This window comes from Furipterus horrens, unplaced genomic scaffold (genome assembly GCF_987537825.1).
Source record: "Furipterus horrens unplaced genomic scaffold, mFurHor1.1.pri manual_scaffold_3, whole genome shotgun sequence".
NCBI lineage: Eukaryota > Metazoa > Chordata > Mammalia > Chiroptera > Furipteridae > Furipterus > Furipterus horrens.
Window position 1 is genome coordinate 39430410 of NW_028327173.1, and position 132099 is coordinate 39562508.

The following is a 132099-nucleotide window of genomic DNA, read 5'->3' on the forward strand; positions in this document are numbered from 1 at the left end:
GGACTCAGCTTCCTGCTGCTGCTCTGAATATGTAGTTGAAGCAACTCCAGAAAACATTCTCTTCCTGACCTTCCCCCTGCTGTCCTCACCAGCAAGTGGGAGACCACATTTTTGTCTAGAGGCAATCAGTTATAATATTACCAGCCACAGAAGACAAAACATGGGGAGCTGTTCAGCTAAGACTTGGCTGTCTCCAGGTCACCTGTCAGAGTCTTAGGCAAGAGTCGTTTATCCAGCAGCCTGCCCTGCCCCATCCTGCTCTGGCATGCCCAGGATAGCTAACCCTCCAGGAGCAGGTGACAAGGCTAGAATATCACCCTTCAGGTACATTTCTCATCATGCTGTTTGTTTAGTGAGATGCTAAAAAGGTTGTTGAGTTTTTGGTTCTTTTTTTTTTGAAGACTATCAGCACATCCTTATTTGCAACACAAGCCCAGACAGTTCCTGAAGACTGGCTTGAGTCTATTGTGTTTGTTTCCTATATTTAAACCCAGTCAGATCAAGATAGAGGTGCCAAAAGAGATGAGTGAGCAGAGGAGAGATGCTGAAATGACACTTTGGCACAACAGGAGGTAAAGAAAAAGGTTTTGAAAAGGCATCAGTTGGTCATTTGGCTAGTGAGGTCTTACTTGGAGTTAGTTCTTTGTGTTTTATTCTGAGTTCCATATTTAGTATTGATTTTCAAACTGACCCATGCTCACTGGAGAAAATTGGGAAAACAGAAAAATGTAAAGGAGCAGACAAACACACAATCCAGAAGCCCATCATCTGAAAATAATTGTTTTAATAATTGTTATTAGTGTTCGAGATGTATTTTATTTCAGTCTTATTTCTTGTGGAGTTAAGATTGAGATCATACTAGAGATTAAGTTTTATATCTTGCTTGGGTTTTCTTTGTTTTTTTGTTTTTTTAGCTTTATTGAGGTAAAATTGGCATATCTTACTTTTTTTCCCATTTTAAAATTTTTGTTCTATTATAGTTGTCCTATCTGTGTTTTAATTAGCATTTTATCATAGGCATTTTTTTGAAGAAAAACTTTAATGTCTAAATAATATTTTAACAAACTGATATATCACTAATACTTAGCCATTCTCCTGTTGCAAATATGTCAGCACTATTTTCTGTTTAATTGTGGATGGCTTTACTTTGATCAACTGGGCTGTTATAAATAATGCTAGCTTGCACATCCATGTTCTTTTATCCACCTTTTTCCTGAGGAAATAGCACATCCTTAATTTCATATTCTGTATTCTTTAAACAACCCTCAGAATTAAGTAGTATTTTCATGGAATAGATGAGGATCTCAGAAACCAAGTGATAAAAAACACAACTTAATCCAGAAACCAGAGACAATTCCTGTTCAATGAAAGAAAAAGTGTGGTACTGTGGGCCTGACATAAGAGAACTTGAATCTGAATTCCTGCTCTGTTACTTACTGATTGTGTTACCTTGGGCAAGTCATGTGTGGTCTGTGAAACTCAGTTCTGACAAATTTAAACCATGTAAGATTGATCTGAGGATTAGAGGTAATGTACATGTAGTATATGGTTTGGTGTATACTAGAGGCTCAAAATTAGGTCACTACTATTTTTAAAGGTAGATTATGGCTTTCTCACCCTGAAATCAGCCACGTCAAATATTTAACCAGAGTTGAGACACCCGTCTGCCCAATATATGGTGGAGGCAGCCAGAGTTTGAAGCAATCTCTGCCACATTATAAGAAAAAATGTGAACCAGAGTTAGTCCTGGACTCAAGACCTGGCTCCATTACTTAACAGCTGAAGCATAAAGACAAATGACTTAAACTTTCTGGGCTTCAGTTGCCTTTTTTGTAAAAGTGGGGATAATGACAATGCACTCCTCACTGGGTGCCTGGGAGAGGAAAGAAGATTGTGGATGTGCAAGCATTCAGTATAACTCCAAAACTTTGCACCAAAGCCCACGAATTTTATGAAGATCGCTACAACTCAATGATGCGGTGACTCTCTGGAGGTTGCACAGAGGAAATAAATTATGCCTCTGATAAAATTTCTGCCTTTCATCTTCCACCACCCTTCACAGCAATCACTATATTTTATAATGTTGTTTAAAGAGAGAGCCAGCCAGGATGACCAGTGCATGCCTGGAGTTTGGAGGGGCTTAGGATGCTGTCTGTTGAAACTGTCTTTCATCTCTCAGGAATGTCTTTGGTATTTATAGGGCCAGGGTCAGAGGCTGTGACGCCACTGGCCCAGGCCCTTCACCTCTGGGTATGGGACACTCACAGGTTTTGGACAGCTGACCCTTTGGGCTGGAATGCAGTGAGCTTGGCCTGACACATCTTCTGTCAATTTCCTTGGAAAAGAAATGTCCCAGGGGCAGTCTGCATTCATTCATCTGATCTCAGCCATCCTGGTACTTTGGGGATTTTTATCTCTTCATTGATCACAGCAACTAACAGTGCCCTTCACTCAAATGCCCTTTACGTGAGGCCAAACATTCCTGGTCCTCCTCAGACTTCCATCTGTCACTTAGGAATTAACAGGAATTGCACTCAGAGGAAGAGGCGGCTACAGCAGCTTCACTCCATAAATTCTGATAAGGCGCCTTCATGATCAACATTACCTTTCCCCCATTGAAGACACAAGATTTATATCAATCCTCCATCAGTCTCCTTAAAGCAGAACTGGTCAGCTGAAAGCTTTGAAGGCAGGTAGATTTGACTTTAAATACCAGTTCTGGCATTTACTTATGACATAAATCAAGGTGTTATGCAGATTAAATGATGTATGTTAGACCCTTAGCCCACTGCCTGGTCCATAGTGAACACTCTAGAAGTTGGCTGTTACTTAGCTGTTGTTCTAGCTGCATGATCTTGGGCCATTCGTGTAGCTTTTCTGAGCCTCAGTTTCCTCAACTGGGAAAATGGATCATCTGAAAAAGGTGGTTGAGAAGAAAGCAATAGATTTCATGGTCAGAGCAAGCTAGGTTCATGGCCTACTCCATTCACTTTGTAAAGTGTTTCATTGGCATGTTGTTTAAAGGAACCTCAGAGCTTCAGGTGCCCTTTCTATAAAGTATAAATGATAATACACTCATTTTTAAGGGTTACTGGGAGAATTAGAGATAACTGAAAAGTTCCAGGCATGAAAAGCAATTATGACATTATTTCTGATGGGTGACTGGTAGAATGATTACCACTTTAATGCTGAACAGCAGTGATTTAAATTTGGTGTCTGAAGCCACTGCCTTCTTCAAAGGGTGGAACAGTGTAATCACTGTAAGCAGACACTGAGGTAGATGCTGTGGGTGCAGCTGATGTGCCCCATAAATTAATTGAGAACTGGGCTTAAATTACACAGATAGCCACTAAGGGCTTTGGTGGGGAGATGACCACACTTCCATCTGTCCATCCCAGCCTCTCCCTGCTCTGGTCCAGGAGTGAAGTAATCCTCTAGACCTGAATTAATAGACTAGCCAAAATAAAATAGACTTGGCCTCTAGTGTCCCTCCCATCCTCAACCCCCACAGTCACCCTGGTCACCCATCACCTAAAAGCAGCTTTGTCACATGACCTCCCCTCAAAGACCTTTAGTGAATCCCTATTATCTCCTAAATGAAGTTCAAATTTAAAGCATAAAGTTAAGGTCTTCTAGAATTTTCCATCACTTATCCTGAGGAGACTTCATCATGTAGTCAGGGTGGGAAGCTCCTTGCCATGTAGTACCTGAGCTGCGTGGAGGTTATTTCCTGGAGGAAATGAATGAATATTATTCCTTGGGTAACTATAAAATAAGAGCTGGTGCTAGACACTTTCAGATGTTATTTCAGTTAATTCTGACAATAGCCACCATGAGGAAGAGATCTTAATTATCTCCATTTTGCAGATGTGGGGGACAGAGCCCAAAACAAAGGGACACAAGTAGAGTCTCTGAGCCCACTTCCTCATGTGTGAAATGGGACCCTAGCAGTGCCTCCCCATGGGAAGTCTGGTGACTCTCCCCAAACATTGCAAGGTGCAGGGCTTTTGCCAACATCACCTCAACTTGAACATTAGTACTCTTTCTGGCCTCATCATCTTTTCTTCTTCATCCATAACTAAGCTATAGAGACCAGCATAGTGTCTGCAACTAGCATGGACTGAATACAGATCTACAAATACTTCTTGAAGCCTGGACTCATTTCTAGGTTCTCATCATAAAGTAAGAAATGGACAACTCCCACCAGCCTCAACTAGAGCAGGTCTGCCTGTTCTACATTTCCAAAGTACCACTGCATTTACCTTATAGCTCTTACAGCTATTCACAGTGGGAACACAGGAGCTGTAGAGTTCGTAACGGGAAGAATTATGTCTAATGCGCTCATCACCGTATCTTTCTTCAGTGTAGCTGATTTATATGTCCCGAATGAACAAGTAAATGAATAGGACTGTTCTACCTGACACCACTAATTATAACAGGAAGGAGCAGTTGAGAAAAGTTCTGTAGGTTCACACTGATGCCACCCAGAAAATGCTGGCCAAGGTTGGGCAAGTCATAACAGAGATGAGGAGGCAAAGATAAAGGTTACTTATAAGCTCCCAAGAGAACAAAGGTTTAGCCCTCAAGGGCTTGAGCTCAAGGTCCCCCTCTGCCTGAACTCATGCGCAGACCTTTTTCCTGGGTTCTGCCTCCCTCACCTGAGATGCAGGATGGGATCAGAAGAGCTCACAACACTGTTCCAAGTCTGATAGTCACGTTTCTCTGCTGGCTTATTCTTCTTGCTCCAACTTTTAAGGACATTGTGAAAATAGCTGAAATTGTGTTCTGAATATTAGGATATTAGTGGTAGCTACTGGGGGTAAATCACTTATTACCCCTGCCATGCAAAGATTTTGGATACAGATAATTTAAAAGGGAAGAGAATCCCCAAAGCTTAGGGTGAGAGTTTGTAGTGCAATCAAAGGGATTCTCAAGCCTCTCTCTCCCTCTCTCTCTCCCTCCCTCTACCTCTCTCTCTCTCTCTCTCTCCCTCTTTCTCTGTCTTTCTGTGTGTCTCTATCTGTATTACACACACACACACACACCACACACACACACACACACACACACACACACACACACACACACACACACACACACACACACACACACACACACACACACACACACACACACACACACACACACACACACACACACACACACACACACACCCCCCCCCCCCCCCCCCAAGCTAATCCTGCAACTCTCTGAAGAACCACCCCACAAGAAAAGTTAAGAGGTTGGGAGAGGAAATTGACATTTCTTCTACTCACTCCCTCAACTCCAGGTTTTTCCTTGTTCAAAACCTCCTGCAGCTGAGCACTACGCATCAGCTCATCTAAATCACCTGGCATGGGGATTATAAATCTGTTCAAAGGCAGATTTCCAAGCCCCATGAAGATCTCCCCAATCAGATATTTTTCACATACTTCTCACTCCCCCACTTCTTGTGCCTACTAAGTTCTGAGGCTCACTGTATAAATGTTTAGCCCAATTTAAGGACTATTCCAACGTGCTAGGCACTTTACATAGTAGCTTGGAGCATATGAAATTGCCAACATCCAACCACTTGTGACCTTTAAAAGGAACAATTTCATATGGTTCAACCTAAGCCATTGGTGCCTTTGATTTAAACCTCTGCACACCCTTCAGGTAGGCACAGTCATTTCTATTCGACAATAAAGAACACGAGACCCTGAGGGCTTGCCCATCTGCTGAAGGACACACCTGAGGCAGGAGGAAGAGGTGGGACTCCAATGCATGTCTGTCTGTCTGCACAGCCCCTCTGTTCCCGAATTTTCCACCACCACTCCTCAGGACAGCTGAAACACTAGACAGATGTGCAGTGTCTTGGCCACCGTGTCCTAGGTTGGCGCCACCTCTGGCTCAAAACAGGGCTATGAGTTTGTCCCTTGAGGCCTGGGCTGTGTGTGTAAGTTTTCAGAAAGCTTTGTTTCTTGTCAGAAATTAAACTGATGTTTTTCCTGGAATGGCTTTTGGAAGGGAGCATGATTGCTGATTAAATATGAAGTGGTTTGAAACCTAAGTGTCTCTCTGAATAACGTAATGTTTACTCCTGACCGGGAAGGGGTGCCAAGGGGCTGTCTCCTCAGGGTTATTTACATGTCCCGGTCTCCAACACCGCTTTGCAAGCTGCTTCAGTGACCCTCTCTGGGTTTGATGCCCCCAAAGGATTGTGTCCTGAAGTGGCCTGAGGACTGGGAGAGAGTATGGCTGTCCCCAGAGCCATCAGCTCTTCTGGCTGAACCCTATGTCTGCCCAAAAACTGGCTGTCCTTCTTTGTGTCCAGAGGAAGAAGCAGACATTTACAGATACACACTCTCCTGTCATCTTAGCTTGGGACCAGGAACCCTAGCCTGAGAGGCTGCAGAGGAGTCTGGGAGGAGGGTGGAAGGAAAAAGGAAAACTTTGTCTAGAAGGACCTCCTATGAATTCCCCAAAGCCCCCCCAATATGGTAATTCCTGTGGCCATTTTATAAATAAGAAAAACCAAGACCCCCCCCCAAAAAAATTAACACTTTTCCCAAGTCCACACAGGATTTGAACCCAGGACTGTCTGATTCCAAAGCCCCCGTTCATTTCAGGAAGGAAGGGGAGGCAGCAGGGAAGGGGGACTTATTTTATCCCAAGCACTGTGCTAGACAGCTTCCTCTCCAAATCTTCTACCACTTCTCCAAGGAAGGTATAATTAAGCCCATTTTACAGGTAAGAAAATGGAGGTTCAGGGCATTAGAGTATTTACTCAAGGCCACAGGCAGGTAATAATTAGTAGAGCCAGGCTGCAGCCCAGGCAGGTTTCACTTCCTATGCCCTCATGCCCCTCTTCCTACCTTTGCCACTAATTGGTATATAATTTTCAACAAATCACTTGCCTCACGCAAACTCAGTTCCTCCTTCTGTTATCATGAAAAGGTCTCAAGGGTCTCCCAGGTTTATGAAGAGGAGACAACAGAAGCCCAACAGAACAGTCTTTACATGTTCGAAAGATGACGTGCCTCCTGGATGGATTATAAATAAATATTGTTTAAGAAGCTGGCCCTTGAGCTCTTTGTAGAGGGAAATATCTCAGAAGACACCTAATGTTGGTCATTAGGGAGATTTTTGGAGGGCGCTAGGGTAAGGAGTATTTGGGAGAAGCAAGAAGCTTCAAGAAATCCTTGGAAAGTCCCTGAAATAGCTCTTGTGGCCCTCAGGCAAGCAGAGCAGGATAGTGTGCATGATCTGGGAGTTTGGGGGGAGTAATTCTAAACTTGCTTACAAGGAGGGTATTTTCTCCCCACCTGCCTGTAACAAACGTACTCCCAGATTATCATCCCCAGTTGCTTCGCCCTCTTCCACACCCCCAAAATCTGCAAGGGCCAGGGCTTCATGAGCCCCTTGCAAACACTCAGTCCTGGGACCACCCCTTACAGTAGAGGCTACAATAGACCTACCCCTGGCAAGGAAAGGAACTACTCTGTTGCAATACTGCAGTATATCTTTTATATAATAATTAGAAACAATACCAATAAAAAGGAAAATAAAGACCATAAGAACAATAACCAACATTTATGGAGCTCTTAGTCCCAGTATATTAATCCTCACAACAACTCTGTAAAATACATACTATTAGTGTGCCCGCTTTACTAACATAACTCCCTGAGGCTCAGAGAGGTTGAGTAACTCATACAAAATCACACAGAAGGCAGTTTGACTTGAACTTTTTGGCTGCTCTTCATTAAACCAGGAGGCCTCCGGCAGGAACTGCACCAACTTCCCATTCTTCCCCAGTATGAACAGCGTCTGTCACCTTGGTCAAGGCATCTAACCTCTCAGAACTTCAGTTTCCTTATCTGTAAAATGGAGTTGGGTGGGAACAAGAAGACTAGATCCACTCATGTAGTTAGCCAATGATTCCATATCCATTTGTGGGCCTTCTTTGGTGTATCAGACATGGAGCGGGGTCTGGGGCCTGGAGCCCAATGAGAATTTCCAGGAACAAGGTACAAAAGACACAGATGTTGCAACTACTTCAAAAGGCAGTTGGCTAAGCATATTAGAGAACTGTTTGTACACCCAGAAGCCCTGGATAAATGATCGGTGTTCTTGCAAGCCTTATATAAATTATTATTACTGCTATTTATTGCAACATCAAAGGCTTCTGCATCACACTTCCTGGGGTTCTCCCTTTGGATCCTGCATCCCTGGTTTCGGAACTTGCAACACATTAAAGTTTTTTCTCTTTTTCTTTCTTTTTTAACACTCCTGGAGCCTACGGCCTGGAAAATCCCAAAGGTGAGTCAGAAACTTTCAGGGAAAGTGATAAAGTCGATGCCTCTAAAGCTCCTGGATTCTTCCAACCCTGCAGCCACCCCTCTCCCGGAACAGAACTGGCCAGAGCTGAATCAGACAGATCTCAGTCCCTGTGGCAGCTGAGGAAGGGAGCACCCAGCTTGGGGGTCTCAATATCCAGGTTCAACGTGCCCCTTAGTTCTATGTCAGTTGTTGATCCCTGAGCAAGTCTCTGCAAGCTCAGTGTCCTCATCTATTAAGTGGGGAGAGAATATCGACCCTCTCTTCCTCCCAAGCCTGACATACAAATTAAATGGGGAAGTCCAGTATTGTGCAATGCTATTCCTGTAAAAGAGAATTCATTCATTCTCCATGTATTGAGCATACACTTGGCATCACAAACTGACCATAATACCTAACACTTACTGGGTACTATTTTCATATATCAAATTGATTTATAATTCCCTATATTAACTTCTATATACTGCACATACTAGTTAATATTAACACTCAGTTTTACATGTGTGAATTGAGTTAATATATGGAATCATAAAGCACATATTTACATATATATTTATTTAATCCTCACAAGCTATACGTAGATATTTCCTGTATCCCCATTTTACAAATGGGGTGGCGTTCACGTAGAGGTTCAGTGACTTGCTTAAGGCTGCACAGACACAGCTGACAAATGAAGAGCTGAAATTGAACCCATAGTCTGCACTCTTAGCCTCTCTATTGTACTGCCTTACTCTCCATGGGCAAGATATGGTTCCTGCCTTCAGGGGGTTCACAGTCTGGTGGAAAGAAAGACAAGTACGCAGACAGTTACAGTATAATATGATATACGTTGTGCCAGGGGAAGTACAAGAGGCCACTGGAGCCAGATAAGGGGCTCCAGCTGAGCCTGGGGATATCAAGGAAGCCTTCTAGAGGGAAGTGTGTATGGAGTAACAAATTTATCTTGGCTGGAGCACCAGGTGTGGGAAAGCTTCGAGGTGAGAACTAGGCTGGTGCATGTGAATAATGGAGAGAAGTGAGATTGCAGGATATGGTGGTGGGGGCAGGGCGGGAAGATTATCTGGGATGGAGCACACAGTACTTATGTGCCATATCAAGCTCCATCTCAGCAGGAAAGGGATGGCATTCTCGCCTGAATGATTCAAGAGAAGATTAAGAAAGAAACTTTACCCAAAGTGTGGGCAGGGAAGAGGAAAACAAATAATGGATGCTGCAGTATTGCAGGTAGTAGCCATTACCATTCTGAAGCCTGGAGGGATCAGAGCAAGGAGGGGTTTAGGGGAGACTGTGACTAGAGCTGTGACTTTTGTGAGAGGGACACAGCCCTCCAAGGGAACCTGGCAGGTGGGAACCAGGAAGTAAACACTCTGGCCACTCTCCCCCTCCTCTCCCATCTCTTAGGTCTTCACTGGCTAAACCCAAATGGCAACATGAATGAAAATGGACCCATTGACACACTCAGGATAGGTCATGGTCATGGGGCCTAGAGCAGGGTGGTCAACCTGCAGGGGGCAATCAGAAGACATCCTGTTCAGAAAATTATTATTTATTCTGAGGACCATGAGGAGCCATTGTAGTGACACTATCACATCTTCATATTAAAAGAAGGGCTCTGATAACAATGTGACAGAAAACGAAAGCAGCTCATTAGACTGGAGGCAGGGAGACCAGTTAGGAGGCCTTGACAGATGTCCCAATGGGATGGGTGTGGGCCTGGACCATAGCAGTGGGGGTTGGGTTAAAGAGACTTTGACAGGTCATTAGGCAAATCTTTTCCAAACCTCAGAGAAGTGCAATCCTTTCTTCTTCCTCTACCGCCACTGTAACACACCCTTACACATATTTATACGTGCAAATGCACACATACCACCATCACCACCACCAGTCCACGTGACCTGGTGTTGTCACAGGCTGCATCCTCCTGTTCTCCTGAGCATAACTAGTATAGCCAACACCGTGCCACTATGCTATATCATTCGTATGCTCCACAGAACAATGACGTGTGGCCTGGGCACTATGCTTACATCTCACAGAGGAGCAATATGGAGGTCAGACAAATCCATATAATTGTTCAGGGGTCCCACAGCAAGTAAGCAGCACAGCCAGGACTTGAACCTGAGCCTGCCTGGCCTGCCTGACCCGGCTCATCCATTCTGACTATAGATGGAGTAGACCACATCCTCTTTCCCTCCTCTCTTTGCCCTCTCCTCTGCCTTCTCACAAGGCCTCCGAGTCTTACACTTTGACCTCAAAGGGTTTCCTTGATAATAAGCACTCTTCCCTGAAGGGGCCTCAACAGAGGTAGGCATGAAGTCAACTCCCCGCTGCCACAGGAAGCCTGGTGCCCTGTTGGAGCTTTGCAGGCCCGTGGTCCCAGTCGCAGCAGGTTTGCTCCTCCCAATCTCCTAACCAGAGGGTGGCAATCACAATAATGATTTCTACTTGTAGGGTGTCTACTTTATGCCGGGAACTATTTGAAGTGCTTTACTATTAATGGTTACAAAGTTCCATATGGTGTGTCCCAAGAGAATTCCCATTTTACAGATGAAAAAACTGAGGCAGAGAGTTTAACTAAATTACCTAAAGGCACAAAGAGAGTGAGGAACAAGGCTGGATCAGAACTCAGGCAAGGTGGCTCTAACATCTGTTCCCTGAATCCCTGCATGGGTTTGTTCGTTTTTTTTTTTTTTTTTTTTTTTTTTTTTGGTCTGAGCTGGAAAGCCCCAAAGCTCATCCAATACCACCCCTCCTTTTTAAAATGAAGAAAAGGAGGCCCAGAAGGAGGGAGTGTGACTTGCCCAGGTCAGTGCCAGCATGCACACTAGAACCCCTGACTCCCCCATCCAGTGCTCATCCCACCTCCCAGCATTGCATCTCAGTCCTACCAAAGCTCTGAGGACCCCTGGATGGAAATAGGCTGACTGTCTCACTAACATCTCAGTTATGCTAGGGTGAGCACTCGCCTCCAGAAAGGCAGTTTACTGGACATTAAAGTCTCTTGCTAATGACCTATATCGCTCACATCCAAACTGGAGCTTGGCCAAGTACTCCAAGCAACTCCTTGCAGGAGTCAAGTAGCTTTTGGCTGGGGATTACCCAAAGCCAAATATTTCCAGAGGCAGGAAAATCCCTAGGGTCCCATTCCTCAGCTCCTCCTCAGCCCACAGAAAGTTGCTCTGCACACAATGGGATATATTTTTCCTTCTTCCTCTCGCGGATGACACCTGGTTAGCCTGGGGTTACCATCACTTCCTCATCACCTTCACCCCACAAGTATTCTATAGATAAAACAACTCTAGGATGGGAAATGTCTCTATCCAACATTGCACCTATGGGGAAACTGAGGCTGGCTGAGTCATACAGCAGAGGGTCTGCAAAGGCCAGAGACAGGCTGAAAACCCAGCTTGTCCACTCTTCATAGGGTCTTCCAAGCACTTTACCAGAGTAAACATTTACTAAAAGTGTTTAATATTATTCTTAGAATCCTAAATAGTTGTCGATGTCCTTTCAAAAACATATTTGTAGAAATAAAGAAAAATAGTTCAGGGAATAACTTGTCTCCCTCTTCCCTTACTTAATCTGTTTACCCCAGGATTACTGGGTTACCAAACTGTACCCTTCCCTTCCCTGAGGGGGTTGAAGGAGGTAAATTTAGGACATATCACTGAGTTCAATGAGCTCATGTTTGTGAAGTACTTCAGTTTACACGGTGTTTTCATGTTACATTTACAACAGCCTTGTGAGGTAAACACATGCCCATGTGGCCTGGCCATGTCTCTGCTGGACTGAGACAAATCTAGGGCTGGATCCCAGCCCCAACACACACATGCCGTGTGAGCTCAGCCTGGTTATTTATCTTCTAGAAGCCTCCAATTCTCTCATTTAGAAAACGGGCATCATCCGCACCTCAAAGATTTGTTGGGAAGATTGAATGAGGTAAGGCACCAAGCACATTGTAGCACTTAGTAAATGTTAGTGTTGGTTATCTTTGTACTGTCCTCTGCCAGGGACCACATTACGAAAAAGGTAGTTAACCTTGGGGTTTGTTATTCCAATACAGGCAGAAAATACAAATAAGCATTAGCCGTGCTTGATATATTCCAGATGACAAATCCATAGTGGGAGCTAGATGTGTTCAGGATTGGCATATTGCTCCAGTTAATCTCATCAGAGTGAATCCAGATCTTGTGTGGGAGCTACTAGGAAGATGCAGTGGTTTTTTTTCTGCTGCATGTGCACGCAGAGAATGTAGGACTGGCGGGCTGGCCACCATCTTGCCGCTATGTAGAAACCGAGGGGGAAGCCGGCGTGAAGGAGGCTGAGAAAGGAAGAAGTGGGGTCCTGATGAGATCATCTGAGTTTCCCTCGCCAACAAGTTCTATTCTATCCCAGGACATTTAAACTGTATAAACCAATACATGATTTTTTTGGATAGGTGAGAGTGTATTACTTGTAAATGAAGGAGTTCTACAAGTTCACCCACTAGCCTTAAAGGTTCTTAACAATCAAGAGAAACACTAACTTGCTAAGTGAGAAGGGTTGGATGATGTTGTCAAAATGAGATACACAGGCACTTCAGGGAATTTTAGAAATGTTCTGCTTCTTAAACTGGGTGGTGGGTAGGTAAGTGTTTCTTATGTTATCCTTTGTGCTTTGTATGTATGAAATATCTCACAATACATTTTTTAAAATTTCTACCTAAAGAAGTAGAGCTAAGAACAATTCTTTAAGGGACAATTTGGCAATACATATCAATAACAATGCACAAATTCGTTTATCGATTTAATTAGATTAGCAATTTAAAATGTACAAATCATTTAGCCCTAAAATTCCTCATTATGCAAAGAAAAATGTGCATAAAGATTTATGTTCTATATTATTTATAATTTTCAAAAATTGAAAAGTACTTATCACTTTTATCAAGAAGAAATTGAGGCCCTCGCCAGGTAGCTTACTTGGTTGGAATGTTGTCCTGATGCATTGAAGTTGCGAGTTCGATCCTCAGTCAGAGCACATAGAGGAATCCACCAGTGACAGCATGGATGAATAGAGCAATAAATCAATATCTCTCTCTCTGTCTCTCTCCTTCTGTTTCTCCTCTCTCTCTCTCTCTCTTTCCCCCTTCCTCTCTCTCTGAAGTTAATCAATAAAAAAAATTTTAAAGAAGGAATTGAGTAAGTTATGGTAAATCCTTACAACAGTCATGAAAAAGAATAGGGTAGATTTTTTTACACATCGGCAGAGAAAAATATCTTTAACATAAAGATAAGTGGAAGGAGGGGGGAGGTAGTAATTTCTGTCATCTAGAAATTGTATCCAAGTACCAGTAATAGAAGCCTCATCACAATGGCTTAAAATCACAGACTTATTCTCCAATGTTAAAACAGTTTTGAAAAAAGATAATCAGGCTGGTGTGGCTATTCCTTTAAGTTATCCATGACTCAGATACCTTTCTTCTGGTCTGCAGTGTGTGGCTTCCATCCTCAGGGTCCCATCATGACCTATAATCATGACTGATGGAACTTTATTTCACATGTGTTTTGCCTGTCAGAGGAGACAGACAACAGGCCGAAAAGACACACTGCCCGTGTGAATTAGCCTCTTTTAGGCAACCTTCTTAGTGCCATACAACCTCCCTTCTTGTATTTTATTGGCCGGAACTTAGCCACAAGCACACACCTTACTGGAATGGAGGCTGGAAAAATGTAGTCTTCATTCCAGGTGGCAGTGTGTGGAGCTCAAAAGCAAGATTCTTCACTAAGTTGTGTGTGTATGTGTGTGTGTGTGCGTGTATGTAGAATGCAACACATATGTTTATATGAGTATAGAATAAAATCTAGAAGCATATATGCGTTGCAAAAAATGAAAATGATTAGGCCCGGGAAGTCAAATTAGAGAGTATACTTTCACTTGCTACTTCATGTCATCCTGAATTGATGAAATTATTTTCAATGAATGTATTTTATTTTTAGAATCAGAAAAAACATAAAGATGTCTCTTCTTTAAAGAAAAAAGAGACAATGGTGTTAGAACTTAAACTTCAGAGTGCATTATGAAATTAACAACAATATTTCATGCCAGGGTTTAGCATATGCATTTGTACTCATCAAGCATTTTTAGAGCCTTCAGAATGCAGCGGACATGGAATAAGGGAAAGGCCAAACACCGTAGATATGGAACTAACTTCTCCAACCTAAAGAGGTGAGAATCTACTGAGGATACTCTTAACACAATTCAATGAAGACTTCCTTTTATAAACATTTCATCTCATGAGATAGTTACATTGAATGAACATTAAATGGCTGCCTAGCAATCACCAGGCAATTTATGAAGCCCTTTCAACCTTTTCTCATTTAATCTTTGACAAAAACTGTCAGGCTGATACTATCATCCCATTTTATAGATGAGAAAACCAAGCCTCGGATAGATGAAACAAGTCTCTTGCCTAAATGTAAGCTCAATGCTATGTCTATCTGACTTCCAAAGTCATCCTTTTCTACTCTACTGGGCTATGCCTTCAAGCTGAATCATCCCCAACCCTTCCTCTGGAGGCCAGTGGATGGTAACTGACAAGTAACCCTCACCCAATTCCTTGTCTCCTATCTTAGGAGCCTCAGAGTCTGAGGCTTTCTAAAATTAGGCTTCCTTCCTTACCTCCAGCCAGTTTTAAATAAAGGCTCTCCTATCCATCTTCCTTACTTGATGATGTTTCCTCTGCACTTCATGGACCATCAAACCCAGCAGTATTTTTCCTATTGCCCTCTTAATTTCCTGAGGGAGTCTGATTTGTTACTCATTTTGGACCCAGTGTCTTGTGAACTTGTTCATGGTCCTCCTTACCTAACTGTCAGCTCTGACCCAAGTCAGGAAAAGCCCCAGTGTTTCAGTCACCCTTTAGGGACAGGGCTATGGAGGTCATGAAGCCCCTTCTATGTAACCTTGAGTGAATTTCCTGGAGGCAGTGGGTATGAAGAGAACATGGGTTTTGAAACCAGGCAGGCTTGGGTTTGAATCTAGCTGGGTGATATTTCTGAGTCATGGTTTGCTTTCTTTCTTTCTTTCTTTTATTTTTTATTTTTTTATCCTTACCCCAGGACATGCTTATTGATTTTAGAAAGAGGGAAGGGGAGGAAAAAAGAGAAGGAAAGAAATCAATGTGTGAGAGAAACACTGATCGGTTGCCTCTTGTATGCACCCTGACCAGACACCGAATCTGAAACTTAGGCATGATCCTTGACCAGGAATCAAACCCACAACCTTTTGGTTTATGTGACGATGTTGTAAGCAACTGAGAAACACTGGCCAGGACATGGTTTCCTTATTTCTAAAATTCAGGTGATAATACATCTTTTCCAAGCTTCATATGAAGATTAATTGAGATAATATAAGTATTTTATCACTTGGCACCTGGGAATTTTTTAGTAACTTTTATTTCTTTTCCTTCCAGGCCTCTTGATTGGAGAAGTCCCAAATTCTTACTTTATAGCTAAGGAATATTAACATCTATTATAATTATGCCAACAATTACCTAGAATAATAGTTAAAAGCACAGGCTATTATAGGATAGGCTGCCTGAGTCTGACTCTCAGCTCCACGACTTAGTAGCTCTGTGTCCTTGGGTGTTTACTTCAACCCTCTGAACCTCAGTTTTCTCAACTGCAAAATGAGTTTTATTTTCACATCTTCTTCATGGGGTTAAATCATTTAGAAAAATGCCTCAACCACTGCAAGCACTCAATTTGTGTAAGCTATTATTATTGTTACCATGCACTCAGTTCTTGCAAAATGCTAGGCTCTACATCAAACACTCATGCATTCTCTCTCATTTTCACAATGACATGATCATATCGTCCCCACCTTTGGGCTGGGGAAACTGAGATCCACAGAGGGAGAATGACTTACCCCAATCCCACAGCGAGTAAGTGGCACAGGATGGGCTCATGTCAGGTGGTCAACTCCAGAGCCCTTTTTCCACTCCACTATTAGGTTATCTCTCCCTGACTTGCAGCTCATTCTCCAAGGAGCCCCTTTGGCTCCTTTGCAACTTCCTCTCCTGATATCTGAGGGACATTTCCACATTAATCTTGGTTTCCTTTGCTATTTATGTTCTGTTACCTTGCTCATGTTGTATCACAAAGGCTGATTAATCAGAAGTTATGTCTCAGTGGTTATGACCCTGGAGGAAATGTTTCAGAACCCTCATCAGCCTGTCCCTGATCTCAGCTCATGACCGATAAGCTGTTTATCAGAGGGCAGAAGGCAGCCTATTGTTGGGATGTAAAGGAAAGAGGACCAGGTTAGAGGGCTTGGTACGTGATGTGGGCCTCTGCCGCCAAGTAAGCCGTGTGCATGTATGTGGTCCTTGGTAAACAGGATGGTGTCAGCTCCGTTGCTGACAGTCAGCTCCGCTGTGCTGCGCATTGAGTCGTCCAGGAGCAGGGCAGCATCAGAGACAGTCTTGTAGCCACTGTGCAAGCAGTAGAAACTAAAATCAGCAGTTACCTCTTACTGAGTGCTTTCCATGTGTTAAGGAGGAGGTACGCATACCTCTTGGGTGTCAGGTCTCATCCCTCCCTGCCTTGACCTTGAAGCTCAGAAAATGCCAAAGAACCCAGTGCTCCCCACAGGTGCTGTGCTAATTCTTACCTCTATGCCTCGATCCATTTATTCCTTCATTCAGCAAACACATTTTGACTACTAACGATGCATCTTTCACCAGCTGAATTGTAACCCCCACTACCCAAATTCTTATCTTGAAGTCCTAATACCTACAGTCTCAGAATATGATCTTGTTTAGAAATAGTCATTGCATGTAATTAGTTGAGATGAGGTCATCGTGGCTATTGACATGGACCATGTTCTAGGTCACAATTCAACTGGCCTGAATTGGTGAAGTAGCTTTAGACCCAAATTCCTTGGAAGTACACAGCATTTTACAAATCACACTTTGACATTTCCATTTGATCCTCACAAAAGTCTGAAAGTATGCAAACAGGATAATTGTCTTCGTTTGACAGATTTTAAAAATCATGATTCAGGGAGGTTAACTGAATGGCTGAGCATCTCACAGTTGGCAAAAAGAGCAAGGATTCCTGAGCCACTGATGTTTCCATTCATGGTGCTGCCTCCACAGGTATCTGACCCTCCAAATCCTATCTCGGATTCTTGGACCTGAGAGGAACTTCCACGTCCTCTAGTCCAGACTCTTTCAGACAAGGAAGAAGTGGCTCAGGGCTGGTGACTCCATGCTCAGCACCCTCACCCCCAGGCTGGCCTCAGTTCACTTGCTCCACAGAAACACTGGAGAGATGCTACTCTGTCCAAAGACGACAGGAAACACCTGCCTTTTAAAACAAAATAAACAAAAAGTAAACCAAACAAAGAAAGAAAAAAGAAAATCATTATATAGACATAGCCCTTAAATCCATTTTTTTCTGGGAACATACCATCAGCTTTTCCAGAGGGTTGAGTTGAAGGACAGAGTGATGATAAATTCACCAACCACAGCAGCCCCTTCCATCAGCCTTTAATGAGAAACACATGGAGGTAGATGGGAATGAAGGCAAGGATGGACAGGATTCAAGAAGTTTCTCCCTTTCTGGTGTGGATAGGGGTTTGTTGTGCATCTGATAGCCCAGCATCGCTAGCAGGAAATGGCAGAGAGCAATTCCACCACAGCCAGCAAATGACGGGCCAGCAAAGGTACAAAGGCCTCCTCTCAGTCTCAGAAATGCTATGACTTCAATCTCAGCTGTCCATGTTGCAGAATTGCCCTCTGTTCTGTCCTGCATGCCCAAGTCAATATGAATTCAACCCAGAGAGGTCAAGATTAGATCCACGAGCTGTAGTCAGCCCCAGTCCCCTATGTGAAAAAATCTGTCAAGCTAACAAAGCATTTTTGGTAAAGTATCACAAAACTGACCTAAAATTGAAGGTTCTTTCTTGCTCCCCCAAGATTACTTCTATTCTGTGTTTCAGTAAACATCAATATTAACCTATCATTCAGCTAGAAAAAAAACTATTTTAATTCTGTCTCTGTATCTATCATTTTCATAGTCAAATGATGAGTAAAGGCAGCTGATGATTCTACTTGAAAAATGTCTCCCCACTTTCACTTCCTCTCCATTCCTTGAGCACCTGCCCTAGGTCAGGCCTCACTGCCTCTCTTGGCCTTCTCATTGCCGCCCCTCCCTCCCCCTGCCGACTTACCCTAACTGTTGGTATGATCTTTCTGCACAATTAATCAGATAAGGTCAGTCCTCTGCTCCAACTGTTGCGCCCCTATTTCCCTTGAGATACGTCTAAACTCTATCAGAAAATGAGGCCTTGCACAACCCATCTACTACCTCTGCCTTCCACTTTTCTTTCCAGCAGCTTGAACTGCTTATAGTTATTACCACATCACACCATTTATCATTTCCGTTCATTTCCTCATGCTATTCCCTTCATCTGGAATGCTTTCCTTCCCATACCACCTCCTGCCCCTCCTACCCCTCACTGTCCTGCCTAATTGCTACTATTTCTTGAGGTGAGCACAGGTATCATCTTGAGAAGCTTTGCCAGCTTTCCCTCACCCCATCCCATCCCTGAGGTATGTGCCTTCTCCACTCTCACAGCAATCTCTTACTATATTATGCACCCAGAGTGATGGCCACATGTTCATGTGCCTTTCTTCTTGCTTGACTATGAGCTACTCAAGGGCTGGGACTCTGTTCTATTTATCTCTACATTACCAAAGTTCTGGCAAAAAGTAAGAACTAAATAAATGTGGAATGCATGAATGAACGAATGTTTGATGGATTTGATGTGACCTATGAAGGAGAGTAAGGAGTTTAGGATAATTTCAGGTTTGAAGATTCAACAAGTGGCTGCATACTGATGTTTTTCATAAGCATAAAAAATGCACAGTAAATAAGGGGTTAGGGAGCAGATAGCTGCTCCCGTCCTGTAGAAACTTCCACTGAGTAGTTGGATCTATGTACACATCTGGAGTTCAGGGAAGAACTTATCTAGATGAGAGTTATTTGGAGAACCACTGCACTGGGAAAATTCCTCAGAGAAGGGTCTAGAGTGAGAAAAACAGTAGAGAGAACACTGAAGAACATTGACATTACAGGGTTGGCAGAGACAGACTACCCCAATGCAAATGACAAATGGGGAGTGATCAGAGAGGAAGGCCCTGCTCCATCAGAGTGTGATACCAACCAAACCAAGGGAGGAGTACATTCCAAGGAGAGAGTCCAGTTTCCAAATGCAGCAGCCATGGCCATGCTTCTTAAGTGATGGGCAAGGTCTCATTCATAATCTAGCCTTTGCCTGTGTTTCCCATCTCATCCTCTTGCACCATCAGTTCCAGCCTGTCTGCATAGCTTAGGGTTCCCTGAATATTTCATGTCATATCACCCTCGCACACCTTTGCTTAGTCATTCCCTCTACCTGCCAGGTCCACATCCACCCACATCCACCCACCCCATCATCAATCAAATGCCATCTTCAGCTTTTCCTCCTGCAAAGCTTTCCCACCCAGTGAAGTGAGTTGACCACTCCCTCCTCTAGGCGTCTACTTTTCTGTGAACTTGGCTCTAACTTATCACCTGTAATACTATATTTTTGTCCCCATGCTTATTTTCTTCACAAGATTGAGTTGTCGGGGTACAGGCTGTCTTATTTATCTTTATAATGCCAATACCAGACTCAGGGTCTGGCATAAAGTCAGAAGCCCATATATTTTATTGAATGAGAAAGAATGAATGAAGGACTTGAGACATCAACATCACCCAGAGAACAAACCATTCAAAGTGCAAAAATCAAACTCTGGTTAATTGGAGGATCTTCTTTGTTGCATTTGGGTTAACTGAGACTCCCCTGGAAATGCCTGAGTTGATGTTATACAACATACATTAAGTGAGTTTTGACCTGGCCTGTATAGGCTATTGAACATAGTTGCAAATAAAATAATCTGGATGGGAGGCAGCACCTTTGTGGAATTACACAGAAACATTCGTTTATGTTGAGGCTACCAAACTCTTTTTTCCTTGCCTCTGCTGCACTGAGGATATCTCATAAATCTTAAATAATCACAATGACCATGCTCAAGGGGGTGTAAGTGGTCATAAAAGCAAGCTTTTATGGATGCTTCCCAGAGTCTCCTGGTGGGTGGTAATAAACTGAACAAGCCTGATGGCCAGAGTTCTCCATACAAGCTGCATCTGAGAGGCCTAGAAGCTGGGGTGACAGGAGGGGGATCCAATCACAAGCCAGGACGCCCAGCCATTGATTGATTGAAGAAGGCCACCCACACTGAGCCTTCTGGAATCCATTGGTGAGTCATGAGCCAAAGGATTATGTCTTCAATATGGCCTATTAGGCCTGATATCAAGGCATTTCCTGCTTACAGCTTAGGGTAGCCATCTTTAACGAGGATGATGGCCTGTAGGTCCAAGAAATATCCAGATGAGAGTAAAACCCTATGTAGAACATGACTTCCTAAGCCTTTTCTGTTTGATTCTATATTCTCCAGAACACCTCAGCTTACTTTCATCCCATCATTTATCTGTTATTTATTTATTCATTTCATTAACATTAATTGAACACCTAGATGTTAGAAGTATAGAAGTAAATAAGACATGGTTATTACCCATATTGGGTCAAACTGTAGGCAGATAAGATACCAGTTTTCATGTAATGTGTTAGTATGTATAGCTATAGTGCTATGTACAAATGGAAGAAATGAGACCACAGAGGTGACATTTGTACAGAGTTTAAAGGATGAATAGAATTCCACCAGGCAGGTAAAAGGGAAGAAGAGAGGGTGCCAGGTATCCAGGGGTGGGGATAGAGGAGGCATTTTAAACAATTAGATACATAGAGTGAGAGGAGTCTTGAATTGGAGATTAGGAACAGAACCTCTGCCTTACATAATTCCAGGGGTACCACTCACATCAGAGTCTACTGAATCATGGAGTGCAAAATCTGGTGGTTGAATGCTCCTTGTGGCCCTATTCCAGAGACTTGGGTTCAAGTCCTGATGTGCTATTATCTAGCTATTGGGAAATGCTCTTTCTGTTTTTCAGTCTTTTCAAGTGTAGGATAAAGGACTGGATGGCTTCCACATAGCCTCTTTTCTCGAGAGTCCTCTATGAGTCTGTAAGTCCAGGCTGGCAGGAAATTATGTAGGAGTTAAAGTTTGTCATTTCTGGACTGAATTAGGCATTGTCCTTGGAAATGAGACTTTAATCTTTCCCTGATTCTTGATTTCTGCACATTTTTACATAAGTTAATTAAACATTGATGCATAGAATGTTAGCGCCAAAAGGGAAATTAGAGATAATTTAATCCAAGTGTCTTATTTCTAAGAAGGTAAGACTGGAACCCAGAGACAGTAAAAGATCCACCAAAAGTCATTCTGCAAGCTGGGTCAGAACCAAGACTCAAAATGGAAATATTATTTGCCCCAACTCAAGTTTGACCAAGTTACCAAGTTTGTCCTCAACTCCCTCCAAGACATTGTAAACTCCCTGGCCAAAGTTTCAGGTTAAAAAAAATAAATAAATAAATAAATAAAGTAGGAAACAAAACCAGCATCTTATTAAGAAGTATAATGTTGGTAATGAAGCCTGCCTGCAGATCTTCTCTCATGCCTTCTTGCTGCCATGGCCCCACTCTGTTGATTCCCAAAGGGCAGAGTAGGCAGTTGACCAGATATGCAGATCTAGAACCATTGTACACATCCCCCTGATACTTCTTTGAAATATGAAAATTCCAAAACCTTTTCCTTATAAGTAAATTAAATCTATAGATATATTTAAGTCATGTTAGACACGATCAAAATATTCCAAGCACCAAAGGAAAAACCAGAGTGTGATTCTAGCTCCTCCCTCTCTGTCTCTCCCATTATTTCATTCCAGCTCTGAAACATGATCCTCTCTCCATCGTCACTGGCTGACTTCAGAGCCACACCCTCGGTTTCCTGGGTTATTGCATTAGTTGTCTGACCAGTCTCCCTCCCTCTCATCTATCTTTCTCCTCCGTGCTGCCACCGTGATGGTTTTGACGAACAAGGGGCACTCCTGTACTTATCAGATAAAACCCGAACTCTTTCACAAGGCATACCACACCTTTTGTGACATTCTCCCAACACTTGTCATACTTTTCTCTGCCTTCATACTACCTCCTATATGCCTGGAATGCTTCTCATCCTCAAATCCATCAGCCTTAGACATTCCTCCTGTACTAGACTGCTCAGGCTACCATCACAAAATACCACAGACTGGGTGGCTTCAACAACAAAAAATTATTTTCTTACAGTTCTGGAGGCTATAAATTCAAGTTCAAAGTGTATGTGGGCGCTTTAGTTTCTGGTGACAGCTCTCCTTCTAGCTTATAGTTAGCTGCCTTCCCTCTGTGTCCCCATATGGCCTTTCCTTTGTGTGTGCATGGTGAGGAAGCTTTTTGGTCTCTTCCTCTTTTTATAAGGACACCAATCTTACGGGATTAGAATTCCATCCTTCTGACCTTATTTTACTTTAATCATCTCCCTAAAGAACCATCTATATCTCCAAATACAATCATATTGAAGGCTGGGGCTTTAACATATGAATTTTGCGGAAGGGGACATATCAGGCCATGACACCTTTATTATAGCTCTTATCTCTACATATTACTATAATTTGTTTTCATGTCTGTCTTCTCCACTGGCCTTTGAGTTCCTGAGGGAACTTAGAATCATCTCTGAATCCTTACATCAGTGAGGACAGGTCCAAGTTTTGGGAGGCCCAGGGTTTATGAAATGTGGTAATACCTCATGAAGAAAAGGATTAAAAATTAGGTATGAAGTAAATTTAAAAAGGGCTCGTGCACATGCGGGATGGGCCCTGAAGCTTAAGCTTTACAGCTTCACAGTTTATCTGCTTCTAAATCCATAATAAAAAGTCTTATTAGTGTGGACCCTGAGAAGGAAGATTCATTTGATGTGAACTCCGACAAGCAATTTATCTGGGAGATAGACTTCCCATGGTCAACCAAAGGCCCAAATTTTAGAAATAAGAAGAGTCTAGTGACATTTGCTGACAGTCTCCTCATGTACTCTGCACACCAGGAAAAACCTCAGACTGAGCTCTTGGCTTCATGCACTATGGACTGCTTGGCTACACTGAGTCAACCACTGCAGGGAAGCCTTGGTTTAATCTTTGGACCAATGAATTGAGACCTGCCCCATCTGATCAGAACTACACAATTATATTCTCATTTGCATCTATACCAAGCAGAACTGCTCTATAACAATCAATCAGAACCCATGATATTGACCAATCAACAGCAAGATTCAGACCCATCAGAACCATATGAATTTGGAAACCTCATTTGCATAAAATTGGACCAATTGGGAACCTGAGCAAGAATTTTCTCTATAAAAGGTTGGCTCCCCTTTGTCTCAGTGAAGTGCACTTTCAGTTTCCTCCAGAAGCTTCATTTTTCTGGTTTTCAAACTGTTTCACTTGAATAAAGCCTCTCGCCTTTCCCATATCTCTTGGAATTTTGGTTTACATTAGGTACTAGAAAGACCACAGGTTGGGTTGCCTCTGAACTTCTCATCTACCTTTGGACAGATAACATTACTACCTGCAGCTCAGTATTTCTGCATGTGTAAAATGGGCTTGTAATACCTGCTCTGTGGGGTTGCTTTGACAATATACTTAAATAACCTGGAAATATGTTAAATATATGTTTACTTGCTAATTGTCTGTGTTTCCAACTACAATGTAAGTTTCATGAAGAAAAGCCTTTGTTACTGCTGAATCCCCAGTGTTTCATGATGGTGCCTAGAAATTGTTGGATTCTCAATAAATATTAGTTGATTGAAAGAATGTAGTACCTTATAGCACATGAAAAATGGTGCCTGGTATCCATCAGTAAGTTGTATTTTTAATGAATCTTAGTTAAATAAATAAGAGACAGAAAATAGCAATGATCAGAAGACATGAAATCACTGTTAACTAGACTCTAAACAGCATTAAAATTCAAAATTTCTGATTTTCCTAAATGTTTTTAAACCTAGAATAATAAAGTATGTGGAAGGAAAGGAGAGGGGGAGAGGGAAGGGAGGAAAGGTGGGAGGGAGGAAGAGAGGGAGGGAGAGAGGAAGGATGGAGGGAGGGAAGGAAGGATGAAGGAAGGAAAGAAGGAAGGAAGGAAGAGAGAGAGAAAGAAATAAAGAAAGAAGAAAGAAAGAAAGAAAGAAAGAAAGAAAGAAAGAAAGAAAGAAAGAAAGAAAGAAAGAAAGAAAGAAAGAAAGAAAGAAAGAAAGAAAGAAAGAAAGAAAGAAAGAAAGAAAGAAAGAAAGAAAGAAAGAAAGAAAGAAAGAAAGAGAAAGAAAGAAAGAAAGAAAGAAAGAAAGAAAGAAAGAAAGGAAGGAAGGAAGGAAGGAAGAAAGAAAGAAGGAAAGATCCACAAACCCTCCAGGCAATGGAAAAAATTAAAATAGGAAAACCCCAGAAATTTGACATTATTTCTTCGGTGACCAAGTCAGCATCTTTATTCATTACTCCAGGGAGTAGAGAGTAATCCTGGGTGTTGAACGCTCTCCAGTCAGCTGTTTAAGAGGAGGCAGGAATAGCCATCATCAGATAACCTCAAATCATGTCAGGTCCCAGTCTCTTCCAGCCTGGAGCTGAAAAGCTCTGAACTTTTCACCCCAATTAACTAAAAGAAATCCCATCAAAAATCCCAAATAAGTGTGTTCAGCTTGACCTTGAGAATTCTAACTAAAGAGATATTTCTCTCCTCCTGGAAGAATCAATCATTTTTAAACAGCTCACATTGATGACTGAGAGATTCAGGGAGAGTTAGACTGAGTTCCAGTGCTTGAGAGCCAAGAGGGAGCCCAGCACTCACAGAGGGCACCCTTCATTACAGAAGAAGGAACTGAGACTCAGAGACATGGAATGACCTTGTTGAGGTCATATAGCTTTCCTACTATTAGTGTTAAAAGAATCCTCTTAGATTGATCTAGCTTCCTACATAGTCCATTTATTTAATCCTCACACTTGACCATGTCAGTAACTCTTACTCATGGTTCAAGAACAAGAGTGTGGCCTCTGTTTCACAGACCTTGCATCAGTTTCCCAATCTGTTCCCTTTGCACTGTGGGAACTTGGACAAGTGACTTTATCTTTCTGGGCCTCAATTTCATCCTCTGCAGGACAGGATATAGCATTTATTTCACATGCATGTTCTCAAGATTGAGATAGAATTTACTTAAAAGCTGGTACTTTTAGTCCTAAATAAATAATGATTTCCCACCTTCTCCCACCTCCCTCTTTCCCATTCTTTTCTTTCTCTTTTCTTCCACTCCTTTCTTCTCGCTTTGTTCTTAATAGGTACTATAATGAATGCAAAGAAGTATGTATAACAAAGACTCAAGGAAATCCCATCTCCAATTGGGTTTTGGTTTTTACAACCATAAAATATAAAGGAAGGGGATAGATGGGTTTCTGGAGACTTGTGTTCCCTGACCTACTTCTTCATCATCACATAAACTGATCGTATTCAGCACAGACTGCAGACCATTCCTTATGGCCAGGTCCTGGGCCAAGCTGTAGAGATACACAGAGGTATATTCCCTGTCCTCAAGGAACTCATAGAAACCTGTAGCTGAAGACAAGGGGAGAAAATCCACAGTAAGAATGAGATTACATAAATATTTTCAGGAGTTCAGTAGTCATGTGGAAGAAAGAGGGAAATAGTCATGTCACAGTCCAGCAACAAGATGGTCACAGGGGGAAACCCAAGAAGTACTCTAGTTCTCCTACAAGTCAAAAAAAAAAAAAAAAAAAAAAAAAAAAAGTCAAAAGGAAGTAGAAGTTCTTTTAAGTCAGGGCATATTGTTTCTGGGCACCTCATTTTCTGAAGAGAATCTAGTGAGAACCAACTATTACATTTACTCAGTTCTCAAAATTCTGTGATTATTAAGACTGGTGGGAAAAAATACAAAATCATATGACAATATAAAGAAAAAGAAAGAAGAAGAAGAAAGAGGAAGAAAATAACCTTTGGTTTACACTTCCATGTGCTAAGTTCCATACCAGATCCCTTCATTTATTCATTCCAAGAATGAAAGAAAAGAATGGGAGGGGGAGAATAGAAAGTAGAGGAGAGGAGAAGGAAAAAGAGAGAAGGAAAGAGAGGATGGGAGGGAAAGGGAGAATGAAGATGAAGAGAAGGGGGAGGAAGGAAGAAGAAGAGTTCAGAGGAAGGGTGGAATAAAAAAAGAAACCTGTGAGATAGATATTAATCTTCTTTTTAAACCGAGGAAACTAAAGCCAAGAGAGGGTATGCCTTACCCAAGGCATCTCAGTAGTTAAGAAGCAGAACCAGGATTGAAAGCCAGCCAAAGCTCATACTCCTTTCAGGATATCCTGACCCCCAAAGCAGAGTCTACTTTATTCCCAATGATGGCATCAGTGGTCAGGTATAGTCTGAAGAACCAAGACATCATGAGAGTAGGACTATAAAGAACAGAGCCCCTGCAGGCTCCTGGTGAATTCTACCACCCCCGTGATTATCTACATAAAACGAACTTCTCCTTTTGTTGCTGACTGAGTTTACCCTGGGAAAGTCACCTAACTTCTCTGGGGCTCCCAGTTGCCTTATCTGTAGAATGGGTTCATAATATCTTTATCATTTGATGAAGGAGACTGGATTAGTTAAACTCGTGATCTCTCTTCTAGCTTGAAGTCCTTAGAGTCTAATCGTTTCACAGAATTTCATACCTAGAAAGAACTGTAGAAATTAGTGTTTCTCAAATGTGAGAAATGGTTAGAGCCTTGCTGCAGACATTTCCATTTGGTCTCTTTATCTGTTCTCTTCTTTTGCATAGTAATAGAGTTTTAGTTGGTCACAAGACTGCCCCATTGAAATAGATTTCTTGATCTTCCTTGCAGCTATGTGTGGCCATATGACCAAATTATAGGTAGTGAGATATAAAAAAAAAAGTGATGTATGCAACATTTTGCCCTTAAAAGGAAATGGTAGGCTCTCCCCTTTCCTCCTTTTCTTCTTCCCAGTGGATGGAATGCACACTTGATGTCAGGAACTGGGACTGCCATCCAGGATCACAGAATGGAAGGCCCATATTGAGGACCACAGAGTAAGATGCTTGTGGAGACAGCATTCTAGCCCTGGACTGCCTACCTGGGCTTTATATATGAGAGGAAAATAAATTCTTATCTTGTTTATACCACTGTCTTCTAATGAATACATTTCTTTAGAATTTTTACAGATTTTCCTATTTTGAAAACACACTGCCTGGAAAGTGCTATCACAGGCATAAATACAAATTCAAATGGGGCCACTGAAATCTCATGTCTATACCAGGAAATTGGGGGGAGGAAAGAGGAGGTCATCTATATAATCCAGATTATGTTATATGGAAGTGACAGCATTAGATAATCATTTCAATGTAAACACAAAAAATGTAAAAATTATCACGGAACTCTTCAACTGTCTTCATCCCTAACCTGAACCCAGGGGCCAGAGGAGCCCAATTGGAAAGAAAAAATAATCTAATCCAGTCATTTCAAACTAAATTCCACTGTGACTCCGGGGCTATCTCTAGTAGTGGCAAAAATCCTGAGAAGATGAAGCAGGACAAGACAGAGTTGAAATAAGCAGAACTCCAGGTCCCAAACTTTGCCTCAGCTATAGCACCACTGCTTTTATATGATTTATATACCAGGGTTCCATAGAAGAATGTAAAGGGCTCTGTTGTTCAAGGTTGAATAAATCCAACTTTCTGGTTAATAGAGGAAGAAACTAGCCTAGAAAGGGGAAGTGACTTGACCAGAGCCACACAATGAGGAACCAGGCCTAGGTTCCTCACAGTGAGAACACAGGGAGGTTCTCAGGCCTAGGAACCAGCCTTTCTCATCTGAATCAGACTTAGTGATCTGGCCACACAGCTTCTAACCTGGGACAGCCTGGAATTCCTCAGCCCACTTTATCCCAGAGACAGTGCTTCCATTTTGTTGATCATTTTTAGGTGACTCATCTTCATTGGTATTTCAACCAGAAGAGAAAAAGCCTTTGACCACAATAGGCACCATAAGCCTAAGGACAAGCTGTTGAAAACCTAGACAGGCCCCAGGAAGTCCAGCCTGCTCAGCTAACACAAGAAGAAATGGAGTTCCTTTCTGGTCAGGATGGGCCTTGACAGCAGAGCAAGGGGGAACATCACAGTTTGTATACCATGGTGATCATAAACAAAAGGGTACAACCTAGTGATTAGACAATCATATACTTCACTAGAAGTCCCCAGTTCTAAAAGGGATTTGACACACATTATCTCATTTGGGGTCTTGCACAATGCTAGAGGGAAGGTGGGATAGAAGTCAATCTCTCCCCTTATGATGTCTTAACAAACACTGGATGTCTATCAGGACCTCACTAGAATGTAAATTCCTTAAGAGAAGGGGATTATATCAATTTTGTTCACTATTATTATTTCCCTAATGTTTACAGCACTAAACTTGGAATAAATACTTGCTTAATGAGTGAATAATAAACAGTCTGTCAAACTTCCCAGCCTCATTCCTCTTCAATTCTCCCAATACATCACTCACTCTAGTCACATTGAACCAAGTGCAGGTCCACAAGTTAAAGAAGTACCTTTCTCAAGCCTGCAGGTTTTGTACGTCCTCATTCCTCAGCTTGGAATGGACTCTTTGACCTTTGCCTTCTACCAGACCTTTGCATCTGTGAGAAACGCTCACCATAAACCACCGGGACACGGGACTTGAGCAGCAAAGCGGGGCATGTATCCACGAGCAAAGCGGGGCATTTATCTACGAGTCTGCAGAGTCAGGGACACCGCCAGCCAGGAGCATGTGCTCACGAAGTAGACAAAGAAAACTGGTTTTATACTAATGTGATTAGCTCTCCCTCCCCGCTCCTTCTCCTCTGTTTCTCCATTAATGGTTAATCCGGGTTCACAATCTAACATAATTAACTACTTAACTCAGGGTGTGATTAACTAAGGGTAATCTAGTTATAGGTCTATCTCCAACTTATTTGCAAAGTTATCTAGCTACATTTTCCCATTTCTCTGTATTTGGTGATAACAATTTTCCTCCTTTTGATCCCAGAGACATCTGTGAGGAGCTGCAGAATGTCATTTTCCTTGCCCCTTTTCCATGATTCATCTGTTAATTATCTCCTACTGGTTTGAGAGTCACTGGCTTGCTTCTTTATCCCTAACACATCTCAGCCTTGACATGCAGGCCTGTTGTGTCTCAATACCAGGCAAGCATGGATAGTCTAGGGGGCAACTAGGGGCACAAATATCTGCTTGGGGTCTACTTGCCAGTTATTAATCCTAATATGGGGCTATATCTACTCAGAAAAATAGGTGCCTTTTTCAAATTTTCATCAAGAATCCAAAAGAGTAATAGTGGTCCTGTTAATATCAGTTACTTCAGGAGGACTTTGCCCATCCTGGAGTAGTTTAGAATCTATCACAATTTCTGTCCCTGTCTATTTCCCCCTCAAGGCTACAAAACTGTCTCATCCATTAAGATCAAGCCCGGCCCACAACAGGGGTTCAAGAATTTATTATATTATTATTATCCTGCAGTGGAGAAAGGAAGTGACTTATTATAGGATCAATCAATTTGAAGAACATAGATGCTCATTCCCTGAAAGACCCAACTCCCTAATGGCATGTAGTTTACAAATTATACACAAGGCAAAATCACAAGACACCATGGGTTAGCAGTTTAGTCATGTTAAAAGGTGGCTGTGTCATCGGACCAGTTTTGAGCCAGGGCAGGCCTTGCCCTGAAATGGTCCAGGACCTCCAGGCTATTGACTCATGCAGGAAAGAATTCAAGTCTAGGTCCAAGTGAGTTCAAAAGCTAGTTTTATTGAGGTAGGGAAAGAAAGAGGCCAGGATGCAGGTTCCTGGAGACAGGATCATGGGATAGGCCTGGGACCAGCTGCCACTATCCATTGCTTCTCTGGTTACAAGTCTCACAGGTGGCAGCTGTGAAAGAAGAGAACGTACATATCCGAGTGGACGTGGGCAAGCTTGCAAGTGAGTTGCACTCAAGAAATGTTTACTGAATGACTAACTGAATGAATGAATGAATGATGACGGATGCCTAAAAAGGTGAATTACCTTTCCCAGTGTCACAGAGCTAATAATTGGAAAAGCTGGTTCAAGCGCCCAAGTCCAGAGCTTCCTTCCACAGTGTAAATCCTCCTTCCAAATATCCTTTTTGGAAGCCAAGCCCTCAGGGACACCTAGTTAGCAGTGAAGACAAGTCAGTTAAACTTAATTAATTTTGAGTACTCTCATACATTGTAGTCATTTGGTCAGTGAGGGTTACTGGCAAACAGAAGTAGTTGGGGAGACTCATTTTCTCCCCTCAATTCATAATTCTGTCTACTCATCACTCCTCACCCAGATTTAAGAGGTGTTAACTAAGTTTGAGCAGGCCCCAGGCCTCCAGTGCCGCTGTCCTGATGTGGTTATTCCCCTTTGATTTTTTTATACAGCAAACTTAAACCAAAGTTGCTTTACCAAGAGGCTTCTCTAATGGTCCCAGGGCTAAAAGCATCTCACACTTTGGTTTTTTGGGATAATGTGATCCAGATCCCCTGATAACAGGCTGCACAGGAGAAAGTGAAGAGGAGTGCAGAAAATCACTACATTGGCAGCTGGGAGACCCAGGTCCCTATCCTGTTTGGGCAGGTAATTCCTTATTGGAAAAGTGCAATTTGACAGTACAATTGGACCAGCAACAGAGCTACTTTGCCTGCAGAGGCCAACATTCCCAAGGTAGAGCTGTCTGGAAAATTTGAAAGACTATCATAAGAAGGAGGGCTGTGATTGCTTCTCTACCCAAGGTGGGGGCTGTGCTCTACCAAGTAGAGAGAATTCAGGCATGGTCTCCAATGCTGGCTTCATCATATTATCACTTTGTGACCTTAGGCAAGTCACTGAACATATCTGAGCCTCAGTTCCCACATCTGAATAAGAAGGACGAAATTTTCTATATTGGGAGAGTTCTGTTGGTTACGCTTTTCTTTTCTTTCCTTATCTACATATTAGTATAGCAGAGTAGGAAAAAGCAAGGGCTTTAGGCTCCCACTTGCCACATGATCTTGGGTAAGTTACTTTTCTTAGTCTCAATCTCCTCCTTTGTAAAGTACTGTCTACCTCATGGAATTGTCACTGGACTAAAAGAAACAAAAAAAGACTTGCTTAGCAAGTCTGAACTCTTACATTTTGTCTGACTACTAAATTATTAACAAAACAGACCACAGATTACAGGGTAGAGCACCTGGATTCCAGGCCCCATTTTGTTACTCTCTTGTTTTGTGATCTGAAATAATTACTTACCCTCTCTGGGCCTCAATTTTTTTTCTTCAGTAAAAGGAAGGGGTGGAAGATCCCTAAGGGCCTTCCAGTTCTTACACTCTGTGGGTACCATAATATCTGCCCCTTGAACCTTCTGCTCCCTTGGCCTGAACTATCCATTTCTGCCTGGAGACCTCGTAGCTCATCCTGTGTGACAGGTTATATCTTAACTTCCTCTGGGCATACCTTCCTGAATAGCACAGAAGCAAGCAAACAACCATTTTCCCTGCCTTTAGGATACAGCACTGACTACTTTATTTATCATTAGTTTCTCCTTTTCTCTCCTCACCCAGCAAACCAGGTACCCCTGGAGGGCATGGCTGGGGTAGTGTAATAAAAGTGCCTGGCCTTTGAAGGTAGATAGGGACCAAACCGAATTCTGTCCCGACTAGCTAGATGATGTTGAGGAAGTCACTTCAACTCTCTAAGCCTCAACTGCTTTATCTTTAAAGGGGGAGGCTATGTAAATCACAGAGTTGTGAGGATTCAGTGCAGAAGCAGCCAAGTGCTGGGACAGGAGAATCAGAGGCAGTCACTCCAAAGGGCTGTAAGTTGCCTTTCTTTCTGGAAAGGTTCCCAGTGTGTGGCACAAAGGAAGCACGAAGTGAAGTGTCGGTGGACCTAACACTGCACAGAGCTGCTTGGAAATCCAAATCCTCCAGCTGCCGGGCCTCCCCACGAATAATCTACCTCCACACCAGGGGTTAATATTCAGCCACTCTTCGGACACCTTCCTTTCAAAGCAAGGAGGGGCTGGAAGCCCTGGGCTGCCCCTTTCGGGCTCGAGCCTGCTCCGCCCTCCCACCCGAGCTGGTCGCTGTTGGTGGGGGGTGGGGCGGGCAGGGGAAAGGCCAAGCAAAACTCTTTTACTGTGACCTCACTGCACTCTTCCAGACAAAACTGCAGCTACCAATGCCTGCTGCACTTGCAGTGTAAAACATCCCGCCTGGGAACGAAAACGAGGGAACTGGATGCAAATCAGCCAGTATAACTCTGCCTCCTCCCCGCCTTCCTGCAGCCCAACCCCGGGACCCCCAACTCGCAGGCCCCTGACACTCGGGAGGGGACAGAGAAGTCAGGAAGAGCCCAAGCAAAGAGGGAACAACCCAGAGTCTGCTGGCCCGATAAGCTCCGCCCACGAACACGGGGCTTCCGATCTGCGCTTTCTTCTCTCTCCAGCAATCTGATTGGACAGCCGCGAGCAGCAGAGGCGGGAGGAAAGCCCGGGACTAAAGCAAATGGAACCACGCCTTCCCAGGAAGGCTACAAAGCGGGCCAAGCGGGCAGCGTAAGAACCACTGAAAGAAACCGAGACTAATTTCCTCCGAAAACTGAGAAGATGATCCAGCTACAGCAAAGGCTATCAAGGAAGAGGAGATTGAAGAATCAGAAAGTGCTCTTGGGAAAAAAAGATATGATGGCCGAAGTTTTTAAAAGAAACATCAATACTCCAAATGCAGCAACCGGTTAACCCACAGAGATTTAATAATCCACCTATCCTATCACCCATCCCAATGCCGTTCCTTCTCTCCTTCCGCAGCTTCAAGTCCAGGCTCCATCATATTTTAACTAGGTCTCGCCTATCCCTGTTCGCGCCTGTCAAACCCCAAGCTGGTTAAATCCAGCTCTTCTGTCCGCCCTTACCTGCGTGCCCCAGAGCAGCCCATTGCATTCCTGACTGATCTCAATAAATTCCTGACATCAAGCCCAGAACCCACTACATTTACTGAGTAGACTCTTCCCCACTCTTCTGAATGCCTATTTGACATCCTCTTCTCTCTTGTCGTCCTCAACACTTCCTCCCCTATCCTTCCCCACAGCAGCAAATCTTGCTTGAATTTTATTGAGAAAATAGAAGCAATCGGACCAGAACTACCTCGAGCCCCGCCGTGCACCTACATCCGCTCGCCCCTGGGTACAACCTCTGCCCTCCCTCCGGGAGTTGCCAGGTACTCTGTTTTGCCCTTCTAGGCCTCACCTCTGCTGGTATAGCATGCCCACGCCTTTCAGGGCCCCAGCAACCCTCTCTTGTCGCCTGCACTAAATCATTGTCCTCGACACACAAACATTCTGTAGTTTCTCCCGTCTTTAAGCTACAGCAAACTAAAACCAAACCAAAATCAAAAATCTCTTTGGGGTCCATATTTTCCTCCCATTACCTACCCGTTTCTCAGCATCCGTTTACAGTACAACTCATCAAGAATGGTCTGTGCCACTAGTTTTCAAGCTTATTTGGTTCACCTACCCCCAAAAGAATTTTGAAAAATTATGTGCTCTAGTACACATTTTTTCACTGACGCCTAAAATTGTTTATTTTAGATTTAAATAGTTACAAGAAGGTAATTTATGACAATTTTTAAATACTATTAAAAGTTTGAAGTAAAGGTACTGTCATTTTATGTATCAAGTTGAATTTAAATATTATAGAATTCTGATACTTACATTTACTTAAAATATATATGAAATAACTCTTATTAACAATCAGAAATTTTGTATAGTTCCATTTATCCTCGTATTTCTGTTCCATTTACCTTCCCTACAGAATCTTATCCTAAGGCAGATTATATGATTTAAATTATTTTATTATCAATCATATCATATACCACTAACAAGAATATGTATATAAATAGAATTGTAAAATGTTTTGTTTCCTATACCCATGCAGTTCTAAGTATTATAAAATTCCACCTGAACTGACATATTATAATTATCAGTAGTACACAACTGATCAAAATACAGATTTTAAAAAATAATTTTTAAACCTATAAAGTACAATTTTATAAAAAATTCATCTCATGAGATAGATGAGAATTTTTAAATTAGTTCATGTATCCATTGGTATATAATATTTATTGCTAGAGTGATACAGGGTTAAACATCATTCTATTTCTTTTTTTCATATTTACAAACATCAACACTGAGAGAACTTATTCTCAAAAATATGTATGTGGGAAAAGAGTTTTGTTATAAGAATATAACTCATTCATTGAACTCCATCTAAGCTATATATTCCAAAAACCACATAGTGAACAATCATTAAAGATTATTTTAAAGAATATGTCATCTGATAGCTAATAAACAGGAGCTCAATACAGGGCATGCTGATTGTGAGGTGCCTCTTAAACATTCAGGCAGAAACATCAAGGAAGTTCATCTTCTGTCTCCTATGACAGGGATGGCTGTGCTCCCCTGAAAGATCAGGATGTGAAAGGTGGCTGCAGAGGCTGACCCTGACCCTGACAGCCAGAGGAATGGGAACAGTGCTGCACTGGAATCAAAAGAATTGGATTCTAATCACAGGACCAACCCTGCTGGCACTGTGACCTAGGACAAGTTATAAAATCTCTCTGAGCCTTAGTTTCCTCTCCCTCTTTGATTCAGGTCCAGGAACGCACATTTTTGAGGTTCTTTAATTTCTTAGGATAACAAAATAACCCAGATCCAGGTACAGCTGAATCACCTGTCATATACTCCGATTTTTATTATTATTTTTTAACTTTTAAATGTAGTTAAATACATGAAACATAAAATTACCATCTTAACCATTTTAAAATGTATAGTTCAGTAAGTGTTAAGTATATTCACATTGTTGTACAACGAATTGTCAGAACTTTGTTACCTTGCAAAACAGAAACCTATATCCATTAAATAACAACTTTCCATTTCCTTCTCCCCTCAGCCCCTGGCAGCAACCATTCTACTTTCTGTTGCTACTTTAGATGACTCATGTAAGTGAAATTATACAGCATTTGTCTTTCTGTTTCATTTAGTGTAATGTCCTCCAGGTTCATTCATATTATAGCATGTATCAGAATTTCCTTCATGCTGAGGCTGAGTAGTAGTCCACTCTAAGTATTTAACAACTCTAACTTTTATTCCACACTGAGATATTGTTGAATACATCTCAATGTATTGAATACATGTCAATGTGTTGAATACATTTAAAATATTACATCAATTGGATGTATCATAATTTATTTAATCACCTTCTAATTATTAAACATTTAGATTGCTTTCAATTTCATTACTATAAAACAGCCTTTAATATACATTCTTGTACCTAAATTTTTGTCTTATCTCTGATTTTTGTCTTATGATAAATCTCTAGAAATAAAATTATTAGATCAAATTATATGAGCATGCATAAGGCTTTTGATACTTTTGCCCAGATTTCCCACTGTACCTTAAAAAATACAAATCTTATGTTATTTTCAGCTCATTAAATATATCAGCCCTTTGGACTTGGTCGCATTCTTTGCCTAGAACCGTAATCCCCTTCCCCCCCTTTTTTTCCCCCTAGGTACCTCCTAGTTGTTGCTTCAAATTTTAGTATTAAGCATCATTTATATAAAATAAAGTATTTCCCACTTAAATGCTGGCAGTGAGTCAGTCTGTAGGCTAAAAACTCATTTCATTTAATCATTACAACCATTTTACATAGATATGCTATCTCTAATGCCCAATTGAATAAATTGAGGCTCAGTTAATGAGTGGCTTATGTAGCTAAGTGGCAAAGTGGAGATTTAAACCCAGTATATCTGACTCTAAGCCCATGTTCTTTATCAGTGTTTATGATTTGCTTTCCCTTTGATCTTCCTGTCACTTAGTTAGATTCCTCTTCTCTGGTTTTCATAGTATGCTGGATTTACCTTGTCTTTATGTTTGTCCATATATCAGTCTCCCATGTTAGACTGTAAATTCCTTTAGTACAGGAACTATGTCTAATTCACAGTGTTGGAGCTTAGTGAATATTCATTGAATGAATTAGGAATGAATAAACAAACCCTCGTTGTAGTCTTATAACTCTGACCTTGGTTTTCCTTAATTTCTGACCTCGGTTTTCCTTAATTTCCTTTGCTGTCACTAATGATGACTTTATGAGCTTGTTGCCTTGGAGGATCACCACTCATTTCCTCTGATGTCTTGATTCATGCTGGGGTCCTCCAACTGAGCAGTGGTGACATCATGGTCATAGAACTCCTCTGACAATAAAGGTGGACCCCAGACAGCAGCAGCCCATGAAGCCAGCAGATGAGAAAGATGTCAAGAGGGAGTACCAGTAGGAAGTTTCTGTTTGCCCACACATGCCAGAGTAATGAGGGAAATGGAAGCACAGAAATAGAAAGCAAAGGCTTAATAGGATGGAAAGAGACCTCTGTACAAGGCAGGAACTGGCTTTAATGGATTAAAATGAAAATGAAAAGTAAAAACGTGGCATATAAGCTTCAGTCGGAATCAAAGAAATCAGGTCCACAGGAACCATTGTAGTCCACCAAGGCTGTCCCATTGATGTCAAAACTCATTCTGCTCCCACCTCCCAATACCTTCAACCCAAGAGCAGCATGCTGTTTACTTAGGTACAATGGATTCCACAGCCCATGACAGGCACTTTCCATAGGGAGAGTTTCTGAGAGCTTCTTGGACCACATATTCCACAGTCCGGTCACCAAAGTGGTAATTATCCTTTATTTCTCCTCTCCACTGTCACCACAAACATCACAGCATCTCCACAAATGCTACCTAAGGGTTTTTTGTCACCCACTCAGAAGAAGTAGGGCGAATATGCACACACATACATATTAAATGGACATACACACAAATTTGCATGCATATCCAGAGATACACAATTATGTATTTGCAAATACAGTTACACACAGTCTTCCACATATATAAACTAAAAGATGCACTCTCTAGACATCTATTTAATCAAAAAATATCAAGTACCCATGCTGTGCTGGCCACTGTGCTCCATCCTAAGGAAACAATAAAGGATAAGACATTGTGATTGCCTTCAATGAGTTCACCATCAATAGCTGAGGTAAATAAACATACAGTCAATCACAGAGCAAGAAGCCAGTGGAAGGCCAACAACACCATCCAATCCAACCTCTGGGCTCAGAGATTTCCCAGTGAAGGTAGAAGCAGACCTGGTCCTTAAAGCTGAGTAGGAAGAAGTAGCTAGTTATGCAATAACAAAGTATAAGTTGAGAAATATTGCAAGTTGTTTAGTATGGCTGGATTTCAGGGGATAAGGAGAAAAGTAGATGCTTCAAAAGAAATAGAGGCAGAGAGATAGGCAAGGTCCAGATTACGAGAGGATTCCCATGTTGAAATTCCAAATCTAGCAATACAGCTGACCAAACTAATGTAGAACTACCTCACCCAGAAAAAAACAAAACACATGGAAATGCTGAATAAAGTATAACAGCTTCCTCCATTGAATAAAGTATAACAGTTCTCTTTCCCCATCAATGCATTAAGTTCCATAAATCAGGATTGGAAGGAGAGTATAAAACCAAGGTAATATCCCAGGTTGAGGTTGAATTTTGAGAGGTCCGTAGAGGGCAAATCATTGTCTTGCATATCTGTAAGAAATCTGAACTATTTTCTGAAACCCTTCTTTAGAGAGTTTAAAAAGAGAATACCTTGATTAGATTTGCATAGGCGAGAGCCTATGAGGGCCCTGGAACCCCTTCCTGTCCAGAGTAAGCACAAAACTGCTTTTTAGAGACCAGAGTGCGAAGGATTCCCGCAGAAAACACAAGGCCTGCTGAGATAAGCTCACAATAAAAAAACAATCAGCTACGCAAGTTAAACTTATTTAGTATCCAAAATAGAAATTAAAACTCAAAGGGATTTTACATATCCACATTTATCAGACTATGAAAATTTAATAGCTCTTTAATATCAATTGTTGAGAATGGAAATCAATTGGAAACCTCATATGATACTAGCAATCATATAATTTGATATAATTACTTCTGAGAGCATTTTGGCAATGATGTCTATCAAAGTTGATATATGCATAATCTACCAACCAGTGATTTCATTTTTATGTATATTGAGACTAAAACGCTCAGTTACTTGGACAAGAAAGACATATGTGTGTTCATTGCTGCATTGTTTGTAATAGTGAAAAACTAGAAACAACCTAAATGTCCTTCAATTTTGTAATGGATTAATAAGGAATGGATAGTTTACCCATACAATGATGTACAAGTTGGTTAAAATGAACATTCTAGATCTACATGTCATCATGTACAAATAGCAAAACACAATGTTGAGTGGTTAGAGCAGATTATAAAAATACAACTACTTCGATAATACATATTTATGTATATACATATGTAAACTCACAAAACAGGTCTATATATAGCTCATGGATGCATCCATATGTGAGCCAAGTAAGAAAGCCTAATACGAAAAGATGCACACCAACATTCAGGACAATAGTTACCTCGGGTGGAAATGGAGGTATTAGGTATAAATTGCATTTTAACAGCTTGTTTCTTAACAACAATATTTGATCTGAAACAAATAGGGCACAACTTAACCTGTTATATCTGAGTGGTAGGCATATGGTTCTCATGTTAGTCTGCGTGTTATAATTTCTAAATGATTTGAAATTAAAAAATAGGAATAACTACCATGTAAAGGATTTTATTCACTAAACAGGTGAGTCATGTCATTGGTATTGTGCTTTAGAAAGTTCCCTTTGGCCCCTGTGAAGACTAATTCTTATCAGAAGGCTGATAAGACAAAATCTAAGAAAGAGTTAATGGGGCCTGGCAAAAGTTAGTGGCCAGGGAATAAAAAGAAGAGGTGGATTCAAAAGCTATTTAAGATGTAAAATTGCCAATATACTGCCCACTTTTCTCTTTTTCCTTTGGTACATTTTTCTTTTTTCCACAAATGTCTCTCTCTTCCACTTTTTAACCAAACTATGGCATAGCAATAGAGAAGTACATAAATCATAAGTATAATGCTTCGTAAGTTTTCACAAAGTGACCACCCCTCAGATCAAATTCTCTCCTAGTCAATATGCCCCCTAAAGTTAATCACAAATCTGACTTTGGTGATTGTAGATGACTTTGGCCTGTTTTGAACTTCACAAAAATGAATTCACACAGTATGTGTTTTTTTTTGCCTGGTTTCATTCACTCAATATTGTTTCTGTGAAATTTACTGATATTGTTGTACATAGCAGAAGTTTGCTCATGTTCATTCTAAATGGTATTCCTCATGTGAATACTTCATTCCTTTATGGAGTTACCCACTCATTTGTGGATAGGGATTTGGGTTATTTCCAGTTTGGGGTAGTGTTGCCATGAGTATTCTTGTGCATACCTTTTGGTGAGATATATACATCTTTCTGTTGGGTGTATATTTGGGAGTGAAATTTCTGGAGGATGAAGTATATATATTATTGGGTTTAATAGATACTGTCAAAGTTTTCTAAAATGGTTGTAGTGCCAATTTGCATCCCAACCAGCAATGAATCAGAATTCCAGTTGTTTCACATCTTCACCAACATTTGGTACTATCAGGGTTCTTGTTTTTTGTTCTTGTTTTTTAATTTAAACAAGGATTCCACGGATAAGTAGTACCTCTCATTGTGATTTTAATTTGCATTTCCCCATGACTAATAAAGCTTAGCATGCTTTTATACAGGATGGGGCAAAAGTATGTTGTTCATATGAAAAATAATACAATAATTAATGAATAATAAAAGAATAAACTATGTGTTTTATATATGTACTCCCAACTGTAAACCTACTTTTGCCACACCTTGTATGTTTATCTTTCATTTGTATATCCCTTGTCATGAAGTTTTTAAGATATGGGTTGTTTCTCTTTTTCTTAGTTACAAACTGTTTGGTATTCAAAAAAAACTACCAAAGCCTCCCTGATACTTAACATTCATCTCTGATGTCTAGGGCCATTCATTCATTGCACATCTTCTTTTAGGAAAAGTGGAGAATGCGAATGTGATTGTGTGTACTTGTGTTTTTGAAAATTGCAAAGGGCTGTTAAAGGCTAATTGTCATCATTGGAAGGATTTGTGCAGAAGTTGGCATTTACACAAGAAGGGGAGAGGGTCTACACATAAAGACGGAAGCAGATTTAACGACGGGTGCACTGGGCGCATGCCCTGGGCCCCAACTTATGAAGGGCCCCGCAACACCAAGCTTGGTTTCATATGTGCAATTTTAATTACGTACAAGTTTACAATTGGCGGTAAAACCTGATAGTATGTTTATATTCACTTATTTTCATTATTTCATTACTACGCTGCATACTACACACATATTATGTTGCATAGGCCCCGCCCGGCTGCGCTACCGCCCATTGGAGCAATAGAATCGTATTTGCTACTTTGTACTTACAAAGGTTCTGCAGTGCAGACTTACGATACACGCAAATGCGCAGGGATGTAAATGAGTTTGTGGATATGTACTTGTTTCATTTATGGTTTTAAAAATAGTTTTCTGTACATATAAATAAATATTTTTATTTTCCCTATCTCTCTTTTTTTTAAAGGGCCCGATATTTTCTTCTGCGCCCGGGGCCTCAACCAACCTTAATCAGCCTCTGCATAAAGAATATTAAAGTCTTTCTGACTCACTCCATTTTCACTCCCACAGCAATTCCTCTGGGTCCCTCCACCCCTCATCACACTACCATTATTTACTCATTTATCTCTTCTTCTATACCTACCTTTAGCCCGGCTCTTTCTATTCTTTTTGCTGGTGCAGAGGCGTGGTGTAAAGAGGGTCTGGGCCCTAGGTAGATCTCAGGGAAACCACCCTCAGATAGGTGAGGTCTTCCTGTTGAAATCTCTCATAGCTTCCTATACTTTTTTCATAACACTCAACTTAGTTCTTAGTTACATATTTGTATGATTATCTGAGTTTTTGCATTCTCTCCTAGCCTATAAAAGCCCCTGAGAGCTGACATCCCATTTCTTTTATTCATCATCCTGTCTCATGAGTTTACTGGTGCATGGTACATATACATAGTAAAAAACATCAGTTATCAAATAACTCAAGTGGTTTGGTTCTGAATCCCGGAGCTAACCTATCATATGGTATGGCTTTATTTTTCCTGAAGTTCCCATATAATGGGATTATTTCTTCTTGAGACTAGTTAAGTCCATCAAGTACTACTGGAAAGATATAATAAACAGACTGGAAGATGAATAGTAGGGGGAGACTTGAGGTTTGGTTTCACCAGTTTTTCCACTAACTTGCCGTGCATTTTTTCCCTCCTGCCAGCAAGTTATTTTGTCTATCTGAACCTACGTTCCCTTAGATTTAAAGAGAAAAACTTGGACTGTGGCCTGTGTTTCCCTAGCTGCATCTTGTGGCCCAAAGTTACATTTTCACTTACAGGAGACTGCTGAGGAAGTACTGAGCTAATGCAGGGGCCTAAATGGGGCTTGTCTAGCAGCAAAAAGCAGGCTAACCTTGGTGGCAGAAAAGGAAGCCACAAGCCACATGGGTTTATTCCCAGGCCCTGAAACCAAACGGACTTTGCTTATGGACTTTGAAATTGCTTGAGACCAATGATTCCTTTTTTCCTTCCATTTTCTCTTTTGAACAATAATTTCTGTAACTGTTATTCTACGTCTGTCCCATCATCAAATTTGGGGAGCAGATAAATTGTTTCTTGAGTTCCATAGGTTTACAAATGGAAAACAATTATGCCTTGAGATGCATTAAACCTAGAACCTTACCCTTACCTGATTTAGACAATGTAGTTGGATGATGAGATTTGGAATTTATGAATTGATAAGATTTAGGTGACTTTTTGGATTTAGAGTTGATGCTGTGATGTGTTGAGATTTGGTGGAATATTGCCATATTTTTCATGTGGGATGTAAGTGAATCTTTGAGGCTGAACTGTAGTAGGCAGAATAACGGCCCCCTTAAAGATATTCATGCCCTAATCCTGGCACCTGCTAATATATTATGTGAGGCAGCAAAGGAGAATTAAGGTGGCAGATGGAATTCTGGTTGCTAATAATCAGTTTACATTTACATAGGTAGATTATCCTGGATTATCCATGTGGGCCCAGTGTAATTACCAGGGCCCTAACTGTGTAAAGAGCGGCAGAAGAGGGGAACCAGAGAGATGGCTTTGAAGATGGAGGAAGAGGGCCAGAAACCAAGGAATGCAGGTGATCTCCAGGAGCTGGAAAAGGCCAGATAACAGCTTCTCTCCTAGAGCATCTCCTAGATCTGTGAGATAATAAATTTGTGTTCTTTTAATCCACGAAGTTTGTGGTAATTTGTTAGAGCAGCAGTAGAAAATGAATACAAGTACTGGCCTGCAATTCACTCTTCTAGTATCTTAGACAAGTTGTTTCATCTTTGCATTCCTTAGTATTATTTCTCAAAAAAATAAAAAATAAACAAGTAATTGCTATAATGATCAAAATTGTCAAAGTGACCCTAATGGATGTGGCTCGGTTGGGAGTTGTCCCACAAAGCAAAAGGTCACCAGTATGGTTACTGGTTGAGGTATATGTCTGGGTTGCAGGTTCAGTCCCTGGGCAGGGAGCATATGAGAGGTAACCAATCAACATTTCCCTCCCTCTCTAACCCCCTCCTTTCCCCTCTCTCTAAAAATAAATAAATAAAATCTTTTTTAAAAAAGTGTTGAAGTGCCAAGTGCCAGGCACACAGGTGGCTTAATAAATGTGAATTTTCAGCTTCCTCTCTACTTCCAAGGTGAGGAAAGACAGAAGGAAATGAGAAGTCAGGTGCCATTCTCAGCAGTGCACTCTCTTGTCTTTGACGTTGGCTGTGTGAAAGACTCCCTCAGTGAGCTCCCCCAAACACACCTTTCCTGGAGCAATGCCCTGTATCTGCCTTTGGGGAGCCCACAGCTCCTCCCTTCCTGGTGAACCCCCTTTTAGAATACAAAAGCTCTTCATAAGAGTGTGAGGCCTGATCTCATCAGTTTCAGTCAAGATGGGAAGTAGGTGGAAGTTGCACTCACCTCCTGTGACCCCAACAAAATTACAACTCAATTATGGAACAATCAACCTTGATATCCTATAACTAAGGATATAAAGAAGTCACATCAAGAATGGTAGGAGGCGCAGATATGTGAACAGGCTGACCCTGCTCCCATTGTGGCAGTTGAAAATCAGGAGGACTATCTCAGTGCGGAGGTCCCCAAAGGGCAAGGGATCTCAGCCCCACACCAGAACACCAGTGCCAGGACGAAGGGCCCTCATAACATCTGACTGTCAAGACACAGGACCAGAATGGGTGAGAGGGAAGGCTGCTGAAAACCCAGGCGTCCTCTTAAAGGGTCAGCACATAAACTCTAGCTCCCAGGCACTCACCTTGGGCTCTCTCCGTAGGGCGGTTAGGAGCTTGGAGGGTACCAGAGACATACAGGAAGAAATTGAGTTGTTTGGCTTTGAGGTGAGTTCTGGAGGGACAGCTGCCATTGTCCGTGTCCTAAGCGTTACCCCCACACCCACCTCGACCAAATATTAACCTGCATTAGCCTGGTGAAATCCATTAGCTCCTCTGACAGCTCCAAGACCCCACCCTACCCAACTCCTGTACCACCAGATGTTCTTTGAGGGCTGAGCCTTTTGGGCAGCTGGCAGGCAGCTGCATTCCTCTGGGTGCCTTGAGCTTTTTGCTGACCTGCCCCAGGCTTGGTACTGGTGGCAACAACCTGGATTTGCAGCATGGTGCCTCCTATGCACATCCAAGCCCAGCACAGGCAGCTACCAACCACAGATTACTTTCTAGGTCCTAACAGGTAGCTCTGGGCTGGTCACAGGCAGTGTCTGACATTGACCTGCATCAGTGTCCCTCCCAAGAGGACCCAGAATCAACACACACGGGGGCCGGCTTCAGACAAAGTACCACTCAGTTAGCTCCACAAACAGCACACCCGAAGGGAGGTCTCAGCAGGCCCCAGGCCCTGTTGTGGCAAACCTGAATCCATGGAATCATCTCCCACATAGCAGCTCATATGCTGTGGTTGTCACCAATTCTCACAGCCTGAGGGTCAATTCCACCCACTGGCATACCAACAGCAATCAAGGCTCAACTACAATAGGAGGGCTCATGAAACGCGCACAAGGGACACTCACGAAGCACCTAGCTTTGGTGATCAGGGAGACTGGGCCACTGGGCCCCACAGGACACCTACTACATAAGGCCGCTCTGCTAAGACTGAGAGACATAGCAGATCTACCTAAAACATAAAAACAGACAAAGAGGCAGCCAAAATAAAGAGAAAAAAAACAGCATGCCTCAAATGAAAGGACAGGAGAAATCTCCAGAAAAGAACTGAATGAAATGGAGGCAAACAATCTGCTAGATACAGAGTTCAAAATAATAGTTATAAGGATGCTTAAAGAACTTAAGGGAAGAATAGATCAATTCAGCGACAACACCAACAAAGAGCTAGTAAACATAAAAAAAGGAAATGGAAAACATAAAAAATAACCAGTCAGAAATGAAGAATATACTAGAAGGAATCAAGAGCATCTTTGATGAAACAGAGGATCAAATCAATGATTTGGAAAGCACTGTAGCAGAAAACACCCAATCAGAAAAACAAAAAATAATAATAATTAAAAAAAATGAGAATAGTTTCAGGCACCTCTGGGACAACATCAAGTGTCAACAGCATTGCATCATAGGGTTACCAGAAGGAAAAGAGAAAGCAAGGGTTATTTACAAGAGCCAAGATACGGAAGCAACTCAAGTACCCATCAACAGTAGATAAAAAAGGTATGATACATATATACAATGAAATATTATTTGGCAATAAAAAAGAATGAACTCTTAGCATCTGCGACACATGGATAGAGGGTCTTATGCTAAGTGAAATAAGTCTGACAGAGAGAGACAAATACTATATGATTTCACTTATATGTGGAATCTAAAGAACAAAATAAATGAAGGAACCAAACAGAAACAGACTCATACATGGAGAACAGACTAAGAGTTGCCAGATGGGAGGGGAGTTGGGGGGCTGGGTAAAGAAAATGAAGGTATTAAGTACAATTGGTAGTTACAAAACAGTCACAAGCATGTAAAGTACAATATAGTCAATAATAACTATGTGTGGTGCCAGGGGGGTACTAAACTTATTGGGGGGGATCACTTTGTCAATTGTGTAACTGTCTAACCACTATGCTGTACACCTGAAACTAATATAAAATAATATTGAATGTCAACTATAATTGAAGAAAAAAAAAAGAATTAGAGTCTGAGATAAGAGCAGAACCAGAGCCTTGCTTGGCAAACAGGCTTTCAGAGATAAAGAACAGCTTAGAAGTCTGTACCGAGATGATGACCACATTTCCCAAAGAAAGAAGCCGGCAGGGGGACCGAGTTGAGGTAAGCCCACTCACAGCGACGGGCCTGCTATTCCAACCTCCTCTTACCCACATATCCAAGACAAACATCCCTCAGACATTCCAGGCTTCCAACTTCCTTTATTAGTTGTGTTACGAGCTTTTATTTAAAAAGCACATTTAATACAAGTATAGTTTCGCAGATACAAGTTTTCACTTTGTAGTCTACAAAAGTCTTTGAATATTATTCTCTTTACAAAATGGAACCTTACAAAAATACTGACAATTTAATGTTTTTATACAGTTTTCTCTAGTTGCAGTTATTTCTTTTATTGTAAAACAATGTCTACCACAGAACTACAATATTTTAGTTGATATTAAAAAAATTAACTCAATGCTTTTTTAAGCAGCTAATGAAATAACACAGGTCGAGACACAGTTTATAATCATAGTGGATATAGCTAAAATTGTTTCAGAAATAATATTTTACATAGTTAACTTTTAATGTTTTATACATTATTTATATAATATTTATATATAAAAATCATAGCTTGCTATAAGTTGAAATGACAGGACGGCTTCTGTGGTAAAGATGTGCTTGTGGTTGATCCATGTGGTTACATTTAACCCTTTGAAAGGTTTGCATCCAAGATCTGAAAGCATTTCTTCCTTCCTCCTTTCCCCAAAGGTTCAGTAGAAGGGGTCCCGTCTATTGCCTAGAGTGGACCTTACACGGGAGGACACTTATGGATAGAGGATGAAAACTCTCTACGGAGATTTAACCCACATGTTCTGCCCAGCAGAACCTACCAAGAACTGCCCTAGAGATCAACCCCAAGACAATAGTGCTTTACACAGCTTAGCAAGAGCGACTCCCTCAGAGACCTAGTCAGTTCTGTTATCTGGAAGGGCAGCCTCTCAGGCATGAGGCCATCTGCTACTCTGGCTCATTCTGACTTTGAGTAGCCAAAAGGTTGGTTCATTTTTCATTCTTGCCCCTTCACTCCCCCATCTCTTTTATGGAAGGCTGCTTTCCATCAACTGGTAGCAGACCACACCTTAGCTCTTCTCTGGACCCTCACAGGAAGTCCCGGTGGGCACAGAGCAAGAATTTCAAGGGAAAAAGCAGTAACCAAAGCTAACCATGACTAAGAGTGTGCAAGTGCCCAGGTGATTGATGTACATCAGCATCCTAAAACCGATGTTGCAACATCATAGGATGATCCGTCAAAAAAAGACAAATGAGGGCCTGTACCCTCGACCTCTTCTGAAATTGTGCTATTTGTGAAATTCACTCATCCACAAAGAGTCTCCTAATCACTATCGTGAGGGACTGTGGTGCTGGCCTCTGGGTCAAGAAGTGAGTGATAGGCTTTGGGGTAGGAATCTGGATTCGGGATCTGATCATTTGAGCATCTGCTCTTTCTTTATTAAAAAACAAACAAAAAACAAAAACAAAAAAAAGAAACAAAACAAAACAACACTTCCTGAACCAAAGTCACAGTAGAAGACAGAGTGGTGTGGATAGAGAGACACACGAGGGGAGTCCCCAATGGCTATTTTCTTGCTTCAGTGCTATTTCTGACATCGTGTGCTACAATGTTAATTTGAGCTTTTCTCACAGGCCTGTGATGCCTCAGGTCACAAAGGTGACTGGCAGACTCTACTGAAAACATTTTAGTGTTTGTTCCAGAACAAGCCCGTGTTCACTAGAACATGAACACTTAAACCAATTGCACATCCAGGGTTCTGGCACTTGGTGTTAGTTTGCTGTTGTTTCCATATAGGCGAACACTACCTATTTTGGAAGGCCACAAAGTAAGACATTTTTTTTTTTTTCCTTTTAAAAAAATCAGTCGGGTAAAAAGTTTTTCCCTACATTCTACTGTCTGATGAGATTGGAGAGCAGCAAGACCTTGCTGTCAGCAGTCATTTTACCAAACCAGCTCAGGAGGCAGGTGGCACCTACACCATGTTGTGGTGATTGTTCCTGTCAATAATGTCCACAGGTGAGAGGATTTCCTTCCTGATCGGGGGAGACAGGGAGAGTGCCGTCTTGGTCTTGAAGAGGTCGGATACGAAGAAAACCTAGAAGGACAAATCAAAGATCCAAATCAGAAACTGACATTTGGAGTCTGGGGACTACAAAGCAAAGGTGACAAGAATATGGACTTTAGGACAGAGGATCCCAAACCATACATCTTTGAATACAGAAGGACCAAGGAGGTCATAGAGTCCAACTCTTATTGTACAGATAGGGAACGGAGGCCCAGAGATGGGCCAAGACAGGCCCCAGGTTGCACAGCCACTGTAGAAATGGAATCCAGTTCTGTGGACTCCCAGCTCAGTGCTCCCAGTCTTCAGCCCCCACTTCCTTTTTTCTCAAAGCAAACAAACAGCAGTGAAAGATAAATTCCTAAACAAAGGAAGCAAGTTCTAATTGGTCTGCCATTAATCCATGATAATTTCCCTGGCCTCACAAAGGGCTATAGGGTGTAAACAGGAGAGATCAGCCACTGTGCATTCCTATTAGCAGGAGCTGGAGTAAGGAAGCTGTTGTGACCACTTTTCCGGGAAGCCCAGGGACATCAAAAGTTGGATGAGAGCCAAGAAGCCAGGGTCTCACCGCTGAGGGAGTCGGCAACTAACCCAGAGAAAAGGTCAATGAAAACTCTCCTATCGCGTCTTTCAAGTCCTTCCTCCCTCTGAGAATGCAACCTCATGGAGTCTCTCTTGAATCACTGAGAAACATTTACTGAACACACACTTGCAAGGGTGTAAAGATGGCTCAGGCAGAGCTCCTGTCTCAAGTAGCTTCTGAGGAAAGACTCAAGAACTTGATGAGTTACTAGAGTAAGAAAAATTTATGCTTCGTATCAGACGGCAAAGTAAATACAGACATCAATTTGAGCTATTTAGCAACAGGAGTCTGTATTAAGTGACCGTAAGCGGCACCTATCAGTCATGTAATTTAATAGGAAACATGTGGCTGGATTTCAAAATGGGGAATAAAATACTTTCCAAGTTCCTCTAACAGCTTTCTGGATGGAAAAGTCTTTGTCCTGTAGAGGGTAATGTTCTTACCATTAATGATGGCACTGTGATTTTGTCTGGACACATGTTAGGCAAGAACATGAAGTTCATAATAAAACTTCACCAACTAGCAGCCAGGGACTGGACACACTAAGGACTTGGTGCATTTGTTGAACCAACTACCACAATGTCCCTTCTGTGGTAACACATCAACAAAGTGCTACAAAGATCACAGCAAGAAACTGGTGACGCTGATTAACCCAGAAGAACTAGATGGCTAGAAGACAAAGCATAGCAGACTTACTGGTCACCATTAAACACTTTACACCCTTTTGAATTTTATACCCATTACATGAATTGTTTCCATGTATTACCTACTGAAATATTTAATTACTATTTTTTTTGTAAAAAAACAACAACAACAATAAAAAGGCCAGACTATTCCTAAGTCACTATAAGAAAGTGAAATATTAGCCAAGAAATGTAAGATTTTAATACATTTACAATCTGAGTGCTCTTGGATATACCATTTGCAAAGGAAAAAAATCCAGCTTTGGGTCTCCATCTCTTCTAGGCGGGTATGACCAGCGAGAACTGTGGCACAAGAAGGCCAGTCTCCAGGCCGGAGCCAAACCTGGGAGCCAGGAATGAAAAGGTCTGTCCTTGGCCCTGCCACTAGGCTCTAGCCTCCCCTGTTAAGGAGCTTTTATAAGTGCTCAGAGAAGGGGTTTTCACACGTTCCTATAAGGAAATATGAGCGGATGTGATTGAAGTTAAATGTGGAGGTAAATAAACTTTCCAATTCTCCTCTGACAGGGTACAGAGTCAATGTCCTCATCTCTACTTGGAAATTACCTTCCCCTCCCTTTCATTGTGTCTAGAGGAAGATTTCAGTCAATCCCTCCATCGCTGGATTTCAACTCCACTTCTTCAGCCTAGCAGCTTGTTCTGCCAAATAAGCTCTTACCATTGTCATTTGAGAGGTCTTTCTCCCAGCCTCCATCCCATCTGCTGAGGGCAAATAGAGCAAGAGACAGTCCCTCCACCCCCAAATAAACATCCCCCCTTCAAGATCCTGGCACCACCTTAATCTAGTGACTTATTTCCCAATTAAATTTTCTGGGCACACATCTGCTACATACTAGGACTTCCATTTCCTAATGGCAAGATAGGAATAACAGGAAGGTTAAAGGCAACAATGTACTTGAGAAGACCTAAATTTACCTCTGGTTCATAGTTCAGTGAAAGGAGCGCCTTTCCCTAGTTCCCTGGACACCAAAGTAAAGATCGCACCTAGTGATGGCCACGTCTTCTCTTGTCTCCGACACGTTGTTGATCAGCTGTAACTCCTACATGGGAGGCTTCTTGAGGATGGAGCCTTGGACTTAATCACCCGGTATCACCGAGAGCACTCAGCATTAAGCCTTGCACACACCAGGGGCTCAACAAATGTTTGTTGTTAAATTTCTAACCTCCTCTGCACTGAAAGCAAGCAAGCACTCTGGCCTTGGATCCTATCAGCACGTTTAACGCCTACAGAACACATTCTCACACACCACACGCACTCAGCCAAGCGGCAAGATGAAAAGTTGGGTCAGGTCCAGCAGAATGCTCCCCCCTACCCCACCGAAGCCGTATTTCACTTTCAGCGTGGCTTGAGGTTACACAAACACTTTTTTGGGATCATGAAACACGATCCTGTCAAGACTCAAACAGGGCTCAGTCTTCCTAATGCTTGGACTGCAGAACACAGAAAGGACCAGTAAGAGCGAAAATGTCTTGGCTTGGAGCAGTTCCATTTCCTGCAGAAGATGATCTCCACCCAGAAAGAAAACCCAGACACCCAGGCTGGGGAGAGTCGATATAAATTAGGTAGCTATCTTAGGCCTATGGAACAAAACCACTCTCAGCCCCAGTCCCACTCCACAGATCCTCTCCCCTAGAAGGAAGAACACATCAGACAATACAGTCTCAGCAAGCACAAAATCTATGTCCGAAGCCCCAATAAAACACCTAAGTTAAATTACCCTGATATATGCTTTCAGTTCCCTCTCTCCTTTTGTTTGCATTTTATAAACTGTTTTCTTGAAAAATGCAATCAGTAAACACTTATTGAACATTTGCTCTGTGCCAAGGCCTAAGATTATAAAAATAAATATACGTAAGACAGTGTCCTTTGCCTTCCAAGAGCTCACAGGGCAATGAGAAAGACACTTGGGTAAATAGGCCACTACAATTGCAGTTTTTAAGTATTATGATAGGGGGAAGCCAGGATGTTAAAGAAGCACGGAGAATGGGCATCTAACCCAGGCTGAAGGTGAGGAGAGAGGGCCTTAGAAGGCTTTTCCCACAGGAGGTATATTTGAGCTTCACTTTGAAGGATAAGTAGGAGTTAGCCAGGTGGTGAATGCCAGGAATGTTGTTCTAGGCAAAGGGAGCAGTGTGTGCAGAGGCACAGCAGTGAGTACAGTGTGTTCAGGAGCTGCAGGAAGCTCAGCATGGCTGGGGCCAAGCAGTCAATGAGGCAGGAGAGGAGACAGCCAGAAGCCTCCTAGAACATGTGAAGGAACTCGAACCTTGTTCTATCGGCCATTGAGGCCATTGTCAAGGCCAAACCAGGAGAGCAGGGTATTGGAAAGACTATTGTACTAAGATCATGATGGTCTCTAAGATACAGCAGGAGTTAGAAAGGGTGCAGAGAACCCATAGGCAGGGGTGCTGGTTAGGACACTATTGCAGAATCTGGGAGAGGATGAGTCCTGACCTATAACCATGCAGTACAGACAAACAAGAGGAGATGGTTTTTAAAATGCTGAGGACAGATCTGCAGTGGGCGGAGGTGGTATGCGTGAGTACAGGGGGAGCTAACGAGTTTCTCTCCAGTTCTGTTTTCACATCTAGAAATCTTTGCACTTGCTCCCATCAAAGCTCTTAAAGTTGAGGTAACTATGTTAGTGAAAAAAATTATAGCTCTGCTTTCCTCTTCCTTCTAATATTTTGGCTCCCGCTGATACTGTCTTGGGGAAGAGGTCCTGCCCTCCTCCTGGGTCAGAATGGCAGGCTATCTTGTGATCCAGTTACTCAAGCACTCAGGACAAATGTAGCCCTTCCATCACGAACAAGATTACACACAAACAAGGCACCTGCAGGCTGGAGGGGTCCCGTTGCCTGTGATGAGGAGCTGGGAAATGTATAGGGAGTCCCCTTGCAAATGACACATGTTGCTATTCTACCACTGGGTCACTGTCTCCCACTCCCCACCCAACATGCCAAACACCTAAATGAGGGATACATTACCTACGTCAGAGGGTTACGCTCAGGATTATACAACATAACAAAAGGCATGAGTGTGGCATGTTGCCTGGTGCCCGGTGAAAGGTTAATAAATGGGAGCCATTTCACCGGCTTGTGTGTTCAGTTCCTACCTCCACAAAGTCACTTCTCTTCCCTTCCTCTTGTGTGGAAAGAGAAGAAGAGAAAAGGCTAGAAGAAAGGAAAAGGAGAGAGGAGAAAATAGGAATGACTGAGAATGTGAATGATCACATGAAAGGCAGAATCAAACCGGACACAAAGACTGCCTGCAAATGGGAATTTTTCATAGGACAGATAGGACTTGCTGTCAAAGTCCTATAATTTCTGGAGCTGTTTTGGAGAATGAGTCAGCACAATCAAAAAAGAAGAAGCTCTGATGTCTTGCTGCCGGCATTCACCAACTCCGGAGATGCCAGCCTCCCAGAGCACACAGGGACCAGCCCTGACCGGGTGCTGCCTGGCTGGGGCTCACCAAGAACCACGCTGGCCAGAAACAAGAAGTCTGTGGAAGCCAGGTTTCCACTCCCCCTGCTGCGAACGCCAAGTCAGCAAATCCTGAGGACGATATTAAGGGCAGAGTACGACAGCAAAATTGTCCTTTAAATGTTTCTGCAGTCCCTGAGTGTTTCAATTCCTGAAAGTGTGTAAAGGAACTCCCTGAATATAGGAATTGTGTCTTTATTCATCGATATTTATAAGCTCCTATTGAGCTCAGATGCCAGCATGCAGCAGATAAGTATAAAAGCAGAATTTGGGGATCTTAGAACCCAAAGAAAACTGAGAGTTGTCTATTCCAGTATGTCTCAAAGTATCATTCTCAGACCAACGATTTCAGAATCAGCTGGATGCTTCTTGAAAAAGCAGATTCCTGGGCCCACCCCAGACCTCCTGAAAAGTAGCCTAGAATCTGAATTTACAAACTAAAAGTTATGCAAACCATTCATGGACAGTTTATAAAATTGAATAGATGGGCTCAAGTCCTAGATCTGTCATTTAAAGGCTGTGTGTCTTAGATATCTTGTAATCCTTCTGACAGCAGCACCTTTATCTGTACACTGAGCTTCATTAACACTTTCCTCAAGCCATCCTTACCTTGTCTCTTTGGTACCCATACTGAACTTCCAATGACCTTCTGTCTAGCATTAGGCACAGGCTTTAATGTATAATGCTTTATAGCTATGTTGTGTTTTCCCTTTAGACTGCGAGGTACTTAAGAGAATGGCCTGTGCTCAGAGCCCAGCAATGGCAGCCCTCAATGAACCTGGAGCATCCCCATGTGAGGACAGACACCACGTGCGGCCCCTTTTGCACCCATCCCCACACTTGGGCCCTCGGACCTCCTTTTGGCATCCCACTCTAACATAATGAGCAATCTGTAGATTAAGGAGTAATTTTGTCTTGCAGGAGCAATTCTTGGGACCTGGCTCATCCTCTTGCCCTAAGGATAGTAAATGTCTAAAGAAAAGCCATCCTTTTTCTGACTAAAAGCAATCAGTACTTTTATAACTCAATAAAGTGCTTTCACTGGCCTTTGGCACTGGGAATTTGTATAATTTCTTCATGTACCTGAGAGGGAACATGATGGGGTGGAAAGGGTGTCACACGAGGAGTCAGGATCTAGTCCTAACACTGCTACAGCTCTGTGACCCAGGCCAGGCCATGCTCTTGCCCAGGCTTGAACTTACACAAAAGGAAGAGGAACTGGATTACAATGTATAATGTATTTATTATGAATTGTGGTCAAGTCTTGGATAACTACTGGCACTCTAAGCTCTTCAAGGACCAGTTCTTTTTAGTGTCATATCTTTAAACAAAGCCTTATACTCAGCACATAATACACATTCGATCGATATGTTGCATGTGCCAAGCAGGATACATCTTTTATTCACTGAATCCTCAATCCAAAGATCGTGTATGGTTATTACCAACCGTACTTCATAGCATGGGCAAAGGTAGATGAGAGGAAGTGACCCGCCTAACTAGCAAGTGGCAGGAATACAACTGCCTGTCCTGAATCTCTGCCTCATCATCCACCCTATGCATCTCTGCGGGGAATGCAAAAGGAGATTTTATAAGGACTCCACAAACTGTGGAGTAATGTGAAGATACTCTCACCCGACACTGGGGGGTCCAAGTTTATCTCTGCCTCGGCTTCCTTCTCTCTACCACATCCACAGTCCAGGCACCCTTGCCCACCTGAGGGTGAGGGCCTGGGCACGGCCAGAAGAGATCTGGGAGGTCATTTCATCCATTCCCCTGTGACCAGGCAGAGTAGAATGAATCCAGTGGGCATAGATAATCTCTCCCATTGGAAAAGAAAGACATCTCACAAACTCATGGCATAGACCATGCGTTTTGGAATTCACTATTTTAGTCCTTTGAGATAGACTCAAGACCCCTGGGCTCCGGTTCCTAATCTGCCAGTGCATGTCCCAGGCATGTCACACATGCTCTCTCTGGACCCCAATTTCCTCTTGAGGGAGATGTCACCATTGAACTCGTCTTTACATTCACATTCTCGTTTGTCTCTTTGCTTCACCGGGCAAAGACAAAGAGTGCCCTCGCCCTTTCCTACATCCTGGAGGAAGACAGCACCACACAAAAGAGTGACTGCTAGCTGAGCCCCACCCTGGGGGCAGAGGAAAACCAGGAAAGACTCTGCTGTGTGTTTATGAAATTCCCAAGCAGCTGCTTCCTTTGCTGAACCCATACCAATGGTAGCCTGGCCCTGCCCTGACCCCCTCCCAGGGCCCCATAATTTGCCATCTGTTAGAGGGTCAAAGGAGGAGCTGACCAGATAGGCAAGTTGTCACCAGACAGGAAATGAACTGATGTCTGTCCCCTCATCCCAGTCCCTGGATTACTCCAGGCAGTGGATATAGTGAGTCCCGCTTAAGAGTTTACATCTTGATAGGACTGACTGTGTGTGTGCGCGCACTGGGAAGGTTAGTATGTGCCTGTGTTTACTCTGACCTGTTTGTCTGTGTGTGTTTGTGGTTCCGGGCTGTTGGATGTCTGTGTGTTTGGGAATGATTGGATCTGCCCATGTGTCTCTGGGTCTCTCTGGGTGCTGGCTCTCTACTGTTGTCCTGTGTACCTCTGCCCACAATGCATGAATGTGTACATCAGTGTACACGCCTATATGACCTTAAATTCTATGTCTTCATACTGAGTCCATGACGCTGTGTAGGTTTTCTGTCTGTGTTGGGTGCCATTGTCTTCTCTCTCTGAAAAGGGTTCAACTAGAGAGCAGTGGTGGAGGAAATTGGACCTACTCCTGTCTGGCATGTGATTTTTGTCTAGACACGTCTGCTTGCTGTGGCATGACCCCTGTAAAAGCGCTTGGCTGTCATTGCCTTTTGCCTGGGCTCTACGGTGACTAAGCCATGATTGTAGAGTGATGCACTGTACTCACTGGGGGGTTAAAGACATGTCATGAACACCAAGTAGAGGCCATCTTCATGGGCATTTCTGGGACATGGTAACATCTGAGACAGCAAGTCCAGCTCAGTTGTTACAAAATTAGCCATGCCAAAGACTCTGTGGGGGAAGGTCACAGAGCTATAGGGCCTCCAAGATCAATTCACAGTTGAGGAAACTTGCCTCAGAGGGGAAGTGCCTTGACTGAGGTCACAAGCTAATTCGTGACTCATTCTTTAACAAACGCTTATCAAGCACCTATTGTGTGTCAGCCACCATTCTAGGTGCTAAGAATGAATAACCAAAAAGTTAAGCCATAGAGTCTGCTACTAAGGCACCTGCAAGCTAGCTGGGGAGAGAGATACATAAGCAGACAATTATGATAGAACCAAGTTGAATAGCATAGCAGGAAAAGCTTGCTGCAAAGGGCATTAGAGGCACTGAAAGAAAGTGAGACAATTCTGTCTTCAGAGAAGATGAGGAAGATGTGGTAGACTAAACAATAGCCCCCAAAGATGTCCTTTCTTAATCCCCAGCACCTGCAACTATGTTACCTGATATGGCCAAATAAACTTTGCCAATACGATTAAGTTAAAGATCTTGAGGTGGGGAGAGAGCACCCTGGATTACCCAGGTGGGCCCAATGTAATCATAAGAGTCCTTATAAGAGGGAGGAAGGAGAGTCAGAATCACAGAAGGAGATGTGATGAATGGAAGTGAGATCGGACAATGCTATGCTGCTAGTTCTGAAGATGGAGGAAGGGGCCACAAGCCAAAGCAGGCAGGCAGCTTCTAGAAGCTAGAAAAGTCAAGAAAATGGATTCTGCCTAGTGCTTCTAAAAGGAATGCAGCCCTAACAACACCTTGATTTTAGCCCAGTGAGACCCATTTTGGAATTTTGGACTCAAGGACTGTATCAAAATGAATTTGTGTTGTTTTATGTCACTTAGTTTGTTATAGCAGCAACATGGAAAACAAACACAGAAGGTTTCATCAGAGATGAGGGGAAACTGGAATGGCATGACATCACAGGGGACAATGGTCAAAGCTCAGGGAGCTGGAGAATATTGACAAGTTGGGTGTGCCTTTAGAGGAGCAGGAGATGAGGCCCCTAAAAGAAGCTTGGGTCTGGCAGCACTGGCTCTGTATGGAATCACCTCCTGGCTTCTCTACATTCTCTCCATCTAACTTAAACATTCTTAGTCCCTCTTTTCTCATCTCTTCAGTATAGGAGCTGGGAAGGACGGAGGATGATCTATGTAAAGTAATTAACATAGTGGCTGGCATACCGAGCTTTCAATACAGGTTAGAAAGTATGATTTCTGTTTTAAGCGAATGGGGATTCATCGAAGCTTGGCTTAGGAGGTTATCGTGCAGAGTGGGAAATGGACTCTGGGTTTCCTGGCACCCCATACTGCACTGCCTCTTCCTCGGTCCTCCTCACCAACCTCAGGTGATGCCTCCGTGTTTCAAGAGCCATTCAATATGAGTAGCCATATTCGGAGGAGAAAGGAGGACTTGGCTTTTCCTGGGTTTCACTAGGACAGCCAGCCTTGATTCTTGGAGGAGAGTTCTATAAGATACAAGTGAAGTAGAAGCCGGCCTAGGCTGAGAGCTATGCTGCACAACTCTGGGAAAGTGCCTGATACAGCCCTTCATCCTCCTCAGTTCCCTCCGATGGCCTCTTGGCTTCCCGGACCCATCTCTGCTCAATCCAGGTTACTGAGCTTGGCTTCTGACTTCTTCACGATCAAAACCTGGATGACAGATCTTATGACGAGGAAGGATCCCACTGACTTATTTTCCTCAAGCGGAGCATTCTCAAGCTCCTCTGCTGACCAGCCACCGCTTCTTGCCCTGGCCTCTCAGATGGCTTAAATGAAGTGGGGCTCACTCAGTGCTGTGATTCCAAGTGAGTCAGGACCGTAAGCTCCTGAGTACCAGGCTGGGTGTTAGGCACTGGAGAAAACTGATAAATAAGATCTACTCCTCGCCCTCACGTGTTCACAGCTAAGGGAGCAAAAGACAGGGAAAGGTATTTATCACCCTTTTCTTAACCCCCTTTGCACTATACAACAAGCTTTCCAGCTCAGAGCAATGGCTGGGTCAGCCCATAGGGTTGGAAAAGTCCTGGTGACCCCCTTAAATTATACCCCATTAAACAGCTGTCTACACTGTTTATGCCTCAGGTTCACTCTCACTGACCTCCACTCCAGGGACCATCCCTCCTAGCCAAGTGCAGAGGGCAAAGCTTTGGAGTCAGGGAGCATCTGGGAGCAGCTGTCAACTAGCTCTGACCTTGGGTGACTTGAGTCATCTCTCTGAGCCTTGGTTACTTCATCTGTAAAATGGCTTTGTGAGCCTAAAAGGAGACAATGGGTAAGGGGTCTAGAATGGCGCTAGCACAGAGTAGGTAGTTTACATATGCTAGGACCAAATTCCTGTCCCATGCTACAGTAGGCCAGAGCCCAACAGGATGAAAATCACACCCCTCATTTCCATTCTGGAGAATAAACCCTGGCTCTCCTGGACAGTTTGTCTAATTGTGCATGGCCAGTGCTCCAGGAGATGAAAGAGAGGAAGGCTATGAAGAATCCCCAGTCTTCTAATTTTTTCTAATTGGGGCTGCAGAAGACTCTAATTAAGGAGTGGCACCAAGAAGGAAAACACAACCACAGGCTTTGTGGGCCTCCTCCTGCTGAGAAGGGCACAGTCAGCAAAGGGTTACCCTACCCGTCAGTGCACACACCCATCCCCCACTGTCACTTTATATGAAAGGACTAAGCATCAGAGAACAAGCTGGTCAGTGACAGTTGTTCTCATTAACAGCTTGCTCCCCCAATTTCTCTCCCTTCTGGCCTTGATGGGAAAAAAGAACAATGAATAAAGCCATCAAAACAGCCAGTCCCTCAGGTTAGGACTCCCAAGCCAGGCTGGCCAGCAGCTCAGATGCTATTTCTTTGCAGCGTCCACTCTGATTGCCCCACTGCCGCATCCCTCTCCTTGCACACTGCACTGAGTCAGGCCCTAGCCTGCCTGCAGAAGTGCCCTGTCCCTGTCTCCGTGACAGCCCCACATTGCACTGTAACTCCTGTGCTTGGCCTGACTGTGGGAGCAACTAGACTGACTTTCCTTGGGAGCAAGCAATGTGCCTCACTCAGCCCTCTGCCTTCAAGAAAATGTCCCTTACAGTGTTCTCAAGAAAGGGTACATCAACTCATTGATTATCTAGAGTCTTGCTGATTAACCGTGCATTTACTTACTCCGAGTTAGGATCCCTGAGAGGCCTTGGTGAGACAGGGAAAATAACAAACATGTGACATATAGTCCCTGCCCCCAAGGAACCCACATTCTAAAAGGAGACACAGCAGCAATTTCAGAGGAGAGTGAGAGAAGGTTGTTGTAAGGGGGCCTGGGGCTGCAGCCAGGCTTGCAGATTAGGAAAGGGCAGGGGCTGGTCTGTATCTCTCCACTGTCTGTGATTCTTACTGTGAATGAACTAGGGTTATACTAATAACAATACAACCTAACGCGTGGTGCTTAACCATCCGGTCATTACTGTATTCTGGGGATTTCTGCTGGACTGGGGTAAGCTCCCCTGAGAAGGGCCCAGGAAGGCACAATATCAGAATAGTTACTCATTCATGTTTGCTGAATATACCCCTCAAAACTTTTACCAGGCAGGAAAAGCAGAGAATCCCAAGGAGATGCAGGCTCAGAGAGATGGAATACCTTATCCTGCCCTCACTGGGATCAGTATGTGAAAAGGGTAACCCACTCATTTGGGGCAAATCAGAATGTGGCCCGTCCCAAGACCATTCTCTCAGGAGCTCTGTGACTTGATGGGTAAGGCCCCCAGGCTGAGGGTAGGGTCTGACCAAAGGTCACAGTGGGACAGAGAGAAGTTTTCCAAGAAGCTGAGTTCTACCAAATAGTGTCCACCAAAGCAACATTTGAGCACTAGGAATCTGGGACTTAGACTTGACATGTGACCTGCAGCAAGTTTTTTCCCCTCTCAAACCCTAAATATCCTCATAGATAAAATGAGTTGGACAGGTTCTAAGTCCTCGTCTAATGACAACATTCTACAAGCCCAAACCTGCCATTGCTTATGGAGCAGAGGATTTACAGACCCTGCTGGATGAAAACACACAGGGCTGAAAGAAACAGTCATTATTCTAATTCCACCGAGGGGTCCTGGAGTAGGGTGACTTTTTGGATACCAAGCAGAGAAGAGGAAGGATTGAGCTCCCTGGCTCTGGTCACTGAGCTGCAAACATTTCCCAAGCAGGAGTCTAGGGCTCCACTTGCACACGCAGGACAAGATGCTACTTACTATGCAGCAGGCAACCAGGGCTCCTTGCGCAAATCCTGCCAGGACGTCACTGGGATGGTGCTTGTGGTCAGATACGCGGGACAATCCGGTATAAAAGGCCATCATGAGCAGGGTGAACTGCAGGAGGGGCCGGAGCAGACGTGCACCTCGCCAAGTGAAGCGGGCCTGAAGGTACAGCTGGAGGCAGGAGATAAAAGTAACAGACACTACGTGACTCACCGTTCACCAGCATCATAGCACCAGGTCGGCTCACACTGCATACACCCTGGGTTTGGCACACTGTAGAAAGAGCATTCAACTTGGACATGACCTCAAGCCAGTTTTTTAAACCTTGAGCCTTAGTTCCTGTACTAAAAAAAAATAAAATAAAATTTTAAATGGAGTTTTTCTAGGGAGATCAGCTAGAGAGCTGTGGATGATAATACATGACCATGACCTTAGCATATTACCTGGCACATACTGGACCCTTAATAAATGTTTAGTTTCTTTTTCTTTACTTCTTGATTGAAACTAATTAAAGAACACTAATGAGGGTTACTAGAAGTTCATTTTTTTACACATGATAACTCATTTAGCACATTTGTGTGTTTTCCTGGAGATGATGGCTATGCAGTCCCTACGCGGCCTGCCTCGCAGGATTGCCATGGAAATAAATACGCATGAGGTTATCATGACAGTCGTGAGGAGAAGCTTCTGCTTCAGAAGAAAGCGACTCTATCACAGGACAAGTTTCTAAGTCACTACTTGGGACTCCGGATTTTGAATTAAACAATAAGGAAACACATAACCTGACCAGACAATGCCAAAGAGTTTTCAAACAGAAGTTGACAGGCACTGGGCTGGGTGGGGTTGGAGAGTAACCTGAAGAAAAATGAAAGAAAAAAAAAAAAAAACCTATCTTGCCGAAGCAAAAAAGCTGAAATGACGTCAACTGGGTATTGTCCCCCATAGTTATCTTGCTGCAGTTTCCGTTCTAACCTCTGGACACAACCTACTTTCCAGGTTCCTGTGGGAACTTGGGAAACGAGGGGGGAAGAGACAAGAGGACAAGGGGAACTTCTGACTACAAATCAAAGCAAAGCACTCGGAGAGACTGGGGGAAAGGGGAAGAGAGCTGAGGGGAGTGGGCTTATAGCCTAAAGATAGACCTCTGCCCTTCCTGAAACAGACGGACACTTTCTTTTCGGTGGCCAGGAAAAAGCAGGCCAGCAGTCTATCCTGAGGAGACAGAAGAGTGGAAGATTCCGGAGTCACTCTGGCCCATGTAGGAAGAGAGTCTAGTATTGAATCCTCAACCACTTGGAGGACTATTTCAAAAACCCAGGCCTGGAAAGGGGCAAGCAACTTTATAATCATTACGAGATGATATGAATGTATTATTGCGAATCTAAGAATAACAAATGAAAACATAATAAAGAGAATGTATTAATATTGTTGGCTACTAAACAAGTGATAAAAATCAATGTTTTTTCATATATAAAACACAACCAAAAAACAACAACAAAACATAACCAGTTAAAGATCTAAAAGAGATAAAAATCATCCTAACAGCAAAGATGATTAAATAAATAGTGATTAGCTTACAAAGAACCACATAGCCTGTATGTAATAAGGGGCATAAAGGACAATTTAAAAAGAGAGCTAAAATTTTATTTATAAGAACACTTATTTTTACAAACATTAAACTTATAAACTCATAAGTTTGCATGTAAATGCAATCAGATTCCCATGAATAGCTTGTAAAAGTTTGGAGGGAAAAAAAAATTTTTTTTAATTAAATTATAAATAAAGAAACCAGACAGTACGATGTGTGCTAAGGACACATGAATAAGAAGTTATAATTCCTGCCTTATGTATCATACAGTTGGGTTGTGGAGGTGGATACATGAAAACAAGAATAAATAGATTTAGGGGTTTTACAGGAGCTATGAAAGAAACTGGGGAGCCAGGGTCATTTGCTAAGTGGAAGAAATATTTGACTTGTTGACTCCTGAAGATGAATAGGCGTTTGCTAGGAGTTAAGGGGATAGCAGTGAGAGGCATGTATTCCAGGCAGAGTGCTGACTTGGAAGCCAGCAACCCGAGTTCCATCCACAGCGCTTCACATGGCTCCCCACAGCTGAAGAGAGCGTGTGGGAGTGGATGAGAAGAAACAGGGGCTAGAGGCAAGCAGAGTCTGTTCACTAAGGGCACTGGACTTCAAACTAAGGAACTGCGTCTTTATTTACTAGGTCGGTCTCTCCTAAATTGTACTACAGTACATGGAATATTAGAGACGTTAGGAAAAAAAGATTGGTAATTGCTCTATACTGAATCCTTACTTTGCTCACAATAATTATTTTTACAGAACATCTACTTATTGAATCTCAATTGAGAAATGTTGCTATAAGCAATGGTGAAAAATTAAATGGTTTTAAGCAAGGTACCCTGTACCATAAAAAATAATCTGCACGTCAAAGGCTAATCCCTCATTTCTGCGGACATAACCCAACAGCAGAATCTACAATCATGAATAAAAAGCTCCTTTTGTGGGGGAGTCGGGATGGGGCTGCTGTTGGTGTAGCTCCCACTCAACACAGGTCTTAAGGACCAGGGAACAAAGTTCGGGGAACAAGGAACAGTCCATCTGCACTGCGTCCGTTCTGGGCTGATCTCCCTCCAGCAAGTCTTGTCAGTGGATGGGGTGGGGTGGGTAACAGAAAGAGCACAGGTTTTCATCAGGAAAACCTCACTGAGCCTCAGTTTTCCCACATATAAAGTAAGTATAACAATCACTACCTTACACACTGAAGCACAGACTGGTGGTAACAGATCACATGCCTGGCACAACATGCTGCTCAATCAACAGATGATCTTACTCTCTAACTACTTTTCTTAATTTGGACCTAGTAGCTTCAAGATTTGCTAATTTCCCTCAACTGAAAAATCAGCAGGTCTTCAGAAAATGTTTGTTCAAAATCCTCCCAAACTTCCCCCTGCAGTCTCCATGTAGACGTAAGGTCACAGGCCTTGGAAATCAGGGTGGGGCAGAGGAAGGGTGGGTTTCCCAACCGGACAAGGCACACATCTCCCCTTCCACTGACTCAGATGCTTAAGGCTGAAGTTTAATTAAAAAAAAAAAAAAAAAAAAGAGAGAGAGAGAGGAACTTGAGGAAAATGGAAGAGAGACCAGCCATAAGAATGGCTGAGCATGCTTATGAATAAGCAAGGAATAGGGAGCCATGGGGAAAGAATCATTTGGGGAAGGAGTCAGACATGGAATTACAGTGGGCAGAGGGAAGCTTGTCCCCTGTCCTCATATCCATCAGTAACTAACATGTCTATGGAGAAATGTCTTGAGATCTCACGACTGATCCTGGCATCTGCAGCTGGGGCTTCAGGGGAAAGCACAGTGGTAGTAAAGTGAATTTTGGGGGAGATAGTCCTGATTTTGTTCCCGGCTCTACCGCTTACGGTGTGGTCACTTAACATCTCTAAGCCCCCTCATCTTTGAAACAGGTAGAACAGTATCTCCCTCTCAGGATTGCCAGGCCCTCTTCCTTGAATCCATGCCACTCTTTTGCATTGGTAAATGAGATTTACGCAATGACTGTGCTTGATTCCACCAAAACAAGTAAATTGCTAAAGAAAGGTTACACAATAGCCTTCCACCCACTGGCTACTTCTGATTTGAGAAATCAGCTGGCAGCAAAGGCTTTGAGGTTGATTAAAGGACCTGATAACTCCCTGCATCCCACACCAATCAAACCACTAATTTTGCTGCCCAGTTCATAGGAACTATTCCAGGCTAGAGGCTTAGGCCTCCCCACAATCAGTGAGTACTTTCTGGAGTGCCCTGCTCCCTTAGAAACCTGAGCCTGGAGACACTATGTGCCTCAGCAGGCTTCATTCACTCTCACTCCACAAGGGCAGGTACCCCTAATTCAGGAGAGGAAGCCAAACCTCCTGGCTACAAGGATGTAATGTCCCTGTCGTGGACCAAACAGCGAGGAGACTGTCCTAGAATCAGAGAATCAAAATTCCTACAGGGACTTCATCAAAGTCCTAGGATCCTGAAAAACAGTAGTTAGGAATGGGGTGAGCAGAGAACCAGAAAGTCTAAATCACCCTGCCTCTCATACTGGTCAGCAGCTCTGAGGTCCTGTCCGATCTGTCTTTACTTCCCCATGTGTGGGAAGATGTCTGGGCTGGAAGAATCCACTTCCTAATCATCAGTGTGACACGGCAGAAAGCAGAGAGTGTTTGACTTGCAGGGCAACTAGATGTTAATCTTTTCTCTGCTACGTACCAGCGGTATGACCCTGGACAAGTCACGCTGCCTCTCTGAATTTCTGCTTTCTCATGTATAGCATAAGGAGATTTGTTCATTCAAGAATAGATGAGAACTTCTATTCAAAACTCTGTGAAAGACACAGACGTGAATAAGTCCTTTGTGAAAAAAGAATAGAATCTTAAAGTTCTTTTCTTGTACTAATATTTTCCTTCTAATTGTTAAAATGCTGATTGGAAATATGATGTAGATTATAACAGAAAGGTATGTCTGCTCCCCAGCAACCCCCCTCCCCCCCACTACCACCACCACATGATGTGTGTGGAAGTCCCTTGCATAGAGAACTCACTCCATGAATGGAGTTCTCTTCTTCCTGGTCCTAGCTTCAAAATCGGAATCCTGTGGAATTCCAACAAAACCTCCTTAGAAAGCTCTGGCTGGATTCAGTCCGGCTCCTCAGGTCTGAACTAGCAGCGTCAGATGTGGGGTGAGTCACGCTCCATTTTTGCTAAGTCATTTGTGTTTCATTACATGATTTGCATACTGGTGAAACAGGTCTGTACTGTCCTCTCACTTCATTTCCATCACTCTGGGGACAGCTCCACTGAGAGTGAAAAGGAGGCTTTTGTCCTTCCTTCTGTCCCTGCCTGCTTTCTTCCTGGAAGTCTGTCCAGATCACTGACACCCAGAGGGAAAAACTTGATCCCTTTTCTCATCTGCTCAGTGGCTCAAACTTGGCTCTGGTTCACGGGCCTGGTGACTAGTCTACGTGATGCAGAACGAGAATTTCTCTCTGGGAAGCTATTCAACTACCTTCAGGACAAAAGAGAAATTTTTAGTTGACTTCCCTCCTCCTTTAGAAGGGAATCAGATCTTGTTCTCTACTATGATCAGGGACAGAAAAAGAAACTACCACTTTGCTGAGTACTGTTTTAGACACTGTGCTGGGCACATCAGATGACGTAGCCTGCATTGTGGCATGAACCTGTTAGGTGGGTACCATTGTGCCCATTTTGCAGGTAAAGAGAATGAGGCCAAAAGAGGTCGTGTCACTTGTTTGAGCCATGATTTACATGGAGTAAGATTTACCTCTTTCTAAGTCCATAGCTCTCACCCAAAACCACCTGGCTTCCTTAGGTTATCAGTGTTTTCTTTGCACACTAAGTATTAGGATCTTTTTTATTGGACTTCTTCTGTCTTTGAAGAAAAGAGGAGACTACGCAGATGTCATGGACTGAAGGACAGTCTGCATGAAACATCCAGAACTTCAGGCTGTTCTCATTTACCTGCCACACGCTTTTGTAACACCCATGTCTGAAACACGAGTGTACAGCTTTTGTAAGAGTAGAATTGCTGGCCCGAGCTTAAGCTAAGGGGCCTTGAACTGACTTAGGGTACCTCACAGCAGAGTGAACAACCCTTTCCTCTGTGCTCCAACCCTTCAAGCCTCCCTGAATCACAGCACTTATCCAGTTGTTTTGCAGCTACGTACTTTTCAGGCTTTCCACACAAAATGGAGCTCTTTTGATGTCCCCAGCTGCTCACACAAGGTCTAGTTACAGGTCAGTAACCCTGGAAGGAAGGATGGATGGATGGATGGATGGATAGACGGATGGATGGGTGGATGGATAAATGGGGGAGGTAGAGGGAAAAGAGAGCAAATATCTGGCACTGTGGTGGTTCCCTTGCAAACAATGGTCTTGTTCCTGCAAAGCAGGATCTGTGAGGCGGCCTCACGGGTGCTGCTCCCCACTGCTCCAGGATTCTAAACATGCTGAACAAAACCTCCATGACTAACAACCACAGGCCAGAGAACACGGCAGTCAGAGGACAGCCACTTCCCTGTTTCCCTGGGACCCGGCATACCCTCTGACACATCAACAGGTCTCATGGGCACCACAGTAAAAGAGTCATTAGGTCTTGCTTACACCACACAGGCCCCTTGTGACCTACCAAGTCAGCAACGAGGAGACAAACAGAATTCTAAATGCAATGGAAAGAAGCTTACAGCTTCTCTGGTGGATATAAACAAAGAGGGAATGCACAGCATGCCAAATGGTGAGGAACTGCAGGGAAATAAGGCTTCAAAGGAAATTAGGGAGTATTGAAGGAGGGGGCCTGTCATTTTTCTTATTTTTTTTCTAATTACAGTTTACTTTCAATATTATTTTATATTGGTTTCAGGTGTACAGCGGAGTGGTTAGACAGCCATATACTTTACAAAGTGCCCTCCCCCCAGATAATTCCAGCACCCACCTGACACCATGCATCGTTATTACAATTACTGACCCCGTTCCCTGTGCTGTACTTTACGTCTCTGTGACTGTTTTGTAACTGCCAATTCGTAGTTTTTAGTCCCGTCACCTCTTTCGCCCCGTCCCCCAACCCCTCTCATCTCTGGCAACCACCAGTGCACTCTTTGTGTGTGTGAGAGGGCTGTCATTTTAAACAGGGTGGCCAGGGAAGGCTGCTCCGCCCTGGAGAAGGCAAGGGGGCAAAGTGCAGATTCCTGAGAGAGGAACACAGCAGGGCCAAGGAAAAGGCCTCCCCAGGAACTTGCTGCCGAACCTGAGCTGCAAAAGGAAGAGCTGGGCCGGTGATCCCACACGACGCACCCTCCACTCCCTGCTTCCTACCAGCCACTGATGCTCTCTGAACCGACCACCTGCAGTTCCCAGTCACCATCCTCCTTCTCGCCTACACCAGGAGTCCTTCCACACCTCCCATCTTCACCCTACCCGAAGCCTTCCCGGGCTTCAGCCGCCCTGCTCTCGGATCAGCTGCCACAATTCTGAACTTCCATGACAACCTGCACATCCCCTTGTCCCCCCTGCACAATGAACCAGACTGTTGTCATGGTCTGCCTGCTTCTCTAAACGGAATTCTCCAAGGACTGGGACCATGCCCACCGTCAGCATGGTGCTTGGTGCATAATAGTCACTCGCTAAGTTTGTGCTGGATACTGAATGTGGAATGCATGGGGGAGGCCCTGGAGGGCAGGGCCCAGGTCTGATTTCACTCATCAGCCACAGAAGGTGGCAGATGCCTGGAACAGTGAGGAAATACCAAATATACTGCATGAATTGGTGCCTGCCCCGGTGTTTGCATTTTACCCAGACAACCAAGTCACCCTAGGTCCCTGGCCACGGAAGTGCAGGGCCAATCCAGCTGTGGTCCTCAGGCATTTAAGCCAGGGCTCAGGGGTAGAAAGTGCCCCTTATGTTTATATGCTGTGGGATTTTTCTTTTTTTCTTTTTGTTAATTTTTCTTGAATTTATTGGGGTGGCAATGGTTAATAAAAATTATATGGGTTTCAGGTATACAGTTCTGTACTATATCATCTATGTATTGTGTGTTTGTCCCAAGTCAAGTCTCCTTCCATCACCATTTATTCCTTCACCCTCTTCTACCCCCACCACCCCCTTCCCTCTGGTAATCACCTTATTGTGTCTGTGTCTGTGAGGTCCTCTCCCCCTCCCCCTAAGCTTCTATGCCTGGAGATAATTTGGTGTTTGGGGCATGGTTTTTCCAAGCCAACCATTTTACAAATTAAAACCCAATATGGCATGCCCTTCAGAGCCATGGGAGGCTCCAGATGACAGCTGGCGTTGAAAGGCCCAGAACAGGGATGGCCGGTGCCTCCAGCAGGTAACTTTCTCTGAACTCCATGGTGAAGTGGGCCTAAGTTTGTCTCCGATGGCTTCCCATCAATAGTTAGGGTAGTTCAAACTTCTTTCAAAGAGAACCATAGAGACTGAGAGAGAAATAGACACCATCTAATTCCACTCTTTCATTTGACAGATGGGGAAAGTGGGGTCTTGAGAAGAAAAGTGGCAATAACTGTGTAAAACAGACACAATGGTCTCCACTTCACAGGAGAGTACACTGAGTCCTGAAAGCTAAGTAACTCACTGACGGTTCCACAGCTAGTCACTGGCATGGCCAGAAGCATCCAGCTCTGTCTGACTCTAAAGGCAATAGCTGTTAATGCTACAGCCAACCAGTTCAAATGGGATGCTCCCCAAGGCTCCAGGGAAGCTGGGCATCACATGCCTTGAGAACAGAAGCACCCAGCTCCAGCACTTCCTGAAACCCAACATGAAAGCATCGGGGAGAGGGTCTAAAGGTTTCTCTGACTAACTGCAGGATTTCCCTTTGACGCTGACAGGTGGCAATGGTGTTCTTCAATTTTACTTTAGAAAGTTTTGTGAACTGGACGTTCAAAGGGTTGCGATTTCTGTGTAATATCACCTAAAAACGATCCTGGCAAAGAGCATTGTCTCTACTTTTTGGCTCTTAGCTGCAGAGGTTGTTTAAGGGCAAGATAACCTTTGATCTGAAAATAGAGCCTGTGCTTGCATATTGTATATGTGGGTGCCTGCGAGTCATGAATGCTGAATGCGTGTATGTTTGCAAGGGTTCCTAAGAGTGTGCGGTATTTGTATGAGTGTGTGTAATAACTGGCTTAGGAGATGAAGGATTAAGGGGGCTCTTCTTTTCCTCCCTCTCCCTTTCCTGTCTCCCACTCTTTTTCCCTCCCTCCTCTCTCTTTTCCTTCCTCAGGAAATATAAAGGCACTGTAATTTTCCCTCCTGCAGAGAGATGCAAATAAACATTCAATCAAAATCTACTTCTCACCCCCCCCCCCGAGACTTACTGAAATCATAGCCAGTAAGAAGGTGACTGAGGAGTGGGGGCCCGTTGGGGGGGCGGAGGAGCATCTCCCCCATTAAAGCAGATCTGAAGTAAGGCAGCGTGCCTTCACATGAAATTAAAATTAGGGTCAGGGCTCTGGCTGGTGTGGCTGAGTGGATTGAGCGCTGACCTGTGAATCAAAGGGTTGCCGGTTCAATTCCCAGTCAGGATGCCTGGGTTGCAGGCCAGGTCCCCGGTTGGGGGCATGCAAGAGGCAACCACACATTGATGTTTCTCTCCCTCTCCTTCAACCTCCCTTCCTCTCTCTCTAAAAATAAATAGATAAAATCATTTTTAAAAATGAGGGTCAGGGCCTTATATTCTTTAAGTTTATCCTGCAGAGGTTTGTTTTGTTTTGGTTTTGTAGTGCAATACAATGAAAAGACCATAAAATGACACTAGAACCATAAAGACGAAACTTCAAGTATGTTTTCTGCTTCTTTCTAGATGTAGAACTTCTACTGCTAACTTCTTAAAGTTGGTTGGTTTGTTTTAAACTGAAAGCAGGGTAATCACAACGTGTCCCATTGGGTTTTGGGAGAATCGAATATCCCCATGCGAGCTCCACACAGTGCCTGGCACACACAACACAGGCACCAGGAACCTGTCAGCACCTTTACCTTACAGCAGTGGAGCAACGTGTACAATGTGGGTTTCAGAATTATTCAGTTTTTCTCTCAGAAGAAAGTGAATAAATATGGAAAAACAAAAACACATCTACTTCTTTAAGCACCTTTACAAAACACTGAAATTACATTTGTAAAATTGCCCTTATCCCAGAGTGAAAAGAAAAATGGAACAGAAAACTAAATATCTTTGCTAAATCATTTTTTCTAAGAGCAAAACAAAAACAACAACAAAAATGAAGAACAGAGGGAAGTTTTATTCACAAATAAATAAAATCCACATTCAGTGTTTTAATAAATTGGAGCCCACCTTTTTAGCTTGTACCCAGAGCCCTCCAAACTTGGAAAGGATTGGGGAAAAACAAAACAAAACAACAGCAAAAAAAAAAACCCCGATGTTTTGTTTTTTTAATAAATAAGTTGAAATCAAAACAGCCTATGCTCCTCTGAGCTACATCTGACCTCAGGGCATCCTCACCCTGAATTCCATCAAAGAGGCCGAAAGCAGGAAGTGCCCCTGGGATCTCACTCAAGGGGAGGGGCAAGGCAGGGGAACCCTAGTTAAAGCACGGAGAGTAACAGACCAGCCACTGTCCATGCAGCAGCTGGAGGGGAACAGGGACTTCTGCACTGTCCCAGCATCTCCAGGGAGTCAGAGCAGATGTGGCCATGGGAAGGGCAGCTTGGGCACTCAGATCATGGCTCCAGAACCAGCTGAAGGACTTCTGATATTCTACTGAACGCCTCTGGATCTGAGCAATGGGATAAGGAATTTGTACCTCACTGTGTTATTATGAGGTCTGTGTGCTCACGTATGCGGAAGTATTTTGTAAAACCAAAAATCACTCTCTGTAGGCAGGTGGTGAGTTTTGAAGCCCTTCCATCAGGGAAACACTACATGGATTGTGACCAGAAGGCTTGGATTTGAGCGACAGTTCTAGCATCTGAAATTTTGGCAATTCATTTGAATCTCTGAGTCTTAGCTGGTAATCCTTTCCCATAACAGAAACAATATTAGTTCTGACATAAGGTTCTTATAATGATCAACTGAGTTAATGGATTTTCAGAAAACAGTGCTTATTACTGTAAAATGTTACACAAGTGTCTTTATCACTTTATAATTTCAAAATGGGTACACAGTTCTTATCAAGCAGCTACAGTAAATATTATTTTTATTTGAAAAGTGAGAAAACCCTAGAAAGTAAAACAATTTCTGCTAAGTGTGTGGCTGAGCTCAGAATAGAATTTAATTTTTCTAGCTAATCTCTCTTTTTTTTCAAGGATTTCACAGTAAAACTGTCCTTAACCAATCTGGGATGATTATGTACAGAAGGGATCTAAGCTGGGGCTAGATGCTAGACGTTGGAATCAGAGGGCAGGTACTTACCACCAAATACAGCATAGTATACATGGAGAAGGAGGCATGGCCAGAGAAGAAGGACTTCCTGTAAGAGCAAGAGAGGGCCATGAAAGGGCCATATTCACATTCCTGATCCAAGTTTGTCTACCGGTCTTCCCTCCCTAAGATTTTGACCTTGAGAGCAGACTATCTTGTTTGTTTTTGTGTCCTTTATGGTGCTTTGGACAAATTGCCTGGAATCTCACAGGCCCCCACAAATGCATGAATAAACAAAGGAATGACTGCATGAACTTACCAATGCTATGTCATGATTGTTCATTTATGTATCTATCTCAATCATCTGGCTGTGAGTTCCTGAACAACAGGAACTCGGCCATACTTGCCCAACAGACCCAGAGCCCGGCACTGGGCCTGGCACCTAGCAGGTACTTAGAACATGCTCATTAAACGGCCTGCATCAAAGAAGTGCACAAGGGCATGGGAGATGATGTCTCACCTGGCTTCCTGGACTCGACTGTCATCGCCTCTGCACTTGTAGTTCTGAACATAGCCCTCAGAGCAGTTGATCAGGCTGAAATCAGGGTTGCAGACACTCAAGAAATGAGGACGCAGGCGTCCTATGGAGACTTTGGCAATGTCTGTGAAGGACTGGCTAATGGCACAGCCAAAGAGGAAGCAACCCACTTGCTTGTAGAGGGCTGCCACGTAGGGATTCTGAATCGTTGACCGGGACTTCTCCTTTAGATAATAGATCCGGTAGAACTCCCCTGTGATGATCTAAAAGGAAGCCAATAGGGGAATTAGTATCAAGACCCATCATCAATAATAATACTGTAAAGGACACTCACTGATATAAGAGAAGGTTCAGTATATGACTACAAGTTATAATCTAGGAAACCCCAATTTTCTACGTAAGTGTAAAGATATAAATGTGCCCAGGAGGAAAGTTCAAAAGTGCTAACATGGTCATTATTTCCCTTTTTCAAGAAAGTCCTGCATAGCCATATAGTACCTTCATGATAAGAAAAACATACAATTAAATATATTGTTATATAAATATATATATCTCTTAACAACAAAAAAAAGATAAATAAGTTAGCTATCTAAAATACAATTAGATGAAGACTCAAGGACACGGGTAAGGGTGGCCAGGATGTCAGAGGATCTGAGCAAATGTGAGGACTCTGGGATTTGGGGTAAAGGATCACCAACCACGATCTAACTGTACAAAGGGCCTCAGCTTGTGCCAACATTGAGCCACAGTGGGAGTTTTTGTAGTAAAGAGCAAACGCCCCAAGACTAAGTCCTGGGTTTGAAGCCAGGCTCTGTCACCTACCTGGTGTCCTTTAGCACTAACTTAACCTCTCCAAACTTCACTTTCCTTCTCCACGAAAGGTGGCTGTACACCTTTGCAGAGTTGTTGGCTTAAATATGATAAATGAACTGGGCTATAGGAAATGATTCTTCCCTCTTCCTTTTTAGAAGTATGGTATAATGAAATGAACACTGATTTGCAAACCAGGGAGCTTTCAATACAATGTCCTTCAGTGTTTGTGAATTTCTTCAAGTCTGCCTGCAGTGTCCCTTCAATCCTGAAGGACTGCAAATGAGTCTTGATTTTCATACCCTTCCTCCATCCCACAATGTCTCCTCTTTGACACTCAGGGGACATTTATCACTCTTAAACAAACAAATTAAAAAAAAAAAAGCCACTGGGCCACCAATTACTGAATATCTACTTCATACCAGGCATTGCTTTTATAAACTTTATTTCATGAAATCCTCACAACAACCATGACAGATACATTGAGGCTCAGAGAGAGGAAGCACTTCAACTGAAGCTGCCTGGTTTTATATTAAGAATGTGGGATCTGCTGATTCTCTACGTTGCCTACGCAATAGGGGACCAATTCTGCTTTGGTGATACACCAAACCACACAGCCTGTTGCCCTTGTCTTAACTCCACAGTACAGCTCTGGCCACTTCCTTGTCGCAACCACAGTCCAGAGAGAGTGATGTTCAACTCATCACTCACCACAAAGTGCCTTTCACTCTTCCTCACAGGGCAGGATGAGCCACACTCGCCCTTTCAGAGAGCAGAGAGCACGTTCACAACCGCAAGGGAAGTGACAGACTGACACATGGGGGCCCGCCTTTCCAAAGTCTCCTGTTATTTTTTTCACAGTGAAGGAAGGCACTGAGGCATGGGGACTGATCCAAGTCCTCAAGGGCGCCAAAGTCTGGGGCTAGGATGGCCATGTAAGGAGGGGCGTGCCAGCTGGGCCCAGGGCCAACAGGTGCAGCAGTGAGAACAGCTACCTCCACTGCTAAAACTCAGGCAGCGATTCTGTGTTTAAAGTGCTTGCTGGTTCTAAGTGCTACACTTTGGTTTCCCAAATCACATTGAGTGTGATCCTATATTAGAGGGAGACCATGAAAGACCAGTCCGGCCCAGCATCCTGGCTCAGCCACCCACCCCCTGGGTGAGCAGGACCAATACCTGATCCCGCAGAGGCGCTCAGAGACTATCAGTTGAACAAATGAATGAATGAAAGGGAGCAGGACAGTAGTCCTCACAATTGCTTTATTGCAAAATGGGAAATATCCTCTAAACATTACCAAGAGTCCTTTGATAACACGTTGCAGAGATTAAAATCTAAGAAGCACAGCAAGTCAGAAATGAAAGGGTCCATTATATACAGAAAAAAAAAAAAAACTGAGGTCCAAGTTAACTCACAGCTAAAGATTAGACCCAGGTGTTCTGAGTCCCCACCCAGCATTCTTTCCTACCATTCCTGATCTAATTCCCCTTTTGAACCTGTTTACACTTTTACCCTATGTAACCTTACAGGCTAACAAGTTCCAGATGTTTTTTACCGCCATCGTGTTCTCTCTTTCTTATTCTTCTTCATTTATGTCAGGCTCATGTGACTCTAGATGCAGGGGCAAGAACACCAGACTAGTAGTCAAGGGGCCAGGGTTCAAGTCCTGACTCATTGAGTGAATGTGGAATAAGTTAGGCTCTCCGTTTGCAAAATGAGGGTGCTAGACTCCATGATTTATTACCTCATAATTGCCATGACATTTAGTCTCAACTCTCCTGTGCTACCTCCACCGCGAGCCTCCCAACCCGGCAACAGCAATAAGCAGTAGGAAGGCAAAGTGCTTCCTCAGAGATGACTGCAGGCAAGAGGTGGAACCAAGGCCCCGTGCACCGTCCCTGTCCTTGGATCGCTCCTGAGGTCCTTGAACCATACCACTGCCACAGATTAAGAAACTGTTTCTAAATTGACTCAGCTTGAGCATGATTTCCTGTTTGATGCTGGCAAAGAACACATGGGTTTCCGCTGCAAATTAGCATCTCTTACGTGAATTTACTAATGAATCGCATGTTAGTCACTCCTCTGCTTCGGTCAGCTTAAAAAGGGTCTGATTACAACTCAAAATTCCTTTGGGTTCTAACATCCCTTCATTTTAAAACTTCGGTTTTTTGTGCCGTAGTCTTGCAAACAGAAAACTGCTAATTAAAATGCTTCCTCCAGAAAAAAAATTAAAAATTAAATTAAATGCTTTCTCTGATCGTGGGAAGAGAAAGAGAATATTTTATGGTACCTCAAATTCCTAATAATAGTGTTAATCATAACAGCAATCACTCCCATTTCTTTTGCACTTTACAGTTTCATTTAATCTGCAACTCTGTGGAGAAGATATATCCATTTTATAGATGGTAATACCAAGTCTCTGAGAGGTGCTGATTTATCTGCAGGATTAAAAGTAGAGTCCAGATATTCGGACTCCCAAGATCCAAGATTCATGGCAGTCTCCACTGAGGTAATTTTATTATTGCTATTGTTATGAAAAACAGTTTCCACTGTAGTGTAAGAATTGTATATTTTCAAGGATCAGGCCAGGCTGAAGCCAATTAGCAGACACATGACTCCAGGACCACATGGCTTCTGGACCAGCCATGACAGATCTTGGAGTTAATGAGCAACAAATTATGTATTTTCTCTATCCCCTTGTACAGAAGGGTCGGGGAGTCGACAACACAGCCATAAATCATCATTATGAACCAGCCGGACTTGGCTTCTTGTAATCCTAACCCTTAAAAGACCATTTAATGAAATTCGGGCTGTGAATGACGGCCTGCATACCTCACCTCTGCAGAAGGCGAAGGCTTAAATTGTTTTCTGACACGTTACACACCTAACTCTGGAGTCCCAGATTTACTGCTTTCGGACTTTATTCATTACAATGTTTTTATTCCTGGGTAATAAAATAAGATCTTCTCTCCCCTCCCTCTCCCCCTACAAAGGCTCTGTCCCCACCCCCAGACGCCTGCCCCTGGAGCCCTCCTTTCTGCTTCAGTCAGCAAGGTTGTGATATGTACGTTTCACTGCTGAGAAAAATGCCTTCAATGTTGATCCCTTTCTGAAACAGCAAGCAACAGATCTGGGGGTGGGGGGAGGGTAGTGGGGGGGCTGGGGCGCGGCGGGGGAGTGCAGATGGCTGGCTGCCAGGCTAGCAGAGAACTCTCCCCTACCTGCCTCTTAAAGCCCTTGGCACAGAATCTGGAAACTAATAAACTGGGAAAGCATTGCAATTAAGCTACGAAGGGACAGAAAGGGATCAGTCCGTGCCTGAGAACGGCTGCAATTTGGCGGGGAGGCTGTCTCCAACTGTAAGAGAACCACTCTTTCTGTCTTTTCTGGCAAAAAAAGAGCTCAGCTACCCACCTATGCACAAGTATTGAACTGTTCTGGAGAGGAAATATGGAGAAACATGAGGACAGGTTTTTTGGATACGAGAGAGCATAGGGTGGTGAAGGAAGCACTGACTTCTGAAAGCCAGCAAAACCCTGATCTAAATTCCATCTCTCGCCTTAGGCAAGTGACTTCACCTCTCTGGGTTTAGGTCTCCTTGTCTATAAAAGAAGACTGATAGTATCTACCTGGTAGGCTCGCCAAGGCAACTCAAGAAGGTGAAAGTCCAATGCCCTGCACCCAGCAGAGGAGCCCTCCAAAAATTAATTTTCTTCTTCCATTGCAAAAGGGGAAAGAAAATATTAAATACTTGTAGAGAATAGCTTTTCCAAGATAATTCCGAGAACTCGCTGAGAACATTGCAAGCTAAAGTTGAGAAGTTATGCCCCTCCAGGGTAGAACCAGGAAACGAGTGTGTGCATGACGTGGGCTCTGACCATTTTACCTAAGATGGCTTTTTCAAGCGAACAAAGTGGAAGGGAAGTCTAAACCCAAGGCAGAAAGGGCAGACTGTATTGTTTGTGTTATTTTTAAACATCCCACTCTATTTTAAATTATCTCAAGAAAAGTAAGATTTTTGCCCAGTGTTTCAATGAGCTCTCTTTTTAGAGAGGCATCTCCTTCCCCTACTGAGTTCGAAGGACCAACCTCCCTATATTCTGATCTGCTTGAATAATAATATTTGCATAGCACTTTACAGCTTACAAAGCAGTTTCACATCTACTGTTACTTGCTTCTCACAATGCCTTGCGAGTTACTAAATTATTATTGATAGCTTAAAAGTGAGTCTGATGAAGGGAAGAGGCCAGTGAATCACTCTCGATCAGAAATAAGGTCGTGGCTGAGCTGTTGCTGCAGCCTGGACCCCTCCTCATTTAGTTTTTATGCTCTGTCTGATGGCATCGAGCTGGCTCTCTCTTAGAAGTCCTAGCAGGCAGCGGGGTCTGTCTCCAGTGAGATGGGTGTTGCACCTGGTAAGGACATGTATTCGTCAGGCACTCAGACATCCAGGTCCTTGCTGGTCGCAGAGCACCGACTTGTTCTTTCCCATGTCAGTTGTGCAGATTAATGAACATCTTTCAATCTGGAAGAGATTCCTTCAACAAACATTTTTTTTTCTCAGTTTATTTCTCAGTCCCAAGGGAAAGGAAACAGAACGTATCTAGGTCCTGCTTCTAAGGATGAAGGCACAGATGTAACTGTATTTAGATGCTCAATGCTAAGTCTATTGCAAGAAAATGCAGTATGTGAGTGACTACAAATGATGACAAATTTCATTCTTCTCTCACTTGGTTGTCCTCAGCCTCTTTGGCAGGAGATCAGTGCTTCAGACTGTGAAAGGCAATGAGGATATAGATCTGTCCAAGGCCATCAGTGGACTGGCCCTACGGGTAAGTCAAAACTCCAACATCTAGAATACGGACAACAAAGAGGCCAGATAGGGGCCACCGAAGCTACCCATGGCTGATGTCATCAGCGGCCACCCTATGCCCATTGCTCTTATGAAGATGGCAGTCTGAAGCATGAAGCCTCATTCTTTTCCCAAAAGTCAAGGACTCAAAGCCATGGTCTCCCAGATGACTAGCTCTGCCTGTCCATGCAAGAGTCTCCTGGCTGTTCTTTCCCAGTACTGCCTATTGCCCATGTCTTACTTTTTTTGACATTCAGTTTCCTGTTTCCTTAAGATAGCACCACAGTGCTTTTCTTCCTATTTCTCAAATACCTTTCTCCTTCCAGTGGCTCCACTACTGGGTTCTACCAGATAAACGCGGGTCTTCCCTAACATTGTATTCTTGCTGTCTGCTGTGATCTCAGCTGCTTCAAAAGTTTCGGTTACACTTTTGTGAAGATGACCTCCACAAGGATCTCTCTCCCTCCCTCCCTCTCCCTCTCCCTTCCTCTCCCTCTTCCCCTTCCCCCCTTTCCGTTCCCCTCCCCATCCCTCTCTAGTTTCAGCGTACACCTCACCGCTATCAGCTCTATTCCAATCTTCGCTCAAATCTCCCAACTGGTTATCAAATCAATGTTATTAGGGCAGAATCTTAACCATTCCACTCATTTCAGCTTTTGTCCCAAACCTCACTTTCCTTTCCTCCATTTCTGCTTAAGGTGCCACAAAACATAACTTCAAAGACGTGACATCATAGGCTCCTCCATGTCCTTTACCCCACTGCTGTCCAGTTCCGCTCACCCCGCGTCTGCAAGGCGTCTCACACATCACCTTTTCTCTCTCTTCCCCTTGCTTTGCCACCACTGTGGTTCAGGGCTCACCTTCACCTGAGCTGGAAAATTGACCAAACTAACTTAAAATACTTCCATCAATCTCTAGCCTATTAATTGCAGGAAAAAAAAAAACTCCTCAGCATTCAAGGAATTTCACAACCTCACTGTAATCTTTTCCTGTCTTATCTTTGTCTACTCCCTTATACTCTATTTCTCCAGCCAAGCGGGTCTATTGTTCAGTCTCTACTATCCCTGAAGCAACGTCCTCAGCCTGGAATGCCGGGATGTCTGATGTAAGTCCCAAATGCCTTCAAAGTAGAGCTCAAGTGCCAACAAGTATACTAGGTTAGACTTCTGGCTCTTTTCTGTAAGGGTCTTACACAACTGAGCTGAGAATTCCCAGTTTCCTTTGTGTCAAAAGGGGCATGTTGCAGTACCAACAGCTCAAGGGCTGTTGTTGATAATTCACTGGGTGAAGTGCTCAGTGAATGAGGATGATGATGAAGCCTTTGCCAATGGTTGTTCTCTGAATACTTGTAGCACTGTACGGATGTCTCAGACCGTTTGCAGCACTTGGCCTGTTTGTGTTTGAAGCTCTCCCCTCTTGGGGGCCCCCCACCCTGCACTGCCCTCACTCTCTTCTTCTCTGACCAATTCTTTCCTCTCCTCGAGGGTCTAACAGTAGAGTCAGTCTTGTACTTGCCCTGCTTCCCTTTTAGACCATAAGCTCTGAGTGACAGTATGTGTCTCATACATCCGTTTCTAGCACAAGCTGCCTGTCACATCCCCGCCTGTTACAGGGGAGAGAAGCATCTGCACGAGCCACTTCATACAAAACACTACCGCACATCGCCAATTGTAGGCAGCCACCTGCCCGTTGATCTCGATGTTTTGTCTTTCTCTGTGCATTGAGCTCTCCAAGCCCAATATCTAAAAGCTTCAATAGCTCATTAAATTAAGAGCACTTTGCAGAGCACCAAGCACTGAGTGGGCCTTCAATAAATGTCAGTTCAAGTGCTGGGCTTTGAAGTCAGACAGACCTGGGTTTTAATTCCTGCTCCCCCATTCACCAAGCAGAGTAACCTTACTCTGGTCAGTCACCCTTGTAAGCCTCAGTCCCCTCCCTCCCTCCTTGTAAATGGGGTAAATAATACCTATCTCATGCCGCTGTTGAGAAGGGTTTAAGATAAGGCATCTTAGTTTCTGGCCCATTAGGTAACTTGAAAATGTTATCCAACTTTCTACCCATCCCCTAATACACCCTGACTCAGAGGTTTCTGAGCCTCTTAAGCATTCTCACTTAAAATGAGAAAACTGTCACCTTCATATTAGATATATTTTTCAAATAGTCATTAAGTCCTCGGAGCGCCACCTAACTAAGGAAGACTTGCAGCAGCTCTCCCTTCTTCCGGAGCTTGAGTCGGGTGTCGGAGGACAAATTACAGTACAGCCTAATCTCCATGCCTGTGTCTTGTGAAATCACAAATAGATGCCCCCACCCACCACCCCTCCAGGGATAAGAGGGTCTCAGAAGAACTCCACAGCCCTGTGATCAGGGGATGACACAGCTGAAGGATTAATGGGGCCACTCTCTGTTGGTGGTCTTGGTAATTGCACAGATGGAGTGGACTGTAAAGTGGGGGACAGGGTCTCCCACTAAGGCACCGCTGGGCCAGCACGACTTCACTTTTTTCAGAGTTAAAAACTCGACTAACCTTTAATGAGGAGGCAATCTTGGGGAACCTTGTTTTCTTGGCAGTGCTTTCTCAGATAAAGGGAGATGGGGGTAGGGAGGAAGTAATGAAGTCCAGATGTAGGCAAACTGAACCTGATCCTGAATAAACAAGTCTTAGAGGTATTAAGCTCTTCTTCATGTCTCTCCAGCAAGAAATTTTCGTGTGGTACAGAGCAGGTTCCGTGTGCATCATGGACCATATTTAAGATTTTAGGGAAGCAAATAGGACATTCTCTGACATCTTTGAACCCAATACTTTTTTATTTTCTGCTGAAAATGTATGGCTGCCTGTGATTTTTTAAAGATTTTATTTATTTAGCTTTAGAGAGAGGGGAAGGGAGGAGAAAAAGAAGGAGAGAAGCATCAAAGTGTGGTTGCCTCTCGCACACCCCCGACCAGGGACCTGGCCCGCAACCCAGACGTATGCCTTGACTAAGAATTGAGCCGGCAACCCTTTGGTTTGCAAGTTGGCACTCAATCCACTGAGCCACACCAGCCAGGGCCCACCTGTGGTTTTTACAAACATAGGTTGAGCACTAAAGTCTGTGTCTTGTAGTAGCAATAAATAATCAAATCGGACTTATTCATATCCTGATGCAGCTAACAGGGTAAGCAGGAAACAGACAAGTAAGTAGATATGACACTTTAGCACTGTCACTGCAAAGACAGAGGTGGGTCCAGTGGTCTCAGGGACTTATGGAAGGTGGGGTATAAGGCAACTGAAGATGAAAATGTCTGGTGTTTATTTAGCACCTACCATGTGCAGGAGGGAAAGGCCTGGTCTCTGCCTTCCAGGAACCTATTATCTAGCTGGGGAGACAAGAAACAAATCACATTACAAGGCAATGTGTATTGAAGGTGCTATTTTGAGACAGGGCAGCTTCTAGCAGTTTAGTGATGAGAGTAAACATGTGGCTGGTTGGGATAACGTTCACCACTGTGTGCCCAGCACCTGCCACACCATGGGTGTTTGATAAATAATTGTAGGAGATATGAGGGCTTTCGAAAGCAGCCGTGGTGTCATTATTTTCTTTTAAAGCCTTGGCCTGAGATTCAGAGGACTCCTGTTCTGACCCTGCTACTAATTAGTTATGGGAAAGTCACTTACTATCCTTGAGCTCCTGTTGCCTAAGCTGTAAAAATCGACCTCCCATGATGACTGCCAGGTGCCACAAGAGGATGTGCACATAAAGGCCACTTTGTAAACCGCACGACACTGAAGAAATGAAAAAAATGATTCTCACTGACGATACACATAATGTCACTTAATTTGACCGCCAAAACAAGCCAATGGAGTTGGTCAACTACTGTCAACAACTTACAGAAAAGGAAGGTGTAGCTCTTTTCGAAGGGAGTCAATGGCTTTGCCTGAGTTTGAAGGACACGTAAGAAAATAAGCACAGAAGCTGCTACATGAACCTAAGTTAGGTGATGCCAGAATCGGAGCTTTTCCTCCAGTTAGGAATATTATTACAGAGGATTAGTTTCAATGGGATCGAAGAGGAAAAGTAGCTTTTTTATGTCTGGAGAGAGAAGAGGATTCCCTCATGCATCAACTCCTAGATATGAAGAATCTATATAAACCCTTTTCAAGGCTTGACCAAAGTGATCGCTGATCCCATGTTTATTTAAAAAGAATACTGAGCATTTTTTCCAAATTAAAATCTTTGCCTATAATACTCTTCACAGCACAGCACCAGGCAACATGAGAGGAGTCTAGATAGGAGATGAAATTTTACTATTTGCTCCTGATCTCACTGCTGCTAGAGTCATTAAACCTTTATAAGGCAGGGATAGAATCCATCGCTGTGTGGATTTGGAAGGAATTCTTATTATGCTAATTCCAGAATCTGAGGTACATCTGAAAAAGAGGTCAGCATGACTAGATTTTTCCCTGTCTCCTGCCATAGAAGAGTATCTGCTTTCTCTATAACTTCTGACAATCTCTACCACCCCATTCCTTTCCTTTGTTATGGGGACATTCAAACTGAAGCAAGAAGCAAGGGCACCCAACGAGTCAAGGCTTCCCTTGTTATTTGAAGCAAGCCTGACATTTGGCAGGGGATGGTGATTAGATTTCCAGCTCTGAGCACCCACCTACCATCCCTGCCTGTCACTCCTGCCCTCTGATCAGAAGCGGGTTCTGGGTGGCGCCAGCTGGGCTCTATGACTCCCCATAATGGAAAACCGGGAAAGAAGTTGTTGTCATTTGTTTAATTTAAGCTGTAGAGCTTTTCCTGAAATGTGTCTACTAAAGTGGATGATCTTCTTTTCCTCTGAGGTCTTTGCTTTGACTTTTTCCATGAAGCCTATGGCACTCAATGGCACATAAATGGGCAAGGACACCTCATCATTAGTCCACACCTCACACAGACCTCCAGCTGCAAGGCAAGGGCAGCTGTGTTGGGGGGAAAGGCCCCCTTGCAAAGAATACAGAAGCGACAGTCATGATAACTGAGTTCTAATTCAATGAACTACAAGGAAAGAGCAGGAAATAGGAGTCCAAAGGCTGGAGTTGTTTTCCTGATTCTATTTTTACCACATATAGGGTCTTGGCTAAGTCACATCACCATTTTTTGAATGTTTCCTCCTAACAGTAGTTAACATTTATTGAGTATATGGTAGGTACCAAGAACTGAGTTACTTTACATACATTAGCTCATTTAATTCTGAAAACCTTAATAAGTAGACGTAGTACCTCTATTTAAGAGATGTGCCTGCTGAGGCTCAATGAGGCTCAACTTGCTACATGTTCCACAGCAGAGGAGCTTAGACGCACCAGAGCTCACGCCTTTAACCACATCCTAAACTAAGAACCGTAAGAATACCTATCTCTCAGGGTTTCTGTGAGGATAAAATGCTTGGACATGGTCCACAGGTTTCTAGAGCACACAGCAGCACCTGACAAAAGATAATTATTGCAGTAAGTTGCTTGCTGGGTCTTCTTCAGAACTATAGGAAAGCACCACACAAATTTATTTTGTAACATTGCACGGGCTGAAGCAGCAGTGCCGTTGCTTACTCTATAGCCAAGGCCATAGTGCATGACCATTTCAAGGAAACCTGGGAGGTCAGGGAGCATTGTAGTTGAAACATCAACAAGATATGAGGAGACAGGCATGTCACAATGACGATTTTTCATGGGAACGCTAGCATCTGTAAAATGGAAGGGATGGTCTTGGCAAACAGCAGGGAAGGAGCTGCTGAGCAGGCGTTTTGCTTGAGGAAGCATGGATGTGGAAGAAGCTACTTTAGGACCCTGTTGTCCACCTAGCCTGCTGCTGCCAAGTGCATTCCCACAAGTGACAGCATTTAATTCTTACAGAAATCCCCATGAGTGGATTCAAACACCACTCTCACTCTACAGGTGAAGAAAAGGAGGGCTAGAGAAACCAGAGATCTGCCTCATTCACATCGTTAGCGGGTGACAGGACCTGTGCGGAGTGTCTCCTTCCACCGCGTTTTGTCTGGAAGCATCTCATTAGGCAAGCTAGTAATGGCCACATGTAAGGGGAGAAAAGAGGGTCCCTGTGCTATTCTTACCACAACCACTTCCAGGTTATAGTTGGCCCCTTAAAAGCATTCAATTAACTGATCCTCCAAGGATAAAAAACACCTGTTCAAATGTTAACAGACATCTTTTCCAGGAGAGTGCCATTCTTCCTCAAGAACTCAACCTCCGACACTGTCAATTTGGAGCAAATAGTAAAATTAGATTTTAAATTCTTCATTTTCTGAACACCAAAATCCCCAGTCCACCTTAAAGAAACTACTACAGTTGCCAAATGGACTGTTTTTCTTTAAAAGATTGGAAAGAATTCTCATAGGCTCCCTTCCCCCTCCTCAATTTCAAACTGTTGATTTGTGTGCCTGGTTTACGATGTTATTAAAAAACAAAGAGGGGTCTCAAAGTTTATAACCAACCCCTAGAGTGGGGAAGTCAAAAGAAAAACTTTATGAAATGTGGTTCCTGTACCATCAGCAGCTTACATTTGATCCAGAGTAGGCAAGATTAGCTAACTGCCTATCCCCTTGAGTAGTTCAGTTGGAATAGACAACCTCCACTCCAAAATCAAGTCGGCAAGATGGAAAGAGGGCTTTGAAAGAAGCCAGGCATAGGTCGGAATCCCAGTTTTTAAGAGCAGTAGAATTTTAGCTTATTTAACCCCTTTGACCTGATGTTCCACTTGTAAAATGGGGATCATAGCACTTATTTCACATATAGTGTTCTTTTCTTTCAATCTTCACCCAAGGATATGTCTTTATTGACTTTCAAAAGACATAAGGGAGAGGGAGAGGAAGAGAGAGAAAGCGAGAGAGAGAGAAACACACTGATGTTAGAGAGGAACATCGATTGGTTGCCTTCCATAAGTGCCCCAGTTGGGAATAGAACCTGCAACCTTTTGCTATATAGGAAGATGCTCCTACAAACTGAGCCACTTGGCAGGGCCAGGTGTAGTATTATTCTTTTTTGTTTGTTTGTTTGTTATTTTAAAGATTTTATTTATTTATTTTTAGAAAGAGGGGAAGGGAGAGAGGGATAGAAACATTGGTGGATGTGTGAGAGAAACAACCGTTGCCTCTCACATGCCCTCAACTGGGGGCCTGGCCTGCAACCTAGGCATGTGCCCTGACTGGGAATCAAACCTGCAACCTTTTGGTTTGCAGACTGGTGCTCAGTCCACTGAGCCACACTAGCCTGGGTCTATGTGGTATTCTTAATATTAACTTCTTTCTTCTTGGCTTGCTAATATAGGCCAAAAATAAGCTTCCAGGACATGGCTAATACACAGATGACTCAAAAATCTTGGTGGACATGATGCTTATTTATGCATTTCATCCACGTGGCTGAGGTTAAGGAGCAAAGAACAAACAGAGTAATTCTGGAGGTGTGGAATGAACAGCTGTGAATAATGTATGACTCACAAGTTTTAAGACTGGATTACCATCAATGACTATTTGCCTCCTCTGCCCCAAGTAGCTAGATGTAAAACACTGTGGTGACCTTCCAAGTGTAGGTAGGCCATACCCCAATTTCTGTGAGGTCACCATTGCTCAAGGTAATTGTGGACCTTGTGCAAGGCCAGGGCACAGTTTTGCATTCTCAATAAGGACTTTGTCCTCTAGGGGAAGACCTGGATGTAAGTCTGGACTTTACAACTGTATGTGAGTAACCTGCTCAGCAGTTAAGAGTATGCAAAGTATTTCAGTATTCATGATCTCTTTTGCTCTTCCATGCAGTGCAATGAAGCAAGATGGTCATCCTTGGTTTTAAAGATGTATAATTAACTGAAAAAAAGATTCTTCTTGGAAGTATATAGTCATAACATTTAAAGAGATTCCCCTTCATTTAAACTAAATTACTGTTTTATGTTGATCTGTATATTTGTCATGACAGTGCTTGCATCCTGTTTGATGTACTAAGCAAATAAACTTTCTATTTTAAACAAACAAACAAACAAAAAATAAAGATGTACAACTTGTCGGTGGAGGGCCAGGTCTAGAACCAAGGTCTCTAGATTCCAAGCCTCATTTTATTTTCTCTTTTACATCATGGCCACTGGATGAGAGAACTAAATACCCATGGCATTATCACTGTCACAGCAGCACAGCAATGATATGGAAAGAACCCAGAAAATGCCTGTGACATCTTTCAAGGAATTTCCACTCAGACGTTGGGGTAAGGGACAACTAGGCTCAAATCCCAGCTCTACCACTTATTAACCAAGTAACCTTGGGGAAATTACATTTACTCTGTAAACCTCAGTTTCTTAATATGAAGAAGAAAGATAAGAACAACATCTAGACTTCATTGAATTGTTGTGAGGATAATGTATACAAAGCATTTTAGTCTCTAGGAAGTCCTTAAGACAGGATCTGCGACGTTAAGCAAATAACGTATTACAAACCCAATTTTACCATAGGCTAATTAATATAAGCAAGAGTTAAGTTCCTATGAGGAGACATTGAAATAGCAATGACGTTATTCAAGGACCTGCTGTACATGTATCTATGATGTATAGTATTTTAAAATATCTTTAATAATAGTATTAACTGCATTAAATAAATAGTGTTAAGTGAAATTCTAATTGATCTACCAAGTTCCTGCTCACTCAGTTATTCTTTAATATGACACAGGGGACGTCAGGAAGGTTGAGCACAACAGTCTGGGTGCTTACCGCAAGGATGGCGATGACGATCCCCACGGCGCAGAGCACAGCGTCATTTATTGTCTCACCAGTTTTCAGAGGATACTTGATGCTGTCATCATTGCAGTAAAACCCTCGGTGGTAAGGCTTGATGGTGCTGGTCTCAATGATCAGGAAAGGCAGGCCCGCTGGTTAAGAGGAAACCATCACATGTACCAGGAAAAAAAAAAAAAAACAGAACAAAACAAGGGTAAAACATCAATGCAAGGTGGCTACAGAATGTCTACAGCAAAGACTACTGCAAATATCAGTGCCAATAGGGATGCTGACTCCGTGCACTGCAGCGATCGCAGCTATTGAGAGCTTTCCCTCTGTGCGTCCCCTTCCTCCTTTAGTCACCCCTCCCGTCTAAGAGCACAGAGGGTGGCAATGGAAGAGCCAGGGTAGAAGCTTTTCCACTGCTCTACAACATCCTGCTAAAAATTAAACTCCAATTTGTAATAATTACTAACATAGCCCCAAATCTAATGATGTCTCATTATGCCTTCAAGTACATTCTTCTCTTAAGTCTTAACCATTTCCCCTTTGAGAAGGTCATCCTAAGGCTATGTTGCCTGGCATCCTGAAGGCCTGGGGTTAGATAACTTGAATTTGAATCCCAGATCTACCATTTCCTACCAGTGTGACTTCTGGTTCTCAGTCTACCTTCCTGGGCCTCAGTTCCCCCCATACATCAAATGCGCTGTGGTGAAGATTAAAAGAGAAAAAAAAGCACATAAAATGGCTTGTACAGGGCCTGGTCCACAGTGGCCGTTCAATGAATGCCATATTCAGTCTTGTACTTTTACTATTCAAAGAGTCACTGCGAAGACTGAGCAGAGCTGAGCTGGCCCCGCTGCCTGCAGACCTGGAGCAGAGCCCAAGGGCACCTGAGAGCGCCAAGCTGCTAGTGCAGCTGCTGCTGTTTAATCAGTGGCCAGCTCAGATGCCGTTCCCTTAAAGGTCATGGCAAATGGATTCCACACCTGCCAGGAAAAAGTCCCTCATAACCCTGAAGTAAAGACTGAAAGGTCATAATTGCTCTTGTGTGGACGCCACAATAGCCTCCAAATTGGTCCCCTGGCCTGCACTGCCTCTTACACATACCCACCAGCTCACTTCCTCAGCATAACATTGCCTTGCTAAAGCCTCTTCAATGGCTCTTCATTGCCCAGGACAAGATAAAGCATGACTTGAACCTCCCCGCTCCAGATACATGGTCTCCTGCTGCCCCCCGCCCCCGCCACCCCCATCCCCATCCTCTAAAAATAAATGGTACACAGAGACTATCTTGGTTCAGGCTCTTCTCTTAGACCTGAAAACCTGTTTCTCCTCTAGCACCCAAGTTCACTAACAGGCCCCAATGCCACCTACAATGTAAAAGGTGAGCCAACGAATGTTAGGACTAGGGAAAACCATGAAAAACACCTGGTTAATGGTAACAGACACTGGTGATGTGCACCTACAATGTGTAGGGGACTTTATATTCATTTTTGAAACTTTTAACAACCCTGAGAGGTCATTTAAAAGCATCACATAAGTATGACTATCGCTCATTTTCAAGTGGAAAAACAGAAAGTCAGAGAGACTATTTAACTCACTCAGAGTCTCTCAGTCCATCCCAAAATGCCTAAATCTCTAATTTTACTTTGCCAATTAATTTTATTCAAAAGTAAATTTCATTAGGTGAAAATTCCCAAGATAAGCAGTTGTTGAAAGATAAAATTCCATTTTCATGTTTTTCAAAAAGAATTAAATTCATGTCTCATTGCTTGAGGGCCCAGACCGCCTCTTAAAAAAAAAAAAAAAAGTACCATGAACTCCACAATTTTTCAATTACTTTGGTGCAGACCGGCAGCAATAAAAATGCTCACTTTCTAAAAAAGTGTATTTATGTATCACTGTGTATACACACATGGATTTATTTGGTTTTATTCTTGGGATTTATTTGAATTCTACGGCTATTTATTTTGTGACCCCCTAACTGCTTCCTGCTAGAACAACAATTTACTTTATCAAATTCATACTGGTGCTTTGAAAAGAAAGAACAGCAACACACCACAGCATTGTGCTTGACCTTCTCAAAGTAAACACAGAGGGGCCCTGGAAGGCAATAACCATTAGCCCTTGAAACTCCGACTCAGCAATGGCGTAAACGGGGCAAGGGAGGCCGTGGCCTAGAAATGGCAAGAGCAGTTAGCTGACCTTTTGGGGCTGGGGGGCTGGGAGAGAAAGATATCACATGGGCCTGAACCATCTTCATCTGCTGCCTAAACATTTTGAAATGTGGCCAAATTGGCTATGAAAAGTAGCAGAGAAGCCAGTAGCATGATAATAATAGTCCACTTTTAAGTTCCACACATTGTGATAAAATTGTTTAGCTCGGCATACGTGCCCCGCTGCAGCCTCTGCGGGGCCTAGGAGCCAAAATGTTGCTAATAAACTCAGGTAGGGAACAGACCCCAAGTTCCTTAAATTTGTGCTACACTCTCAGGCCCCCAACTTCTATTTTTAATAGCATTCACATGATAGGCCTGTAAAACATATGTTTCTAAGGACAATAAAACACATACAAAAGGGCTATGGAGACAGTACTGCGTTAATGATCTCAACTCTGCTCATTTTTACTTGCATGAGCTATCCCACGTCTCTGAAAACCCCTTCTCATCGGTTCAATGGGAAGAATGAAATCCAGCCTTGAGACTGTTGGGGTGAGGTAATATGTTAGTGTAGTCATTCATTCATTCATTTACTCAACAAGATTTATTGAGTCTTTACTATGTACACAGAGTACAAGAAATACAGACACGACACAAGCACTGACCTCAGGGAGCTTACGATCCAGAAAGGGAGGACACGTATACGAATATACAGGATGTTGCTTTAGTTGGAAGACACCAGCCAACAGCACTGGTAATGTGAGCACAGTCTGGCACACCCGATGGACACTCAATAAATGTTAAAAGGAAGAAGGGGGCAAAGTCCCACAGAGAAGGTTAGGAAAGAAAACGTCTGGTTAGTTCCTTTGCCCTCTTAACCTGGGAGCAATCCAAACCCGTTTTCTTCCTTCCTTGTTCAAGGCTTGGGGAGGGTTTCCGGTTCTGATTATGTGCATGATGGCCACAAACAGAAAAAAACCTGGAGCTGAAAATGTTCTGTTTGTTTTCTTAAAAGGCATGGAAATAGCATTTAGAAAACCCAGTGGCTTTTTTGTCTCCCCTACCAACTGTGGTTTGATTGGGGGTGATGCCAGTCAAATCTTGACTTTGTTCCAGGAGAGTAACCTCAGATTCCTTCAGTCGATAGGAAAAGCATAAACATTTTCCCCAATGGGGCAGCTAGTCCTCAAGGGATAGAAGCCATGCCTTCCCTCTCCAGGGCACAGAGAAGGGGCTGTTCTTTTTGCAGAGCAGGATCTCCATCTCCAACTTTGGCACCATCTTTACTACCAACCACTACAGTCCCTGATCATTTCATTTCAAGAAAATTTCCAGTGCTAACCGCTGGGAATCTGAAGGTGAATACATCATGGTACCTGGCCTCAAGAGACTCGTGTTACTATAAGAAAGACACAAAAACAATTGCACTCAAATATTTCTAACATGTGGACTGACTATATATAGACTACAGTGAGGGCACAAGAGACTACTCTACTAGGGTCACTAAAGATGGCCCACAGAAGATGAGAGGCTTCCACTGATCCTTATAAGAGCAAGAGGCTTCTGGGGTCCAAGGGCTAGGGCAACTCATGAGAACTCAATGTAATTTAGGGATTTCAATAAGGGAGTCAACAAAAACTGATGGGCATTATTAAAATACAATTTTAAAGTTGGCCACAGAGCTGGAAGAGATACATAAGTAAACTATGAAAGGAAAAAACGAAAAATAGCATGAAGAACAGTAATAATAGCTAACATTTACTAAACAACTACTATGTGCCCACACTGTGCTGAGGATCCCCACATAAACCACTGCAGTCCCACACACCTGGCTGCGTGTTATGTTCTAGGTACTGACAGGGCTAGTGAGATGAAGGAATTTACATCCTACCCTTCAGGTGGACCACAGGCTAATGGGAGAAACAATTATAAAAACTAACACGTTTGGGTGCTGGCCAGGTAGCTCAGTTGGTTAGACCGTCATCCCCATACAACAAGGTTGCAGGTTTGATCCCCAGTCAGGACACACACACACATTCAACCAATGAATGCATGAATAAGTGCAACAAGAAGTCAATGTTTCTCTCCCTCTCTACCCTCTTCCTTTCTCTCTCTCTCAAAAAAACAAAAAAACAAAAAAGCCTAACACATTAGTAGTTGGTCATCTCCAAATGGTAAATCACAGATACTATTCCTTTTTTGTTCCTGTTGGCTATATTTTCTAAATGTTTTACAATGAATACACATTTGCTTTAAAATACAAAAGTTATTTCTAAAGGAAAAAAAAAAAAACTAACATGTTAAGTCACCTTAGGGTTCAAAGGGATTAAAGTGACTTACCAGAGTCACTCTGTAAGTACGTGGTAGAGCTGGACGGGGTTCAAATTATCTGACTCTTGGGCGCTTTGTCAAATAAGTGAGTTACTTAAAAAAGAGGGAAGGAAGCACCTATGAGTATTAATAAATGAACTAAAGCTCAGCAAACCTTCTGGCCTTTGAAGAAAAATAACGGTTTGTTTGGAACAGTCAAGGCAAACAGCGGTGGCTATTGTTCACTGAACATTCACCATGTACCACATGTGCTCGAGATGTAATTTAACTGAAACTCTGAAGCCAATATCCGGGAATTAAGATTTATCTATAATGAAAGGTAGATTACCGGCTTTTTGCAAAGCGGAACCAGAAAGTGTGCACGCACACACGCACACACACACACACACCATCTGGTGATTCTAGACCCAAACTCAACTATTTCTCCTTCTTTTAATCAAGGATCAATTAACTTCCTATACCTCCAGGGACCTCTTGAGATGTGTAAGCTGCAGAGGAGGCGAAATATGAACTCACTGACAAACACTTAATGGGCAGAAAATCAAAGCATTAAGAAAGGCCCCTGTGTTGGGTTCAGGCCTTTGAAACTTCTTAGGCTTTGAAAAACTAACACTCCGGCAGGTTGGGTGGTTGGGAGTGGGGTGTAAAAACACAGAGGGTAAGTTTTTGTGGCCCACCCATTGATAAAGGCATGTGGGAAGTGTTACCAAAGTGACCCAGCCCCAGAGCCCTACTCCCGTAAGCCACAGCTTCGCATTTGCACAAAATTAAACGGTCTCCTGCTCTCCGAGTGCTTTTTAGAAAGCCCTGGGTGTGGGCAAGGAAAGAGTGGGGATCAGAAAGTGAATGAGAAATCTTTGCACTTTTGCATGATCCAAATCAAAGCATTAGGGAGGAGCTTCCTATGTCTTCTACATTCCAAGTCCTTTAAGAGCCTTTTCCAGAGTTGTCTAACCCTCTGCTTCCCCCGACCAGTAGTTACCTTAAAATAAGCAAAATCCAGGATATATGAGAGTAATAATTAGAAAAGCTCATACACCGACTCACAAAATAATTCCAAACACAGAATATGCGTGTAAGTATCAAGCATAGAGTAAGTTGCTCAAATCAGGCAGCTATTAGGACCCTGTGACAGGAATTTATCTATCTTACCTACATCTCTTTATTAATGAAAAATTGAGGCTCAGAAAGGTTTAGCAGCTCACCTGAAGTGCCAAGCTAACAAATGGCACCAATTTGGAGGAGACGTTAGAAACACAGATGGAAGATGCTGGGCTTCTGATTTCAAGGAATTTAGAGTCTAAGTAAGAATTAATGCATTCTAATCTCCACTATCACTATGAAAAGTTTTAGATTATTATTTTAATTTGTACCCAACAGAAAACCAAGGCCAGAGGTTTTGTAACTTGCCCAAGGGTCCCAAGGGAGCCAACTGGTCATGGGGATTTGAACCTGGGTCTGTCTTTCTTTTGGCTCATGTTTGCTTACTTCATGACCTGACCCTTCCCTTCTTTATAAATGTATTCCCTGTTAAAATATGACCAACTGACTTTTTTTAAATCACTTAAGGTCAGAATGGTCAACCCAACTGCTACTTAGAGGTCCAAAATACAAATATTTATGTTGCTTATAAGTGACAGGGTTTCTATTTAAAATAATTAATTGCTACTTGTCTTAGAAGTGTGCAAACTTTCTTTGGTTTACAATATTTGTCCAGATTTTTAGACTGGACATAATCCAGATGAGACAAAACTAAGTGTGTTATGAAGGCGTTTCCAACCCTTGGAAGGGGCTGCCATGAAAAACACTGGCTGGTGGCTGGTGTGAGCATGCAATATTCTGGGTCTAGAAGTTCTCTCTGACAAATGCTCAATTCTTCAGTGCTGGACGGTTCAGGCCCTTTCTTCACAAAAAGGAGATTGGCAGAACCGAAAGCACCTACATGGTAGAAGTGAAGAAACTAATGGCATATCTAGTTCTGATGTCTGGGTTTCCTGACCCCAAGTCCGAGGTGGTTAGCTCATTCTACAAACACGTACGGACAGTTACTGAGTGCTGGGAACTATGTTAGGTGCTGGTGGGGACATAACAATGAGCAAGACACTCCATTATTTTTGAGTTCCTCAACCTCAGAAAGCTTCAGGTTCCACGACAAGGAGACACCTGTCTTTAGTCCAATCATGAGTATAAAAAAGAAGTTTGATGGCCGTTTTTATTTGAAAATACTTAAAGTGAAAACATTTTATTCTTTAAAATAATTAATATCAGCTACCTTAACAACACCCCCAGCTCTGGCTGTTTGGCCTCTTTAGTTGGATTTTTAAAGGGCTGCCATATCCACCAGGCACTAAAAACAAACTGACCAACAGCCCATGGCTCATACGTTTCCCTGAGAGATCCAGACATCTTTTGTCTCCATTATATATCTCACAAATGGAATATTTTATTTCTAGTACTAATGCATAGTTACCAGAGGCAACAGAAATTATAATTTCTATACCCCAGGTAAAACTGGGTCATTTCCCAGGACTTCTTCCTCTCTTTTGATCCCCCTTTTAAATAAGGATGAGAGTAAACTTACATTTGTTGAGTATCTACTATGTGACAGAAGTTTTGGATACATTTGCTGGTTTAACTCTCAAAATAATCCCCCAGATTAGTAAGCATAGAACCAAATACCCATGGGTCAGAGAGATTATAATTTGCCTCAATGTCCACTCTGCTGATAAGAGCCATGACCAGGATACCTAATAGGATACTCTGGCTCAAAAGTTCAATCACAGATGGGGCCAGTTAGCCTTTCTTGCTAAGTACACATGAACTATATCTATGCAGGTATTAGCAAAGCTACAAAGGTCTGGAAAGTATATGTTGACCTTGAACAAGGATAAACAGCAAGCTCCTCCTTAGATGTTGAGGTGGATTTATACGGATCCAGCCACTCCCCTGCCTCACTTTCCCTTATGACCTAAAAAATTCATTTGCAATATGGCTGTGCTGAGCGAGGACACAGCAAGTGTCACACATGTGTATAGGGTTTCATAGCCCTTAAATAAATCATCCCGTTTGATCTTCCTAACAACTCTGGCAAGTAATGTTTTTAACATCTGGAATAAAGTACCACTGGCAAACTCCTATTCATCCTTTGAGACTTAAATATCTCTTCTCACAGGATTCACTTAGCCATGGACCTTATTCTGGCAGAGTTACTCATTTCCAATTTACCCATGACTTTCAGAGTCAAGTAGACAGACTGGATTACACTTCCCACTTATACCACCTCTCATACTTTACTATATGACCTTAGGCAAGTCACTTTACCTCTTGAACTTCATTTTCATCATTGCATAGTAAGATTTAGTAAAAGAGTTTCCAACATACAGAGGACTAACTGAGACACAGTTAAAATATCCAGTAATCGCCTGGCTCCAAATACGTTCATTCTTACTTCTGTCTGCAACAGAAAGCTACTGGAAACGTTTAAGCAGCGATAAGATGCGATCAAAATGCTTTCAAAAGCTCACTAAAGTAGTCACTACCCAAATGCAATCTGATCCCAAGGGAAAAGTAAACTCATAAAATCCTATCATTCCCGGGACTTTGGGGGATTATATGAACAGAAGGGGCTCGGACAGTGGTTAGCAGGACCGGGCACCCTGACTCAGAGTCAGTGTCAGAGCAGGGACCCTGCCATGTGTTCTCAAAGATCACATGAGGCTGAATAGGGGGTAAAGCTATAATAAGGGTGAAAAGAAACATTTCTTTTTATTTTCCCAACAGTTAAACAAATGTTCGTCAGCATGCACGCCCCCATCCAAGCCATGCTGCCCAGGTGTACACAAAACACCAGGTTCACATGGCGGTAAAATAAACAACATGTGGACTGGCAGGACATCAGACACCTGGGAGGGCCAAAGTTCAAGAGAGTCAAAAGGCAAGACTAGAGCCAGATGCAGAGCCAGAAACGAAGAGTGGAAGCATTATTGGAGACTCTGTGAGAACAGCATCATGCTGGTTGGCACTCCAAGGTAACCCATCAAGCTGCATGGTCCAACTTCTACATCAAAGATCACAAATTGGCAGCCCATGGCAAATCCGGCCTGCAGAGATGTTCTGTTTGGCCCACCCAGGGTTTAAATTTTTTTTAAATTAGTTGTTAACATAACATCCAGATTTCCAGCTCCTACAACCAGTTCTCATGCCATGTGGCAATACAGGCAGCGATGGCGGTGGCTGCACACGTTCTCCAGGGTGCTGACATTCCCCATTGACTACATGACAGAAAGTCTGTGGTCAGATGCCATTCTTACTGAGCTTCTACTGTAGATTTTCCCATGCCTGGTCTTCCTCAGTCATTTATGTTCAACTGCCTGGATGGCTTTTCCATCCCTTCTCTAAACAACATGGAAATCCTTTCATGAACCCATAAAAATAACAATAACTAACTCTTGATTAAACAGTGTCCTCCATGGTAGAAATGGCCACATCAGACATGTGTATATGTGAATGGATATGTGCATGCATTTATATATATGTCTTTCTGGTGTGTGTGCTTCTTTTCTAATTAAAAAAAAATGTTTAAATATTTTTTACTTTTCAATTACAGCTGACATACAATATTGTATTAGTTATAGGTGTACAATATAGTGATTAGATATTTACATAACTTACGAAGTGATCACCCCAGTAAATCCAGTACTCATTATGTATGTCTTAATCTTAACCTCAGACTGAGACTCCTGTTTTCAATGATAAACCCAAGGATTGTGGCAAGTCACCATGGCAAGGTAGTTAATAATATTTGCATTTTAGATATGGGGAAACTGAGTTCAGAGGGTAAGTGACTTGCCAAAGGTCTCACAGTTAGTAAAAAGAATGAGGATTAGAAGCATGCCCCTGGTGGTGGGTGGAGTCATCAGAGTTCTATTTTTTAAGGCAACAGTTATTTAAAATAAAATGACAAAACAAACAAACAAAAAACAGCTTTCTTTTAATAGAAGCTCATGAGTTCTAAAGAGTAAAAGCAAAGTGAGAAGTGACTTAAAAAGTAAAGTCCATCAGAAATTTGTTGGTATTACAAATCTTACTGTAAATGAAGTTACGGAGTTAGGAAAATTGCAGTAATATACTGATAAAGTTTTGGAACTACAAGAGATCTTATATGCCATTTACTCCATTTAATAAATGGGAAGACTGAGACCCACCACACTCTAGCATTCTAATTATTTCTTTCCTGTAAGTCTCCTTCACTAGTTGGGAGTCTCTTCAGAAAAGGGCCATGTATTTTATTTTTCTCCGTATCCCCAGCAGAGAGAATAATTCCTGGCACTTACTGGGTGCTCAACAAATGTGTATTGAAAAAATGCATAGGAAACAAACTAAAATTCAGAATATCTGACTCCACCCCTAATACACTCTATGACTTGTGGATCCTTTTTCCCTCTTCTGAATTCTGAACACCCCTTATCTAACCTCTCTCACACTTCAAATCCTGTTTTCCTAACATAATTCCCTGGAAGCAACACAATACCACATATTCCCAAGAAGAGCTGACATTTCCATAAGGAATAATTTATGCGGAACCTCATCAGCTTCAAGTCTCAATGGATGGTTGAGACGGATGATCCCAGTCACCAGTTTCTGGGCCTTTTTCACGTAGTGAAACTACCAGAAAAGTTTGTAGGGCAGCCCCAGTAAGATGAGGAGGCTGACTGGTCAGTGATTCAGCACCCCACCCTGCCCAGCTGCCCCGGGGGCAAAGGGATCAATATCAGCCCACCCTAACCCATTTGCTGTGATCCTCTGGAGAACCTCTGCCCTGAAGAAAGCTCTAAGAGCACCCGTCTCAACAAAGCAACTCCGACCTGGGTTTGAAAACCAGTTCTGCCGCTTACAATCTATGCAATCTTCAGCAGGCCTCTTAACTTCTCTGAGCCCCGACTGTAAAGAGAGCATGTCAATAACCACTCTGAAGAGCTAGAAGGATGAAATACCAGGGGTAGCTACTAAGACTGTGATCCTCTGCCCTCCCAGTCCTGAATATCCACCATCCAGTTGTTTACAGGATGCCAATCAACTGGCTTGACTGGTTTCCTAAAGAAGGTGGCTAAACTAACCTGGACAGGGCTGGGTCAGCTCAGACAAGGGCTGTCGCTCAAGTTGAGCAAGGCGGGAGCCATTCCAGTGGGCTGTGGATATAAGACAACTCTCACCCCAGAAGCACACTCCCCATTCCCAGCCCTGTCAATGTTCCTTTTGTAAAACACTGAAACCTTCTTCAACTATGACAGCTGCCACCTGCACAAATAATTCAGGGATGTAATTTTGTAACTGAATACAAGCCCTGAAAGCTGAAAAGTTTGAAGTCCAAAATAATCCCTTTGACCTTCTGCTTAAACACTCACTAATCACTTTTTAATTTGTAGTTTATTTCCTCTCTTGGTGCTGTCCTTATAGGCTCCATTTTCACTTTAGAAGTATCCAGGGAGTGAATGGTATTACAAAACACCTGATTAAAGTACAAGTCAAACTTCTTTCCCAGACATCTGAGGCTTGGTCCATGCCCCACCGACTTTTACACGTTGCACTGGGTGGCAAGAAAAGTGAAGGAGAAAAAGGCTGCTTTGAACAAGAAAACTCCTCCCTCAAAGAATTATGGGCTACAGAAACTAATAAGACGTGGTCCCCGCCCTCAAAGAATGCATACTCGGGGGACAAATACCGGTGATGCAATATGACAGGAACTCCCAGAGAGGCGTTTCTAAAATGCTCAGGGAGCACAGGCCTCAGCACATGACCTGGCAGCCAGCAGGGACACAATACCAGTTCATTGACAAGCCAGCCAGTGAATGCATTTCAAACATTCCTTGCTACCTTTGAATGGCAACAATGTATTTAAGGCTATACTAAATGAAAAAAAAGAAAAAAAAAGAAAAAAAAATCCAGAATTGGAAAGTGTTGCCTCCCCACCAAAAGTTAACAAAATTGCTGTGTTCCACCTTCATCCTCTACCCAACTTTTAACCCTGAGGAAAAAAAGAAAAAAGTAGTTTGAGGGAGGCCATCTGATTCCCAAAACATAGATGCTGAAAACATGCGGAAAAAAACAAAACTGGTAGTTAGAAATATTATTCAATCCAGGAGAAATTTCTTAATTGGGAAAAAGAGGTTTCTAGTTTAATTATTACTGGGATTACTATAAATTGAAGTCAACTGATGCCAAATAAATATATTGGGGTCCTTCTATTTTGTGCATCTGTTCTAGCAAATTAGCCAGCCTTTCACCTACTAAGTAATAGTCTCAAGTAGTCTGCACTGGATCAGTTCAGCCAATTTCCTGGAAAGGAAAATCATTTTAAACCCAGCTTTTGGCTCAGTGAAGACATGCCTGATATGAATAAGATAACACAGATGAGTCGGAGTATTGTTAAAGTTTCTTTTGCCAAGGTATCCTTAAAAAACAAATACTAAGCAATAATAATTGATAATAACTTGTATTCCTCATTGTTTATTCTGCTGATATATATGTATTCTGCTCTCTCAGGCTCTATTTCTTTATGCACAAAGTAAAAGGGGTGATGTTACCAGGTGTCTTATGGACCTTTATAAGGTTAGGAGTTTTCATCTTTATCCCAGGAAGGCAGGGCATTTTCTTAAAAAAAACAAAAACAAAAAACAAAGCAAACTGAAGGCACCTACACAGAGCAGATGGGCATCAATCTGCACACTATCCTGGCTGGGGTGACTGAGGAGCACATTACTTCAAGTTCGGAAAGGTCTACTGGCCAAGCAGAGCCCTCCAGAGTTCAAAGATGCTCATTCATAAAAAACAGCTCCAAGAGACATTTCCAAATCTGCAAACCTTCAGATACAAGCTAAATTAATGATGGGCAGCTCTTAACTGTCAAAGAAGTAGGTATCAGCAAAAATGCGGTGTGGGTTGGAGGCAGGTGGGAATTAGCATCAGCTACAGCAGCAAACCGGATACTCTTCCAGGAGCCAGGTCTCATTTACATCCCGCCAAAGCCTCCCCGCCACCCCCCCTTTCCCCGTCATCCTTTCCAGTAGGCGGTTACCAGCTCAGTTTGGGACAGACCCAACCTGGAGATGAGGAACGCGGTCTCAGAGCAGCACAGCAGGCGTGGCACTGGGTCAGGCTGGCGCTGCACGGCTGTGCGCAGCCCGCCCATTTCCAGTCCTTAGGTGCTCCGACCGGGCCTGAGACGGCGTGCGTCTCAGATTGGCTGGCTCTGTAGGCTGAATCCGCGTGCTCTGAGGCCACTCTCCGTTGCTTGGGCAGCCCCGCCCCTTCCCCCAGCAGGATGCGGACAACAAAATGTGGGCATCCAGATCCTCGTGGGAGAACCGGCTGCAGTAAAATCTCTTAGGTGGTTGGCTACAGGAACCCTATTGTTCCAGAAGGAAGCTCTTTTGCCAAAACTCTCCAGGAAGCCACTGCTCTGTGATGCATTTTTCAGCTGTTAAGAGAAAAGGGTAGTTCCTGGGATGTTTCTTCAATGGTTCTGGAAGCCAGGCCCTTAATCCTTGCAAAGCAGCTAGGAGCCAGTTTCTCTCAGAGGGACAGAATGTCTAGAGTCCTTCCCCCAAATAAAAACATAAAAATTCCCCAACTACCCCTTTACAAATGCCCAAAATGTGTGAATCAGGCCAAGGGGGGAGAGAAGGGTCTGCAAACCCAAGGGGGGTGGGTGAGGGGTTCAGGCCTTCTCTGCACCCCTCCTCCCCTCATGACCCTGCCCACCTGACCTCTCTATTGCAGTAAATTACAAAGCCCCCACTGTTCTCTCTGCCCATCCTCCCACCCACCCACCTACCCCTGCATCCACATACACTTTTTTAAAGGGCAAAATGCCAAATAACATTATTACCCTTCACCATGGTATTGCCACGAGAACTGCCTGGTATGTTTGCCTGAAAAATGGAAGGTTTTCATGGAAATCTCGGCCTCCACTACAGCTCTCCCTTTGTGGAAATGGACTTGGAAAGAAATGGAAGGATCCCCAGTTGGAACCTAAATGGGTGGACAAGAGCGCAGTGCAGGGCCCCTGGAATTGCTCAAAACCCTGAGGAATAATAATGCTGCACCTTCAGAGCCGGTAACAGGCCTTTGTGCACCCTTGCAAAGCCAGTTTCTCCAGCCCCTTCTGTTCCTCCTCACAAGGTGGCTCTCTGTAATGGGTAGCCTCACCTCAGAGTAGGGGGACCCTATTATATAGTTTGAGGAGGAAGAGGAACATTTACAGTACTTACATCATCCACAACGCAAACAGGCATTCCCATACGTAATATAAGTTGCAGAAAACTTTTTCACCACCCATATTCATCAATTGAGCATCCAGAAAAAGCAAAAAGGGTTTTCCGAGTTTGGTTTGGTTTGGTGATAGTTTGTAATTAGCAGACCTAGGTACGCATCCCTCCCTCTCTGCCAGGTTATGGCAGCGTGACCCTGGACTAGTGAGTTCTCAGGGCCTCAGCATCCTCATTGGCAAAACAGGTCACGCAGTCTGGAAGGGACGCTGTGAGCATTTCCTGAGATGGCGTGTTAAACAGCTGGGCACGTAGCAGAGGCACTCTAATGCTTCTTCCCTCACCGCACCCCCCAACCCTTTCCCAAACTCATGAAGAAAAGGGGCCGGATTCCCGAGAATCCGACAGGACCTGTGAGAAATAATCTCTCCTATCATGCTCCAAGTACCGCAGAGAGCACAGCTGCCATGCGGGCTCCTGCTTGTCCATCAACCTGACAGAATGGGTTTGGGGGAATTAATTATTCAACAAACTCGCCTTTCACAAATCCCATCCAAAGGAATGGTTTGATGCCTTTCAGCACATTGACTATAGAAAATACTGAAAGACCAGTGCACTTCAAAAGCCTCACAAAAACCCAGGCCTGGGTTTGGCAGGAGTTCCTCAGCCACTGGGTTTTTCTGTGTGTGGTTTATAATAACATGCAAACCCGATGCCAAGTCCTAATCTATTAAGGGACTGCCAATTAGCAGGAGGCTTAGAGCTGCAGGTTTGAGAACCAGCAGCAGGTCTAATTAGGCTTGCAAATCATTTCTCTCCCTCGCCCCTCTCAATCTGACACCAGGCACACTGGCCACTTGTTCCACACATATCCTGTCTGTGTTCCTATGCACACGTTTGTTTGTTCGTTTGTTTGTTTGAAGGTTCCAGGCCTGAAGCCTGGTGCTTATGTTCACGTCTGTCTTTAAGGGGAAAACTGGGGATTGAACAGTTAGAATAATTTAACAATCTGAACAGTGATTCTCAGATTTGGCCAATCACCAAAATCATCAGGGTCACTTATTACAAAACATATTCCAGGCACTGCCCAGACCTAGTCGGTTATTCAATCAGAACTTCTGCGGCAAGGGCCTGAGAATTCTCATCTTTAACAAGACTTTGGGGTGATTCTATCCCAAGGCGATTTGGTATTCGCTGCTCCAAAGGGAAAAACAATTTCATCTTTTAATTCCAAGGCTTTAAAAAAGTTAATGTATTATATACATAAAATGCAATTTATATATGCATACACCAAATAAACACAATTTTAAACCACACTGAGTGTCAAATGGTTACTGAGTACCTATTGTGTGCTAGGGATGGAAATATGGAGATGAATCAATAGGCTTTTTGCCCTCAAAGAGCTCCCTGGCTAGGGGGCCAGCAACATCCCCCATTGTAAAACCTGTCTTGCCTCCCAAGGGGTCCTGTGAGAATTCAAACCTGCAATTCTCCCACCTCTCTTCTGCCTCTTTGTGAACCTAGCCTTTCCAATATTTTTGCCAGGCTAACTCCAAAAAAGAAACAATGATTTCAGACACCAAAGAGCAGAGGCCAGTCTTAGCAGGGAGAAGAAAAAGCTTGAGAAGCATATGGTTTCAAGATACGGGAGAAAAAAAATGTGCCTTAGTCTGAAGACAGAAACATAGTAGGGAGTAAACTGACTAGGCCCCTGTGCAGCAGAAAAAGCCCTGGCCTGGGTCTTGGAGCTCCAGGTTGGACTCTCTTGCAATTTAATTTCCTCGCCGAGCCTCCTTATCCATTCAAGAGAGGAGGTTGGATCACTTGGTCACATCCCAAAGCATATCTGGCATGAACCTGTCTTCCTGGAGCCTTCATCCAAGTTCACCGTTGAGCTTCAACAGGGAGATGTATAACCTAGAAGAAGCAGGGCTGTCCAAGAGCACTCACTAAGAAAATGCAGCCTAAACACTCTAGGCAACAGGCTTAGCAAATGCTTTAGAACAACACGGAAGTTTTAACTAAGCATAGTGTGCTATACTTAACTTTGTTTTTAAATTACATGATTATAAGGTTTCAATTGGTCAAACTCAGTTAAATTTATCAGTTAATAACCATCAAACATTGTCTCACACTCATCAAATTCAGATCAAGGATGACTTTTTTTCTTTGCTCATGGTGTTTTTAATTCATGGGTCAAAAACAGGATGTGAGGCAAGTACACCGTTTCAGAGCCACACCGGCCTAAATTCACATCTCAAACCACTTGGTTTTATGACAGCAACAATAAGGAGCAAATTTACCTTTTAGAAAAAAAAGCTAAAAGGCCCTGGCCAGGTAGCTCAGTTGGTTAGAGCATCATCCCAATATGCCAAGGTTTTTCTATTGTGTTCAATTTTCACTCAACAACTTATATATACTAAACCCTAAGTAAGGCACCAAGAGTATAAAAGTAATAAAATGAGGTCCCTGCCTCAGATTTCACTGTCAAGGTTCTCCATAAATTTGTATTTATTATCTATACCTTTCCAAACATACATAGAAATACAGCATTTTCTCTGAATTTTAATCTACCATACAAATACACTAATTCAAAGAGGAAGCGGAAAGTTGCGTGTGTGGTTTAGGTATCTATAAAGCCATCAGACACTTTTTTTCAAAATGTTCTTATTCAATCATTCAATTAGCCAGTGTAACTTCTCTGATAGGTCCAGTTGTCAAAAACCGCACAAGCAGTGCAAATCCAAATCCAAGGAGAGGAAAAAGCCACCTTCCCATCTTATGATGACATCTAACTAATGTCACTGTAGCTGTTTGCAGATTCAAGGCCCTGGCACCTGTGAATTCAAGTATGTTTGCATTTGCTGATGAAGCTTAATCTGTAAAACTACTGTGTAGGAACAATATAGTTAACTGCCACATAAATAACATTATAAGACAGAGAATAGATAAACTCAGATTCTTGACACTTGGAAGATACACAGCTCAGGCTTACATGGCTGACTGATGTATATTTGGGGCACAGAGCAAACACTTAAATATCACTAAGTCATGAAAAGATGTCCCTTTCTGTCTCCCATCTCTGAACCCTATCTATTTCAGAAAAAATCAGTTTCCCACATGTGTGACCCAAAGTCATGCTCATCCTCCATGGTGACAGGGCTCAGTCTACCCAGGCCCTCACAGCATAAGTTCTCTTGTCGATGGTTCTTTTCCTTCTGTTGTTCCTATTGTTCTATCCCCACCCCCCAACTCCCATCTTACCAAGCAGTTGACAGAAAGTGGGTCTTTTCTAGTCTTGAATATTTTTGCTTCATAGGTGAAGTTCAGATATACAAAAATAAAACCAGGGACCAAATGAAGAATGGAAGTCACCAGAATTTAAATTGTTTTCTCCTCCTTGAGTTACTTCACTGAGTCTTGTCCCATGTTTATAGCCCTTGTCTAACTGAACTGTCCCTGATGGGCCCCCTCTGTTGGCTACTTTGCTGCTCTTCAGAATATCTCTTAAGGTGAGTACTAGAAGTTTCACCTCAGGGAAAGTCAAATTAAAAAACCTGTTTGGATGGTGCGGTGCAGGGAGAGAGTCGTGTGTATGTGAACATGGTGAGAGGTACTTATTAGGAAAGACTGTCCTCTTCACTTCAAATCTGTAAGTTCTGGTCAACTGGATTTTGAGCTCCTTGAGTAGTAGCTGCGCCTTTTTAGCTTCAAAGCTACATCAACCTAGCATATGTGGGTGAGGAATAAATATCACACGGGTAAGTGGGCAAATGCTTGAATTCATGAATGTAGCTGCTCTGAGTCTTGAAAGAAAAGCATTGGTCTTCAGGTTAGATATCCTGTGTAGATGGGTAATGTCAAGGCATACTTTCCTGGACCATTTTCCTCTTGTACTCAGATATATAATGTTGTTAAGTCCACATTTTATAGGCATGCTGATTAAGCTGACAGGGGAAAGATAATGCATCTGAAACCAACTTTCGAGGGTTTAGAAATAAACTCTCACTGTATGGAGAAACTTTACACTTCCTCCTTCTATCGATCCCATAGTCCCTCTTCAACCCAGCAAGTCCCAGGGCGCTTTTCCAATCCCACATTGCTCTGTGCTGAGGCCAAAGCCCAGTTTCCTGCCTCAAAAGGCCCTTTGTTTGGCCTCTCTTTCCAAATCAGCATATCCTGAGCTTGAACCCTCTTGCTTTTGAGAACTCCAATGCCTTGGCAGCAGAAGGCTTTGCCAGAAGGTTTGTGGTCCTAACAGCTTTCAAAAACCTCAATGTGAGGGCATGTCTCTAGCTAAGAAACTCTTTCCATGGGAGGGGGAGAAAGAGTATTATTTTAAGAGTTACAAAAACAACTTCAAATTGACTCTTTAGTTGTTAATTGCTACCAAAAGACTGAGAACTTCTTGTTCTCTTGTATTTAATTAAGATGATAGTTTTAATCAACTTTAAATGATATTGGTTAATATGCTCTGCTCAATCTCTGGCAAATTTTGCCTCAGAACACTGGAATGCATTAAAGACAAATATTGAACATGCTCTCTCCCAGCTGGAAAATACCTTCCCAAAGCAAGTGCAGATGGAAAGGTAGTTACATCATGCAGGTGCCATATGATTCTTTGGAAGAGCTGCAAAGTTACTTTTCAAAGATCAGATAAACTGCATCTAATCCCCACTTTGTATATTATCCAAGCTATAAATCCAAGTAGCACTCTCTTACATACTTGTTTGTTCTGAAGCTTGATAATTATCTTTGACAGAGAACAGTTTCCAAACAAAAAAATGTTTAGGATGCAGGGTAGATTAATGTGGAAGAACCTGCTCCCTGCCAGGCATCTTCTAATCCTGGGACAACTGGTAAAACAGGAATTATTGTCCCATTTTTATAGATGAAGAAACTGAAGTTCAGGGAGTTTAGGTCACAACCTTGCCTCAGGTGGTAAGCAGGCAAACAATGGGGGCCAAGATTTGAGTCCAGACTGTTTGACCCCAAGACAAAATCTTCTTTCCGTTTCAACACTCTGCCTCTTAAATAAATTTAAAACTTTAGGACTCCAAGTTAAAATTGTGAAACCTCATGATGGTAAATATCTTCATGTCTCCTATTATGTCACAACCCGGTGATAGCACTCAACAATTCAACACGGCCGAGACCTCCCACTGTCCTGAGTGCAGAGTCATTTACCTCAGCAGATCTTAAAGACCATCTAATTCCGCTCCATTATTTAGGAAAGAAACGTTAGACCAACAGAGTGTAAGTGATTTGTTTAAGGTCACTAACTAGTGTCAATGCTGGAAATAAGGTGATAGTTCCCCACAGTTGGAGTAGTGAGGAAGTGGGGTGAACAAAAACCAGCCTTAACAATGGATACCCTTTCCCATAGGCAGAGAAGCAGGGGAACGTGTTTTGAAGGGAAAAGACATGATCAAAGGCCAGAAGGCAGACACCTTTGAGGTGGGTCAAGGAAACAATGAGACCAATATGCATGAAGGTAGATGTCAATCAGAACACCTGCTCGCCAAAAGGGCTGGCAGGGACCTTGGAAGAATGCTGAGAGGGTTATTCCTTTTTAAAGCAATCACATTTCTGGAATATGTTTTAGAGTAAAAACATACAGGGGTGGGCAAAAGTAGTTCTACAGTTGCGAGCATGTGAAACAAAAGAGTTTATTCTTGTCTTATTATTGTTATTATTTTCCATACAAACAACTGTAAACCTCCTTTTGCCTGTTGCTGTATTACTTTGCTTTGGGATGTTATATTGAGGTTTAAAAGGCTTGTAGATTACTGACACTTGGGCCAATATCTGATTTGCAGAATAACCAAATCTAGAGTGTAAAAGGATACTTTAAAGTATGGTTTTTACTGGACGTCAACTTGAGTCTGCACTAGGTTAAGAGGTTCGTTTCCTCTGGATTTTACCCATTTTCTCAGGCAGTTAACTTCTCTGAGTCCAGTTTTCCCATCTATAAAACAGAAGTGCGCAGGGACGACATCTGATTCATCATTAGGTACCAGGTACATTAAAGGTGCTCAGTGAATGTTTGTTGAAATGACGCATCGCTACCATTTATTTAGGTGATTGTGATTATAAAATTTATTAACATCATTAATGCTAAAAATTTCTTATCACCATGGAACCAAACATAGTTGATGCTGGGTTAAAATTATAGGAAGGTAGATTGTATATTAATGTAACATTTTGAATACTTAGGACTGCCTTCAAGGAATAAAATCACCATCACTGGAAGTATTAAGTAGAGGCTCAATACTAACCAAGAAAAGATGATTTAGGGAGGTTGTTCCCTGGAAGGGAGCGAGAGTGGAAGGATTGTTTAAATGGTCTTGAAGCCTGAGTTTTGAAATAAGATATAGTTCTGGGGTTAATTCCTAATACCTAACCTCTCTGTGCTTCAGTTCTACCATTTATAAAACTGGAATAATATACCCCTTCCACAAGGCTATTCCAGGAACCCATTACATGCTCTATGCTGTTAGTTCTTTTCTCTCCTGAATCAGACATTTTGGTATTTCAATCTCAGCCCTCTCAGAATCAAGAAGCCCTGGCTTTTAAGGTAAGCTAAACCTTTTTTTTTTTTTTTTTTTAATAGAAGCCATCATGGTTAGTACAAACTCAGTCTGTTGACCAAGTACAAAACACTATATGAATGCAAAACTGAACTTAAAATACCTGGCTGCTCTTAAGTTACATACTCCCAATTCTCCCAGGTTAGTTAATACTTCATTATGGGCTGTTACAAACTCTAGCAAGCGAAGGTTTTTTCCATTTCATCACACTGACTTTCAGGAGGTATGTATTAAGCACCCAGTGTGTAGCTTTATAATTATATTTAATAATAATTCAGCTATTTATAGAAAGAGATACTGTGCCAGTGGCTACCTTAGGGTTGTATAGTATAATCAACAAAATTTTTCATGTTCTTTTTGCTTCTTGTCTGTATTTTCTAAAATAACTTTTTATTGACATTTTCTTCAATGAAAATTTTTGAATGTCTATTATGTACAAGAAAATCATAATCTGTTAAGATAGAACCATACAAAATTGTGAAACAAACCAAAGATTTTTATATCAGAAAGGCCGACACAAGTGCTATGGAAACCCAAACAAGACTTGTTCTGCCCAGAGGATATCAGGAAAGACTTCACAGAGGAGGCAGAACTTGAATTGAGTTATTGAGAGGTGAGTAGCACATAGCGAGCAAAAGACTGACACGGCAGGAAAGCGCCTGGACTAGCCCCAGACTGGAGCTGTCTGGGATAAGGGCACAGACGGGGGAGTAGAAGGGCTGGGAAACAAGGCAATGAATCCAGGCGGTAGAAAGGGTTGGTAGGGGTCAGATTCTGAAGGGTCTCAAATACGCTAAGAAGTTTATTCTGTAGTTAACAAGGGGTCATAAAAGTCCTGTTCTAAAGAGAAGGACCTCCCTACACGATCAGAACTGCAGTTTTGAGAAATGCCTCCTGTGTACTCATTGCATAAAGGATATAGAGAGCAGAGACTATTATTACCCTAGGCAGGGAAAGAAACCTGTAAAGAAGTGTTTTCGGCTCTCTATGTATAATGGCATGTACATAAAATGGGATAGAAATAGAGAAAGACCAGATTCAGAACATAAAAGAAAATTATATTCATGTGCAAATAGGACTTTACAGTCATAATGCTTCAAACCCCTTTCCTGGAAATACCATACCCTCTGGTCTCAGCAGCTCTGTGAGGCAGGCAGGGAGTGAATCATCACTCCCCTTTACCTCAAGTGGCAGAGAGTGGCCAAGGGTTGCCCAGCTAATATAGCAAAGCTGGAAACAGAGCCCAGCTCAGCACTCAGCTAGAATTTTCTTTTTTTTTAATTTCATTTAATGATCAGCTCAAGACTTCTGGCCAAGTTTTCTCCATCCGTAGCTGGTATGTCATCTTCTCATCCACTCACCTGCCCCTTGAGGGCAGGATCCACTTCTTGTATCTCCCTCAGTATTTTGTCTTTATCTCAATAAATACCGAGGGATAGATAAGATAAACAACAGGAATGTTCTCATCTGTACTTTCCTGACAACAGAGCATAGTCAAGAGCCAAGGGTATGCTTCCCCATTGGTATTGTACTTCCCATTCGTCTCTGTCCCATAGTGGAGGAACAGCCCTTGCTACGACTCCTATGATCTGAGGTGTTTCTTGCCAGCTGCTTTGCTGCTTTGCATTCTAAGTGCGAAGGGCCTGTAACAAAATGGGCCTTCTCGAAGTCCTATTTAACTTTTCCATGGGTCTATGTTTGTCAAAGCTTCATGCCAACTCTGTCAGAAAAAAAGAAATGCCACAAAACTTCTTTTAGGAAAGGGAAAAAAGGACCTACTTTATACACTTGCTCTCATGCTAATCACACCACCACCATTCAGATCCCTGCTGAATAGCAGCCCCACAATAGCCTGGGAAATACACAGAGCCTTTAACCAAAGTGGAGGCTACTTCACTAAAAAATGTTGCATTTCCCTAGCTTTTAAGTTGTTTGGAGAAGATTGATAAGAGGAATTAACAATGCAATATGCAGTTCTATCCCTGTGTAGAAAAGTCATTCCATTTCTGTATGAAATTGGCAAAGTATTCTCTACCATGGCTCCGCCCTTTTCTTCCAAGGCTCTACAAAACTGGAGCTGAGATCATCTTTGACATATTTGCAATAAAAGTGGATCAGTGGTCCAGCTCAGAGCAGATTCTAGCAAAACACTTCTCCTGAAATCTTAGTAAGGCATCTTTGCTAGTGATTAACTAGTTGAATTATTAATACAGTGTGTCACCACCCATCTACCTAGGAGAGATGAGATGGGCACTGCTGACCAAGGTTATGAAAAAGTGAAACAAACTCCACCCTCCTCCTTCTTAAGAGTTGTTGTGAAATTCAAGTAAGTTACCAATGCATGTAAAGCCCCTTTCACTAGTGCCTGCCAGAAAAGTATTCAGTAAAGTTCATACCCTCCCCCCTTCCAGCCTAGAGGCTTTGAGTCTAATCTCTATCTTCTAGGAATTTACAATGAAACAGGCAACACTAAAATTAGTTAAATGGCTTTAAACCCCAAATCACGGTTGAACACTTAACAAAACCTGATAATTTCATTTTAAAACTTTCTGATTTGCTTGCTTTGTTCATATGCTTATTGAAAATAGTATTCACTACAAATGCCAATGCTAGTCCCCATGTTGGAAGAGAGAGCATAGGTGTTTGATTCTTATCCCAGATGGTCTATCATTTTCCATTTGCAGGGTCCCCAGCAAGCCCCTCAACCTCTCCAAAGGGCAACTGCCTCACCTTGAAAATCAATTAAAGCAGTATCTCCCCTTCAGGATTGTATGGTTCTATGAGATACGTGAATATGACTAACTATAAAGGTTCAAATATGTTCTTTTTCCAGTTGACATTTGGAAATAATGATATTCCAGATGTGGTGGTTGGGTTTTGTTGGCTTTTCAGGGCTGGAGAGCAGGAGATCTAGACTAAGAAAAATCAACTGAGCCAAGAAAGGATATTTACATTCAAATCTCAGATGCATCCATTATCATTTGGTGGAACTATTCAGTGAAAGAGGTTATTAATGAATAATAAATGTTTGAATGCCTCAGTTGAGGCCAGCACAACCATAAATAACACATTTAAGGCAAAATTATAATGATAGGTTCTTCAACCCCATCAATGGCTTTAGGAAAAGATGGCTTATTTTCCTCAGCATTATGAATGTTTTGGCCTAAGAAGTATATTTTAATTTCCCAGGCAGCTCCTAGGACTTCTGCATCTACATGATGCCTGAGGTCCAGACCTTCCGAAGCAATGGTTTAGAGGGATGAGTGCAGCCCACCATCCCTCCTGCCGTATCATTGGAATCCCACTTTTTCAAGCATATTTAAATGAGAAGCCTACTAAACTAGAAGCCTACTCAAGTAAATTGGTAACACCTCAGAAATATGTTTAAAATCTCAGCCTGCCAGAAGTTCCTCCCTATGATCTCAGTACGTGCAGCTGCATCCAAAGAAGACACTGTGTATTTATTTAATCAAAATATCTATTAGGGCCAAGATGACAAGCAAGACAAATGCAATGATGAGAAATAATATATTAGGTCATTCATCTCTAGAAACTTGCACAGGCTGAATTGACCCGAACAGCTATACGGGCAAGTGTCTAATGAAATCCACTGTGTGGCTGAGAAGCATCTTTGCCACTTCCTGTCAGTGGTTGCTAACTTTACGACAATGTGGGTCATTTGTGGGGAAGAAGCTACTGGTGGAAGGTCTATTTACTGCATTTAATGAAGGTGCAGCATCCGCAGCCGCTTACCAGAGAAGCTCAGAATTTCTCAGTGTGACCCAAAGGTTACACCAAACCAGGAGGACAACAGATCAGGCCAATGGCAACCCATTACTGCTGCCTGATATGGAGAACAAAGGCCTAGTTCAAGTCCCTCCTCCCTTAAGGGAAACTTCCCAGGATCCGGTGGTCTTTTTCTCTTCTACATACACAGAGCTGCTTGTCCATTCTAGGATGTCCCACCTTTTCAACACTATAGACCCCTCATAGTTCTTTCTTGAGGCTCTGTAATGTGTGGAAGACATCTTTATCTACCAAGTAAACTGCATACAATCATTACTCTACTTTCGTTAATCAAAGTATAACAAGTGCTAATCCCCTCTCCTGATTCATAAAAATGACCAGCAAGCCCAGAGAGAGCTGAAAGGTGTCATTCCAAATTCAAATGACAAGCAAAATGCAGATGCTCTGACTAGTCTAGGCAGAAGCTCATGCTCAGTGTTAATCAGAGCAAGTTAATCATTGGGAAGCCTATAATACACATGAGCTACCTTTGAAGTGCTGAGAAGAGCGTAAGATGCCTCATGGATGCCCTAATTGATCTTTATAGGCCCAGAGAACCCGGGGTGAGAATCACAGGTCTCACCCATTTTGGATCATGCATCATGTTGCCGATATGAAAGTCAGCACAGAGCTTCAGAGAACATGAGCAGTAGAGCCTAGTGGTTAAGATTGGCCACACAAGACAGTCTGGCCCCAACTCTCTAACTCACTTGTTGCATAGCCTTTGGTAGTTATTTTTAACCTCTTTGCACCTCAGTTCTGTAAAATGAAGATGGCAGTAATGAGGACTTTATAGGAGGATTAAATAAGGGAATGCATGGACAGTGCTTAAGCCAGTGAGAGGTACAAAGCTAGCACTAGATAAATGTTAGTAATTGTCATTATTTAGTCAGGCCTGAGTCCAAACAGCAGCCCCAACACAATATGAGCCATGTGAGCCTGGGCAAATAATTTACCTCTCTTAGTTGCAAAACCAGGTTACTGACATCTTCCTTCTTCTGTTATTGAAAAGATTAAGTGAGGTATCATCTAAAGCTCCTAATAATAAAGGTGAGTGCCTTTTCCTCACCTCTTATAAAATTTGTGGTTTAATTTTTAATGCACTCGTAGGTGCAATTTACAACTTGACCTCCCAACTAATTATTTAAGATTTGTTCTTATTTGTGCCTTATATTCTTTGATGTCCCCAGGCAGTCAACACATGAGACTAAAAGATACATGGTAATCTAATTCCTGAAATGATAATTATGTATGGGGGGTGTGTGTGAATAATCACCCTTATCAGGAACCATAGTTCTAGGTCATGGTTTTAAAAATATTGTAAAGCAGATCCTAGTAATATATAGGTTTTAATATTAATATTTGGACTTTTAACTATCTTCAAGGAACTTAGAAGATTCAAGGCTTTTTTTCAAGTGCTGAGGCAGGAGTCTACTTGCCACACCCTGGTTTGTGGAAGTATGTTACTCAGTGGCTGAGCAGATCTGGCTGACTACCCAGTGCCTATTTCCCAGTCAGTTTTATGGTTCTCTGCTCACTTATCTTAAATCCAGTGACATTACTAAATTGATTAAAAACTTTTTTCTTTGTGCAAAAATGCCCCTAACAACAAAGCGACATTATAGTGGTTTCATGAATATGTTAATTCCAAAGGTCTTTGGTAAAACATCTGTATTTTTTCCATATATATTTTAATTAATCCTCATATGTTCCTAAGATGGTACAGCCACTATGAAAAATAATTTGGCAGTTCCTCAAAAAATGAAACAGAGTTACCATATGATCCAGCAATTCTACCCCTGAGTATATATACCAAAGAGAATCAAAAACACATGTCCACACAAACATCTGTATATGGGTGTTTCTAGCAACACTAATCATAAATAGCCAAAAAGGGGGAAATAACCCAGATAACGCACTGATTGATAAGTGTATAAACTAAAGGTGTTATGTCCATACAATGGAATATTATTTGGTAATAAAAGTAAATGTAGTACTGATGGATAAACTTAAAAAAGATTATGCTCAATGAAAGAAGCCACTCACGAAAGACTACAATATATGATTCCACTTACCTATGAAATGTCCTGAATAGGCAAATCTATAGAAACAGAAAGTTGATTAGTGGCTGCTATGGGACGGAGGGATGAGGAGGATAGATCTGGAGTGACTAGTATGGGAACAGGTTTCTTATTGGAATGATGACAATGTTCTAAAAGTGATAGTGGTGCCCTGGCTGGTGTGGCTCAGTGGACTGAGTGCTGGCCTGCGAACCAATGGGTCACTGGTTTAATTCCCAGTCAGGGCACACACGTAGGTTGCAGGCCAGGTCCCAATTGGAGGTGCGCAAGAGGCACCCACACATCTATGTTTCTCTCCCTCTCTTTCTCCCTCCCTTCTCCTCTCTCTAAAAATAAATAAAGTCTTCAAAAACTAAAATAAAAATAAAAGTGATAGTGGTGATGGTTGCCCATTTCTGTGAATACACTAAAAACTAGTAAACTATACACTTTAAATAGATGAATTGGATGGTGTGATGAATTATATCTTAATAAAACTGTTTTAAAAATACCATACTCCCCAAGAATAACTGTCTTTGTAAACCAACAGGATTTCTAATGGCCCATTTATTGTAAAGGGCATTTGAGAGATATAAAAATTCCAAAGCAAAAGAAAAAAAGATACTTTACAGTCTCATCTTTCCAATAAGGCTATGAACATAAGCATTTACTAACCCCATAATATGGATTTTGTAAGTCTTCTATAAACACTGCTTTCAAAGTGCTTGTAAATGGGGCAGCATCTTCACAGTTCATAAGTTCCCAACCAGAGGATCAGGAATTACCTGTACCCTCTTTCTTGCCCATCCTCCTTTCTTCTCTCCCAAAGCCTTGGGTTCAGCTCTCCCGTGCTTCCCAATTGGTCTCCACTCTCCACCTCCAATTTCCCTTCCCTCAAGCCCAGCAATCAACATGAATCAGCTTAGATTAGTCTCCTCTTAATTTTTTTCACAAATATATTAATCTAAATGTTGTCTATAAAACTTTTGTGTTTTGTTCTTCCATATTTAATCTTGTGTTATTTCTATAATGGTGCAGCCACTATGGAAAGTTCTTCAAAAAGTTAAACATGAAGTTATGAAGCTATGACCCAGCAATTCCACCCTTCAATATTGTGTTTAGTTTCTATATTAAATGTTCCAAAACAAAAGAGAAATGAAAACAAAAATAAAACTTTATTTGCTCTGCTGGTCCTCCAAAGTAAAGTTCAAGTTTCTTAGCTGCCTGCCATTTACAGCCTGCTTTTATAATCTGGCTCCAACCTATTTCTCCAGCCTCATCTTCTAGATCCTCTTTGCCCCACTCAATGCAAATATACCATACTTATACTCTAACTCCTCACCCTTACCAAAGGTGTTAGCACCTGTTGTTCCCTTGGCCTCAACACCCTTGACCCCAGCATGGCTAAAGGTATTACCAGGTCTATGTCCTTAAGCAAACTTCATCACTCGTCACCAAGCTGCCATATCCCTTCCTTACCACTACAGAGTCAGCGTTACTGTGTGTGTGTGATGTGTGTGCATGCAGCCTGGGAATTCTTAAAAGGTAAGGAATCTCCTGGATCTAGTAAGGTGCTCAAGAAACATCTGCAAAAGATGTATACTTAAAAAGACAGATACAAACATAGACTTAATTAAATAGACTCTCTAGAAATTATATGATTGATACCACAAACTAATTTGGGGGCCAGATATAAAGAAACCATCAACGAGAACGGCTTCCTTCGTGTCAATATAATCATGTGTATTACATGTTTTAGGGATACATAAACAGGAACCAAAGCATACTGCTTATTATGACAAGGCGCTTATACTGATTTGCATTTCTCTACACAACTCTCTAGGCATATAATTTTGTTAATTTATGACAAACCTCAAAAACACACTTACCACCAAAACTCTGATTGCAATATATACTTTCAAAGCACACAGAAATCACCAACTTTCTTTCAAAAGTTTCCAACTGGGTCTTATGTGTGTTATTTTGTTTGGTTTGTTTTGGATTTGGGAATTCTAATGCAGATTATAATTTATAATTTAATCAGGATCTAAGGGAAGAATAGTTTCACAAGGATCTTTAATAATCTCACTTAAGACTTCTTTTGAATGACTGCCAACTAATGCATGACCTTGACAAAATTATTTAATCTGAGACTCAGTTTCCTTCTCAGTCAAGTTAGAATAATTTCTACCTCAAGAGGTGGTGGAGAAGCTTTCAAAAAGCAAAACTTCAAAAATATGGGTTCTCTTTCTTGTCTTCTTTGAATACATCATTTGAAAAAGATGGCGCCTGTTTGAGCTCAAATCAGTCAGCAGCTGTCTTTGGTAATAAGCACTTTCTAGAATATGCACCTGTTGGGAGAAAAGTAATATATCAAAAATGGCCTAGTCCTTCGGATTTGTCCCATGTATCTCTGGCCTCACTCAACTATCACCGACTGCTCTGGATTAAAAGTTAAACCTGTTTGTCTTGTTCCTCTTTTAATAGACACAGGGAAGAGAAAGAAGAGACTACAGCTCACTGGAGAACTCTGCCTTACAGATGGCATCAAATTTCAAACTGACAAGTAAACACCAGAAAAGCAAAACGGTAGAAAAGCAAGACCTTGGTTCTGCCCTGCTCTTTCACTGTAACTGGACAATTAATTACTAACCAATCCAGGCCTCAGGTTCACCACAGATGAATCCAGGGCATGGAGCAGGACTCCATCACAGTGGGGTGAGTATGCATCACGCTCTAGGCCAGGCATAGCCTCACAACTTCACATGCATATATTATCACATCTTACAAATGAGAAATTGGAGGCCTCAGAGACATCCAGTAATTTGCCTAAGCTTATATAGCTAATAATAGTAAGTAAACCGCCGTCTGTTTGACTCCAAAGCCTGTGCTTTGCCCCTCAGACTTCCCAACCTTCCCCTGTTCAAAAAGGCCTGTTTTTGTGACTGAGATAGAAAATGACCTTGGTATTGTTGATAATACTATCTCTAAAGTACTTTTCAGTTCCATGAATCTAGGCAATGAAGAATTGTCCTGATGGCATATTATTATGTCCACAGGGAGGCTCATTCAGCACATTCTAAGCTGTCTTGCAATTATTTATCTAAAATTCGGTCTCATCAACTACCCAAACTCATCCTTGAGTTAAGGCTCCTATCTGAGTCTTCTGTTGAGCCCACTGGAACATTCTGTACATATTTGGACCCAATACAACTGAAATAAATGAAATGGAATGCAATAGAAAAGAATGAGTCTTCTTTGCATGAATTGCATTGAAAAATGGGCAGCAAGCTAAGCTGACAAGAGCTCTGGTAACTAACTACCTAGTAGCTGGCTGCCCTTGTGCAAGTCGCTTCACTTCTCTGTGCTGGAGTTGCCTCGTCTATAAAAGGGATCTAGTATCTATATGACATGGTTAGCGTGAATCATAAATATGATAACCAGAACAGTTACTCCCTTCGTCTACAAATATGTGGTGTACTCTGGATAGCAAGCATTTCGGTCATTTTCAATCACAGCTATTTTATTTAGTTAGGTTTTTCCCTGGGCTGCCAAAAGATACAGCGAAGAGCTGATGCTAAAACAGATCATTTGTCCAAATCTCCTTCTACCCTTCTAAAGGGTATTTGTCTTTCTCTTAAGATGATACGGCCATCTTCCCTTCAAAGAGAGAGGACGCAGCCACCAAAGGCTCCTGAGGCTTCTGAACGAGGATCCCAGACCAGAAAACCTGCCACTGCTCCCCTTCAGCTACCGAGAAACATTTTTGTTCCTTCTGCCTGGTTTTTGCTTAGGATTCTCCTCGCAACTTTTTCTCCTCATATATTTTAGGCAACTCCGGTGTCAAAAAATGGAAGAAGATTCCATAGAACCATTGAGGAGTGAGGGCGCTGGAATGAAAGGAAATGACTACAATTACTATGAATAACATTACCGACATGATACCTGATAATAATACAGGGCTTTTTAACTTTTCCAAGTGCTTTCAGATCCACAATCTCACCTGAGTGTCATCACACATGGGTGTCACTAGGTTTGCTTATTTCTTTTACAGATCAGGAAACTGAAGCCTGAAAATGTTAAATATTATTTTTGCCCACGTCACACCTATCTTAGCTTTAAGTCAAGATCCAAACCTATCTGTTCGTAAATCCAAAGCTTGTGCTATTTCTACAATACTTTGCCAAGCTAACTTAGATCTTTTAAAGGCTCTGTTGGGGAATCTAATTTATTCCATTCACTTTTTACTCACACAAACTCCAATATTCAAAAGAAAATATTTATAGTTAACATCTCATTTATCCAAAGTGGTCAGTTAGCTGGCAACTTCAACTACCTAGAACTCAGTTTGGAACCCAGAAATTAAAACAAATTGGCCTGATAAGAATCACCAGAAGCTTTGATAAAACACAAAATTCCAGGCACTGGCCCAAAGCCTACTGAATTGGACTCTCCCAGGAAGCGGTCTGAGAATCTGTATTTCACACCAGATGAGTCTCCTTATGAGGTGAATTTGTGTAATATTGACATAGTAGGCATCCCCAAAAGAGATTATTACTCCTCAAATAATGTGTATTGAACTGACCCACGGGTAGTTTCTCCATAAATATAACTGCTTACGCAGGGAAGAAGTCCTTACTATGGTTTCATTAGCATCATGCTGGGACCAAGTGGGCTTCCCAGCCCAAACAACTGCACAGGGAGAGGGAAAGAAAGACTCCGAAAATGGACAGGAAATCCAATGGGCTAAAAGTGGAAAGGCCACCAAATCTTTCCCCTTGCCTCACAACACTCCACCCAGCAACTTCGTTTTCTGGTGGGGAATGGAACAGGAGTCAGGACCTTCCAACTTCTAACCTGACCACCACCTGATTCCTTAAACATCTTCCATCCTATGCTCAGCTAACCTGCTCCCTGGTATCAAAAGCCAAATAAAGAACAGTCTTTCTGAACAAAAGAACTTTCTCTCAAGAGGATTAGATGGTAATCTAGGGCTCAAGAATTCGGCTAAAGTTTAGATCAACGATGAATGGATGTCATCCGTGCCCCACTTACTGGGCAAATGTGCCTTTCTAGTACATGAAGTGAATGGTTTATGGTCTTCACTATAATATCATTACTGAGCATTCATTTCACAATCTCATCTACCAATGAGACACAAGGTATGATGACAACCACAAAACCTTCACCTGGGGCCAAATTATAGATTCCTTGCATGTTTCCAAGTCTTGAGAGATGAAAAAACAAGTTTCACACCCAATATTTCTTCTGATCCTCACAGCAGCTTAGTTAGTGGCCATTCTGATCACCAGTTTGTAAATGAGCTAACTGAACTCAGAGGATGAAGGGCCTTGAACAGGGTCCACAGGACAAAAAGCTGGACGTGTCTAAACTGCCAACCCAGCTAAGTGCATCTTGGGACGGGAATAGGGAAGAGGGAAGGCAAGGCGCAGACACAGAAGCTCAACATGGGTTTACCAAATCTGCATTACGCTACAGCCAAACTGCTTTGCGTCCTTTCCTTGGAACCACGGTCCCATGAGGTAAAAGGTGCCCTCAAAACTTGGGAATTACTTAGTACTAGAACTAGCCCCAAATCAAAACAAGGCCATACCACAGATTAGAAGAGTGGAAGAGCCTTTATCCATCTGCTTAGATGCAAATAGGTTACTAGGAAGAAATGTGGAGAGGCAGGACTTTCTGCAAACTGAGTTTCAGGATTTTCTGATGAGAATCTTGAGGAAAGGAAAGGGGGATGGACTCCAGTCCTGCTCACTGAAAACCAGACATCAACCCAAATCAACTCCAGTATGAATCCAAGTCCTTCCTTTCTCTGATACTTGATTTTCTCATCTATCAAATGGAGATAATTTCTTCATGAGGGTTTCAGGCAAGAGTACATAAACTAATTTATATTACAAATAAGCTTACAATAGTGGATGCACCTCCCATCTTGCCTGAGAATATTTTCTGCTGCTCTCATGTAACCTCATACACCAGAACCAATGAACAGAAAACAGGAGGTGTATATAATACTTAATTGCAAGGAAAACAAAATCTATTTCAGAAAAACCACCATGGAAAGATTCATAACTGTATTTATAAAAACAATTAGTCAGCAAAGGCAAAGGAAGCTGTTCACTGGGAGGTAAACTCCTATTGGTGTTCTTTGCCACCAGATTCTTCTGGCCTTCAAAGAGTGGACTTTTGTTTTTTCACCAAGAATTTAACATTCTATAAAGGTATGTGGAACAAGTTAAACGGCTTGCATAGTTCCACTTACATAGCACATGGACTTTTATTTTTTCCAGATACAAGGAGATGAAGCTTGGTATATATTCCTGTGAGAGAATAAACAGAGAACTATTTCTCTCTTTTTAATATATTAGTGCCCTGTAATCCAGACCATATGATCAATAAACTATATAAAAATTAAACCATACTGACAGTTTTAGGCAAAAAGTGAAGCAAGTAGAAACAATTTTTTTTAGGACTGTGGTGTGTGGAATATTAAAATCACATGTTGTGTTATTAATTTTCTTCTGGAAGCCAAATTGAGTTCTCTTGCATAAATTTCTCAAGCACATATTTACCTTACAGCTTTTCCCACTAAAGTTGTTAGAGGTATTAAATTAGTGGTATTGTAATTAGGCCTGTGCATAGGGGAGGCATTGATAATAAGTCACTTTGAAAATGACTTAGTTGACATGGCTTTAATGGCAAGGCACATACATTAAATGGGTAGCTATGTGTGTCTTGTAATAAAATACAAGGTACTGTTATCATTACTTTTTGGAGGTAAACAAAATCACTTACGCAAACAGGCCAACAGTGAGTAAACAAAATAAAACAACTAGGTTTAGAATATTAACATAGGGAAATGAGGGCGGGGGCAGGGAGCGTTGGGGCAGATGAAACATACACCTTCCTTACACTTTCCGTGCATAACAAACAGAGCAGCTTGGGTTTCTGTGCCCTGCCTACAATATAGCTGATAGGTGAGTCTTTTTTGCAAATTCCTTCACAGGTCTTTCTCTTTTCATAAGAATACATCATCTCTGGGGACTGGAGGAGAGCAATAAGGCTACAAAGGCCGTCGAGCATATTCCAGCTGGGCTTTCCTAATCACAAAGTAGGCTAGTAGGAGGCACACTGCACCGGCTGACAAGAAAGAGCTCACTCCTACCACCAACCAAAGATGCCAGCAAACACTGGAAGCTGCAGGCAAGTTTACAGTGAACAGATTTAGTATGTTTAGTATTCCCCAGAACCAGGGAAGGTCTTTTAAAAATTCAATAGTTTGGCAAAGAAAGTACTAACCTTTCCCACTGTGCATGATAATAAGCCAGCCACTTTCAGGAAGGTAGGCCCCCCAGTGACAATTCCTTTACATAGCATCTTAATGTTGAATTTCCAAGGAGAAGTGGGTATGGGATTTGTAGTGACCTTTCTTCTTTTGCACACAGCACAGCTTTTAAATTCTTAAGAGTCCCATCTTTCTTTGACTCTCAAAATTTACTATGGACCAGCAAGCCAAAGGACCCTGCTACAGAAAGTCATAAACAGAGGTAGTGTTAAGTCCAGCCCAAGAGATCTATGGTTTGCACACTCCGCCTGGACAAATCCATTTCAAAGGGGACCTTAAGTCTCAGTGCAGGAGTTCTATTTTAAGGGATCTGAATAGGGAACACAGATGTTTCTCAGTTAGCAGAGTTGGCAGAACAGCTCCTGGACCAAATCCTAGTTCTGAATGCAGGAAGGGGCCTTGGAGAGCATCTAGTTCAACACACTCACTCAACTGATGAGGAAACTGAGGCCAATGAGGCAGTTAGGTGGCACACCCAACAAGTGGCAGAGGGGCAGTGTTCTGATGACAAGCCCTGTGTTCTTTCCATTACACCACAATTCGCTTAAAAAAAAAAAAAAAAAAAAACTACGCTGACTTCAACCTTGGAACTCCCGTAGATTCGTGTCAATAGCTTGACCCTCCCCGCACCGAGTTCATAAATCCTTACTCTCCCACTCCAATTCCTTTCACTCCCACAGCCCTGCCAACTAGTTTGATAAACAGAAGTGGTCTATAGCCTCAGCTTTCTTAAGTGCATTAATTGTGGTCCCAAAACTCGACGGAGCTTGCTTTCCCAGTGCCTCAATTTCCTCATCGGTGAAATGGGGCTCTTCACCCCAACTGTACCGAGTCAGGGGGAGAGCGAGTTAAAATTACGACCTGGCACACAGTAGGCGCCTAAGAAGTGACTGCAGAACAGGTACCACGCATCATGCCCTGGAGAGCACCTTCCAAACCCCTGGGGGGCGTTGAGGAGAGGAGCGAGTGGAAAAGCCAGCGCTCGGGTCTGGCCGGGCCGGGGCAGCATCGGCGGAAGGGGTTGGATGTTTACATACAGTCAGGGGAAGGCAGCTCGGCTCCACGCAGGAGCCTGGCGCTCCAGTAAATCCATTTTACTTGGATGGAGGGCAACACGCTATGCGCTGGCTCTAGATCACGGTTCAACCAACTTCCCCAAACTAAAAGGATGGACCCACATCTCCCGTGGGATTCCACCTGGGCTTCCAAGTGGAGACGGGTTTTAAGGAGCGGGTTTATAGCCGCCCGCGAAAGCCTAAGCACGCCCAAACATTCATGTGCAGGCCGGGAAGTCTGTGGGATCGGGGAGGGGGCGGGTCGGGGGGCCAGAAGGGGAGCAAAGTCTCCCCGAGAAGGCTGCGGGGGCCTCCCCGGGCTGACAGCGCGTTAGCGCCCGGAGATGCGGCCCCGCGCCAGCGAGGAAGTGCCGAGCCCCGCGCGCAGGCACCCCGCCGGGCTGGGACCCGCACCGGGGCCGACGGCCGGGGGGAGCCGAGGGGCCGAGGGGCCGAGGGACAGCGGGGCTGGGCTCACCCATAAAGAGGCAAAAGAGGTCGAGGCAGATGAGCAGCGCCCGCTTGCTGCCGCCCTTCCTCGGGTTGTTGTTGAGCGAAGGGCTGCCGCCGTTCTTGCTCTCCGGGACGATCGCCTTGTCGTACTTGTAGTTTTGCATGGCGCTTGGCTGCGGCGCGAGCCTCCCGCCCCGCGAAGACGCCCCGCAACAGCAGCCACACACACCCCGATGCCGCGGTCGCTTCCTGGCCGAGGCTGGTGCGGAGGGTGGCGGGTCGGCCCGGGCTGGGGGCTCGGAGGCGAGAGTGCGGCTTCGCTGCCTGCTCCCGGCGCAGACGGTGGTGTTTTCTGCTCCCCTCGGCTGCCTCTGTTTTCTTTCCTCTCTCAACCCCAAATCTTTCGAAAGTCCGAGGGGAAGAGCGCCAAATCCCGAGCAGAAAGTTTTGCAGAGCTGCGCTGCTGGAGAGGCGCTGGGCGGGCGTGAGTCTGTGAGCGCGAGCGAGCGAGCGAGTGGGCAGCGCGGGCGCTCCGCCACCTCCCTCCGCAGCTGGTGACTTAATGAATGGGAGCCGCGCGGCGCCCAGCCGCTCCGAGCGCCTGCCCCGGCCCCGACTTTCCTCCTCCTGGCGCTGCTGCTGCTGCCGCCGCGGCTGCTGTTGTGATCGCCTTGGGTTTGTTTTCTGCACTTTTATTTCACGAGGTCCTTTTAAAAGAGAGAGAGGGAACGAGAAGGACCTCCTCACTTGGCTCTGATGGGATTCAGAAAGCACAGCCCCTTCCTTAAGCTGCCTAAGACGTAGGATAATTAAGGCCACATTTTCCCCCACCCCCTTAAAAAAAAAATCGAAAAGGAAAAGTTACTCTCAAACCAGAGAATCAGGGAGCCCCTAGCGTTCAGAAACATCAGATTGTCACAAAAGGAAAAATACATATAAATTTAAAAAAAAAAATTTTTTTTTCCTGCTGGCCTTGGGCCAACAAGTTAAGGCTCTACAGCTAAAATGCATTTCTCCTCACAAATTTGAGGTTTTCAAGTCTGTTTTCCCCGGCTTTATTTTAATTTGAATCACATTATCCTGAAAATACTCAAGGAAAACTGTCTTTGGTTTGTGTTGTGCTTTTTTTTTTTTTTAAGATCTTAATACCCAGCTCCTATACTGTGCTAGATGCTGAGGATAGTGACATGAAAAAAAAAAAGACTGCAGGACTCTGGAGCTAGACTCTGTGGATTTGATTTCTGGCGGTGGCTCTGTGCCTCAGTTTCCCCACATGTAAATGGAGATGAAAACTCTCCCACATAGAGTAACCGTGGAGATTTAATCACTCAGTCCATATAAGCACCTAGAAAAGTGCCAGGCATATAGGAAGTACTCTACATAGGTTTCATGAAATTTACCTGTGTCTGAAGCGAAGGAGTCTGAAGCCCTCAAGGCCCCCAGCCTGTCTGTATCACCATGGAAGAGTGTGTGGCGGGAAGCCCAGGCCATGAGGAGTACTCACAGGAGGTACCATCTTTAGCTTGAGTTTAAGGGTACTCTAATGCTTTGCCTTAGACTGTCATATTATTTTAAAATTATTTTATGTGACTTAATCACTTAGTAGTTCTTCAAGATAAATATTCCCAGGGCAAGGGTTTTCCCTTATATTTTCTACAGTGCCTAGCAGGGAGCTAAACACACAGTGAAAAATAAGTGATCATTTCTTCCAGATGTCTTTTTACTCATCCTGTAGCTTTTTAATACATTTACACCAACTTGTTATAGGGTTCATAACCCTCTCTCCAGTCACCATGAGCCACTTTCCTTTTCTCAAACAGTCTCTTCACACTCCCCCTTGCTCTCCTACTCCCTCTGCCTATAGTGCACATCCATCCCTTCTCCAGCTCCCAAAATGCTCCTCTGGCTTTAGGGTCCTCTGAAGTGTCACTTTCTCTCTGAGCCCTTTCTTGACCCCTGGACAGAATTAACATCACCTTTGACACTTTGTTTATAACACTCTGGTAGCACATATCACGGTATGATTAGGTGTTACAGTTAGTAAAGACTAGCCCACTCTATAAATTATCGGCTTCACAGCATCTCCCCAGTGCGTGGCATGCAGCTTAGTGGCTGCTGAATTAACCTCACGTCCAGACTGTATAAGAGTAAGTGGAAGCAAGAGTAAATGAATCTCTACAACAGTGCTGAAGCTGGGACACTGCATGTAAGGGGAAAAACAATAGCAGCAAGCAAAAGCCAGGGTGACTAACAGAACAGATTCCTTGGATTTTCCGTGAGAAATACCTTCTCTTGAAATGTTAAAACAGCAGAAACAATACAAGGCCGATTTCACCTTTATTGACAATGAAAAAGGAATTCAGGGATTCCAGTGTCCCACCCTTGGCCATCCTACCGTCTTTGCAATTATAATCATCCTCAGGTTCTAAGTAGCCAAACCTATCTTTGGAATTCAACCCAAAAGTGCTAGCCGTCCTGAAACTACACACCACTCTGATCTTTTCCTTCTTGGAACTCAAAAATTCCTTGGACCTCTGTGCCACTCAGAAAGCCACTTATATTCCACTGTATACTACTCTGTTCTATTGTCTGAATTTTAGTTACTTCCCTTCCTTTTGTCTTTTAAATGACTTATTAATTTGAGAATAAACATTTTTTAAAGCCAGATTTTTACTGTCCTTAAAAGGTATAATAACTCAGCAATCATTGTTGGTCTCTTTTAAAGTTACAGGGTAAGACTGCTAATTTTAGCTGGCACTAGATTGAATATTAGAAACCTATTTTGCTTTAAGGCTCTCTGGACTAAACTCAACTAATTGTTAAGAAGGATAAAAATCAGTTATTTCAGGGACGAATGAAAGGGAAAAATCAATGAATGTTTAAATGAGGGTTTTATATTTCCATTTACAAGGGTCTGTGGGCTATATATTTTTCCGTAACCAGGAGATCACAATGTTAATCAATTCATGTAGTTGTATGCAAACAAGTATATTTGGGTAACTCTTCAAGAGAACAGGTCACTACAGAGACTCATTATAAGTGATTTGAACAAATCTTAAAGATAGTGTCAATATCACTCTTTAGATAATAGGAAATAAAACAGCCTATCAGATACATAAATGTGAAGGCCTCTTTGCTTTAAACCCTAAAATTGAACAATCTAATTAGCAAGTAAAATGCCACAGAACAGACTTGACAGTTTAGAATGGTGTCATTTCTAAGTAACTAAATAATTAAAATCCCTCATAAACATAGTTTACCAAAATTCACACTTACAATGGCATCCAGATCACTAAGCTAGTCTGTATAAAACCTATAGCATCAGCAGGGATAAATGCCTTAAGATTAACTTATTATGTGTGGCAACAACAGCACATCATTCTTAAATAACTGATACATCCCAAGAGATATAAGTGATATAAGTGGACTTCATTTCTAAGATCTCTTGTTACCTCATAATTTTATTTCTCTCTTTTTAACCTCTAACATTCAATAATCAGTCATTTTTTAAAAAAATTTTGAAACGGCATGAATTGACTCTGGAAATATTTAAGGGAGAGATAGTTAACTGAGTCCCCTTTACAAAGAGGTGTGTAGTTCAAAGTTCAGAGCCCAAATTTCCCAAGCCATTGAAATTCACTTAAGAAGACAGATGAGTTTGGGCTACTAAGTACCCATTTATCCAGGTTCTTAAAAACCTCTGGTTTTACATTTACATTCCACCTGCCCCCCCCCCCCGCCCTCTCCCCCATTGTTTTTAGAGCAAGAGGAAGGAAGAGAGAGAAACATCTATGCTGGAGAGAAACACTGATCAGTTGCCTTCCATAAGCTCCCAGACCTGGGATTGGTAATCGAAATGAATGGGTATCAAACCCACAACCCAGGTATGTGCCCTGACAGGAAATTGAACCCGCAACCTTTCAATTACCAGACAGCACTCCAACCAACTGAACCACACCAGCCAGGGCCCACCTCTGTTTTTTACTAAACAAAAATTGCTGGCTTACTGCTATCATTTGACTCTTTATCACGAGTGCTCCCACGAGACTGAATACAGGCATCCAGAGTAACACTTCTGATAAAAGACAGGAAGGAGCACAGGATTTGAGGTCTATCTTAGATCTGCTGTTTGACCTGAGGCAAGTTGAGCAACTTCTCTGAATCTCAGTTTCCCTGACTCTTAAATGGGGCTGACATTTTTTCTCTGGTTCTGGGAACTATAACACTAAAAATGAAATAATACATTTGAAAATAGCTGGTACACAACAAGCAGCTGACAAATGTTAGGTGAATGTTAATATTTTGAATGAACATGTTATTTCCCAATACACCTAATTTAGTATATGTGCTACAGAAGCACACAATACAACTAATTTAAATACAGATATTCAAAAAGTGTTTATCAACTAGTAACTGCATCATCCATATAACTCTAACCATTTAGTTTTGTCCATCTTTCACTAAATGCAACGGACACCTTCAGCGTCCCTATTCCTATCTTCTTTTAAATGTGCAATTTCCTGAGATTTCCGAAGGTAGTAAATCAAACATGCTTTGTTTTTTAGACAATTTAGTTAAATACTCTTTTCTTTAGGAGTTTGTGACACTCAAGAAAAGCCATTTGCTTAAACTAATAATCTTGTGCAATTGAGAGCGCTTTCGCTTTAAAAGTGCTTTCACCCCTATTATCTTATTTTATCCTTACAACTCATTGAAGTTACTGGGGTTGCTATCATTAGCTTGTTTTATAGATGAGAAAACTGAGGCAAGGCCAAGTAACTGGCTAGAACTAGTTTTCCCCATAGTTAAAACGGAAATGATTCTAGCATTAGTTCACTCAGTATAAAATAGAGTCCATGACAGCTTATAAAGCTATTCACATCCACTGAACTCATTTCAAGTAAGTAAGGCAGAGACTGTTATCCATGTCTTAGAAATAAAGATAGTGAAAGTCGAAGAGAGAAGAAATGTGTTTAAAGTTGGAGCTAAGGGGATTCCTTGAGCCCCACTGGCGTTCCAGTTTTCTCAATTTCTAAACCAACGTTCTTTTTCTTTACACCACAAGCTCAGTTTCACCCTCAAAGGTGCTCAGAAATTCCTGTGTCTCATCAGTGGTTTCACGGAGTAGCAGAGGGACTACAGAAGTGGCCTCAAGTCGACTTAAAAGACAGAAGAGAAGACGTTTTATTTTGTCTTGTCTCTTCTTATAGACTTGGAACGAAACAACATTGTTGCATCTTGTGCCACTGAAAGGAAAGATTTGGGTTCATTATTTGCCAAGCAGTTATTTGTTACCGAAAGGGAGCTTTAAGAACACAAAACAGTAGTGTTACTGTAAAACAGCCTCCATCCGTGTGAATATTTTTACTTTTCTACGAGCTTTTCTTTAACTAGAAATTGGGGCAATTAAGAAAAAACCTTATGGTACTTTAAGCAATTAATCTTGTTCATTAAAAAAACAGAATCCAGAATGGATTAATTTGCATATAGAGATGTTGCCGAGTTTGTCCCTAGACCGGGTCAAACTAGAGCGAGGCCGGTAACTATAAAGGAGACTGATGCTGCCCCCTGGTGTTACTTTAGAAAACTGCTATGACTCCCCAAATGAAAACTCAAGAGTTAGAGTAGGGGAATGGTTGGAATAAGAATTCAGAACTTTTATAGTATCATACATGAAATAATAATAGCCAACGGTTACTGAGTTCTTCTTATCCAGGTATTTGTCATTCATGCAACAGATATTTATTGCACACCTGCTATGTACCGAGCACTCTTCTAGGAGCTAGTGAGGCAGGATAGTAAGAAGCTAGGAAAACTCCTTGGCAAGTGGAATGAAGAAACTGAGCCAGATAGCTGAATAAACTGGCCGAGCAATTTACAGCCAGATACAGAAAGTCACCAGGTGAAAAGACCCAGGTGCCTAGCAATGGGCAAAACTGACTCCGGACGTCGCTCTTAGGGTGAGCTTCCTCCCCTGGGATATCTCTGGCCCAGTGGTTTAGACTCTGCTGACCTTTCCTTCCTAAAGATAGCATCTAGGCTTTTGTTATATTTCACTCCAGGCCCAGAAAAGCAGCAAAACCAGGCTGGTGAAGCCAGGACCTGCTGTGATGACTAATGACCCTCTGTCCTGGTGCTGACCAATCAGTGGAGACCACAACTCTGGAAAAGCTGGAGAATATACTGTTGAGATCCTTCCCTAAGACTGCCCTAAACTCACAGGCTTTAAAACTGTCCAGACAAAGGAGTCCAGCGCACTCTTCCTCCCGGGTAGCATGCTCAGTCCATTCCCTCCCCTTCGTCTTCCCCCACAGGCCTGTATCTCCTAAATTCGAAGGGACCCTTTGAGACTTGAAACCAGGGGATCCCCTTTCTCTGACTTTCCAGTGAGCTGACAGCAGCCTCACCTAAGCTCCTTTTTTTCCTATAACGTTTCTAGAGAGCCAAAGCAGTGCCGCCTAGGCTTTCTGCTGTTGCTTCTTCTGTCCTAAGCCCCATCCTTATTTCACTGTCCCCAGCTTTAATAAATGGACTCTCAAAATCACCTGGACTCCTGTCGTGATATCTTTTTTGCACAAGTCAAGAACCTACACCCTAGTGGCCGTCCCGAGGCAGACTTGCTCCATGCCCAGTAACACTAGGGATATGGCAACGAACAGAGCAGACAAAAATTCCTACCCTCATCGAGCCTTTAGGGCCCTAATAATTTTATATGTATGAATCCATTTAATATTTTAAATAACTCTATTCGGAAGGCTTTCCCATATAAAAAATAAGGCTACTGGGACACCAGGATGTTAAGTAACTGGTCTAAGATTATGTGACTACTAAGTGAGAGAGCCTGTATTTGAATGTGATATAAAAGCCACCAAGACTTGAATCATTTATCTAGACCAGTGATTTTCAGCCAGTGTGCTGAAAGAATTTTAAAAATATGCAATACCTGACCATTTAGTCAGAGCCCTGACCTCTTTTCCCTTAGATTGTCAAATAAAAAATAACAACAGCCAACAAAACAATAGCCATCTGGTGTGAATGAATCAAAATTATACCTATTTTTGTCAGATTGGCAAAAAACATATTTGTTGGTGTGGTGCAGAATTTTAGTATTTAGTTTGTGTGCCATGAGATGGAAAAAAGTTGAAAGTCGCTAATCTATACTGAAAACACTTTGTCCTCTGTCTAAAGTATACAAGGGAAAGATTAGTGGTTTCCCCAAGTGGTACTTCAGCTGTGTGTGTCTGGGAGGAAGAGTAGGAGTGTGTGTGTGTGTGTGTGTGTGTGTGTGTTTATACACATATATACATTTAGGTGTGTTATTCACTGAATTCATATATATGCATATTCTGTATACATATTCACTGTATCCTTATGTGCATATTTATTCACTCATTTAATCACTCATCAAATTTTCACAAGCACCTATTCCATACTAGAATTTATTCTACATGCTAGAGATAATCAATTTAAAGTTTATGATCCCTTTCTTCAAATGGTTCAGTTTTAGTAGGAGAAAAACATAAACAAATTACTTGCCATATTATCATGGCACATGTCACATTTTACTGTAAAGACTTAACTGTTTTCTTCAAAAGACAATAATCTCTTTCAGACAAAAGACAAACCTTTGTGCCTAGCATGGTGCATAATAAGCCTTCCAAAAGTAATTGTTGAATGAATAACAGGCAGAGAGTTATAAGTTTCACACACGACAGTCAGGAAAAGTTTGACAGAGAAGATAAATCATAGCTGCATAATACAGCTGTAATAGGTAGATCATAATTTGTATATATACAAACAAAAGTGTGAAACTTCTGCTTCACAACATACACAACACTTAGCCCCAGATTATTGTTATAAATGTGAATAATAAAATAAAATACAGCTTTTAGAATGAAAAAAGGAGGACATAGTTATGACTTTGGGGCAGACAAAGATTTCTTTTCCAGGAATAGAAAACATCAATTACAAAAAAAGAGATGTAAAAGGGAATTCACTAAAATTAAGATTTTATATTTATAAAATACATTCTAGGAAACAAACTATGGCCTGTGGGCTAAATTCAGCCACTACATGAGCTCAGAATGGTTTTCACATTTTAACATGGTTAAAAAAATCAAAAGAAGAATAATATTTTTTGATATGTGAAATGTATATGAAATTCAAAATGTTATTGACCATAAATAAAGTTTTATTGGAACACAGCCATGCCTGTTATTTAACATGTGGCTGTATGCAGCTGCTTGTGCATTACAATGGCAGAGTTGAGTAGCTGCAGCAGAGATCACATGGCCTGCAAAGTCTAAAATATTTACTATCTGACCCTTTCCAGAAAAAGTTTGCTTATGGCTAAAATACACAAGTAAGAAACTAAAAAAGGCAATTAGGTCAGATTAGGAAAATACACACATCCACAAAGAAGACTTATATTCAGAATATATAAAGAACTACAAATCAATCGGAAAAATACAGACAACCCTTCTAAAACTTTAAGAGGGCAGGGGAGGGAGTCTTGAATAGGTATTTCACATGTTAGGATATATGAATGGCCAATAAGCATAGGACAGGGTGTTCAACATTCTTAGGCATTAGTGAAATGCAAATGAAAAACCACAATGAAATATTACTATATACCTATCAAAATGGCCACAATTAAAAATCTTGACACTATCAAGTTTTGGTGAAGTGTGGACCAACTGGAGTGAAAATTGGTATAGCTACATTGAAAAAAAATTGGCAATATCTACTAAAACTAAACACATGCATGTCCTATGGCCCAGCAGTTCCAATCCTAGGCTGTGCCCCACAAAGGTGAGGGCATACATTCACCAGAAGACAAGTACAAGAAGCTTCATAGCAGCTCTACTCATGATAGTTCACAATGGAAGCAACACAATTCCCATCAAAAGGAGAACGGTTAAATAAATTATGATATCTCATACAGTAGAATACTATGCAGAAATGAAAAAGAATGAACTACATATATACAGAGGAACATGGTGACTCTCTCATACATACTGTTGAAAAAAAGAAATTAGCAACAGAGTGCACACTGTGTTGCTTTACAAGAAATAGAAAAAGAATTAATTAATCTATAATGATAGAACTCAGAATAGTGGTCACCTATGGGGAGGAGGTTATCAATGGGCATGGGCAAGAGGAAGCCTTTTGAGTGCTTGATTTGGGTGGTGGTTACACATGCACATATAAAATACAATGATGTGAAATTAATATGCAGACATAAAGATTTTGCACTTTATTGCATGTATGTTATGTCACAATAAGGACTCAGACCATAATAAGGTAGCAAAAAGTATAAATGAGGAAGAAAACAGTTATGTATGGTATGAATGAGAAAAGGGGAAAATGGGTGAATTTTTTCAATTTTATAGATTGTCAACTGTAAGAATGGTGTCGCTCAGAGAACCACGAGGATGCAGCGAGCAGAAGAAAAGAAGTTTATTGAGGGAATTAGCAAGCAGGGAGGAAGCCGTGCCGTGAATTGCTGGACTCCGGGCTCCTAGGGAAGGAGGGGGCTGTTTTATAGGCAGAAGAAAAAAGAAAATATTGAATTTAGTCGTTATCTCGCAGCTGTGAGTCTTGGGGCTGATCAAGGCCAAACGGAACTCGGGTTGATGCTCCCCACTATCATGGGAAATTCCCAGGCTGCTGTAAGCAGGCGGGGGGAGGGGGGCTGGCGTGGGAACTGAGGTTGTCATTAACATTGATTAAACTTACCTATTTGATGTTTGGCCAACAGAGTTAATAATTATTCTGAAAATTCAACCTACTTCATTGCCCCAACTGCAAAACAAATGCCAGCACCACCTTGCTCTTGGACCACATTAATGGCTATTGCCATATGAACATCTCTACCCCAAGATAATTCTTAACTAGCTACCTTCTTTAGTTCTGCATAGACAATGCCCTGCCCACCAAAATATCACCTTTCAACTTGGAGAGTAAAATATGGGGAATGTGAGGAATTCCATATCAAAGGCAAAGGAGAACTAAAACACTTGTATTGAATGTAGTGAATTAAATGGTTACTACCTCTAAAAAGGTAAGTTTTTTTTTTTTTAATTTGAATCCTCATCAGAGAATATGTATTGATTTTAGAAAGAAAGGAAGAGAAATGAGTGATATCAATGTGAGAGAGAAACATTGATCAGTTACCACCCACAAGTGTCCCGACAACGTATCAGACCTGCAACCTAGGTATATGCCCTGACCGGGAATCCAACCCACAACTTTTGGTGTCCCTACTGATGCCCCAACCAACTGAGCCACTCGGCCAGAGCCCAAAAGATCTATTTATGTCCTGAGCACCAAAAACTGTGAATATAACCTCATTTTGAGCAAGGGTCTTTGCATATATAATTGTTAAGGAGCTAGAGATAAGATCATCTTAGATTTCTAAGGGAACCTGAATTTAATAAAAAATGTCCTGGTGAAAGACAGAAGAGAAGTCATGCACACACACAGAGAAGGCCACATGCAGATGGAGGCAGAGATTGCAGTGCCACAGCCCCAAATGCTGGGCACCTCCAGAAGGAGGAAGAGGTGAGGAACCGAGTCTGTCCTAAAGCCCCGGACGGACGGAGTGCCCTCCTGGTGGATTTTGGATTTTGGACTCCTGGCCTCCAGAACTGTGAGAGAAGGTATTTTTACTGTTTTAAGCTGCCCACCATATACTAATTTGTTAAAGCAGCCCTAGGAAACTAATACATTGAGGTACTGAGTACCTTATCTTCTTCAGCTCAACAGAAATTTCTTTTTTTCCTTTAAATGTTAGAGGATGGGGAAATGGGGTACAGAAGGACAGGTACAGGAATATGCTGGCTCTAAATGTTCCCTTGCTGGAACATTCTTTAGGCCTTTGCTTTAGTCACCATGTCCACATTGCTCCTGACATCCTGGCTTTATTTTTCTTCCTAGATTGTATGTATTTTTACTTATTTCTTTCCTGTCTTCCTCACCAGACTTCAAACTGCATTAGAATAAGAAGTTTTGTCTTTTTTGCTCTTTAGTCAAAGTGCCTGGAACTCAGTAAGTATTTGTTGAATAAATGAGTAGGTAAATGAAGGCATAAATGACTGGGAAGACACACACAAAGGCCTCAGGAAGAGTTAATGATATTTTTAGGTACTGTTGAATCAGAGTCCTCACTTGAGGAAGCCTACTTCCTTGTTATTAGTTATCTGGAAGACACAACTCTGTGGTT

At 42.5% G+C, this 132099-nt stretch overlaps 1 protein-coding gene across 1 annotated transcript; it reads right to left on the minus strand.

Annotated features, from left to right (window-relative positions):
- Positions 1 to 47301: 47301 nt before the first annotated feature.
- Positions 47302 to 121643, minus strand: PLPP3 (phospholipid phosphatase 3). The gene is made up of 6 exons (XM_090269536.1): positions 120901 to 121643; positions 85801 to 85958; positions 71397 to 71677; positions 70928 to 70985; positions 59950 to 60126; positions 47302 to 47936 (listed from the first exon to the last, which is right to left on the minus strand). Exons 1-6 carry the CDS (start codon positions 121037 to 121039, stop codon positions 47814 to 47816), a joined length of 936 nt encoding a protein of 311 aa, XP_090125662.1. The 5' UTR covers positions 121040 to 121643; the 3' UTR covers positions 47302 to 47813.
- Between the last annotated feature and the right edge of the window lie 10456 nt (positions 121644 to 132099).

What these genes read in the sequence shown, in the direction of transcription:
- PLPP3 (XM_090269536.1), bottom strand. Translation starts at nt 121,039, where the DNA reads ATGCAAAACTACAAGTACGACAAGGCGATCGTCCCGGAGAGCAAGAAC. An exon ending in TCGTCATCGCCATCCTTGCG is followed by an intron (nt 71,678 to 85,800) that starts GTAAGCACCCAG and finishes GCTTCCTTTTAG; the next exon opens with ATCATCACAGGGGAGTTCTA. An exon ending in CCCTGGTTGCCTGCTGCATA is followed by an intron (nt 47,937 to 59,949) that starts GTAAGTAGCATC and finishes TTGTCCTTCTAG; the next exon opens with GTTTTCTTCGTATCCGACCT.